The 144,179-nt window shown below is 41.8% G+C and overlaps 2 protein-coding genes across 2 annotated transcripts; both read left to right on the top strand.

The window, feature by feature from the left end:
- Positions 1-25,898: 25,898 nt before the first annotated feature.
- On the top strand, positions 25,899-27,593 carry Pelo (pelota mRNA surveillance and ribosome rescue factor). The gene is made up of 2 exons (XM_051183082.1): positions 25,899-26,695; positions 26,999-27,593. The coding sequence occupies exons 1-2, from the start codon at positions 25,970-25,972 to the stop codon at positions 27,428-27,430; spliced, it is 1,158 nt and encodes a 385-aa protein (XP_051039039.1). The 5' UTR covers positions 25,899-25,969; the 3' UTR covers positions 27,431-27,593.
- Positions 27,594-58,381: 30,788 nt separating this feature from the next.
- On the top strand, positions 58,382-143,125 carry Itga1 (integrin subunit alpha 1). The gene is made up of 29 exons (XM_051183058.1): positions 58,382-58,435; positions 61,733-61,893; positions 75,361-75,473; positions 78,349-78,437; positions 78,556-78,667; positions 79,315-79,442; positions 91,014-91,162; positions 95,378-95,528; positions 101,351-101,516; positions 105,852-105,925; positions 106,707-106,851; positions 112,439-112,581; positions 113,386-113,529; positions 114,628-114,885; positions 116,877-117,007; positions 119,493-119,659; positions 120,708-120,844; positions 121,811-121,921; positions 122,910-123,119; positions 123,817-123,897; positions 126,778-126,854; positions 127,663-127,752; positions 129,070-129,172; positions 133,365-133,478; positions 135,163-135,267; positions 135,409-135,513; positions 136,968-137,060; positions 137,919-138,035; positions 142,972-143,125. Exons 1-29 carry the CDS (start codon positions 58,382-58,384, stop codon positions 143,014-143,016), a joined length of 3,573 nt encoding a protein of 1,190 aa, XP_051039015.1. The 3' UTR covers positions 143,017-143,125.
- Positions 143,126-144,179: the final 1,054 nt, after the last annotated feature.

Below are 144,179 nucleotides of genomic sequence, written 5' to 3'. Positions count from 1 at the left end.
CCCTTTTTTCCTTTCCTTTTGCCCACCAGTTTTTTTTTTTAACCAGTATGAGAAACATATACAGAATGACCTCTCCCATCATAACTGTTCTTTGATTTCACAAATAACCTTATATCATTGCAGAGTGTGAAAAGACAAAGTTGCTTCGAAGTCTATGAAGAGGAGACAGAGGGAAAGACAGAAAGGACTGAAATACTGCTTACTGTCACATAAAGGAATAAGTGGGAACTCTCAAATGACCGCATCGTGTTCCTCCATGAAACACTGTTTTACTGTGGGTTGTGTGCTGAGGAGGTGTGTGTGGGTGTGTGTATGTGTGATGTGTGTGTGTGTATGTGTATGTGTGCGTATGTGTGTGATGTGTGTGTGATATGGGTATGTGTGATGTGTGTGTGATGTGGGTGTGTGTGATGTAGGTTGTGTGTGGTGTGTGTGTGTGTGATGTGTGTGTGCGCGTATGTGTGTGTGTTTGTGATATGGGTGTGATGTGGGTTGTGTGTGTGAGTGCGTGTGTGTGATGCAGGTGTGTGGTGTGTGTGTGAGTGTTTGTGTGTGTGTGATGTGGATTGTGTGTGATGTGGGTGTGTGTGTGTGCGCGCGTGTGTGTGTGATGTGGATTGTGTGTGATGCGGGTGTGTGTGATGTGTGTGTGTGTGCGCGCGTATGTGCGTGTGTGTGTGATGTGGGTGTGATGTGGGTTGTGTGTGTGAGTGCGTGCGTGTGATGCGGGTGTGTGTGATGTGTGTGTGATGCGGATGTGTGTGATGTGTGTGTGATGCGGGTGTGTGTGATGTGTGTGTGATGCGGGTGTGTGTGATGTGTGTGTGATGCGGGTGTGTGTGTGTGTGTGTGATGTGGATTGTGTGTGATGCGGGTGTGTGTGATGTGTGTGTGATGCGGGTGTGTGTGTGAGTGTGTGTGTGTGATGTGGATTGTGTGTGATGCGGGTGTGTGTGATGTGTGTGTGATGCGGATGTGTGTGATGTGTGTGTGATGCGGGTGTGTGTGTGAGTGTGTGTGTGTGAGTGCGTGCGTGTGATGCGGGTGTGTGTGATGTGCGTGTGATGCAGATGTGTGTGATGTGTGTGTGATGCGGGTGTGTGTGTGAGTGTGTGTGTGTGATGTGGATTGTGTGTGATGCGGGTGTGTGTGATGTGTGTGTGTGAGTGTTTGCGTGTGTATATGCGTATGTGTGATGCGGGTGTGTGTGATGCGGGTGTGTGGTGTGTGCCTAGGCATATGTGTGAATGTGGGCATGGCAGGTGTAGGTCAGCTACCAACATCCAGTGCCGTCATCACTTGCACTCCACCTGGTTTGTTTTGTTGTTTACTGAGATGGGTTTTCCGCTGACCCCATAGCTCGCTCACTGATCTGCCTGGACAAGGACTTTCCCACCCCCGAGCTTGGCTTTACAAGGGAGCCTGGGATCCAAACTCAGATCCTTATTCCTGAGCAGCAGGCACTTCACCAGCTGAGCCGTCCGCCAAGCCTTTCTATATCTCCTATCTGTGTACGTGTGTGTGTGTGTGTGTGTGTGTGTGTGTGTGTGTGTGTGTGTGTGTGTGTGTGTGTTCTGGGGGTGGGGGGCTTTCCATAGTGCTCTTTGGCCTTTCTCACGATGAAGCATGTGTTAGAATATTATTTCTTTTCACGGTTCCTGGTTCCAAGGTGCCTCCGGATGTACCCCTGTCCCGGTGGTGCTGCAAGCAAGAGAGCTCTCCAAGCCCCTTCCTCTGACCTAGTTCCCACAGGTCACATCCAGCCCTGTCCCTACCCCCATGGGCGTGGCCTATGCCACAGGTGCATTACCCACTCATCTGCTGATGAACACTGGGGTTGTTTGCAGTGTCCCGTGCCTGTGAACAAAGCTGGTATTTGTATACGTCAGTTTGTAGGGTAAAGTATCTTCAGTTCTTCCAAGTGTATTCTAGGAGAGGGATTAGTCGGTCCTCTGAAAGTGCAAAGAGAACTTTACGTAGAATGTTGAGAAACTGGGACTTTTCAAAACTGGTTGTACTGTTTAGAGTCTGTAGGGCAAAACCAATGGCTCAGTGGTGAAGAATACTCACTGTTCTTCAAAATGTCCTGAGTTCAATTCTCAGCACCAACGTGGCAGCTCGGAACTGTCTGATGCTGTCTTCTGGTGTGCAGCTGTACACACAGACAAGACACCCATAGACATAAAACACACAAATAAATAAACCTAAAAAATAAGAATCCATGTGCTTGCTAATCTTTCTACATCCTTGCCATTTCTTTCCACAAGCAAGTCCAAAGGGTATGGAGTGGTAGTTGTTCACCATAAATGATGTTGGCATACTTTCATACTCTTGCTGATAATCGTTGTTGGCTTCTCTTTGTAAAAAATTCATACTTACAGCTTTGATAACATTTAAGTTAGGTTATTTGTTTTTGTAATTACCGAGCTATGAATTATACACTAGTACTAGACACCTATAGATTAGTGGCTTGCAAACATTTTCTACACTAGCGTAGAATGCATTTGCTTCCTTGTTTTTCTTACATTTTGACTATGGGTTTTGAAGTATATTTTTCAAATTGTATCAAAGTGCATTTTATATTGTTCTTTTATCAGTTCTGCTTTTGGCATTGTATCAAAGAAACTATTAAGTAATCCAAAGCTATAAAGATTTACTACTATGTTTCTAGTAAGTATCTTAAAATGTTGTTCTTATATTTAGTTTTATGATTCATTTGGGTTAATATATGTGGCTGGTTTAAGAAAAGTTCCTCTGTTCCTACATTATTTCCTCATGTTCTGTTAAGTAGATAGTTTATAATATACTACAGTATTTCCTTTGTTGATTCTTTTATACACTTTTAAATCTATTCCCTTCATATTCATCCTGAAAATACTGCTTAGCATTTTAATTTTAAATGATGTAGTTGAGCTAATTTTAGTAATATATAACATCTTTGTTCAAACAAAAATTCATTTCCATTTCCTTATACTGTTTCCCATTCCCTCTTTAATACCATTACTGTCATATAAATTGTATTAATGTATGCACATTGACAGCTTTATCATTATTTTCCTGTATAACTGCTATTTATCTTTTTGTTCTCTGTTCTGTTGGTGTCGAGGCATGCATGGCCTTAGTAAATAGCTCAGGATTTACTAAGTAGAGCATACTGGTCTCCAACGTGAAATTCTTTTCTCAGTTTCACAAGTTCTAGGATTACAAATATGTCTGTGGCATATTTGAATAAAAATGGCTTCCATAGGCCCATAGGGAGAGAAACCATTAGGAGGGTGGGCTTTGAGATTTCAGATGCTCAAACTAGGCACAGTCTCTCTCTCTCTGTCTCTGTCTCTCTCTCTCTCTCTCTCTCTCTCTCTCTCTCTCTCTCTCTCTCCCTGATGCCGCAGATCTGGGTGTAGAACTTTCAGCCACTTGTCCAGCTTTATGTCTGTATGCTTCCAACCATACCTCCATGGAATAAACCCCTACACTGCAAGCCAGCTCCAATTAAATATTTTCTTGTAAGAGTTGCACATACAAATAGATTTTGTCATCTTTTACAGTAATGCACGTAGACATGTTAGGTGACGTTCTTCAATCCTTCGTGTGAGTTGGAGTTATTGCCCAATGACTTTTCAGAATGGACGGTTTCTTTGGCATTCTTCATAGAACAGAGCTACTAGCGATAAGTTCCCTCAGAGCTTTCATACCTAAGAGCATCTGATTGTTTCACCCCCCCACCCAGCCCTGGATAGTTTTGTTGCATCTGGTTAAAGGTTATTTTCTTTAGCAGTTTGAATGTTCCGTTCTATTCTAACCATCATGATGTCTCATGAGAAATCATCTGTCAACCTTAGAAACTCTGTCCATAGAAGGAATATGCTTGCTGCTTTATTATGCCCCCTTTTCTGTGGCTTCTAACAGTTGACACTGAGTCAAGATATGGGTCTGTTCAGTTTTCACGAAGCTGGAGTTGACTGACATTTTAAAATAGGAATTTTAATACTTTTTATCCTATTTAGAAAGTTTCAGATAGCATTTCAAGTATACTTCCCTTGTTCTGATTCCCCCTCTTCTGTGATCCTCATCATAAATATGCTGTCTCTTTCTCTTCCTTCCTTTATCACTCCTTCTTTTCTTCCATTCTTTAATTCAGTTATTCATTTTCTTCTCTCTTTTTTCTCCCACACACTGGCTAATCTCAGTTGGTCTGTTTGTATCTATTTGCAACAGACTAATTCTTTCTTCTGCCAATTCAAATCTATTGTTCACTTCCTCTTGTATTATATCTTTTAGCCTCTATTTTTAAAAAGTATTTGTCTTCATTAGTTTTAGTCATGTGTAGGTCCAGGTGTCTACACACACACACACACACACACACACACACACACACACACACACACACACAGTTCTCCTATGAGCCAAAGGAGGTGTCAGATCCCACAGAGCTGGAGTTGCAGAAGGCTAAGAGCTATCTGACAAGGGGGCTGAGAATAGAATTCTTAACCACTGGGCCACCTCTCTACCCCCAACTTTCACCTTTTTAATTCCTATTATTAAATCTCTTCTTTATATTCAATATTTAGTGAGACATCATTCACCTATGTCTATTTTGTTCATTGCACTTTTGTTAGTATTTTAAGACTTTAAAAAGTTTTTCTTTGTTGTGTGTGGCATATACCTTTAATCCTAGCACCAGGGAGGAAAAGGCAAGTGAAATGCTATGAGTTAGAGGCCAGCTCAGTCTAAATAGAGAGTCCCAGGCCAGCCAGTGTCACATTGTGAGACTTGCCTCTAAAAATAAATAAATAAACAATAAAGATTTCTTTGTAAATGGTTTCAATTTTGTTTGTGAAATCTACTTTAACGGTTTTTTTGTTTGTTTTCTTTTGACTTGTTTTGAAATAAGCCCAATATGTCTACCAAGGTTACTAGGTAACGAGGTTTCTTGGTTGTTTGGTCAAGAGAATGGACTCTGAGTTGTATCTCAGGCCTAGGGTGGAGGCATAACTTTCTAAATGGCCAGGAAGATTGTAAGATTACTATCTAGCAGGAGCTTTTCAGATAAAGAAAAAGACTTACCATTGTTCACTCCCTTAAGAGTTAATCCAAAAGGGCCTGTCACTCACCTGGGCAGGAAGGCAGCCTTCAGGAAGCTATCTATCTGTTGCAGAGATTTTCACAGAAAACAGAGCAAGGTCTGGTGGTATGCAAGGGCAGTCCCAGCCCTCGGGAGACAAAATCCAAGGCCTACACAAAAGTGTGGTGGCGGGTAAGTCTGTCTAAAGAGATAGACCAGCATGTTGGAGTGTTCCATGTTACCTTGCAAGAAACCTTACCCGTCTATCTTCGACATTACACTCCATAGTTTTCCCCTGAATTACTCAAGGGATGATCACGAGGCCCAGGGGGGCCTGCAAGCTGAGGCCGAGAGGGAGGCCTCGTGTAGACTGAGGGAAACAATGACGAGTTAGAAGAGTCTGTGAAAGATTAATGAAAGATTACCTCACGCGCCCAGTTATTGGACAAGGGCTTGTACACTGCAGCTAGCCCCACTGTATTTCCTTCCACTTCCCCTCCCTCTCTGCGCAAACTCTTTTCTGTAATTAACTTGAATTCTAGACGCCAGGGCCCCAGGAGCCTGTTGGCATAGCCAAGCACACGCTGGCCTCCAGGCTTCTTCAGTGGCTGTGGCTCTTCTCACCACACCCCAACTCACCACACCCCAACTCTAGATCTCCACAGCTCCTGGGCTTCCCTCCCGGGCGGGCGGGCATCTCTTTTCCATCTGGGCCATGTGCTTTCTTTACTCTCTCTCCCTTTTGTCTCCCTCTTTTGGTTCCCCCATCCCCCTCACGGCCCAATCCAGACTGCTGGCCACATTCAGTTTACTACTTTCCCTGCTCTGGGCTCTTCCGGACTCCTCCGGCTGTACTGGCCCTCATGTGTTTTTAAAAAGCCATCCCTCAACCATACCTTAGACCGATCACATCCTCACTTTATAATCTAGGAATGGTAGGTTTCATTGATAAACACACTTAGGACAAGAGACTAGCCAAAAGAGCCCCACCCAAAGCAGATCAGTTTAGTTCCCAGGAGGGTTTTTTGATAGTCCTGACTAGAATCAAAGGCGACTTATGGGGAAGGGAATATAGTTCAGTGGTAAAAGCCTAACAACATGAATTTAGTCCCTCAGAACCCACAGGTAGTAAGAAGAGAAGCAACTCCCACAATAACACACACACACACACACACACACACACACACACACACACACGTAACTTTCATCTGGCAAAATTCGACTAATGTGCTGTGAAAGAAAAGATATCATTAAAAATACAGAGACGCATAGGCAAACATTAGGCAGAGCTTAGGGAACCCCTCAGAAGGCAAGAAGGAAGGATTGTAGGAGACAGAGGTTTCTGGATACCAGGAGAACATGGCCCACACAATCAACGAAGCAGGGCTCATGGTGGCTTACAGAGACTGAAGCAGCTGTCACGGAACCTATATGGGTCTAAGCTAGGTCCTCTGCGTATATGTTATGGTTGTATAGTTTGGTTGTTCCCCAGCAGGGGAACTAAAGGGGCCCTAAAGCAGAGAGGAACTCTCTTTTCTGTCAAGATCGAGATCTCTGGGCTTTCACTCTGGGATCCCAGTAGCATTATAATGCAGCCAAGTGCCAAACACACAAGGCTTCCAACTGTTCAGGCTTTGTTTTTCAGCACTTAAATGTCCTATTTTGCAATATGCCAAATAATCATTTCTAGGCTAGTTAACACAGTTTGGCTTTAGGTAAATATATGATGACTACTTTTGCAGCCCAAGGTGGAGACCTCAGTAAGCTTAGTCACATGAAAACATTTGTGGGTGGGAGAAAAGAATTATTTCCCTGTGAATTCCACCAACACTCATGCACGTACTCAGGTCTTTAGGTTGTTGCACGCAGCCTTCATTACTAAACCTTGGGCTATCGTCGTTGGTTATCCTGTGCATTACTGAAGGTCACAGCTGGACCAGCATAAAAGCTGGCTGTGCTGAATCCTGATACAAATGATGCTTTCCGTTTGTTCGCATAGCAAAGGTTAGACCCATGAAGAGCAAGTTGAAGAGGATTCTTTGATACTGCCATTGCTCTGGCAGTCTTGTTTATGCAGCCATTTCTAGGAGAGACTTACAACAGACTTCCTGGTATTCTGGCTCTTACACCCTTTGTCTCCCCTCATTCTGAGATGTTTCCTGAACCACAGAAGGAGGAACTATGATGTAGATGTAGCCTGTGTGGCTGATCCCATCCCGATGATCTGTTGATCTCTGGGTTGCATCAGTTGTAGTTTTCTGTGATGAGCGGCTTTTTTGATCACAGTGGGGAGCCGCACACGTATGTGGGTATAAGAATAAAATTTAGAATGTAGCAAGAAATTAAGATGTGGGAAACAGACGAGTGAGGAGGGGGTTTTAGTTGGGGAAGAGGAGGAACAGAACTCAATACTAAAGTTGGGGGTGAGATCCAAGGTTGCTTATTTTTTTCTTTTCTTGATTGAAAAGTAACAACTTTATGTATCTCTTATTAGAGAAGGTACTGTTTTAGTCACATTCTCTTTCTTTATTCTATTATGGCTTCCTTTCACATCTCAGTAGAACTAGCATAGAAGACAAAGTCAATACAGGAACCAGGAGAGGACAAGAGCAAACTACATTTTAAGACTGGAGTCTCTGATGGCCTGTATTAATTGGCAACTTGTCAGCATCTTCTCCCTAAAGCCAAGCATATGTGTCTGGACAGACTTCATGAAGTAGATGGATTGTGAGTGGTGCTGGTCCATGGACAAGAGAAAGTGAGCTGAGCACTGACCTTCATAGGTCTCTGCTCTTTCATTATGGATACAGTGTGACCAATGGTCCACCAAATCCTGCCAGCAGGTTGCCCCTACCATGATAGACCACACCCCCTCCAACTACAATCAAGCCTTTACTCCTTCAAGTTGTTTCTTGGCAGGAATCTTGTCCATAATAATGAAAAAAGTAAATACAGGAAATGGGTCCTCTGAAATGGGGTCATTAATGTGATAAGGTAGTATGGTTCTTAAGCCTTTGGGACTGGCTTGGGTGAAGATTGTGGAAGAGTTTGAAACTTTTGCAGCAGGAATTCTAATTGGTTCTAATAACAAAAAACCCAGAGTCAGATATAGAGTTAATGCTAGAAGATCAGAAAAGCAGAGTAGCCAGTCACTGGTTCTTAAGTCTACTAAATCCTCAGACCAAAAGGAGCAATCCTGTCCATACAAATCCTCAGACTGAATGGCATGAGCCCCCATCTCTCCCACCTTATGTTTCTCTCTCTGCCCAGCCATATCACTCCTGTCTCCACCTCCCAAGTGCTGGGATCAAAGGTGTGAGCCACCACCACCACCACCACCACCGCTTGGCTCCGTTTCTCTTTTAGAATGGATCAATCTTGGGTAGTCCAGAGTGGCCTTGAACTCACAGAGATCTGTCTGCCTGCCTCTGTCTCTCTAGTGCTGGGTTCAAAGGTGTTTGCCACCACTGTCCGGTATGTATGGCTAACTTGTGTGGCTAGCTCCACACTCTGATCTTCCGGCAAACTTTATTTGTTAGATCACAAACAAAATATCACCACATCACCAAGAATGCTGTAAGGAGAGCTTACAGAGTCATGCTGATATGAGTTTGGATGACAAGAATGTTGGGAAAAATGTGGACACTCGAAACTTGGTCCATAAGGGCGGTGGAACTCCTCCAAGAACTAGGCTAGGGTCTATTTTAATTCATCCAGCTGAAAACTTGAGTGAGAATGGATTTTAAAATTACAGATAGATTAATTTGGCAGAGGAAATTTCAAGACAGGATGTCATTCAGGTTGTATCACAGTGACTGCCCGTTACTGCTATTACCCCCGGTCTTATGTGTGAGAGAGCAAAGAGATCAGAAGGTTTAGAAAATGAGAATCGTGGCAAGGAAAATCATGTATTTGGAAGTTTGGGACGATGAAAGTTTAGATGGCAAAGAATCTGAAACTGTATACTAGTGTCATTACAGAAAAATGAGTCACTCTGCACTGAGACAATAAGGGGAAGTTGTCTTGAGGGCAAGACCCCACCAACTGAAGTCTCCATCCAGTGAAAAAAAAAATCCAAAGTCGCTTGAAAGGGAAAAACTCAAATTGAGAATGCTACTGAAGGGATTCTCTGGTCAATATCAGCTGCCCAAGAAAGAATTTCTCCAGGCTCAGGCCTGGAAAGCACACAGAGATCAACGCAACTGTGTCCCAAGGGTGCCAGGCTACACCTTGAGCGAGCAGCAGACTTCAGCAGCATCATTCTTGAGGTGCTAGTTTGGCTGGAGTGAAAGATGAAAGAGTGAGGGTATGTGGGATCCTTCTCTAGAATGCCTGATGCCCTTTCTGTCCTTCTGTAAAATTCCCCACTCACTCTGCCCAATTCTAACCTTTTTTTTTTTTAATCTGCATTTATTATCTTTAAAGGATCACATCTCATTTTTCCTGTTGATTTTTACTTAACGCCTATTCTCGGGTCTGATACAATTAGAAAGCCTATTCCAACATATATTTCTAGATAGCTTCTGAGTTTACATGATAGGGCCTAACACTTCAACATCTCTGAATCCTTCAGGGATCCATTCAGAAGAGGCTTCCTGGTGTAGCAAAGTAACTTGATGAATGCAGGAATGAAATGCATGTCAAATGCTGGAGGATGAAGGATGAAGGTCAGTGGTTGACTGTCTTGATGTAGATTTTAGAATAGCACAGCAGATCAGGACTTGTAAAGCAAGCTATTTAACTGTTATTTCAGGACCAAACAATAAGCTGCTCTCCCCTTGATATACTTTTTTTAAAGTTATTTATGTAACTTTTTAGAAGTCAGTAAAGGGGAATCTGACTAGTATTTCAAATTGAGGGACCCTTCAGTGCAGCTGAATTGTTTCTGGCCATCACCAGTTTTACTTCTGAGTCAGAGAGTGCCACAAATGGAATATTCCTGCCAGGGTACCACCCTGGCACAACCTCTCTGCTCCAGAGTGGTGTGTCACTCTGGTTTAGGTCTGCCAATAAGCCAGGAAAGTTTCATACAGTGTTAAGAGCTCAGCCAACCTCATCAAGACTTTTTTTTTTTTTTTTTTTTTTTTTTTTTTGTACCAGTTGCTCAAATGACTTTGGGTAAGGTTTCTGGCGCAGACGTGTTCAGGAAACAGGGCGGGAGGAACACCTATTTAAGTGAAAAAACACTCCTACTAGAATGCTAGGCAATAGCACAAAGCAAATGGTTGGCTAGTGTGACGTTCCAGTTCCACACCGCTTGGATTTGGTTTGGTCACAGAGGGAACAATCGGGAATTTTCAAGCCTTAATGAATCTAGACTGCATGGCTCGATAGGCTTACAACAAAGTCAATGGCAGGATCAAGGGCCTGCCACTGATTTTCTGTTTCCAGTTACAAGTGCGAGAAGTTAACAGGCAGCAGATTTGCAGCAGAATAACAACCATGCGGCTCTTTTTCACCCAAGAAGAAAACAGCACTGGAGACCAGTCCTTAGCAGAACTTAAAAACTGACTTGGTTACGCCCTTTGTCTCTGTGGGATCTCTCTATCAGCGAGCATTACTGCACTTGCCCTGGGGAATACTTCCCTGGTTGCTTATGGACTGAAATGATAAAATCTAAAACTTTAGGGAATCATTGTAAAAGCAGAGCTATACAGTTCTATCACAAAGTCCTTGCAGTGAGCAATGAATGAGATGAAGGTACATTTTGATGACACCTTAAAAATCTGGCAGTTAAGGGTATGGGGCATGTGGTATAGTTTGTGTTTAGTGGTATAACCATTGATAAGTTGCATTTTTTTTCAGGAAATACCCCCCAACACACACACACACACACACACCAGGTTATTGCAGCTACCGTAATTAACTCAGTGTGTCACACATACAAAACCATAGGTAATTGGGAGGGGGGCAGTAGGGGGTCTCGGTGGTTAAATGGTTCCAAGAGTGGGAAGGAATGAGTGAATGGTAGGGGTGAGCGTTGATGACCAGATTCAGGATCGACACAGACAAGGTTTCCAGAGAATTACTTGGAAGAAAAAAATTAGCACAGAGCATTAAATAAGTATTCGATAGCTCAGCATGACCTTTCCTTTAGAAAAAAAAATCCACCTTTTTTAATTTTTTCTTAGAGTGTTTTTTTTTAATATGGAACAAAAACTTTATTTATTTCTAAGCAACACTTCCATTTGACAGCAGGCTAGTTTGAAAAGCAAATTTATGCCAATATTACAATGATTTGGTTTCTTAATATACACTCATTTTGTAGACATGCCTTCTGGATAATTTTGAAATTTCTAGTAAATATGCCAAAATTTAATTTCAGAAGTGATAGGAGTTGATGGAGATTTGTTTTTTCAGGTAAGTACTGGAGTTCCCCTCCTGATGGCCCTTTCTTCTGTGCCCATCTCACGCAGGGACTGCTCAACTTCCCAAAGCTGCCCTCTTCTACTATGAGGAAGAAGAATGTTTACTAGGTCATGGGCACATAATGCCATCCCAGCTCTGCATGGAATGCTTGTAGGTTGCCTCCTGTAATCCCACATCAGCCTTCGGGGCTGGGGTGGGGAGTTAATCTCATCTTTAGAAAACCAAGGCTAGTTTTCAATGTCATACAGCCACAGCACTGTGGTTCCAGAGCTTGAGTCCCTGAAACCTAACTCTAGAATTTTGCTAAATTTATATTAAATGTATTACACTAAACATCAATTTAATATAAATTTATTCAGCATATATATTTAACATACTAAATATATACCAAATAAGTTTATTTTCTATAAATATTTGTTTATACCAAGTAATGCTAGTGTATTTGACTAAGTCCAATATAAACTTTAGGGTGAAATATATGTGTTTGTGTTTTAAGACTGTGCACTAGTCTCTATTGTTGAAATAAGACACCATGACCAAAGCAACTTACAGAAGGAAGAGCTTTTTGGGGGTCGCAGTCTCAGGGGGTTAGAGCCTCCAACAGTCATTATGGGGTGTTTGGCAGCAGACAGGCAGATATAATGCTAGAGAAGTACCTGAGAACTTTCAACTGATCCTCAATCACAATGCAAGGAGAGCTAACCAGGAAGGGCGTGGGAAGAGGGGCTTTGGAAACCTCAAGGCCCTCTGCCAGTGACACACCTCATCCAACAAGGTGACGCCTTCAGTTCCTTCCCAAACTGTTCCACCAACTGCGGACCAAGTATTCAAAACTATGAGCCTACGGTAGCCATTCTTGTTCAAAACACAAAGCCAACTATCCAGCCTCACCGCATGGAGTCAACTTTACAAATCCTTAATCACTTAGGCCCTCAACTTCTTAATCATTTATAAACACCAAAAGGGATCTGGTCAGATCAGGTCTCCTTTAAAACAGCAGAGTATAGAGCTTAACATTTCCTACTCAGGCTTATCAAAGAATTATTTCCCTTTAAGACCAGGCATTTATGTTTGTTAAACTTCAGTTTCTTTGATGGCCTGTCTTCTCACTAGTCAGAATAAACAAAGAAAAGTAGTGTGTGTGTGTGTGTGTGTGTGTGTGTGTGTGTGTGTGTGTTTGACAGCAACTTGTATTAGTTTATGCTAGTTCAGAAGTTTATGGTAATAGTTCAGAAAATGAGAATGGATTCTAATGCAATTCTCCAGCAATAGCCACTTTTCTATCTCTACACTGACATGGATTTGACAAATAGATCAATTTTTTAAAAAACTGTCATACCATACAATACCACACACATAACAACACTATTGATAGTGAGTGGTCTTATCACCACTAAGTTTTTAACTCCCTGGGGAAGTACAAATATATAAATTGAAAGTACAAGTTAGCACCCTGCAAGGTAAGGAAAGGTTTTCACATTATAAGAATGCCTTAACGTTATGTTATAATAAGGTATCCTCAATCTTTGTTGTGTCTAGTAGAACACATTGTTTATACACATGTGTCTGTATTTACATGCATATGTGCACATATAAACATTTATAAGCTTATTTACATACATAAATTATATTTTGAAAACTAAGTATTGGGGTGAAATGCCATTGGGAAATTATTTATTATGAGTTTTGAGTGCCCAAGCATTAATCAATACTTATTATTTTGCGAAGTCCAGTGTATCACACAGAGACGCCAAAGACAAAACAGACTAAACAGAGGACATGGAATGTACACTAGAAAGGCATTCTTAGGAAAGATTGCTAAATGCAGGAATCCAAGTAAGGTCTGGAGGGAATGAGTTCTGATCCTACAGAATACTATTTTTCTAGATATTTGGATAATTTTGACATTGGAACTGAGAGGAGTCATGAAAACCAAAAGCAGTATGGATGAAGTGTTTAATGTTTGCTACATAATCACTTAAACTATACGTTAGCCAGGGAAACCCTTGCCGGTGGCCTAATGGGTCCTGGTAATGATGTTAGAAAGCCTTCAGAGTTTGTGCTCTGCTCACTGACTTTGAGAGAGGGTCCCACTCTGGGGTCCAGGCTGCCTCTTTATTCCCCCTGCCTCAGGCTCTTGAGTGGCGTGTGACTAGCTCTCCCTGTGCTTAATCATCAAACTTCCTTACCATTTGTCCTTTCGCTTTGGAGCTGTCCTATTTCTGGGCATTTACCCAGCGCTGCTGGTGTGCTTCTCCAGGCCCCTCCAGCCCAGCGCTACCCCCAGCCACTGCGCTAGCTGCCTTGTCTTCCAGACAGAGGCAGGCACTCCTTACTTAGGGTGGCGCTTCTGTTTGGTCCCTCTTCATGTTCAGGTATTTGCTGACTTGGGCCGATTTCTGCAAAGGGCTCTAACCACAAACTCACCCATCCATTCCTTCCTCTGGAGTTCTCAAAAGTGCTAAGGGTCTTGAAAACGGCGAGTATTTGTTGTGTTTGTTGACACTAATATAAATTTTGAGGGACCAGGCAAGGGAAGGGGACAAACTCTGGCCACCTCTCCTAGACGTGACATGAACTGACTTAATATGCACTCATACAAGAAGGAGGAAGCTAAAACGGTACCTTGAGTTCTCTATTAGCGTCAGTCCCCCACCCCGTGTTCAAACACCCTAATTTAGCTTAGACAAAATAGCCCACATTCCATTTCTAAGGATCCTCGCCACCACCGCTGCTTCCCTAATTTCCCCAATTCTTCCTTTTCCTTGCCCACCCACAGTCTCGTTTCTCTCTTCTCCTTGTGCCATAGTCTTACTCTACCCCCCCGCCACCCCCACTCCCCCATCCCCCACCCCCGCACACACGTACAAAAAAAAATAATAATCTACAACTTCCTTTACTCGGGAATCCTCTTAAAAGTGTCAGACTCTTCCCAAAGGAAGGCAAAGCCCTCAGCAGAGCTTTTTTCTGTGCTGAGGACGTCCTGGAGATGGGAAGGACCCCAGGCCAAGTCCAGGCGTCCCCGGCAAGAAAGGGGTTTATCCGACCGGCTGGCTTCCCTGAGGGTCTGATCCTTTCTGAGCAGCTGGACGCCCGGGCACTTTGAAAGTGCCCTTCCTACGCTGCCGATCAGAGAGAAGTCTGCGGGGTAGGAAGGAAGGCGGTGCCACTGGGCTGGCGACACCCTGCTGGAAGTCCAGCGCCTCCCGCCCTCACACCACCTTAGGGATTTGGTGCGTGAAGCAAGACCGTCCTCTCGGCGAAAGGCAGATGTCCCATTAAGGTTTGCCGCGCTGCTGCCCGTGGACTTTAGCCCAAACACGGTCCCGCGAAGTTGGCTTTATTTGTCCATGTCTCGGATAGAGCCTGGGAGGCTGCCAGTGAGATTTCAGAGACCCAGCGCGCGAAGGGGCGGGGAGATGTGGCAATCCTTCTGGGATGTGAAAAGCGTGGAGCGCGCTTAGAGGCACTTCTACCAAAACACAGGAAATCACTCCTCCACTGCTCTTGGTCGCTGCAGCCGCCCGGGGCCACCGCTGGACACCCGCGGAGACCGCCTGGGTGACCCAGAGCCGAGCGCCAGGCACCAGCGCCCAGGTCCTGCCAGCTGCTGCCAGCTCCTGCCCAGGAACCCGCACCTCCAGGGAGCCGCAGCCGCTCCAGCCATGGTCTCCAGGCGCCCCGCCAGCCTCGGGGTCACTGTAGCCTGCTGCTGGCTCCTCACTGGTGAGCGACCCTGCTTTCCTGATCGTCTCTGGTGGGGCTTGGGGATGGGGGGGGGGGACACACACAGCAGAGGGTCGGGGCAGGGCGGAGGGACGGGAGGGAGAGGCCCTCAGGTAGACCCGCCAGGTCAGAGGACCGAAGGGAGCGCTCGCAGTCAGCCCGAGTGAGGGAGGCAGTGCCTAGAACTTTCCAAGTACAAGAGGCTTTTCAAATTAAAGTTGTTTTTTATGTCGTGAGCTGTTTTAGGTATTAGAAGTTTTGGAAAGGATAAAAACGGGGTGGGGAGGGTGAGTGGAGTGGGGCGTCTGATTAGTGTGCTAAGTTCCTGCCCTAGGGTTGGCTGCTCACAAATGGACTTTACAGCATTTTCTTCCTGTTGGATATTTAGGATTTCTCAGCTACAGAACAAGGAAAGTCAGGCCTTACACAGTCCCAATGTGACGTTTCTACATAGCTCCCACGAGGCGGAACATTTTGAAATAGGAACGTTTAGTATCCAAATATCACAATGCGGTCTTTCAAATACTAAACGTAACGTATTTTAAGAAGTCAGTGTGCCCTAGAAATGCAGTGTTATATCCAAATGAGGGGAACTGGGAGCATTTCGGGTTTTTCCGGAATGGTAGCAGTGACTGGGGTCACAGCTTTTGAAGTGGTTTCCCTTTGGAAAGGTGAAACCAAGAGATGGTAGATGCATTGAGCAACAGATTATCACCTCGTTAGCCCTTTAATTAGTGGCTGCCTTTGACATTCCATGATAGTCTGGCATTTTCACTGTTGGTTTGTTTGCTTAACTAGTTAATTTCACCGTTAACAATTAACAACAGGGGCAGTTAACCCAACAGTGGGTGGCCTTAAGTTCACTTTTCTCACAGTGGAGTTGTTTGCGGAGTTAATAGTGAGCCTGTGCATCTACACATTTGCCATTCCTTGGGAAATGTCCAGTAATCCAAACAGTGTTAGCGTCTTAACAGCACGTTAGTCCAGGGCATGGTTTAACCTACTTGCTATTGTCCTGACCCTTGATGTAAACTTGGCCTATGGTTCCTTTCCAGCCCAAATTTGCAGAGATTAGATCTTGTTGTTTTGCAAAATTTGAATTGTTTACTAATTACTCCAGCTGCATCTTTCTTTCTTTTCTTTTTATCTTTTTTTACGACTTACCAAACTTTCGGTCCATGTAGAAATGAGGTTTGTGTATTCACTAAAGAACGACAGTTTTCCAGGAGGGGCAGAGATGATGTAGTCACAATTTAATGTATACCTTGGTGTAGTGTGCATTGCTGGATCCAAGGTGAGAATTAAAGGAAATGAATGGGTAGATATTTATAAGTTATGTTCGGTGATCTGGTATATGATATTCAGAGCGTTATTGACTCAGGGAGGACAGGTTCCTTATGTGTAGTGTATTTATGTCCACTTCACAAGATGGCTTCAAGGATCCCAGGTCTGACTTTTCCCTTATCAATTGCTCATACTTGGAAACCTCTTACCAGTTCATGGAACCCTCAGGTAATCTGGAGCCACTTGTGAATGATACTGGAGACCTGAAGTTGTTTCCCGACCTTCAATCCACTGCGTCTGTTTTCAATAGACCATTTGTGGCAGTACATGGTTGCCTCTCAGATAAAATCCAAAATTCTCAACTTATTGCCCAAATCCAGAGCAACAAGCTGTCAGCGGAGAGGAGATATTTACTGTTTTACAGTTCTGTAGGTTTTAAGTCAAACTGTGATAAAATCAAGGTCCTCCCAGGGCATTTCCTTTGGAGGCCTTAGAGGAAAATGGCCTTCCTTGCTACTTTCCACTTCACGTGGCCTCCTGCAAGTCTCCAGAGCCAGGTGTGAAATGTTCAGTCTTCTTCTCTGACTCTGCCTCATGGTCACATGTTTCTCCACGTCCGCCTGCCCAACATCTCTCCAGATCCCTGTTCATTGACAACTGTTTTCTCGGCTCTGGTAATTTACTTGGTGCTCATGGAATAGGGCTAAGGCGTCTTTCTTTGGTGGGCCACTATTATTCTATCTGTCAGAACGCTCACACAGAGCACCCACCAAATCCAGTCTCGTTTCCTTACACTGCTCAAGATCTCCTTGCTCTCCTTGCCTCTGTGGATATGATCTTGTTGTTTCATGCGTCTAGAAAAGAACCCCACCCTTCCTTCCCGGCTACCCCCTGGCCTTCTAAACAAACTCTCTCCAACTTGTAAAGCTATGCACATGTGGTGGCAAACCACCACCATTCCGATAAACTCCCCAAGGATTTACAACTTCTTGGGGTGGTTTCTTCCAACATCTATTAAACAATTTGCCAAGGGGGAAAAAACGTTCTCATTTATATCCAAATAAAGTCCTTTTCATTGTGTTATACCTGTCAGAGTCCCAGTGTAATATATGGCAATCACAGAGGGTTTAGTTGAAGGGGGTTTCAGAAGCAGACAGCCTGGGGGGACACCTCAAGGAAACCAATAAAGGGAGAGCACCTGGGATAAGGAAGGGTAGATAGAAACCACGTCAGACAGCGGACGGGAAAGACGCAGTGAGGATCGTGAATACTGGAGGGAGGCATCCGTATCAGTGCAGTGGAGATGGGTAGACTGCCACACTGAAGCTCAGCCAAGAAGGAGTAGGGCAATATATACCTTCTCCCTGTAACACTTTGCCTATTGCTATCCTTGGACATGGTCAAGTGTTAGACTCAGCCTTCCAGATAGCTGATTACAGCGACTAGCACAGATCACTACTGGAACTTACTGCATGGAAGGCTCTGGGCCAGGAACTTGGAAATGTCTTACCCTAATCTGAAAAAGTAAAAGTTCACATACACACCTTTCATAATTTGAAGACGAGAAGCAACAAAAAGTGCTAAGATTAACTGCACTTGCCCTGAGTCTCACAGCAAATGAGCAGGGACAGATTACTTCAGTTCACACCTCTGAGCTCAAGTTTCCTGCTGTGAACACAGCCTAAACACAAGCTCTTGTTTCTCTTGCTCTCAATCCTGTGAACGAAATGCAAACTCATTGGCTGAAAGACTTGGGTAAGGGTATATCTAGTTAATGAAACAAGTATTGTTTCCATGACCTTTAGGTGTAGAGTTAAATTAGATGATAGCACATTCTACCTTAAGTAGAATCTAAAAAAAAAAAAAAAACACGTTTACCTCAGTTTATTAATACAGGTTCTGGAAGCGCCCCTGGTTGAGCTGTATATGACTCCCGCCTAGAATCAGGCCTAGAAGCATGGGTTGCCTTTTGAGTCTTCTTTTTCACAGTCAGTATTTCCTGTTGAAATCCAGTGAGGAGATGGCTGAACACAGGGAGGCAGTCGTGGGTGCAAATTAAATGAATGAACGCCTGTGGCAGCCATGAACTAGTATGAGTTACTAAACTGGGTAAAATCTGTCTTACTCATTATGATGTCTACAAAGGCAGTAACAAATCCATTGTGGGTTGTTTGTTTAGTTAATATACATACATATATACATATATATATATGTATGTATGTATGTATGTATGCGCCAAATGGTCTTGATGCTAATATTGATGGTTAATATTAAGATGAGCAAAACCTACTGTTTTAATTAAAAAAACAGCTCAGGAGAGAAGGAGGCTGCCATGTAACAGGGCTCACATGGAGGGGTATTTTATTATGGGAAAGGGAACGGTAAAAGGAAGGGGGGGGGAGACCAGCCTCTGGGAACAGGAGCAGCAGAAAAGAGAGGCAGAGAGAGAGAAGGGTGGGGAGGGGGAGAGACAAGCAGAGAAAGGGGAGAGGAAGGGAGGGAGGGGGAGGGAGAGGGAGAGAAGGAGAGGGAGGGAGGGGGAGAGAGGGGGAGGGAGAGAGGAGAAAGGGAGAGGGAGAGAGGGAATGGGATAGGGAGAAAGGAGAGAGACAGGGGGAGAGATGGAGAGAGAGGGGAGAGAGAGGGAAGGAGGGGGAAGGAGAGAGAAAGAGGAGGTGGACAGAGCCTTTTAAAAGGGAACACAGTGAGTGTGCACAGGTTGTGCTCTTAATGGCTGCAGCTGAGGGCGTGTCCTCTCAGAACCCCAAGGGCAGGCCAGTACAGATGCCTGAATGCTAACCCCACCTCTCTGTTGTCCTTGAGGGCTACATTCTCCAGAGATGATTATGTCATGGAGGGTCTAACTCGGTGGTTTCATCTGGGGATGGATGTAGATTTGAACGCATTGTTGAGATGTGGCCAGGTGTGCTGTGTGGTCACAGGAAGGACGTCCACCATGATGTGAACTGTGGCTCTACTGAGACCTGCTGGACTGATACCTTCGTAACTCTGAGACTAAAAAAATCATTCACTCAGTTGTCTCTGTCAGACATTTAGTCCCGGTGGCAGAAAAGCATCTAAGGCAGCAAATCTAGCTGTGGAAACGCTGAGCTCTGGAGCCAAGTCTAAAGGCTGCTGATGTCTCACCTATGTAGATGCACGCTCCTCCCTCCCTTCCTCTTCCCCCACCCCTTCCCATTGAGGTTAGCAACAGTATGGATTTTCATGTGCCCCTTAAAATATTGTAATAGAAAAAAAAAAAACTAGTTGTTTGATGCGTTTTCTGAGAGTCAGTACCCAAACACTATTCTAAATAACTTCTGGTACAGGAAACACAAAATAATGTGTTTCAGTTCATGTTAAGCATGAAAGATATGTTGGAATCATTGCCACAGTGCTAAAGTCAGAATAGACTGACTATTCAGGGCTGTCTGTGACTTCTCAAAACAAGTGCCCCAAAGCATCAGGAGATGCAAGTGAGCCGGATACATTCCTTTCCTCAAGGTTTCTGAACTCCTTCCAGACTTCTCTCTTGTGTCATCCCTTCTGAAGTTGCCTCTGGGATTGTACGGAAGCAGCTACTCCTTCTGCTATAGATCCTTAACTCGCACACAAACGTAATTCCCAAGCAACTCAGTGAGTTGGACTATGTCTCCTGCCGACACCAGTGTGTCTAGAACCTTATTTTCTATAAAACTCCACACCATTCGACACGATAATGGAATATGTAGCTATCTGTCTTCCAGCTTGTTGTATGCTCTGTGAATTTTCTATTACCCTTAGTACCTAAGAATAATAGATAATTTTTACTCAGTAAATTATAAAACAATGGACTATAGACAAACTTATAAACTACTTAAAAGATGAGCCTGTTCCTTTAAGTATATCCTTGCCCATATTTAATCGTAGTTATATCTGAGTGAGTGAATAATACTACTGTTAGGTCTCAAACTTGGGACAAATGGCTAACTGAGGTGCCTATTTAATGTATCAAGGCAGACCTGGACTCCAGGTCCTCCCAGAATCCCTCAACTCCTTACCTGTTACAGGCTATGGCTGCCAGACTCATCTTCTACCCCAAACTTCTCCAGCCCAGGGGCTGGGCTGCCTTCCCCTAGCTGCGCTTCCCTGTATGATCCAGCCCTTTTGTTTACTCTTTACCCTCATGGCCTCCCATCTCTCCACTCCTCCCCTCCTCTCCTCACATGCCTCACTTTCTCCTCCACTAAAGTAGCCATGTCCTCCTTTTTCTCACTTCATTTTTCTTTCACCCACCAACTGAAAAAGGCAGCGTTTTATGTGGCGAGAGGCACTATGATCACTGAAGGCAATGAGTCTGGAATGTGCTAGGCTGTTAGCACCAAGTGAAAAGCACAAGGCACATCCAAAGATTGCAGGCAACACACAGTCATTGCCAGGGCAATTTCTACCACATTTCTTTGTCCATCTGCAAGCTGCATCTTCTCTGGACATGGTAGTTCATGCCCTTGATCCCATCACTCAGGAGGCAAAAGCAGATCGGTCTCTAGGAACTCGAGACCAGGCTAGTGTATATGGTGTGCTCCAAGGTAGCTGGGGCTTGCACAGTGAGACCCTCTCTCAAAACAAAACAACCCCCCCAACGACAACAACAACAACCAGCAAAGAAAAATTAAACATGAAAACTGCATCTTAAGATTTCAAAGAGGCTAATACAACACCCGGATATGGACACGACCTCTCTTCTCGCTTGTTCTCAGCCCAGCCTGTGTCTGAAGGCCTGATTGCCCCTCGGGCGTCGCCAGCCTCACCATTTCCTCCAGAGCTTCCTGGGAACAGCTTCCGTAGGGAGGAAAGGGGGAGTACTAGAGACCAAGGGTTCCAGGGATGGCAGGCTGTGGACTTTGTGGCCAGCTCGTGAGTGGTGGCGCTGGGCATGTATGAAGGGCCTATTTGTAGTGTGGTCTTTTCCGTGACTTAACAGGAAACTTCAAAAAGTCAGTTATCTTTTACTTACTTTCTTTCTGTCAGTTAAGTTTCAAGGAAAATAGCAATGCATACGCTCTTATGTCAAAAGCCCGCTCTCTCCAAACACATGGGTTCTATCAACAGCTAAGATACCTGGATAAATAGAAAATGGTAATTTAAATATCAGGAATAAAACCACATATTCCTGCGTGAATTACTGGAGCTCTACGGAAATAAATGGCAACTCTTGATTTTTTTTTTGATAAAGCTTTTCATATTTTATTATAGATTACATTTGTATGTACAAGGTCTCATGTAGACCAGATGAGTCTCAAACTCACTATGTGGGTGAGGAAGACTGAACTCCACACCCTCTTACCTCCACATCCCAGGCATTCACATCAACTTAATACACACTTGATGAACTTGGGGAGTGAATTCACTCACTAGACTGTAGGCCCTAAAATATTCATTAAACATTTTATGATACTGTTTTTTTTTTTTTTTTACAAGAATGTTCCCTTATTACACAGACGCATAGAAACATACAGGCACTAGCTCACATGTGTACGGCATGTGCATACCCCACACACAGAAGTGTCAATGGGGGATGGGGAGGTGGGTGAGCATTAGACTGTTGACTTTACCACATCAGCCATTGTAGTTAATACGAAGTTTAAGTAGTGAGTGTAAGAAGTTTCTTTTAAAAGTCTTTCCTCCTTCCCCTTCTCCCCTTTCCCCTATAATCGGCTGAACAGCCCTCCCTCCCTATCGCCCATTTAACTTTGCTTGTAGAGGTCACCCAAGAGCCTTTGTACAGCTTAAAATTGGCCCATTTTCTTTATTTAAAAAGTAGCATTTGTCCCCAGCTATTAATAATCAGAGCTCTTACTGCTTATGTTGCTGTAAAGATCACAGTTCAAACCATGTATAATAGATTCAACTATCGCTTATTTTTTTAAAAAATATTATAATATTTGTCATAGGAAGGTGTGTTTAAAAATCACTGTTTTCCTCTGTAAGTACTGATATCTTTAAAACTGCAATAGGCTTATAGATGTTGACCTTAAGTACAATCTTATGTTGGCTTTTACTAACGGCATAAAATGCAAAGCAATTTCTTATGTTTAGGATTTGAGTGACAGTCGAGTTAAAAGCCCCGAATTAGGGAATAGCTGCTCACTCTTCCGTGTGTGTCATGTTAGTGTTCATCGCTTGTGTTGGGGAATAAAGAAGGTGTTCTGTGGCCTGGTGGACACAACAGACAGAGAGTAGTGATGTTGGGGTGTATATACTCACAGGGGCACTTCAGCAAAGTAAATCTTGCCAGAAAGGGACACAAAACCAAAAACAATGTCCCGCCCCCACCAAATCTAAATGAATAACAAGGGCAAGATGTAATGCCAGGCACCAAATATTCACGCATGACACTCATCTTTCAAGCGCCCAGCATCCTCATTGCCATCACACAAACCATTCCGGGCATATCATTTTAATAGGAACCAGCCCAGCCATACACAGTGAGGTACGTGGACAATTCCATTCACTAGCACAGCTGTGAAATGTGTTACCTAAGTAACTGCACACCGTCTGATTTCCTTCGGTGAACTCTCCCAAGACAGCTATTTCCAGCGGGAGCCTGTTCAGATCAACTCCGACACTTGGCTGTGTGGGATTCTGATTTCTAGCTTCCAGCTAGGCATTTGTAGAGATTTACCAGAGTGCCTTGTTTACAGAACTCTGTAAATCTACCAGCTAGCAAATTCCTGTTAGGACATTAAGACTGTCAATAGAAGAGGAACCGTCTACTTTTAATACAGAGTGAACACACACACACACACACACACACACACACACACACACACACAAAAGCAAAACAGAAACGTGTAGAGACCAGCATAGATGGACTCCAGCTAATAAGGCCACTCAAGCCTACCAATGCCTGTTTACTTTTTTAACCCCCCCCCTTTTATTTACATCTATTTATTTTGTGTGGACCTGTGCAGGAGCTCAAGTGTGCCACAGAATGTGTGTGGAGGCTAGAGGGCAAATCTCCAGCCATCGCTCTCCCTCTGTCTGGGCATCCAACTCAGGTTTGGCAGCAGGCACCTTCAGCCCACTTTGATATTCTGTGGGCCCAGTTCGTACCACTTCCTGAAGCACAGACAAACAAACATTCAATCTCAAAGCACTAAAATGGGTTTCGGAAGGAGTCAGATTTAAATGGGTGTAGAAGACTGAAAACAAATCTCATAGGTGTTGCTTTCCTTGAGTTGACACAGCATAATTTTTTACAACTGCGACTTCAGCGACTGGCTTCGGTTCCCTCAGTTGTCAAGCAGGAGAAACTGAGCTCCAAACAGACCGCGTGGGCCAAAAGTTACAGAGAGAACGAACAAATAATCAAACGGTGGGAGCTACGGTTCCCTTGACTTCCAATTCTCCCCTCCCAGTGTCCAAGAAACAGCAGACCCGCCCGAATTGTTTGAAGGTGACAGCTGTGACTGACTTTTTTTCTTCTTCAGGAAAGATTTCTATGAACGTGATAGGAAAACGAGACAAAATTAGAAATACCCGTGTGAAGGTTTCTATTTTCAAAAGCCAGTAAGCAAGCACAAATGACAATTTCAAGTAGCAAAACTAAAGCTTAGTCTTACTTTTCTTTTTCTTTTTTTTTAATGATATTTTGATGATTTGGAGGGGAGATAAAAATAAAATGGTCTATAACAATAGAGCTTTAAACGGTCACTTTTAAATGAAATGAACTACTTTTGATAATGATATCTGAGTGTTAAGAAGTGTCTGGAAAGTTAATACGGATGTCACACTTTACCCCTGCCTGACTAGCTTACCATACCACTACATATGACACTGCAAGCAAAAAACTTTTCTGGACGAGTTCAAAAAGGGGCGTGGTTTCAGTAGGAGACATTTCAGCTGTCCCTTCCAGATAGACAAAAGAGACAGAGTGAAGTACTGATCATAGGATGACCAGCTACAGTGTACAAATTCCTAGGATTTCTGGGCGGGATGGTGGTGCACACCGTTAGTCCCAGCACTCGGGAGGCAGAGGCAGGTGGGTCTCTGTGAGTTCGAGGCCAGCCTGGTCTGCAGAGCAAGTTCCAGGACAGCCTCCAAAGCTACACAGAGAAACCCCGTCTCAGAAAAACAAAAACAAACAAACGAAATATGATTCCTGAGATCTACAAGTAAAGGTTCTAACTTATACTGTTGTACTGTTGCCTTGGAAGGGCCTTTCCCCCCTCCCTGTCCCTGGCAATCTCTAAGAAATACAGGTTCCATCAGTCAACATGATTCTCTTTAAGCCAGGTCTCTTCAATTAAGGCTGAAGAACTTTAATCTAAGATCCTTAAAATGCAGACAGAGTATGAGTTCACGACTTTGTCTGCCTCCCAATGTCTTCAATCTCAAGAAAGAGGCATTCCCAAATTCCCATGGCCACCGTGAAAAAGCGGGGTTTGGGGGTGGGGTGGGAATGTAAGGGTTTTCTTTTCCTTTACAACCGATTCTATGGCTCTTTTTTCTTTGGAGGGCGGTCACAATTAGTGGATCAGTTTATCTTCCCACAGCCTCCGCTTTTGGCCAGTCCTTGGAAGGGAAGATCAGTGCTAATCTATTGCAGCCCAGCTCCCACACTGAGCTTCTCAGAAGCTACTGCGCCTTCGGAGAGCTGACTGCCAATTCTGGATTCTGGGATTCCCAGGACATCAGGTCAAGCCACACAGAGGTCCACCAGGGGTACATTCCACGCATAGTTTCTGCCCTCTCTGGGCTCTGTCCTTCAACATCTGGGTTAACTGGGTCGCGCAAACAGGGTAACCAGGCGCAGAAAACAGCTGGGCATGTTGCTGAGCCCGGGTCGAACGTGACTAGTTCTTAGAAACTGCTTCTGGAAACCCCAGCGCCGGCAAGCGCGCGTCACGTCTGAGTGCGGGGAAGGAATGAATGCACAAGGACAGGCAGAGTTTGGACTTCTGGGGGGGGGGGGGGGCTAAGCCTGCACTTGATCTGGGCTCTTTTACGCGCGTTTTGAGGCTGGCTGCACCGCAAGGAAGGAGGTGCAAAGTGGCAAACTCAGTTTATAAACATATGTCGGCACTCTCATACTCCCGCAGCTCTCGGGGATGCGTGGGAAAACTCAGCTTGATCCGAGCTCGGCTTTAATAAGGCAAGAGCGCCTGGCTCCTCCCTGGACTTTGAGCCAGGGTGCGCCTTTCCTGTTATACTGCGCCTGCGTGCGCGCGCCAGCGCCAGGCCCCGCCCCTCCGGTCGGGACGACAGACGTGCGCCGGGAAGCGGGCTGCGCATGTGCGATCGCCGCGTCAGCCACTTGCGCGACCGATCGCGGGTGGCCCAGAGTGCCGGGGGTCTGCAGGGCGCGCAGCGTGGGGGTCTGCAGCGCGGCGGCCCGGGAGAGCGTGGGGGCAAAGCTGCGCGCCGCGCTGCAGGGGCCAGAGGTGGTGCTACTCTCCTGTCGCCTCCCCAGCCTAGGAGCGCCCCGCCCCGCCCCTGTGTGTCCTGGGGACCCCCTCGGCGTGGGAGCCCCCCGGCGAGGCCATGAAGCTTGTGCGGAAGAACATCGAGAAGGACAACGCGGGCCAGGTGACCCTGGTCCCCGAGGAGCCCGAGGACATGTGGCACACCTACAACCTAGTGCAGGTGGGCGACAGCCTGCGCGCCTCCACCATCCGCAAGGTGCAGACCGAGTCCTCCACGGGCAGCGTGGGGAGCAACCGCGTCCGCACCACCCTCACCCTGTGCGTGGAGGCCATCGACTTCGACTCGCAGGCCTGCCAGCTGCGAGTCAAGGGCACCAACATCCAAGAGAACGAGTACGTCAAGATGGGGGCTTACCACACCATCGAACTGGAGCCCAACCGCCAGTTCACCCTGGCCAAGAAGCAGTGGGACAGTGTGGTTCTGGAACGCATCGAGCAGGCCTGCGACCCAGCGTGGAGTGCAGATGTGGCAGCTGTGGTCATGCAGGAGGGCCTCGCCCACGTCTGCTTGGTGACGCCCAGTATGACCCTCACCCGCGCCAAGGTGGAGGTGAGCATCCCCAGGAAGCGGAAAGGCAACTGCTCCCAGCACGACCGGGCCCTGGAGAGGTTCTACGAGCAGGTGGCCCAGGCCATCCAGCGCCACATCAACTTTGACGTGGTGAAGTGCGTCCTGGTGGCCAGCCCCGGGTTCGTGCGGGAGCAGTTCTGCGACTACATGTTTCAGCAGGCGGTGAAGACTGACAACAAAATGCTCCTGGAGAACCGGTCCAAGTTCCTGCAGGTAAAAACGCTGCTTACCCCGGAGGTGGTCAGCAGTGGGCAGAGGGGTTGGTGTGAGCGGCTCCTAGCGTTTTAGCACTGGGTGGTGGTGGTGGTGGGGAGGAGCAGAAGGCTTAATTAACCCCCCTCCCTATTGGCTGGGGTTGTGAGCGAATCGGTAAAGAGAACGGTGTAGTTGTCTAGGGTAGCCTTTGCAAAAGTCCTTAAATGGGTAAAGCGCCTTTTGCACGCTTTTGTCTCACGCCGTCGCGGGCTGGTTAATGGATGCTTTCAGAGATTCTTCCTCTTCTGTGACTGATTGTAGGTGCACGCCTCCTCTGGACACAAGTACTCCCTGAAAGAGGCCCTGTGCGACCCTACTGTAGCCAGCCGCCTCTCAGACACCAAGGCCGCGGGGGAAGTGAAAGCTTTGGATGACTTCTATAAAATGTTGCAGCACGAACCTGACCGAGCCTTCTACGGACTCAAGCAGGTGGAGAGGGCCAACGAAGCCCTGGCCATCGACACGTTGCTCATCAGTGATGAGCTCTTCCGGCACCAGGACGTGGCCACCAGGAGCCGGTATGTCAGGCTGGTGGACAGCGTGAAAGACAACGCAGGCACGGTTCGGATATTCTCTAGTCTCCATGTGTCTGGCGAACAGCTTGGGCAGTTGACGGGAGTAGCTGCCATTCTCCGATTCCCGGTGCCGGAACTTTCTGACCAGGAGGATGACTCCAGTTCTGAAGAGGATTAAGACTGACACTTTATTGTTGCCTCTTCTCTGCTTTCCCTGACTGGGCCAAGAGCCTGGCTGTGTTGGTCGTGCTGGGATTTCTTGTGTGTGTGTGTCGGTCACACTGGTGTTTTCTGGTTGGCAGGACATGTATTCAAATTAAATAAACCAAAAGAAAAGAGTGTCCAAGCATTATGGTTTCTGATTGGAGTAATTTTTCCCCCCTAAATACCTGAAAATGAGGATTTGTATGTCTAAGGAGGGAAAGTATAAGGCTGTTGTTTGGGTTTGATCATTAAAGCCCGTGGCTTTCCTTGTAAATAGCTTTAATCTCTCATGGAGTTAACTTTTATTCTACATGGTGTTTTAGCATCTCATTTAACGATCCATTTTCTCAGCCCTTTCTACTTTCTTTTCTCAGGATTCGGCTATAATTACGAAAGTGGTAGCGGAACTGTCACTAAAGCCAAGCCTAAAATGTTTTCTTTCGGGGACTGGTTAACGCGGTCGATGTTAGCGACACTCTTGTCCACTCCTGTCCTCTCTGCTCTAGCCATGCTTTCTGTAGACGCACAGTTATCTTCAGGCGGTAGAGGTCTGATCTGCTAGGGGTCCTCATGGTCTCAGGGCCTTAAAGATGAGATGAGAGCGTGTGGTTTCCTGACTGCGTAGCTGGGGAGTGGTAAACCTGGGCATTTCTCCACTCTGAACTAAAGTTCTTTGGTATGCCGTGTTCTACTCACGGTGACTCGGCCAGTGTTACACTTTGACACCGAGCCTGTGCTGCTACATTCTTACTGGTCTATGTTATTATGTGTGAAGAAATCATATTCAGGGAGTTGGGTGACTCACATGACTACAGGGAAACTGTAGTCTAGTAGTCCTAATTGTAGATAAGGTATTTGTACAAATTATCATTTAGCCTATTTTGTTGTTGTTGTTGGTTTGGTTTTTTTTTTGTTTGTTTGTTTGTTTTTTGTTTTTCAAGACAGGGTTTCTCTGTAGCTTTGGAACCTGCCCTGGCTGGTCTCGAACTCACAGAGATCTGCCTGCCTCTGCCTCCCGAGTGCTGGGATTAAAGGCGTGCGACACCCACCACCGGCTATTTAGCCTATTTTTATTTTACTGTACATTTTGGGTGTGGCTTTCTTAGATCTGGAACTTTGGAGATGTGGAATTGCAACTTTTATTTTTTTTAAAAACTCAGTTTAGCACATGATTAGGAATTCTGTCTGCAGCCTGGATCAGTGATGTAAACTTAAGTATTTGTTAATCTATGGGCTTCTTTGTGATGGAATACGTTTGGAGTTATGGAACGTTTGACAAACTTGTTAACTTTAGATTTTTCCTATGATGCCTAGAACCTGATACATTCATGATACATCTTTACTTTCTAAAAATAACTCTCGGATTGTCATTTCATCTTAGTATTTAGCTTTAATAGTAAAACTTTTATTAAATAACATAATAGGAATACAGAAAGGAAGTCATTACAGCTCTTAAATTTAGGGCCTGGTTTGTAATGGATTCTAATCTCAGGGCATAAGTTGCTGCTGTTATATCTCTAGCACTAAAATGAAATCTAATAAACCAGTGAATATATGTTAGAGCAAAGGTTCACATCAAACGCTCGTGGCTTTTCGTTGAGAACTCTCAGTGACTAAGCTGAAGTCCAGGGTAATTAAACAGCCTTTCACCTTGGAAGTTTTTTTTTTTTTTTTTACCAATTACTGAGCAAAAACGGGCAAGGTAGCCCATGCTTTTAATCTGGGCACTGGGGTGGCAGAGGCAGGTGGAATTTGGAGTTCTACAAGAGCTGGGACTGCGTAATGAGTCCCACCTTAAAGAAAAACTACGGGGACAGTTGCAGAATTCTGTAGGATGGAGAAGTTGATTCACCACTTGCTAAGTGCAGGTGAGCTGATGAGGCCAGCATCACCTGTGCAGACGTGTTAAAACCTCGGCTCCAGCTCTCAGCTCTGAGTCGGCCTCAGCTTGCCCCAGCATCTTAGGTGATCGCCGTGTGGATTAAAATCTGATACAAATGTTGGTGATAGTCTTTCCAAGCAGAGTCAGGGAGTCAGGCTGGGTTTGCAGATTTAATATCAACAGCCTATTCTGATGTGGCTATAACGCTTCTAAGTAAATGCCAGTATTTTACATATATAAGATCCATAGGAAATCTTCTAACGCTTATTTTGTTTAGTTAATTTATTTACTTTTGGTTTTTCAAAATAGGGCTTCTCTGTGTAGCCCTAGCTGTCCTGGAACTCACTCTGTAGACCATACTGGCCTTGAACTCGAGAGATCCTCCTGCCTCTGCCTTCCGAGTGCTAGGATCAAAGGCTAGCCCTGGCTCGCCCTCAGACTCCTTTCTTTTAAACTCATATTTTATATTGCTGTCCAAAGTACAGTAGACCAAAAAGGGTCAAGTACAAAACGGATGACACAAGAAAAATGAAATTTAAAACGATTCATTATTGCTGGCTTTTCTAAAAAAAAATGAGAGTGAACCTAAGTCTCTGGAAATCCTAAGTCTGTCTGCAGCATCTGAACCTTAGAGGAGAAGAGGCTTGAGATGTGGGACGGCAGGAGGGCAGGTGTGCTCAGCGCCAGTGTTTCCTAGGAAGGAGTCCGCTTCGGCACAGCGGGAACCGAGCGGATGGATGGGGGTGAACTGTTTCATAAATAATCACTGTTCAGCTGCATCTGCGGTGACAGGAAGAGGCAGGGTGTAAACAGGAAGGCTGCTTAGAAGGCTGTATAGTGAAGAGAAGGAAAGGACTAAAGGCAGTGCCCATAGTCGGAAGGGAAGGATGCCCTTAGCAAATACGGGGGGGGGGGGGGCTGGAAAGAAGGGGCGGGGCTTGGGTTGCAGACTGTTCAGTAACAAGAGTGGGATCTAAAGACACATTTCAGATTTGCTGAGTGTTAGAAAGAAGCAACAGCCCAAACGGGAGATCAGAGACACTGATTTGGAAGTAGAAATAGTTCAGGGCACTTTGAAGTGTCCGGGACACCCGGATCGCTCCCTTCTGTTTAAGGTCGGGGCCTCTCAGGTCTTCTCACAGCCTTGTAAAGCCGTTACTTAAAAAAAGAAAAAAAAAAAGTATTGGGGTATCCTGATTTAATTTACTAAAAGATGTTTTCATTATTCTTAGTGCAAGCAAGCATTAACAAGCTTCAAGCCAGGGGTTCTGATCTCGTAGGTCGTGACCCCTTTGGAAGGTAAACGACCCTTTCACAGGGGTTACCTAAGAATCAGAAAACACAGATAGCTGCATTAGGATTCATAACAGTAGCAACACTACACTTATGAAAGCAAAGAACGCAATTGTATGGCTAGGGGTCAGCAGGTCATGAGGAACTGAATTAAAGGGTCACAGCGCCAGGAAGGTCTAGAACCACCACCGCAGGCTGTAATGCAGACTGACAGGTGAGGCCCAGCGTCTCGATGCCCAGCTGCCCAATGTGATAGGTGTCCTGATTTCGCTCAGTCCTTTCTCCTTTCTTTTGCAACTGTCTTAGACCTGTGGGAAAATTTTTGCCAAGTTTTACTTTTATCATGAAAATAGAAAGTGTATGTTTTGACATTTTACTTGAATTGGTCTACATCTTTATTAACATATTTGCTACTAACTGAGTTCTTCAGCAGTGAAATACATCTAAAATGAAGGGGGGGGGGCGTGAGTAAAAAGAACCAGGAGTCCAGGGTGGCACATTCCTTCCTGTAACCTAGCATTCGGGAGGCTGAGGCAAAAGGCTAGGCTAGCCTCAGCAACATAGCAAGATCTTGTCTCAAAACGCAGCTGCATTTTGGATAAAATCCTCAGCAAAATAGCTTTCTTGATATTGATTCAGCATGTTAATTCCTGTCCAGTAAATTAGAGCCGATACTTTAATTCTGTGTGTTCTGAAACAGAGTCCCAGACATATAGAAATTAGGATGTAAGTCAAACATTTATGAAAAATTTTATTTGTAAACAATTTTGGTGTACATATAAAGATGAAAGCAAGTGTACTGATGAATGAAGTAGATGTGTTTAATTTTTTACCTAAAGGATTATATCTTTCTTATTTTATATTTTTCCTTATTTTAGATATTGATCCCGGTTCTCTCTCTCCCATGTCCCCCAACCACCCACATCCCCATTCCCCATCCACTTCCCAGCGGGGGGGGGGGGGTGATGCCTTCTAGGAAGAATCATCAAAATCTGTCAAGTATCCCTCCATGGGGAATGTGCTCCCAAAGTCCTTTCATGAACCAGGGATACATCCTGGTTCCACTGTCTGAGGTCCCTTAGACTGCCCAGGCCTTCTAACTGAGACCCACGTTCAGGGGGTCTGGGTCTGTCCCACACTGGATTCCCAGCTCTCAGTCTGGGGTCCATGAGCTCCCCCTTGTTGTCAGTGCGGAGGGTCCCTCCTCAACATTTTTGGAGTTGATCCATACATTGCTCATAGACTTGGAGCTGAGACTGAGTTGCCATGAATGAGTAGTAGGAAACGACAGAGGTGTGTTTAGGAACATTTCATACGTTCTTGGAAATGCTGGCCCTTTCCATCCTGGTTTGAGTGAACTCTCCCTGAGACACCTGAATTACTGGCAGGTTAGGAACTGCCGTTTCTCTGCTCTCAGAGAAATGGTGATTTAGTTAGGAGGCACAATCACAAGCGTGTAACCATCAAATCAGTATACCTTTGGATTGTGTTAGAATGTTTAATTTGGAAATGTGTTGAGTTGTCTACTTGCCCTTTCATTATCCATTAAGACTGACCACCCACATTAAAACTCTATTTTTAGGATGCTAACTTAGTGAAAGTGTCTGTCTTCTATAATGTCAGTGAATTAGATGACTTGGGGCCTATTTTGATATAGGTTACATACTTGGTTTCAAACAGCCAATACTGAGGCAGGTGTAACTTAAATCAGGTGGCAAACACAACAGAGATGTGTGCCAGAGTGCCCATGCCTTGGTCCACAAACTGATACCACTACCCCATCCGAGGAGTGGAGTCACTCTTTAAATGTCAGGTCCTGTGATGAGGGCTTTGCAATGCCTTACTTCTCCAGGAACCTTTGAAAAAAGATTTCACCATCATTTTCATATGAGAAAGATTACAGAGGATAATTAACCTAAATCATCGCAGCTAGTGAACGTAAAATATGTGCCCTATGTATCTAGTCCATTAAAGTGCATAAGAATGCCGATTCTATTTCTGAGTTGTCTTTTTTTGGTATTGGTCATGTCTGTGTCTAGCACAAAACTAACTTGATAACTATATGGTAAATGATGAGCTTAAGTTTATTTAAGCATTTTATGCTTTCATTTTCCACTATGTAATCTATTGAAAAAAATCAGCAGCTTAGTCCTATTCTTTTTCTGCCTAAAACATAACTGAGCATTAGAAAGTGTAAAAGAAATGTGTAGGTGAGCAAGCCCCTGCAGTCAGACAGATAGCAAGCTTGCTTCCGTTTTTAAACGTACCGTCTCTGTATGCCTGTGTGTGCATTGTGTGTACAGGTGCACGGGTGGGCACCTGTGCGTGTGAGGACTGGACAGCCTCTGCTGGAGTTTTTTAGTCCCTGGCACTTTTTTTTTTTTTTTTTAAGAAATGTTCTCTTGACTTGGAACTTGCCAAAAGGGCAAGGCTTGGCTGGCCAAGGAATTCCAGAAATCTCTGACTCTACCTGTCTCATGCTCAGACACAAGGTGTCACCACACTGGGCTTTTATGGCTTGAAATCTGGGTGTTAAACTCAGGTCCTGGAGCTTGCCAAGCGGCCACTGCACCTAGACGTATCATCACAAAATACGATTACTTCAACACATTCATCTACCAAGTGTCTTTGTAGGTGCATTTGTGGTGTGTGGATGTGCAAATTAGATACTGGATAACAGTAACCACAGATGGCCAGGCTTACAGGGAAGTCATAAGAGCTGCTCTTAGGAGTGACTACTACAGCCCAGCTGAATCCTCACACCATCAAAAGAAATGCATAGGATTAATTAGCCTTTTCCTAGGGTTTGCAGACTCTACTATGGAGTAGCAGATAGTGTTCTCAGTGGGGGAAAAAAAAGACTGACCTACATTAGCATATTCTGTTAAAGAAGTGAAGGAAGTATAATGTCTTTCAAAATGATTTGTCTACAAAATAATAATAATAATGATTGCATTGCCAGGGAGCAAACCCCGGGAGCCACACAACCCCCCATTCCTCCATCTAAACACTATTAAAGGATGTCAGTACAGAAATCCTTAACTACCAGTCCTGGATAGGATGACAGTCTCAAACAGCTAGGATTTTTCCCAATACCAAAATAGCCTCAATAGGAAAACTCAATTGCATATTGGAAGCTGGATTTTCCTTAAGGAAAACAATTGCCGTAGAATTTTAGTTGTGAAATGTGTTCAGAGGTGAGAGGGCCTTCTGAGTTCAAGTCCCCATTGCAGAAGTTTTATGTCTGGAATTTTTCATCAGGCCCTCGTGTAAACACCGACCAGGACTTTCTGCTTGACACCATTGTGAAAGATTGCTCTTCGGATAGAAAACATTTTAATCTTGTGTTTCAGCTCATTTGATCCTGCCACTGTAATTTATAACTTATTTTTCCTCTGCAAGTATGTGTAAGAGTGTTTTTAATGAGGTCAAGGAGAGAAATACTAAAATATATCCCAGTAGAGTGCGCCTGGCCTTTTAGCATCGTAACAGGTTGAATCTGAAAGGACCGTTTTGCAGCAGGTAGGTCACACAATCCCAGGCAAGCAAACAGATGGCTTTCAGAATGTCTGCATTCCCACTATATTTATCCCATTCCAATTTCAAATGTGTTTTTTCTTGCCACCAGCACATATTGGGGGTTTACTGGATGAGGTGAGGCAACAGAACAGAATTCAATATTCTGTCATGCCTTAAACACTCCTATTCGACAATTATTCTTCATCTTATGTAAGGATAATTTCTCCCTGACCATCATCACTGACACTCCATTTCCACATCTTGCTTGCCTTTTTTTTTTCTAAGCCACTTACCAAGAGCCTACTGTGTGTCAGTCAGTACACTGTTAGCCCCCAAAGGTCCAAAGTGAAGAGAGACCAGAGCCCTTTCCTTCCAGAGCAAACTGAAGACTCATCAGTCAAGAATATGTGGGCCCAGGCGGGCTCCTAACCCAGCCTAACTTCCCGAGATCTGTTGCCCGTCCTGAAACTACAAAGCTATGGCAGCCCACAACCATCTAGCATTGCTCTCTAGAGACGAGGCAAAGAGGACTGAGAGCATTCCCCTTTCCAATTCCCTCGGCATTTCTTTACTAATTTGTTTAAGTTGTAGTCCATTAGCCTGTAATTTCTCTGGATATTACATTTTACAGTCTAATTAGCAAACTTTGACGAAAAGACATGGGAAAAGGGAGAGGTAGTACATCGATTCTATTCCCAGAGATAAGGGGAAATTGTTAAAAATGGGATGAAAAGTACTAAGAGGAATTTGGGCAATGCTGGAACTTTTTGTGATGTTGTTATCCTCTCCATTACTCTTTTGTGAGTCACAGAGAAAAGGCTAAATTAGAACAGTGAGTTTGGCTTGTTTCTCTGCAGGCTAACAAAGAAGGCATGGTGACTGCCAAGTCTAAGATACTGTTCTTGACAGCCACTCTGGAAAGGACAGGAAAGGAGAAGAGAGGAGAGGAGAGGAGAGGGGAGGAGAGGGGAGCAGAGAGGAGGGGAGGGGAGGGGGGAGTGAAGGGAGGGGAGGGGTGAAGAGGGGAGGGGAGGGGAGGGAGAGACATACCAAGGAGAGCAAGAGCTGCCACCTTGGGCGTCTCTGGAAACAAACTGAGGGTGGATACAGGGGAAGCAAGAAAAGACAGATGGCCTTTGTGGACCTGGAGAAGGATTTTAGAGTGGACAAAGGGAAGAGCACTAGGGCCTTGCTTATCTCCTCATGCATCACTTGGTTGGTAGTTGTAAAACTTCAGTAAAACATCTTTAAAAATCTACTGTCTGTCTGTTTCACGTATTTCATTGAATGGTCGATGTGGGATGAGTGTTGTAGAAGAAAAGGATATTTTCTCCAGAAGGTAGACCATCCCAGAAGGGATGGGCTGTAGCAATCATGCAATCGTTCTCTTGCTACCTGTTTCTCAAAGGCATCCATTCCCTGTCTGAAGTGAAAGGGAGGAGATTCCTGTGAAGAATTGTGGAAGGAAGATGGATCAAGATAAAAAAATAACTGCTGGGCCCTTGTTGGTTCATACCTTTAATCCTAGTGCTTGGGAGGTGGAGGCTAGGGCATGTCTGAGTTTGAAGCCAGCCCTGTCTACACATTGAGAGTCAGGGACGCCAGGCCTACGAGATCCCATTTCAAACAAGACGGGGAGAAGGAGAAGGAAACTAGCTGTGTCGTGTAATGTGAGGTTTTTTTTTTTTTGGTCCGGGCCAGGCCCTGTGGGCACTTCTTTTTTTGTTTGTTTGAGTTTGGTTTTTTGTTTTGTTTTTGTTGTTGTTTTGTTTTTTTGGTTCCTGTCTGGCCAAACAGCCAAACCAATCCAGGTTTTACTTATAAGAGAAACATATATACAGAAGACTATTCCCCATCAGTCTCATCAAAAGTAAACATATAGTTTCACAGAAGGAATAAAATATGCATAGTTCCCAGCACCAGGGAGGCAGACGCAGGCGGATCTCTATGAGTTTGAGACCAGCCTGGTCTACAAGAACAAGTTCCAGGACAGGCTCCAAAGCCACAGAGAAACCCTGTCTCTAAAAAACATAAACAAAAACACACAACAAAAAAATGCATAGTTCCCTCCCAGCCTGACTTCTTTCCTACAACTTAATAGGACTTAGTAGATGTAATATTTTTCCTGTATTTCTGACAATTTTCACCCTATGTCGTAGAAAATATAGTGGGAAATGGGGTGAGCAGGCAAAGAACTTCTTACATGCTTCTAGTTTAAGGCACTTGCATTTGCATTTCGCAGTCAAGTTCATGTGTTTTTACAGGTGAATTAGAAACTACAGCACAATGAAACTCAGTTTTATGTTCTCTGGAAAGGGTGCTGCTCACCAAAAGTTACAAAACAATACTATTTGCTACAGTTGCACAAGAGGGGTATTAGCATTTGCAACAATGTTGCATGTGTCATGAGCCCGGCTAATACAAAACTAGATCCCTGCGGTTCTCAGAGGATGTTAGAGAACTAATCTGTGAGTGGAAGGCCAGAATAGGCCCAGCTCCAGCTCTTAGGTTCTGATTTCAGGAAATCATTTCTTTGTTTGTGACTGATCTTGCTCCCTTCAGCTACAAAGTGACTAAGGCAGCGGAGGTTGGAGAGATGGCTCAGGGGATAAAAGGCTTTAATGCTCTCTGAAGGCTGATGGTATGTTCCCAGCACCCACTTCAGGCAGCTCACAACCACCTATAATTCTAGCTTCAGGGGACTTGACTCTGTCTTCTGCTATCTGAGAAACTTGCATGCAAATGTACACACACACACACACACACACACACACACACACAGAGGTAAATCTTTAAAAAATAAATGGAGAACAGCAAGATGACAGTATGACAGCTTTGCTGACCTCCCACGAGCCGGCCAGCAGCTCAGAGCTGGGCATGATTTCAAGGCACAAGGTTCACAGAACAGGGAGAAGGTCACACACTCCAGGTTTATGATTAAACAAAAAAACAAAAAGACCATAGGAAGAATTGGGTTGTAGTTCATCAGAAAGAGGTACACGAGAGCTTTGCCATGGGTTCAATAGAAAAATCGCCTTTAAGAGAGGTGGACCATTGGATCATAGCCTGTGATAGAGGGGGTTGTATATAACCTGGGCTACCCCCAAGGTTGTATACAATCTTAGACAACAAAACAAACCAAACCTGAGAACGTTTGGTTACTGTGATCTCAATTCAAGCAGCTCCATTACTAGTATGGGCTGCTCCCTGGTCCTCTGACACCTGATCATCTAGACCTTAGGTGTGCTGCTGTGGGGTCCCTGCTCTGTAACTGGTGTTCATTATGAGTAGGGGATGCTACCACCAAGACAGGGTATGGATGGGATGAATACAGAAGAGGTTCCATTCTTGTAGGCCTTACTGACTCTGCTTGGAGCAGTAACAATAACTATTGGTTATTTTTACAAGCTCTGTAAAATAAAATTTTACTGACTTGGGCTTAAAAAACAATCTGTTTTGTACCATATTTCAAAAGCTGCCAAGCTTTGGGTTTGGCTAGCTGCTAAAGAGCAGCCTGTTAAGAACAAATTCCAGGGCTGGGGGTGGGGGTGGGGGGGCGTGGGGTCACTGGTTTGGAATGTTTTGCCAAACACTCCCAAATTTTCAAACTTGTTGGGGGGCACCTGACTTTGAATATTATGGGGGAAAGTTGCTTAAACCAGTTGTCAGTAGACACACTAAAAGTTTGAGGTTCGCAGCTATTTTTGCAATAGTTTGCCACGTTCCGATGACTTGCCAAGACGCAGGGCTCCGCCACTGTTCTCCTTGTTATTTTCCTCCCTGCTGTCTCTGCCTTCTTCTCCCAAAGAAATAAGCAACGGGGAAACACATGTCTTTATCCTGAGTGCAATGTTCTTTGCAGTTGGACCATACAAAAGTGAACAGTACCAGTTACTATAAAGCTTTCCTACCATACTGATGCCTGAAGCTTACTCTCAAATGGAGCAGACTATTTGGGTAAAGGAGCCTAGGCATCTACACATTTTGAAAGCCCTGCCCCTGTATCTTATCTGTGTCCATAGCAAACCTGTGAAGTGTCATCACCTAGAAGGTCATTTGGCTTTAATGTGTTCTCTGTGGCCACGGTGTAAATTAGCTTTCTGGATAGGGAAGGAAAAGGAACATAGACACTGCAAGAAAAGCATCTTTGAACAGTTGGAGAGAGGAAAGTACTTCAATGGCCTTTATAAGATTTGGTTACTTCTATGTATTATTGAATTTGCTGTAGTATCTTCATCAGACTAATACTGATAAGTTTGTAAATAATGACGATTTCTTGCTGCATGCATGAGTTACAATAGGGGGATTGCAATAGATAAAATAGAGAAACACGCTCCTATTCCTCAAAAGAGAAAACTTGTAATATTTTTAGGATGCAACAATTCTGTCACTTAGAACAAGAATACAATACTCGTTCATGGTATAGAATGGTTACCAATATTGCTGGGAATGGGGAGATATCAAAAGTGGTTAGAATCCTATGAAATGTGATTATTGGCGCCGGTCCTGCTTTTGAGTGTTTCTGTACTAATCTGGTGAGGTGAGAACACTGGCCTCGGGCTCTATAAATGTTAGACGAGCCATGCTGCCATTACAATCCCCAAGTTTAATGCCATGAGCTTTTGTTTATGAAGAGAGAAATGATAAAGGTTTCCTCGGATTTGCAAGGAATTTGTAAACATATTCACAAGAAATACCTGGATACTCATATAAGAGCTCGTTTAACTTAGCTTTGCCCCTTCTGTTGCATTTTTATAAAAGGTCACGTACATAATCTAGACATCACAGTAACCTTAAATTTTGACTCATCACAAATGCTCGTGTTGGAAGGAATATCTGGTCCCCGAACAACAGCTCTTCCTATTGGTCAGTTTTAAGTGGTGGCTCATTAGATACTCAGAGTCTTTTGCTCCCTTTGGTTTTCTCTATGCCTATGCGGACATCTGGGCGAGGAATTTGACTTCAGTCTGAAGCACCAGGAAGGAAGTGCAAGACACTCAGGAAATGCCTTGCTCCAGGCTCCTCAACTCTTTCTGAGGTCAGCCCAGGCCACAGGCATCTCTGTCTCTGCTTCTGTCCAGCTGACTTCCGGACCTGAAGCAAATGGAAGCTGGAAGCTGGGGAAGGGAGAGGTTGTTCTTAGCCTCTGACTTCCAACACACACACACACAACACACACCCCACACATACACATCACACATCACACACACACAAAAACCACACATACACATCACACACACACACACACACCACACATACACATCACACATCACACACACACACCACACATACACATCACACACACACACCACACGTACACATCACACACACACACCACACGTACACATCACACACACACCACACATACACATCACACACACACCACACATACACATCACACACACACTCATACACACACACACACACACACACACACACACACACACAGTGTTCTGAACCTGAATATTTCCTTCCAACCTAGCCATCTAAATTTGAGCACAATTTGAAGAAGATTCAGCCAGCTAACTAACGTGTCCACATTCACATTTTCTGTTGGATATCAAAATGTTAATCAGGATAGTGCACAAATATTTATCATAATATTTAGCCTCTGACTCCCAACACACACACACACACACACACACACACACACACACACACACACACACCACATACACATCACACACAAGTCTACTGAATTTTTTACTCTCCTAAAATAAAATATAAAATTAGGTGGCCAGCAGTATGGGTCTGGGAGTAACATAAAGAAAGGTGTTTGGCACCAAGCCTGACCACCTGAGCTTGGTTCTTGAAACACACGTGCTTGCTTGATTGATTGATTCCCAAAAGCTGACCTCTGACCCCCACATTTTAGCTGTGATGAGTATTCATGTGCGTGCACACGCACACACACACACACACACACACTATATATATATATATATATACATATATATATATATATATAAATCCTAAATCATTATAGAAGAACCCAACTTAATAATACAAAGCCTGAGCAAATATTTCTCTTCCACTTTCCTATATATTTAGGTTTGATATATAGATTTAGGACCAGCATTAGAGAAAGAGGAAATAAGACACATAATTCTAAAAACACCACTTGTTTATCTGAAATTAAAATCTACCTGGGTAGATTTTTTTACCCAGGTAGTACCCCTACATGCTCTTATCCATCTCCTAACTCAGTTGGCCACTATTGGCTTGGGCAGGAAAGCCTTTTGCCGAAGAGGACATTATGAGAAACACTTGTGAGTGCATTTCTGAATTACATGTGTGCCTTTAGTTTCAGAGCCTTTGTTGAAACAAAGGAGAAAGGATGATCTTCCCCCATGGTTGGAAAACAGAGCTAAGCCTTTAATAATCACTTTGAATGTAAATGACTGCCTAGTTAGCAAACACTGATTCTTAAAATAATGTTACTCAAAGGACATCCCAGCTCTTAGGAGGCAGAGTTAAGCAGATCTCTGTGAGTTTGAGCCCAGCCTGGTCTACAGAGTTAGGTCCAGGGCAGTCAGAGATATATTGTGTTATATAATGAGACCTTTGTCTTAATTAAAAGAAAAAAGCTACTCCACAGAGGTGGCTAACTAACTGTAACACCTCTCTGCTAGCATTAGCTATGTTTATGCTACTACTGAACAATGCGAAGCTTTCTTACCTAATAAAATTAGTAACTCAAGTGGCTTTCAGGTTTTCTCAGAGAGTTTCTGAAATCAGTGTGTTCATTTCCTCCAAGTTATTTCACTTCTGTTCAGAATCAAGTAAGGGGGATTAAAAAAAAAAAAAAGACGTGTACGAGTTTGTGTTATAGCCGCTTACAGCAGGTGGAGGTTTTCTTTGCAGTGACGTTTTCAAGTGGTGTCACCCAACAGTTGGGGCCCCTCACTTTGACAGAGTTGGCACCCTAACCCTAATAGAAAGAGAGATAGAAGCACTCGGGGGGTGATAAACTTGCATCAATTTGGGCTCTGTGTGAAGCTATTTAAAACCTCTCATGTTGATAGATTCTAAAACTTCAATGCCATGCGCCGAGAAGTCATATCTGAGGAATTTTATTCTGCTAAACATTTAGTCTAGTTTAAACCTATGAAGATGTTAATCTTTCCAGAGCTCTTTGTCCAAGTTTGGGTTTCCTTGCTTTCCATAAATTCCACTGGGAGTTTAGTATAACAAAACCACTGAATATAAGGAAAGAGTAGGCAAGAAACTACCCTGGGCTTGGTTTCAGGAAAGCCAGATCCAAACCTGAATTTTGCTACTACTTTGGCCTTCTCTAAACCACTGTCAGCCTCTTCTAATGAGTAATGTCACCTGCCAGGAAATGTGGGGGAAATTTAATTTTAAAACTTCCTTATGGGAGCATCTGCTATACATGATATAAGCTCAACGAAGGCTAAATCTCTTGCCATAGAAAGAGTCACAGTCTTGCAGGGAACCCTTGTTTAAGGAGAGATAAAATGCATATTACTGCTGGGCAGTGGTGACCCACACCTTTAATCCATGCATTCATGAAGCAGAGGCAGCTGGATCTCTGAGTTTGAGACTAGCCTGGTCTATGGAGTGAGTCGCAGGACAGCCAGAGCAACAAGGAGAAACCCTGTCTTGGAAAAAAAAAAAAAAAAAAAAAAAAAAGAGTATTATTCTAAAAGTCAGCTTCCTGGCTATAGGGATATAATTATCCTTCTCCCAGAGAAGCTGAAATGGTTTTGGAAGGGCAAAGAATTCTATAAATCTGCAGATTCATATATATGTGTTTAGCCAGCACTACAGATGAGCAGTAAGTTATGATAAGGAAAGGAGCGTTTATATGGTGGCATACTGAGTTAAAAATAAAAGGTATGGGTCTCTGCACCTCTCCGGGACTTTTTCTAGTGTAGATCCACGCTTATCTGCACCAATGGGCTTTAATTCCTTTGTGTATCTCGTGCGGCTCTCTCACACATGCGTGCCTGCATCATGCCCACCATAAAGCGATTTTGAGATTTGACTCGGATTCATTTCGAGAAGATCAAGAGCAGGACTTCCTCTTGCTGCCTAAGACTGTTTGACAGATTTCCTGAGAAGCATAGCTAAAAGCTCCTGGACACTCTCCTGCAAGGACCAAACCTGTTTAGTCTTATGCAATGCTCTCTGAGAACATTTTCTGTAGGGAGAGATAGAGAGCAGGGGAATGCCCAGATCCCCAGAGAAGGGTAAGCACAAGAGGCTGGTGCACACCCTCCCTGTTTGGGTCTTAATAGCCTTATAAACCAATTCAGTCTTTACCACCTTTAAGAAGCATCTGGCACTAACACACGCCTTAGAGGGGTTTCCAATCTCTTAAGTGTTTAATATTTTGATGCTGTAAAGTTTTATATTATCCTATTCTGTGAGTGTCTAAAAGCCAGACATCTAACCCAAGATTAACAACAGACTCAAGCTAATTAGTTACCTAATGTTAGTCACCCCAGAACGTGGCTTAACATGGCAGTGGTTATTTCACAGTTTTTTCTCATTCTGTTATGGGTTGAATGACTTCACTCTCTTGCTGAGCTGCTGTAAACACAGAAACCCAAGGCGAGGGAAGAGGAAGGTGAAAACACTTGTAAGTGCTTTAGTCCAAGCTGGAGATTATGCAGTCTAAACTCAATTCATCATCCACGGAGGTAGAGCAGCCTGCTTAGCTCCACCTAACTGCAAGGAAGCCTGTGTAATATGACGGAACATGCAGTGTTAAGAAATAGTTGCTGAACACTGAAAGAAAGAAAAATATTGAAATCATTTACCTATTATATTAACGACGGAACTAATTCTTAATCAAATTAAGAGTAAAATAATATAATAGCATCATAATCCTAGTGTTCACCTAGACTTGGTTTTGTTGAGACCATACAATGGTAGAATGTCTGATGCCTTCTTCTTTTCCAACTTAAATGTCATCTGTTTTGTTTAAAACTCTCTACTCCTCAGTGTCAAGATAAAACTGGTCTAACTATATAATCCTGAGCATTTATATCGGTAAATTGACATGCCAAACATTCCTTTGCATTGATATGCCACTGTGTGTACATAGTGTGTATTTTTCCATTTTCACTAAATGGAAATAATTATGTATCCTGTCAACAGCAAGCCCTGCTTTATACATTTAGCACATGTTAGCTGATAATGACAAGTTCATATACAATAGCAAATATCCAGGCTAAGGGTCATACTCGATAGCATGAAGAGAAAATGCAGGCTGCATTTCTAGACTGCCTACGGATTTTCGTCTGGATCAGTGTTTTTCATCATGTGTCCAAAGGACTGAACCTGGAACTCTTTTCTGTTTCCATAAACTTGAATTCATCAAAATGTTATGATTTCAGACAGGTCCCCCATGCATCATTCTACATAAAAATGGTCCTACTGAAATAGAATCTCCTCCCTTCTAATTCATATATCTGTAGGTGAATTGGGCCACTAACAATTGGTAAGTAGAAAATGGCGTCACTGTAATACATATGTTACTAGTGCTGCAGAAACGATTGGCCGGCAACAAGCATAGACGAACATGTTGTGCACAATGCCTGTTTTCCTTGTGTTATGCTTGGCTTACTTTCCCGTGCATACGCATTTATTGGAAGAGCTCATTACATTGCTGTCTCCATGCTTAGTTCACTTTGCTATTTCCTCATAATTCTGTAGCCTCGCTATGTGCTTATCTCTCCCCTATGCTTGGTATAGTTTATCTGATCAAGGCTTAGCATGCCTTTGAAATAAGAACTAGCCTTTTTATTTGGACTGTTATTTGGCTCTATTTGTACCTTGGCTATAAAGTTGTATAGTTGAGTTGGATATCTTGAATCTGCTCTTGTCATAAACTCTGTTATTATTTTTACATGTGACTTTCTAGAAAAGGTAAGGTCGCTGTCAAGGACAAGTCTGTCACACTGTAGCAGCAATACCTGTTTTCTTCATAACTGAAACTGTTTGACCTCTGTGGCCTAGAAGAATGTCAGCGATAGCAACGACACTGGGCCCGCGTGAGCAGTTGCCATGTGGGTACAGCTCTCTTTTCGTCCTCTATGTGTTAGACAAAGCATCCTTGTTTGTCAGGACCCTCAAATACCATACACACGTAGCATCTCAGTGAAGGCTCCCGCCAATGGTACAGGAATTGTTATTAGTGTTTCCACTTAAGAGGTTTGGAAATAAAGGCTCAGTGGATAAACATCTCCTAAGGTATATCGGTGGCAAATTTCTGGCTATAACTAGTTTATTCTCTGTTCAAATGAACACTTAGCGCAGCTCCATATTGAAGCTACTGGAAGACAGAGATAACTAAAATGAAACTGAGATCTCTTCCAGCCAGCTCCCTTTTCTCTCCCTCACACTGATGTAGGTAGGGCCCCCTTTCGGCCTGGAGACAAGCATAGCTAGATCATCTCAAACACAGAGCCTCAGCCTTGGTAACTTCCTAGGACAGGACAGAATGTCCTGATAACTCCTTACTGGACCATGGACTTTTAAGATGGCCCCTGGCTAAGTAACCTAGACTGATGTTGACTGAAGTCTGTCGTTCGCCTTGGCTTCCTCTCTACACTTCATTTTGGTCTCCGTCTCTAAGGTGGCCTTGCCCAGCAGAAACATGGCTGAACAGTAGAGGGCCTAGCATGGCCAATCCTGGTGTCTTGCATGAACTGCATTTACATTCCAGGATGCATTGTGAAGAGGGTTCATTGCTCTTCCCCAAGCTTCTTCGTGTAGGAGAATGGACAAAAATAAGGGAAAGGAAACACTATTCTGTCCTTGGGTGATCAACGAACTAGCCATGCACATTACACCCATTAGCACAATGGCTCAGAACTTTGTGTTTCCCACCATTAAATGGTGCTGACTAATTAGGTAGTTTAATAAGGACTTCTTTGAGCTCTTTCATGGACACACTTGAGTTAGTTTAATGGCGCTTATAGAAAAATTCCAAAGAGCCGGGTTCAGCAAGTTCAGTGGTAAGTGAGGCCACTCAGTGAGGGCTGGGAATTCTGAAATCCTTCCAAAGCTTAGCCAAACTTGGGAGGTAGGTAAAGAATTCCAAGATGGGACACCAAGCCTGGATGGATTATTTAGACATTCTACTAGAGGGTGCTTAAAAATGAAACCCACTGCCGAAACCACAGAGATACTTAAAATGCAGAGCCAGGCACAAAGAAAATAATTTGTTTGGCACTAAGTCAAAAGTGTCATTCATATTTGAGAAGACAAGTATCTTCAAATGTCCCGTGAAAGTCTGTGTAATACTCATCTTACAATTGTGCCATGCTTTGACTCCAGTATAGACACTTAAGTCACAATCATTTAAGGGTACAGTGTATAGCATGTATTCTGACCTACCAGCCTTTGGCAGCCTTAGAAAATGGAGGCAGCTGACCCTTGAGACCTCTGGTAGTTTTGATTTTTGATCTCATGATCTCAGTGAAGGCAAAACCCACAAACAATAAAATGTTTCTTTCCTTGGCCAGTGTTTAGCCTGTGGTTGGGATTTCAGTTATCCCAGTGGAGACAGAGAGAACAGTGGGGGGGGGGGAGCTATTGAAAGGGGTCATTGGAAACTAAGAAATGGACATGAACCTTTAAATTGCCTTTTAATTTTTCCTACATGCTCACAAAATAGACAAGGTTGTCTCTAAGTTTGAGGCAGGGCAAAAGAGGGAAGGACACATATTATCACACAAAAAGTTCTGTCCAGAGATGGTTGGTATATCAGCCGTATCTAGAACTGTAGCATGGGTAAAATTCACACTGACTTAAGGGTGCTATGTGTCTGATGTTCTCATACTTAATGGTCTGTGAACTAATTGCTTTGAGCCCTGATTGTGCTTAGTTTCATGGGTTAAAAAGAAACACTGAGTAAATGTGTTTTTGATAATCATTAAGCCATGTGATTATTCAACATATAACAAATGAATTCAGTATGGAAAATGCAGTTGAATATGTACACAGATAATTCAGTTTTAATTTCCATCCTTCTATGTTTTCTTCCTTTGCCTCTTATTAATGATAAAATAACTAGAAAGGTCAGTCAGTACCTCTTAGTAGACTAATGAGCAACTATGTACAACATACTGTATTTTTTTTCCCAATATGAGTGGCAGGAAGTCTAAGTTAAAGAATACACAATTACATAGTCTTGTATTAGCCATCAAGGAGAAAGAATTCTATACTCATACTATGTTAGGGGTAAGAAGTATAGACGATTATTAAAAAAAAAAATACAGTGTAAATAAAGATCCAGGTACTATTTGTCATAACTGTATGTGGATTTACATTACCTCAAATCAAAGTAAATTTAATTCTCAATAAAACATAATTTACATATTTTGGGAGGCTGAGCATATCTTTTCTATGGCATAATCGACATAAAATGTATCATTTAAACAGTGACAACTCAGTAACATTGTTTAATGTTGCACTCTGACATGGAACATCTCATTACCCTTAACAGAACCCTCATGCCCCTTAAACAATCACCCCCATTTCCCCTTCTCTTTATCGCCCAGTACCCATGGATCTGCTTCATGTTCCCACGAACATACCAACTCTGCAAATCTTGCGAAAATAGAGCTGCATGTATTGTGTTGACTTTTGCTCCTAGCTTCTGACTCTAATGTCAGGACCATCCGTTTTGTAGTGTCTATGTCAAGATTTCATTCTGCTACACTTCAGTAACACTCTGATACCTCTCTTTCAGAGAGAGAGAGAGAGAGAGAGAGAGAGAGAGAGAGAGAGAGAGAGAGAGAGAGCACCTTATTTTCCACTCATCAGTGAAAAGGCATTAGTATTTCTCCACTTCTTGGCCATTGTGAAAAGTGATTGTTACAAACAATCACGAACCAGTTTTCCTGTGAGCATATTTTTAATTCTTTGGAATAATATACCTTAGAAGTAGAACCGTTTCCATGGCACGGGAGCCATTTTGATATTCCTACTATAAACGAAGTTTCCAATTACTTCCCATATCATCAAAGCTTCGTTTCTGATACATTTCTTCTTACTTTTTTTTTTGTGTTCATCTGGCTGGGGATGAAGTGGCATCCCACTGTGGTTCTGAGGTACCTTACGCTGATGACTGGAAATGGCAGGCATCCTTTCCCCTTGCTTTTGGCTACTTGAGTTAATTTGCCTGAAGAAATACTTCTTAAAATTCCCTGTCTATTTTCAAATTAAGTTGTTTGCCTCTTGGTTGCTCAATCACTACTCTAAAAGGAAATGAATCCAGGAGGCTTCCAAGTGTTCTTCTGGTAGGTCACAGGCAAGGATGTGTTCATTGTGTGATGTTTGTCCTTATGAATATTCCCCAAGTGTGCTCATTGCCTAGGGTTCCTATATCAAATCACCCAAAACACAATGGTTTTAAGAAGCAGAAATGCATTTTGTCTTGACACTGGGAATCAGAAGTCCAAAATTAAGCCACGGAGGGAGTTCCTAGCTTGGAAACTCTAAAGGATGTGCCGCCCCCTTTTGTATTTTGTGCTGGCTTCTGGAATTCCTAGATGCTCGAAGGCTTGCAGATACATCACACTAATCTTGACCTTCAGCTTCCACAGCTTTCTCCACTGTGTTCCTGGGTCTAGATGCCTCCTGTCTTCCTCTTCTTTCTCCTATGAATTTTGGATTTAAGATAATCTTCCACGAGAGACCGAGACCTACCTTAGTTACACATGCAAAGCGCCTATTTCCATATAAAGCCAAATTTTCAAATACTAGGGTGTGAAGAGTTGCAAATATTTGAGCGATCACAGAAACGTGCCTGTACTACACTGAGTATGAGTTGTGTTTTCTTGGAAATAAAAGATTTTTAAGAAAGATAATGGAAAATTGTTTTAGAAAAAAGTGACATATCTCCAAGCCAAAGTTTCAGACATCCATATAAAGCAGAAATCAAATTGGTTTTTGAAAAAAATTTTCATAGTTATTATTCTGAAAAAATGTAAATAAGATTATCAATGAGTATTTCTGTGCTAACTTTTACTTTTTGAAAGAAATGGATGAGAATCGTTTCATACTCACATCTGCTGCTAAATAGAGGTGGCTCTATCCAAACATCTCAAGGGTACATGTATATTTGAAATTTCTGTTTAGACTTTATTCTCCATGCCCTGAATTTGTCCTTACGTCATCATAACATTGGGAATTTATTGCGGTTAAATAAGGATCAGGATGAACAAATAGGCCGAATAGATGTTTATTCGGGGAGAAATAACTTACAACCTAGACAGATGAACACCAGCAAGTTCCACAGGATGCTCTCCTGTCCCAGTCCCGCTAGCAAGAGAGAGTTCCCCGGCTCCTCCTCAGACCTCCTTCCACAGGTCACTTCCGCCCATGGCTCCACCCCAAATGGGCGTGGTTAGTGCCACAGAAGGAGACTAAGTGAATATCTCACTACAGGAATTGAGCATTTTGACCATTGTAAGCCATAGTTGTGTCTTGTTTTCAACCGACTGGGGATTCATGTCATAAACAGAGTACTGTGGTTAACACTTTCCCCTGTGTGTTCATATTTTAATACGACCCTCAGCTTAAATTCAACCTTGTTACGGTCTCATTTCATATAATTAAGTACATATGTAAGTGAAACCAATCTTTTCTTTCTAAGGATTAGTATGCGATGTATTAAGTATTGAGTTATTAAGATGTCAAATCCCTGACGAGATGTGGAAACTATGAAAATCATTTCAACATGCAAACACAGGACTGCAAGAACATGTCCAGTGGCTTCCTCGGAAGACTGAGATCATGGAGCCCGAGTACTGGACCCTAGAGCTGTTGTGAAATTTTTCTTTCTTCTTTTTTTTTTTTTTTTGGAAAGTGCCATTAAAACATACAAGACAGGGTTTGCCTCACCACACTCTCAAACTATGACTCCATAGTAAAGGATCAAAGACAAACTTCAGAATCTTTCACAAATGATGTCTGTGTATGAGATTTTGAGAAAGTCTGAATTCTATTACCAGGGACAATGACTCTTTCTCACAAGAAGAAAAAAAAAAGTGCCTTTGCTTTACTTGACAGGTGGTTTTTAAAGCTAGCATATTTTTCTCTAAGTTAATCGGAATCCATCCAGAAGGTCGTTACTTTTTGGTAGATGGTGAAAAGTTAAGAGAGTTCAACTTAGTTTTCACAAAGCCCTTTTCATACCATTAAAGTAGCAGACACTCAAGTAGTTACAAAGTGTCCATCGAAGTTGTGTTGCAGATCTTTGATCATACTAGGGAATAGTAGTGACACTACACCACAGGGTTCGTCTGTGAAATAACCAAAATAAATCTGAATCACTCGCCTGGGCACCTTTCTTTCTAAACACCAAGCAGGGCTGTTAGTTTGTGTGCATGGATTAACGGGTGCCTCATTTAGCTGAGTCTTAGTAAGAAAACTTGTACCAAGCCAAAGTTATCCTTTGATAACATCACCTGTTGCTCGTTTACATCAATTTAAATAAATTAATCACGTGTGCACAATGGAAGGCTTCAGTGTGATCTAACCTAGCAATGAAAGCCAGCACAGTTTTCTCAGTTTTGTTCTGCTTTGATTTGACTCCCTGGTGGGGTGTATAACAAAGACATAATATTCTCAATTTGCAGACTGAAATGTAAAGCCCTCTGGGAAATTTTTTCCCAAGACTTTTTTTGTTTTGTTTTTCCATAGCACAGAGAATAACCCCAAGTAAGTCTCCAGATTGTATCTATTCCCGATTCTACATTAGGTAACTAACACAGAATTTTTTTAATGATTAAAAACGAAAGAAAAAGTCAGAAGTGGCTAGAGGCAAACTACATTGGCAGTGTCAGTTTTAGCAATCCCACGTGGCCTCTGCATTGTATTCTTTGGTTTTCAGCTTTGCTTTACACCTTGCAGTGGCTGGGAGTTTTCTGCTGGAAGGGCTGGTGTTTGTATCAAGCTTTTGTCCTTTGTATCTCTTTCCATGATGAAAGTTTTCAGTGCTTGTGAATGAATGTAACATTTTTTTATGATAGCCACAGATGCATGTTTATTTGCAAGTTTGTTATTTATTTAGTGGATCCAGTATCTCTTTCCACTTTTAATTGTTTAAGTAGTTCTTGGGGAGAAAGGAGGTTTTTGTTCTTGTTTGTTTGTTTGTTTAGATTCTATTGAGACAAATTGTAGCTCTCTATTTTCCTTAGCCTATTTATCCTGTTCCTCTTCCCCATCCTCCCCTCAGCCATGGTAGAAGGATAATGCTATCCTGATACCTAGCCTTGGGCTAAGCCATCCCTCAGTCCCCATCTGCATTAGATTAAAGGATGAACACTATTGACATACCTCCAAAACTGACAAACACTCTAGCCTGAGAAGAGCCTTTATTCTGACAGAAACAGCTCAGTCCATGTATATCTGTTTCTGATATTATCTCTTAAGAATTTAGTTTAGTCCTATTTTTTTCTTATTTTGGCAATTGCATTGTTCCCTTATTTGGGTAAGCTATGATTACATGTGTCCGATATCAAAAGACAACCGAGGTTATCTTTGAAAGGGTAGTAGATGGCCTTAAGAGCTACTATGTAGGACCCTCAGGATCCTGACTATTGCTTTGTAGAAACCTATATCCACATCTAATGTCACTCGGTTATCTACACATTTTTCAAGACACAGTCTCTACATCTCCATCGTTTAGGAAAGGGCTTGTCGTGATATCATGTGGTGTGTTCCAGAAAGCATGGGGAGGTTTTGTTTTGTTTTGTTTTTTTCTGGATAACGTTCTTAGCAAATGTCCTCATCCTATATGTTTTAGCTGTCTCCTAGATGATCCCATCTGATTTTGATACCTGATTTTCCTAAAGAGTTTCTTGAAAGATTTTTTTTTGGGGGGTGGGGCTTGATCAGAGAAGCAAAGCAGCCAGCCACTAGCTTTTACCTCTACCCCAGATTTAAAGGGCTGATCCTGTCTCCATGAGCTCTCCTCTAAGCTTCAGACTGCTGCCTCTCCTCAACTTGGATGAAGACTAAATCTCAGGATGCAACCTGAGACACTGGGTTCCTGACTTTTATATACCTCTCCACACTGGGATAAAGGTGTGAGCGCTGTTACTATTTTAGACTGATTTACTCTCATGTAGTCTTGGGTGGCCTTGAACTCAGAGATCCATCCTGAGTACTGGGATTAAAGGTGTGTGCCACCATTGCCCAGCTTCTATAACTAACTACTGAGGCTTGCTTTGCACTCTGATTCTTCAGGGAATCTTTTTTTTTTAATGAATTAATTTTGATTTAAAATAATAACAATCTATTTTACATACCAATCCCAGTTCCCTCTCCCTCCAGTCCTCCTATTGTTCCAACCAACCCCCCATCATACCCCCTACCCACTCCTCATGGAGGGTGAGGCCTCCCATGGAGGATCATCAAAGTCTGTCACATCATTTAGGGCAGGACCTAGGCCCTTCCCCATGTATCTAGTCTGAGAGAGTATCTCTACATAAGGAATCAGCCCCCAAAGCACATTCATCCACTGAAGTTAAATACTGGTTCCACTGCCAGAGGCCCCATAGACTGCCCAGGCTGCCCAGCTGACATCCACCTTCTGAGGGCCTGGCTTGGTCCTATCCTGGTTCCCCAGCTGTTAGACTGGAGTCTAACATGAGCTCCCCTTGCTCAGGTCAGCTGTCTCTGTGGGTTTCCCCAGCCTGTTCATGACCCCTTTGCTCATCACTCCTCCCTCTCTGCAACTGGATTCCTGGAGTTCTGCTCAGTGCTTGGCTGAGAATCTCTGCTTCTGCTTCCATCAGCTGCTGGATGAAGGCTCTAGGATGACATTAAAGGTAGTCATCAATCTCATTATTGGGGAAGGCATTTAAGGTAGCCTCTCCACTATTGCTTAGATTCTTAGTTGGGGTCATCCTTGTGGATCTCTGGACATTTCCTGGTGCCAGATTTCTCCTTAAATCCATAATGGCTCCTTCTATCAAGGTGTCTCTTTCTTTTTTCTCTCTGTTTTTTCCCCCAACTTGACCTTCCTGGTCCCTCATATTTTCCTCCCCCTCCCTTTCTCTCCTGCTCTTTCTCCTACATCCCTCACCCCTCCCCCATGATCCCAATTTACTCAGGAGATCTTGTCCCTCTCCCCTTCTGAGGCAGGGGAAGGGGGTCCATGTACATCTCTCTTAGGTTGTTCCTTGTTTCCTCGTGTTTCTGTGGCCCTTTGTCTTGCTCTCAGTGTAGCTAGACGTTTTGAGGCAACAGACACTAGGTTATATATAAAATAACAGAAACCAGCCATTCCATTTATTTAATTTTTGTGTCCCCATACAAAGGGCAGTGAGTCTATGGCCTGGATTTGCAAAGCATGAACATTTCCTTCATAATTTCTTTTAATAAAACTTCATTCGGATTTTTGAGAAGACCAATAATGAGAACGCCCCCTCCTCATGTATGATCAAAACCAACTGGAGAACGGGTTCAAATGGGCCTTAACTAATGAGTGAAAATTCTACCAAACGGAAGAGCAAGCTGTCCTGACCTTGTAGTAGCAGTTGAGGTGCTGACTCAGTAGAGCACAGGAACCATGTTCGTTCTGCAGCCAGGCTCAGAGAGAGAGAGAGAGAGAGAGAGAGAGAGAGAGAGAGAGAGAGAGAGAGAGAGAGAGAGAGGAGAGAGAGAGAGAAAGAGAGAGAGAGAGAGAATGGGAAGACTAGACTAAATATGCAATTTCTCCTTTCAGAATTCCTGATCAAGTACAGAAGGAGAGTGGGTATAGACATAAACCAATGCACAGCTAGTGAAACCCTCTCCAAGTGGAAGACACATCAGAGATAGAAATAAACACATTCCTCTAAAGTGTGTGTGTGTGTGTGTGTGTGTGTGGTACTGAAGATGGAATCCAGGACCTCACACATACTAGGCAAAGACTATAACCACTGAGCCATGTCCCCAGCCCGGAAACACAAATCTAAACCCACATTCTTATCTTCTTTTCAATAATCTTCCCATCCTGTCCCCGCAGTTCAGAGGTAAGCCCTACCTTGAATTAAGCTTCTTGTAAATAGCAAGTACTTAGTAAGGGCTATGAACAGTCCAGCATCAGAGCGCTTCCACTTAAGGGAAATTTCGGCTGCTGTTCTTGAGGATATTGGCTATAGCATCTGCATTCACTTGCATTTCAAGATCCTCAAGGGGGCTAAGGGAAAGAATGTAAAAGACGACGTGACCAGATAGGAATAGAGTTTGGACCCAACGACTTTCCTGTTCAACTAATGTTTTAAATTCTAAGAGGTCTTGGTAGTCTTAGCAACAATTAAAGCTAAGAAAACAACAGTTAGAGAAATCTCAAAACAACAACAAAAAAAAGCAGGAATCAAAAAGTTATCTCTTTTCTCTGAAAAGAAAACAAGTATTCTGCTGACCCCTGACTCCTGACCCCTGCCCGCTGAAATATTTCAGAATTCCAGCCCACCAAGACTCGTCTTCGTTTCCCATAAATCCCTACATCCTTGAACAGGTCCTGGTTTATCTTCTAAATGGTCTCAGGTGAGTAACAGAGTGCACTCAGGGGGCTTACATTACATTGGTAATCTAGATTTGTTTGAGGTTGAGCAGAGACATCAAGAAGCTTTAGAAGCAACAGAATGGTAATGCATGATATCATGGAAATGTGCTGTAACCCAGTAGCTAAGGAGGAAAGGAGAAGGGTGCAGTCGGGTTAGTTTAAATGTCACTGGCTGATTAAGAGCAATCATAGCCATCCAGGAAGAAAAAGAAGAAGCCTGTTACATGACACAAGAAGATCCAGAACGGCAGCTACTACATGGAGAGCGTGAAGTTGTTGGTGGCCACTCCCAGTGAATCCTAGGATGAACACCATCCCCCGGCTGGTGTTGGTTTTGGTGTGAGTGAGCTTTCAGAGTTTGCACGGTATTTCAGTCTTTAGCTTTGCGGAAGTACTTGTCAAGGTTAATGAGTGGCCTGCTCGTCAGAGCAGAAAGAGGGTGAAAGCTGTTCCATCACAAACAACATTGTGATTCTGTAGTCTTGGCCTCCTGCTTCTAATATGGCAAATTGACAAAGCCCTGCGAGGAAAGCCAGGTCAGCGTGCCAATGGTGCACGGAATGTAGCATCCCTTGGGATGCAGGCAGGCCTCGCTTTGTGTATCGATTGCTTCCTTAAATTTTCCTTTTCAGTTTTTCTTTCCTTATATTAATTTTTTTTTCATTTTACATATCGATCCCAGTTCCCTCCCTCCCTCTTTTCCTCTCTCCCACCCTCTCATGCTCCCCAACCACTCTCCCCTCACACCCCCACCCCCTACTCCACAGGGAGGGTGATGACCTCCAGGTAGGGTCATCTAAATCTGTCAAGTCATTTGGAGTAGGGACTAGGCCCTCCCTCCTGCCTCTAGGTTAAGGGAGTATCCCTCCATGGGGAATGTGCCCCCAAAGTCCTTTCGTGCACCAGGGATACATCCTGGTTCCACTGTCTGAGGTCCCTTAGACTGCCCAGGTCTTCTAACTGAGACTCATGTTCAGGGGGCCTGAGTCAGTCCCATGCTGGATTTCCAGCTATCAGTCTGGGGGCCCTTAGCTCCTCCTTGTTCAGGTCAGCTGTCTCTGTGGGTTTCTGTAACCTGGTCTTGTCCTCCCTCTCTGCATCTGGATTCCAGTTCGGCTCAGTGTTTAGCTGTGAGTGGCTGTTTCCATCAGGTACTAGATGAGGGCTCCATGATGGTGGATAAGCTAGTCATCAACCTCATTATCAGGGAAGGGCATTTACGGTAGCCTTCCCACTGTTGCTCAAATTGTTAGTTGGGGTCAGTCTTGTAGGTCTCTGGACATTTCTCTAAGTCAGTTTTCTCTTCAGACCTATAATGGCTCTCTCTCTCTCTCTCTCTCTCTCTCTCTCTCTCTCTCTCTCTCTCTCTCTCATCTATTCCTCCCCTGACTCAATCTTCCTAGTCCCACGTGCTTTCCTCTCCTCCCTTCTCTTTCTCCTAGCTCCCTCTCCACTCACTGCCTCCCACCCCACCATGTCCTCAGGAGATCTTGTCCCTTCCCCCTTCTGTGAGGGACCTTGTATGAATCTCTTAGAATCCTCCTCGTATCCTAGTTTCTCTGGCGGTGTGACTTATAGGATCTCTTAATGTCTGGCATTTTCAATTGTCAAGTAATGCTGCAGGGTAAGTTAGAGACGTTGTTTACGGCACATACAGCCTGTGTGCTTTTCTGAATCTCAGAAGTCGTCATCATGTACACCAACAACAATCAGCTTAAGGGCTGGGGAGATGGCTGAGTGAGGATCCCCACACCCAGGAAAAAAGCTCAGTTACATCTGCAAGGGCTTGTAACCTCGGCACAGAAGGGACAAGTGGTGGCAGAGACAGGTTCACACAATGTGTGGGCTACCAGCCTGGCCAAAAACATCTCAGCTCTAGGTTCAAGGAGAAAACTGTGTCAAAGAAATCAGGCAGAGAATGGAAAGTAGGACATTCAGTACGCTGCGATGTACACACAAGCATGCAGTGGAAAACATTTTTATACACACAGGTAGGGGAGCAGGGTGGGGTGGGGCAGAGGGGAGGCTCTGGTGTTTTTAATAAAAATCCATTGAAAAGATTCTACCAACAAAGATGGAGCTGTTTTCCAGAGTTTTCTATATCCAAAAACTGTAATCCTATTATATTTCTGCATTAATACTTAGCTGCACCGATTTGTTTTGAAGTGTAATGTGCATTTCCATATGTAGTTCTCAGCTGAACCATCACAGACATAATGAGTTCAGCTCTCAGAATACCCGGGCAGCTGGGGAACAGCCCTACGTTCATGTTGCTTGCACAAACACGAGTTGTGTTCCCACAGTGGGATCCAGGACTCCTGAGGTCCTGCAGCGTCCAGTAAAGTACAGGATGCTGATAGGGAGAGGGGGTTGGGTTCTGAGAGTAAGAATTTCCGAGACCACAGTAGACACAGCCTGAAAGGAGCCGGTGAGGCAAGGCGTTACTTATGGGGGGAGGGTATGGGCAATGAGCAGATGTCTGCAGATACTACAGAAGAAAATAAACACCACCAAAGAGCAGATTACGCAGGAAAGCTTTAAAGGGGGATTTTTACCACTGATGTTTGGGAAACACCCTGGTGGGACTGAGCACTCTGAGTAGCGTTCCTGAAAGAAGGGGAACACATTCGTGTAGTCGGGGTGGTGTCTCTGCCCAAAGTCCTTTTTATTTTCCTATTTATTTTGTCATTTTAAAAAATGTGTAGAAAACACCTACTATGCATTAAGAAGTATGCTTCCTTGCATCCTCCCAACAGAGATACACACACACACACACACACACACACACACACACACACACACACACACAGTACTTTGGAGATCAAATGCCATTTGTTAACAACTAGAAGCCGTGGACTTTAGAAGCAAAGACAGAACAATTCACTTACTGTAGCAAACTGAATTCACAAAGCAGCCTCCCAGGGTGAAGCTGGTAAACATGTGCCTACCAGGGTGTTTGAGTTGGCTTTTCTGGCCTTGATGATGGGGACAGATAGATACCTTGCTGACATAGTCCATCATTTCTGATGAAAGGGGCTTTGCGTGGTGTTGTGTGTTTTCTTTATATCATTATATGGCAACATATTTCTTGTTTCAAATAACATGAACTAGACGTACTCCTTTTTTACGGCAAGTGTGGATTTCCTGCGTTTGACGTCACGATGTCATCCCTAGAAACTTTTATTATTCCCATACTCTCTGGTCAGGCTTCTACTATATCTTTGCTACTGGAGGTTTTTGCATTATTTTCATAACCAAAAAGCTACACAAATAATCTTTTCACCTTTTAGATCTATTAGAAAGACCAGATCTTGTTATAATTTCAGTCAAATTTGTATTCTTTTTGTACCTCAAAATTGAGATCCAATTATTTAATCCATGAGGAGTAATTTAAGGAAAATTTCAGAGACAAAGCATTAATATCAAGTTTGTGTACTCTGTTATTATCTTGCACTTTATGAGCCAGCATTTCAATCTTTAGCTTGAAAGTAATGTTAGTTATGAGTTCCCCTAAGCATACATGAGAAGTTATTAAAGGAAAGTTCTAAAAGAAAATAAAACTTTTCTTTTTTTTGCCACCATTTATTTGATGCTCACTTGCCTTGGGCTCAGAATTTGCAAGGTAGAAAATTTCATTAGCTATTACGTATTCCCATCTGGCTTTGACTAGGGCAGAGTTGCTGGGCCAGATGGTCAGGCCCAGAGCTTCTTATTTAAGAAGCAAGCATGTAGACCACAGTGCCTCTTCTTGGGATGGGGGATCTGAGGAAGAAGGAACATGGCCTCTGACAGAGTCCACAGTCTCAGAAGAAGCCCAGATTTTCCTACCTTCATTCGCCTTTTTTTTTTTTTTTTTCAAACATTCCAAAACTACACAGGGTTAAAAATGTGCATGGACAAGTTGACTGTTGTTCTTAGGTGGGCGATATTTTCATCTTTATTAATCTAATCATTCTGGAAATAAAGACAGTCTAGGGTTTGTTACAGAAAGACTATGATTTGACCAGAGGAGACCCATGTTGGTATCCTCTGTCTGCTGAACCTCTCTGAGATTCAGGTTCCAAATATACGAAAAGAAAGTAATAGCTACTGCCCTATCTAGCCAATAACTTAGTATGTTATTTCTATGAAAAACACTATTTTAGAGCAATTAAACACAGACCTGGAAGCTATATATCTTTCTTTTATTTGTTGCCTTTCATCCTGGAGGGGAAAATAAAAAATTATTTAATTTGCAAAAGATAGCCTTCAACACCAACCACCTCGTCTGTTTCTCTAGTCTGCTTCTCACTATTACACACATAGCATATGGCCATACTTGGAAAGGAGCAGACATCTCCATTTCTTTTATCTATAAACATATGTTTCCATGAAACACTTCAAGAAGCTTGGTCTGAGCCCTGTTGCCATGACTACTTTCCCATACCAGACTCCCCAACATCTTCCAGAACCAGTTGCCACCAAGGAGCAGCCTCCTCCTCAAACTGCCCTCTGAGGACACAGAACCACACACACTAACACACACACTAATTCTTGTTCACGAGAAGACACTTTCTTCTAAAGCTGCCCCAAGCTACTCGTCACTGAGTTGGGTTTTTTTTTTTTTTTTTTTTTTTTTTTTTTTGGGAGAAAAACCACCGAATCAATGTTAATGGTGACTGATGCTTTATACAGTGAGATCCTACGGAAACATGGGCAATATTCTCAGCTACGAAGCTCTCACTCACATTGCTGAGAATGATGTTGTCAGTACTGTTGACAAGTTTAGTAGAAACACACAGGGCACATGGTACAGTTATTGTTAGAGAAAGACTTCTCAGGGTTCATGTGAGACTAGCGTTCCCGTAGACATCTGACTCTAGACTGTACTCATTTCCAGTTACTTTCAATATCTTCTTTATCTGGACTCTCAAGCCTTTCAGGCTGTTTTACTTTATGATTTTTGTCTGTCTTTTTTTTTCCTTTCATTGAGATAAGTGCTATTTTGTCTTACTTCTAGAACATAGAGTTCTAAGAAAATCTACTCTAATAAAATGAACATTGAACTAAAAGTTATGAGACACTGCTTTTATGGATTCCTTACTTCTTTAAATCAAAAGGACAAGTTGTAAACTACTTTAAAAAATGTCATGTCCTATGCTACAGGCTCCTTGGTCCTCAGGAAACATGAAAGGCACAGGTTTACAATCACTTTGAGAAAGTTGCCTGTAGAATTCTAAGGACAGGAACTAAAAAAAAAAAAAAAAAAAAAAAAATTAGCACCCACCCTCAGAAATTTCATGCCACATATAGAATAAACAGGCCCAAGAATTCCAAACACCAAATGCTCAGGTAGCCTTTATAACAACAACAACAAAATGTGTTTCCCATTTTGTCTGGAGGAGAGTTCTTTGGATGCAGATCAATTCTGGTAACTGTGTAGACATGGTGAAAAAGGAGCAACATGTCACACAGATATACTTCCTAAACGTCAAGAGGACTACAATGCTTTGGAGACTTGATTCTTGATATATGGGTGGAACCTGAGATTCACAAGCCCCTGGGTAATACTCACTTGACTGGGGTTATTCATCCACTGATCTCTGAGTCACGGCTGGTATATGGTCATTGATGATCATTTCCTGGTCCTTATATCTCTTAAACAGTTGTTTTGACTCCATAAGATTTTGGCGGTATCTAGAGATAATGATGAATGTCATAACCTACAAAATGTCATCATGTGCATTGGGGCCATAGATATTGCTAAGCACCTTTCAGGACAGTTCCTTATGACAAAATTACCTGTAGTGCAAAATTACCTGTAGTGCCATGGTAGAAAACCACACTATGTTTGTTTGTTTATTTTTGCTTTGTTTTTTGTTTTTGTTTTTGTTTTTGAGACAGGGTTTCTCTGTGTAGCTTTGGAGTCTGTCCTGGCACCCACTTTGTAGACCAGAATGGCCTCGGAACTCACTGAGATCTTCCTGCCTCTGCCTCCCAAGTACTGGGATTAAAGGCACGTACCAACACTGCCTGGCTTTTGTTTGTTTGTTTGTTTTTGTTTGTTTGGGAGGAACCACACCATGGAGGCAATATTTTGTGTATGTCTCATGTGAAATAAATAATCTGTTGAAACTGTTCAAAACATCAAAATCTTAGAAGAAAGGTTAAGCTCATGTACTAGAAACTTGGAGCAGAGGGTGAGCACTGTTTAAAATGACCTCCCAGCATCTCAAAGAGGATGTAAGGGATGGTGGCCAGCTGTGTTCCATCTCCCTTGAGGAATGAAGAGGAAATGTACATAAAAGGACCTGTCCTGGCTGACTACTCTTTGTGTACTTCCTTCATGCCAGCCAGGAAGACTGCTTCTTGAGTGCACAACCATATTTGTCCAGTGCATCTTGCTATGCTCAGAGACCCTCCCAAGTCCTGGGTAGAAATTTTCTTCTCGCTGCCAAGTCCCATTTCCCCATTACCTTCCAATGTTAAAAAGTCTTCCTTTGCTAGGATGGAACGTCTGCCAGTTTCTCTCCAGCCACAGCTGGCACCCTTCCCTCTTAAACATGTTATCTTTCAGACTATAAACACGTTACTGCCCATCTGTGTAAGAGGGATTGTGCCAGATTTCCATAAAGGATAAAAAGATGAATAAGACTGTCCTCGATTTTAAGACTTTCCTCGTCTAGCAGGGAAAGGTAGGGTAGATAATAATAGAAATAGTATCTAGTAGTTATCTTGGTAAGAACTTTCTTTCAAAATCAAAGAGGTTTTAGGAATTAGAAGAACAAGAAAGCCTGTGTAGATAGATCTGCAAGTGGAAAGGAATGGTTGTTTCCCTTTGGAAGTAATGTCTCCAAATTAAGTTAGAATCCCGTGCATCAAATAATTATTAATGTATTATTATTAATATTGTACATTAGTAATGAACATTTATTATTAATGTAATTTAGAGGTTATGATTTAGAGTAACCTGTGTTTATAGGATATTTATGGACAAAGTTTAGAGTGAATAAGAACCAAGAGATTCAATATTAACATTTCAACATTAAAAGTCCTCCTCAATCTATAGGAATAAAATAGAGAAGTTTCCAGAACCTGTGTGATGATTGAATCTAGTTTTGATATTTGAGTTTAATCACCTCTGAGCATGCTTTAGAATGTGCTATTATTATAAAAGGTGGTGATCTTTGAGAATGGTTGCTGGTTACATTCTGGATGGGATATTGAAACTTGTAAGTTTACTTTTCCAAACTATGACCAGATGAAGAATTTGGTACTTTACATCAGAGCTTGTGATTTCAGAACTCAGTAGATGGTCACCCTTCATGTAAAACTTTTCTTTTACTTGGATCACAGAGAAATCAAAGAGATAAGTTTTCGTGGATATATATATATATATATATATCCATGAAATATATATATTGTGTACCAGGCACGAACTAATGAGAATATTATCTAATTTATTCCAAAAAGTTTGTGAGTTTATCACAGTCAACAGTTATAAGGAGGCTTTTTTGTGTGCGTTAGTAGGAACTTCTGTCAACTGGCTGTTTCTGAAGGAGAAGCAGACTTATCTGAGATTTGCCCAGGAAGCCATCCCTGAGTGGAAGCAACCCTGTAAAGGCCATTCAAACGAAAGGAATCCTTTGGATGCAAAGGAATGGCAAATTCCTTTCGGAAACAGAATGGAGAAAGCTCCTGCCAGGGAGGCTTCAATGCAACTGCCAGCATCTTCAGAACTTGTAGTAGGGAAAGCGTTACTGCTTAAAATCACCATGGTCACATTTTACTATAGGGATCGCTTCTGGGAAAGAATCTGCAAACTCATAAGTCATAAAAATGACTCCCACTCCATCCTAAAATGTTACTTCTGAGAATGGTACAGATGTTAATTTCCAAACATTTTTTTAAAAGCTATCCTGTAGGTGCTCAATGAGCAACCAGAACCTTCTTAAGTTCTCATTGTCTTGAGTTTTGATTGTTCTTTTTCATAAGAGCACGGCCTTCATTGGCCACCCTAAGAATGACTTCCACAATCCCAAACACAACGTGTTTGCTGTCAGTCAACCTTGTGTAACTGGGTTTGCTTTCCCTCTCTCAAAGTTATTCTAGGCGTCTGCATATCCTTCAATGTCGATGTGAAAAACTCGCTGAATTTCAGTGGCCCTGTGGAGGACATGTTTGGATACACCGTTCAACAATACGAAAATGAAGAAGGAAAATGGTAAGCAAACAGGCTCTGGTGTTGTCTTGTTCTTTTATGCAAAAAAAAAAAAAATGGAAAATATTTCCCGCTGGTTTTATAAATGGAACATTAACTGAATGGCTCATTTGTGCTAGAAAAACGTATTCTATTGGGTTGGCGAAGGAAGCTGACGTGAAGTTAAATAAAGAAGGGGCATTCCTTGGAATTTTAGAAGAAATGGTTACAGATTTCTGCTGGTTCATTACTGGGTTGACCTCAACGAAGCTTCTTATTCCAGTATTCAGTCACTGTGTTTCTTTGACAAGTGTTCCTGGGTTGTTCCTATTCTAGAGTTACTTGAATACTTGACTGAAATTCATGAATAAGGATGTGGTAGGAGATGAGATACCCAGAGAGGGTTACTATTACTTTGGTTGCTGGGGGCTTTGGTTTTTTTTGTTTTTTTTGTTTTTTTTTTTTTTTTGGTGCTCATGTGATAAACTAAGTGTTGTCTCAGGATGACACTGAACCACACTGAATTGCTGACACACTTTAATACAGTGAACCTCTGGTTAACTTCATTTTAGATCAACATTTTGGAGTATTTTTTAAACAAATTCACAAAATTAATAGTGGAGACTTTTTACTTTTCATTCTACCTAACTAAAGTCAAAACAGATTTCTAAAACTGTACATTATAGGCCTAAGTATGAGTTGGTGAAGATTTCTCTCTGTTCCCTAATCTTAGCCCATGTTTCTCCTAGCAGAAGAGACTTGAATCATCTAGGTTAACAATGATGTGCTAGTCCACAATGATTATGTCACAGAAGCAAATGTACATTTTGATTTATCTTTTAGACTTTTTAAATTTGGTAGTAATCCCTTAGAGACTATCAAAACTAATAATTTGAGTCCTCAAATCTTTTAAGTGTGACTATTGTATTGTAAGTGTACGTTGCCATTTATGAGAAATTTAGCAAGATTGCTATGAAGTTTCACATCCTCTGCCCACCTTTCATGTACTTGCCATACCCCCATGCTTATGTTTAAGGTTACACTAAGTCATTATCTTAGATAGCAGACACCATTTATGGTCTTTCCGAAACTGCAGTTGAAGGAGTCCAACCCATTCGGAGAAGCCAACTATTCAGGCCTCTTTTGACTATGCAGAAAACACATCTAAAAGTCAATTTTTACTTATCACCAGTAGGTACATGAATGTAAAAACAAGTGTAATGAACAGCAAGCTTTGAAGAGTTAAAACACAAATGACAATCGGATGCTGAGAAAATATTTTATACAATTTCTTTTTAATTTTATTATATTGTTTTTGTAATCCTTCATATGAAAGGAAACTGTAAGTTTCTACCCCCTACATAGAACTGACTTCCTGATTTTAGAGAAAATTGGCATCAGAAGTCCTTCGTTTGTATTTTTCCTTACCTTAGTGGAACCATTTGACCTTTTCAGGCTCTGTCTCACATTTTTTTTTTATTAAAAATTTTCATTTATTTTACATCCCAACAACAGTTTCACCCCTCTGTGCCTCCACCTACCCACTGCCCCACCCCACACACTCCTCTGTTATTGCTCAGAAAGGGACAGGCCTGCCATGGGTGTCAGCAAAACATGGCATATCAAATTGAGATCAGCTCTGAGAGCTCATCCTACTGTAAGGATGAATTCTCCAGTCCTCTTTACTCATGGGATCATGGGACCAGAAGGCCAGTCATTAAGAAACTGAGGACTGAGTGAGACCTTGATGCATCTCATTCCCTGTCACCCTGTCTCAGCAGAGATGAAGATCTGCACAGGAAAAGAGACAGAACAAATGAATGTAGAGATTGACCAGAAACCCAGGCTTGCAAAGCTAATGTTGCTCATTGTGTGTCTGAATGAAATCATGTGAGCTGGTCGTTAAGCGGACCATTAATTCTAGAGATATTTGGGAGACAGTATCAAAAGCTCAACCTGCTTTTATTCTTGAGATTATGCCCCTGAAGATCTTGCTTCACACATTAAATGCAGCTTAGTTCTCTTTACAAGTGGTTTTGAAAAGGTTAAGACCTTTTTCTTTAGCAATAGCATACATTTGGATATGCCAAGCAGCAAATATGTCCTACATATACAGCAGTGTTCTAATTCTGTGTGAAAAAATAGTATTAAAGAAATAATAGAGGTTCACAGTCTAGAGAGTATTCTGAAAGAACTAAGGACCAACAATAGTGCCAAGCAGTTTGGGACATACTGTGAGCTCCCTGAGAGTTTGGGAAGAAGAACTTGTAATCTGAGCCATGAAAGGTGACTTGGTTGACAGAAAAGGTCATCCCAAGTTGGAGAGCCACATGAGTAAAGGTAAACCTTCAAAGACAAATAACAGATCTTAGAACCAAAAACAGGGCATGGGAAAAAACCACTGGAGGTTGTTTCATTAAGTATAATTTTAAAAAAAAATTAATGTTAAATAAAAAATATATAAAAAAATTTAATGTAGCTCTGACGAGATTGCCTACAAATTAGGAGACCTATCTGCAAGCCAGAAGCCAATTCCGTCCTTAAGAGATGAGACTCTGTAGGGTCTGGCTGGAGTCCTAGCACTTGAGACATGGAGATGGGAAGATGATGAGTTCAGGGTCATTCTCCTTTACACAGGGAGTTCAAGGCCCACCTGGACTACTTTGAAACATAGTTTCAAAAGTGATAAAAATAAATAAAACAAGCCAAAAAGAGAGATGAGGCCCTAGGCTAACCTAGGGATGACTCGAATAAAATAAACGCATATCCAAGATCAACTTAGATGACTCATTAAGTTTTGCTGGGGCTTTAGAACTGGAAAGTGAACAAAGGCATGAAACATATCTCTGTATTGGAATTTTGGGAAATGGGGAGCCATTGACAGAGACACGTGTAGGTACAGACACGTTCGGTCAATCTTACGAAGTTGATGAATTTAGTTTTAAACAGCTTGAATATGAGGTGGTGTCTAGGTAGTCAGAAACTACAAAAATGGAATGCCGATAAGTGGAGAAACTAACAGCAGAAAAGACTCCTCGTGAGCGATGATCAGCTTTAGTGGTCTCCCTTTACCCTGCACCCTGCCCTGTACTGACAGGTGGCCATAAACAAAATATGCACTCAGTGATTATATACTGACTAAACAGCTAAATCGTGTGTAACACAGTTTAAAAAGTCAATGTTGAGCCTCCCTGTTTGGAAAATCACCAGACTTTACATATCAGTATGTGTGTCAGAGCTTGTGAGCATTTTGGATGTATATGCATATCAGCTACCTGTTTCTAGTTTAACACTCCATATTTCCAGAGATTGTTAAGGGACAGTGAAGAGCTCAGAACAACCAAAAGGGTATGAATAACTGAATTTACAAATACGATAACTTCCATCCCCGAATTCCCAAGCTGTAACGGTGGCACGTTAGCCAGTGTGGCTCTAAAGAGATCCAGGCACTGGTGACGTAGAAATGTGTTTGGATATTCTGTAAGTGTTTATCAAATCAGATAGAACACAGGCTTGCTCTGGGAAATGCACTGTGGGATAACTGATATACTTTGGGGAACATGGATCCTGTTGTTTTAGTTTTCTTCAGGGGTGAACGTCTTAATAAGTATTTACTGCCCGTATTTTAGAAACCTGTCCAACTTAGGTTAAAAAGAAAAACCCCCTCTGACTCATCTTACATCTTGACTACACCATGCCTAAAGAAGGAAGGAGCTCTTGTTGGGTCGCTGTACATGTGTCCCTGTGTTTGAAAAACATTGCTTAAATTCTTTGGAAAGAGTCAAAACAGCACTAAAGTAGCTTTATGTCCCCTTTACTTCTCAGGAGTTTACTGCCAAGTGTAAATTTACTTTATGACTTTTGCCCAGAAACCACGTTTTCTCAGTAACAGGATGAATGCATCATACCTCTGATTAAGATCGGTGTTGCCCACCACGGCTAGCAAGAGTTGCAGCATCCAAGGGATTGCAATGCAGTTCAGAAGAACCCAGATGAGCACAGCTGATCTAACAGCTGTAACTGGAGTAAAAGAAATTAAACAACACAGGGCCCAACACAAGCTTTCGGAGAAACACAAGATGTGGCTTGGGACTTCCCGCTGCTCTCTCTTGGTCCTTTATTTCTTCTGTGTTGGACTCTTTAATGACTGCCAGACTTGCTTAGAGGCTTCTATGACTTCAGTGGACATGTTCTCCCCTACTAGGCATCAGTTTGTAGATAGACGCCCCCCAACCCAATCCTCAGCTTAATGTGTGTCAAAACTCTGGAGTCCTTTGATAACACTATCTCCCTTCCCAAAGGACTGTAGATGGTGCCAGAGAAGGGAACCATGGTTTGCGTAACTGGTGTTCTGTGTCCAGCATATGTATCTTTTATATAAAACTTGTCCGATCTCAGAGGAAAAAGACTTCCTAAATTCTCCTATAGAGTTTAACATAGTATTTACGTTGCATTGTCTATGATGCCTTTCAAAACTGACATGACCTTTCTTGCAAAATTTCTTTTTTTTTTTTTTTTTGGCTCATTTCATTTTCAGCCTTCTGATGATTTTTTTTTTCCTAGTCAGAATCAGTATAATTAACAGGGTCACAGTACAAGTCTCATTTTTGAGATCACTAAACAGTTACTCCATTCATAAAAGGAAAAACAAAACTGGCTGACAGGAGTTGTGACAGTCTGAGAGTAACTTTGGTTGGCTCGATTAAACATCGAAAAAGAGGTAGGTTAAAAGGGTAAATATGGAAAAAATCTTTTTCCATGGTTTTTTTTTCCTATAGAATGGCATCAGTCATCACCCACTCTTTAAGGAAATATAGCCATGGTCACAGTAACGCAAATGACAAGTATGAATAGCACATTTTATCCCAGCTCACTAAGCTTTTTAGTATGACTGGAACTTTTACATGGAGAAAAGATGTGTTTTCTAGCTTTAGAGTGATCCTTAAACCCACTGGATATTTCTCTAGGGGTTAGTGATGATATCCAAAACGTTCTCTCTCTCTCTCTCTCTCTCTCTCTCTCTCTCTCTCTTTCTCTCTCTCTCTCTCTCTCTCTCTCTCTCTCCCTTCACCTACAGACAAGATCTTTCAAGATGTTGTATATAAAACCAAAATTTAAGCTGAACATGGTGGTTCACTCCTTTAATCCCAGCACCTAAGAGACAAGAAGGTTGCTGATCCGTGCAAATTTGAGGCCAGCCTGGTCTACATAGCGATTTCCAGACTAGCCAGGGCTTCAGAATGAATGTGTCTCAGATCAAAGACAAAAACAATAAACGAGTTAATAGACATAAAAGTGTGATGAGTCAAGTTGACTCAAAGTTTCAATAGCACAGTTCGCAAGACACCGAGACTTGTGCTCACACTGACCTTGTGAGCTTGGCCAGATGTTGCTGTCATCATTATCTCATCGACAGGAAACTGGGGCACAGAACGGATGGCCACAGGGTGTACATAGCAAGCTTGTGACAAGGCAAGGATGTGAAGCAGCATCCTAGAATGGTCAACCAGCCCTCTCCTTCTAAGAAGTTCTCTCTAGAAACACAAACTGATAAAATGCCTTCTGTGACCCAAAGTCCCGTAGGAACATTCTAGAAGCAAAATACCCTCTAAAATGAAAACAGGACAAAAACAATTTTATAATCCAAGAACCTCAGTTGTTCATAAAATATAAAATCAGGTCTCACTTGCTTTAATTTATTATCTCACTTAAATTCCCCTTTTATTTTTATTTTTGTATTTATTTTTTCTTATATTACATATCGATCCCAGTTCCCTCTCCCTCCTTCTACCCTCCCTCCCTCTTTCCCTCCTTCCCATCCCCCCCCCACTGCACACGTAGGGTGATGTCTTCCAGGAGGGATCATCAAAATCTGTCCAGTCATTTGGAGTAGGGACTAGGCCCTCCCTCCTGCCTCTAGGTTAAGGGAGTATCCCTCCATGGGGAATGTGCTCCCAATGTCCTTTTGTGCACCAGGGACACATCCTGGTTCCACTGTCAGAGGTCCCTTAGACTGCCCAGGCCTTCTAACTGAGACCCATGTCCAGGGGGTCTGAGTCAGTCCCATGCTGGATTCCCAGCTATCAGTCTGGGGGCTCGTTAGCTCCTCCTTGTTCAGGTCAGCTGTCTCTGTGGATTAACTTCCTTAAGCACAGTCAGTTTCCTCTCCCTCCCTCCCTCCTTCCCTCCCTCCCTCCCTGCTTCCCTCCCTCCCTCCTCTCCTCCCAGTCCCTTTCCCATCCTCCTCTCTCCTTTCCTCCACAATAACTCCTCCTTTCTCTTTAGAAAAGTGCAATCCTTCCACGGCACATAGAGTTAGTTACACTAGGTACCTCCTCTCCTATTAACACAGAACAAGGCAACCTAGTAAGAGAAAAGGATCCCAGGAGCAGGTAAGAGTCAGAGATAGTCCTTGCTCTCTGTTAGGGGTCCCATAGGAAGACCAGGCCACATAACTGTAACAAACATGCAGGGGCCTAGGTCCGCCCCAAGCATCTTCTCTGGTCTGTGGTTGGGTCTCTGTGAGCCACTGTGAGCCCAGGTTAGTTGATTGTGTGGGTTTTCTTGTGGTGTCCTTGGCCTCTCGGGCTCCTATACCCCCCCACCCCCACACATACCCCTCTTCCACAGGATTCTCTGAGGTCTGCCTAATGTTTGGCTATGGGTCTCTACATCTGTTTCCATCAGTTGCTGGGTAGGGCCTCTCTGAGGACAATTGGTCTAGGCAATGATCTATGAGTATAGCAGTAAAATTCCATTTTCTTTATAATTCTAAATTTGTCACCTGCACTAAGGAATTATATGTGGATACTGGGGAGCAGAGGATCTACCAGAAAGGGAGGCATGCAAAACAAATTACACATTGTAAAAAGAGAAAGAGGTGTGTTATACTGTATGACATAATGTGGTCGGTACTTTGCGACAAAAAAAAAAAAAAAAAAAAAAAAAAAAAAAAAAAAAAGAAAAGAAGGGATTGAGGCATGCGATCACTGGAAGTCCTCAAAGCCTCTACTGATACTTTTCTTAGACCTTGTTATTCTTACGTAGTCTGGGGAAAATGAGGCTTACTTAGCCTTAGAGCGGTAAGATGTGTGTGATTCGAGACGAACATGCCAGCTGCCAGAGCAAACAGCCCCCAGGAAGTAAATAACCATTTTCCGCGGTATATCTCTACCACTGGTCACAACCGCAAGCTTCCTGTCTCGATCTTCCTCTGCTGGGTCCCTCCACTTCCCGGACGCACACAGCTTGGTCCTCATCTTTCCCAGGATTCATAGCATACCCTGGCTACAGCTGTTGCATCCGCACAGATCCCACTTCTTTCTGTTGCTATGGACTCTTTATTGCGCTAAAGGACAAACATGGTCTTAGTCCACCTGCTCCAGTGCGCGCAGGAAGCTTTACCCTGCTGGGTCCTAGCCATTCACACCTCCCATCGTGTGTCCTTCCTGTCTGCATTCTCCTGGCCCTGTCCGCAGTCTCCTTTCACTCGGAGTTGTCATTCACAGCTTCTCGAGATTCCATTTCATGATGCCAGGATTCCCAAGCTAATGACATATTTTCCAACTAGCCAGTTCGCCTATACACAGTATATCCGTTCCATTGAAATGACGGCATTTTGCAGTAGGAAGGGGACTTTGGAACTGTATTGCCCATCTACTGCAGAAACGTTTATATGCCTGGTCAGCTGTACCCCGGAGGGTACTGTCACTTAAGTCACTCTACAAGTCCACCACTCTGCTACCTCCCCCTTAATTATTGTCAAGTGAATATAGCTATTTTGCAAAAGATGGGGGGGGGAGAGAGGATATGAGGCCCAATCTTATGTTTTCTTCCTGTTTTTTTAAATATATATATATATATATATTTTATTTATAATTTAATAATATATATATTTTTAATTTTTGAGATTATAGTATAATTACATTATTTCTCCCCCCCCCTTTATTCCTCCCTCTACCCTTCCCATGTATCAACTGCACATTACTTTCTTTCAAATTCATGGCCTGTTTTTTGTCTTTTTTGTTTTTGTTGTTGTTATTTGAGACAGGCTAACCCTAGATAGCTCTGGCTGTCCTGGAACTCATTATGTAGACCAGGCTGCTTCTAAGTCACAGTGACCTTCCTTCCTCTGCTTCCTGAGTGCTGGGGAAGTCATGAACCACTGTACCTGGCTCCTTTCTTCCTTTGGTCATATGTAAATATATAAACACAACCTGTTTAGTCCGTATAATGTTATGCATTACTATATAATAAACAACACACACACACACACACACACGCACACACGCACACATGCACACACACACACGCACACATGCACACACACACGCACACACACGCACACACACACACATGCACACACACACACACACACACACACACACACACACACACATTCCTTCCAGGGCTGACTGTTTGGTATTAGATAACCACTTGGAGTACTCTTCCCTGGGGAAGACTATTGTCCTTGTTCAGGTCATGTTTAGGCAGCCATGTTGGTGAGAGAGAGACTTCATAGATGTAGCTTCTCTGAATTTCTAGAGACACAATCTCACAGCAAATTTCCTGTTCCTCTGGAATCTTACCCACAGACATAGTTCTCTGGTTGTATTCAGGAAACTTCTCTTTACAACACAGACAATTACAGAAAACCACAACTACTCAAAATACCAAGATTGGAAGCCCGGTCCCAACAACACAACTCCTGAACCCAAGGCCTAGGGAGTCCTCTGCAGGAGGGCAAGAAAGATTGTAACAGCCAGAGGCACAGGAAATTGCTTCTCTGTTTTCATGTATTGTTGCTGCATAACCAGTCACCCCAACACTTACTGACTTAATGAATCACTGATTTTATATGACCTCCAGATTTTAAGGGCTATGGTATTCTTCTCTTCCTAGGGTTCTTCCATTTGATTTTTGGCACCCCAACCAAATCCAGATGGTCCAAGATAGTGTGACTCCCATCATATGATGTGGACAGTGTCTGTAAAACCAGTGGTGGCACAGACATCAGAGAAGCGAAAGGGTCCTGAATATCGGTAGGGAACAGAAGAAGCTGTGAGTTGGCAGCCACTTTACTTCAAGTAGCTTGGCAAAAAATCAAGGAGATGAGGCTATGCTAGTAAATTTGGACTCATCTTTTCAACAAATCATCAAGTACTTAAAGCAAAAGAAATGTACTATGGAGCCAATCTCTTTATGCTTAATGATTGTCAGAAAGAATCCAGAAAAGTAGATATTACAGGAGAGGCAGTAAATCCCTGACCACGTAAGAACTGCAGAAAGGAACAGGCTTGTCTTAAAAATTAGGAAGGCTACAGTTTGGAGTGCTAGGTAGCGCAAGAAAGAGAAACTTGTAGACAGTTGGAGCTGTGCATTTCTTTATGATAGGGCTTTGATCTTCATTGCTTCAAGGAAATCATCTATTTGCAGCTACTGAATTGGCGTTCATGCTATAAAATGAACATAAGAGACATGACCTCACCTACTTCCTGGACTCAACTCCTGTCCATCTGCACTGCCCTGAACTGCATGCACTCAGTGACAGAGTACGCTTCTCTCCTATGACTTTGCTGAACTCCCACCAAGTTCAGATTCCTTCACTGCTGTAATGCATACACTTGGCCTCGAGCTTCAGTTTTAAGACACTTGAAATATTGTGTTTTATCCCTTTTTATATATCACCATCTCATGGCCTAGCTTAAATGTGAGGCACCATTTTGTTTTTTTCCAGTTGTGTCCCATATCGCTCAAGAAGGCTTCAAACTCACTTTGTAGCTGAAATGGCCTTGAACTTATGATCTCCCATTCTTCTTCCTGATACCTCCCAAGCCAGCATCAGGACATGCACCCCCATGCCTATCTAGAGTCTGCTCTCCTTTTACTGATGTGCATGAGTGTATGCCAGTGCATGCCAGTGCGTGCACACAGTGCACACAGTTTATGCCACGTGTGTGCTGGTTTCTGCAGAGGACAGAATAGTGCGATCTTGGAGAGTTTGAGTGTCTAGCAGTAGAGAACCACCAGATGTGTGTTTTGGGTATATTACCCTTCTGGAAGGACAGCAAGTCAGTCTTAACCACTGAGCCATCTCTCCAGCCCCATTTTCCATAAGCAGTAACTTATCTAGCCTGATGGTAAATAGTTTCAATAAGCATATACTAGTTTCTCTAAACTGTCTTTAACCGTAAATTTATGCATCCATATTATACAAAGCAAAATACTGTAAAAGAAACCAGTCTTAATCTCCTAGGTATAATGTGTTGTGTTTTTACACCCTCTTTTAAGTCAGTGTGTTACATAGATATTAATTGTTATTAATCTGAAGTAAAGACACATCAACAGAAAGAGCTGACATTTAGGGAACCTATAATAGGAACTCGGTGCTGTTCTGAGCCTTTTCTACGTCTTAACTGTGTTAACCTTCGTGATGATAATTGTGAGATAAGGATCTGCCTTCATTTTGGCCACAAAGAAATTAAGGTAACTGACTTACCTTAAACCAGGCATCTAGTAAACACTGAAGTCATGGTTTGTACTCACAGAGCCTGTCACTAAAGCTCATGCTATCTTCTACAGAGAAAAATTTAATTATTCAGTATATGGAAGGCACTTAGGGCGGTCTGGCACATGGCATAAAGTCAATAAATGCTGGGTGTTATCAGGGCTACTGTAATGAGTTTAATAATTTGCTTTCTTCTCCTTTAAATTAGACCAGTTTTTCACTTAAATTGGATGGTCTTTCTCTTTGTATTAGGCCTCAGATAAATGGTCACCCTATTGTACACACTCATTAAGTTCTGGTTTGTAGGCAACACAAGGTTTTACAGAAATCACCTGTCATCCTTATTTCTTAACTTTTCCTTTTGCATTTTTAGACCATTTTAAATGATGGATTCCTAGAAGTAAGAATTGTAGCCTACAAGACTGAAATATTCTTACAGTTCTTTGTGTACATCAGAAATGGTTCAGCCAGTACATCATACTGTGTGTTTAAGGGATTCTGCCTAATAGTTCGATATTTATAATTTTATACATTTATTTATACTAATAAATGCTCTTACAAAGAATTTATAGAAAACAAACCCCATTCTTCATCAGCATGCCAGTCTTACAAGTATGCAAAATTGTTGAAGTGATTGCTTGAGCTATTTGTACCCCTCTATAACATTTTAGTCCTTCTCTGGGCATTTTCCTCCTAGCTAAATGTCCCAATTTTTCTAGACCATCTCTTCCTTGACAAAACTGCCTGGCTCTCAGCCGTCTGAGTCATAGTCTCCTAAATGTGTTCCATTGTGCCCATGTTCCAATTACCGTGAGGAGTCCAGACATGACCAGGGCAGGGCACAGAGGGCATGTCACTTTCTTTGACCAGCACATGTATTTCCAACAGTCCAGCCTAAGGTCACATTAGCATATTTGGCACTCAGATACACTGTTGGCTCATGCTTTTGTGCTGCCAACCAAGTCCTCCATGACTTTTCACAAGAACTCCCATTAAATCAGACTTTCCCACAACATCCTGTACGAATATAGACAGTAGTGTGCAGTTTGGAAAAGTTATTCAACTGCATTCCTATTAAACCTTAGTTAATCTATGTTCATTATTCTGGCATATTGAGGCATATTTCTATCCCCAACTATTTATAGACATGGTTTAAAATACTTGAATGTCTTTTGTGTCTTCTCTGAACTCATAAGAATATAAGTCTCAGACAATCTTGAAGTTCAGAGTTTTATAGTATATGATAGACAGAGTCCTGGAGAGTGAACGCAGCTGTTTAGCTGTGAACACAACATCAGTTGGGGACCCACCCAAGGACCTTAATTACATGCATACTGAAATGTCTTCTCCTGAAGATCTTCTGGGGGGGGGGTGGAGGAACTATGTAAATGAATGGTACAAATCTGAATGTTGCCTGAAGTGGAGAGGAATTGAAACATAGCTCCATTTTCATCAGTGATGGAGTATTTCAGAATGTGGTCTAAAAAGACACAAGACTTTATCCTGGATTTCAGCACTGTCCTGGTTTCTCAGGTGCTTATAATATAAGACCTTCTCATTTTAAATCGCAGGATGAACTCATATTTATGTTTGCCGTTTTCTCTGAAACTGGCAGTTTCTTAAGAAAAAAAAATCACCTCATTTATAGCAACACAATAGCAGGCTTAGCTGTGATAAATATGGCAGTGATAGACAAAACAACAGAGCAAACTCTATTACATCGCGTATGCATCTCTTAATTATGTAGATTAGGTTTTGTTAGTATGGAAACTCACGGTTAGTGGTGCCGACATTACACACATGGTTTCCCCGTCTCCCTTTCCCCTTCTCCTATTGCAGAGTCCACTGCTTGCAAACAAGCCCCTGAACCTTTCATGTCATGTGAACATCCTTAAACTCTAGACTCTGCATAGCAGAGAGAACATGATGTCTGTCTTTCTCCACATTATCCTCCCACTTAAAAAAAGAAAAATTCCTCTCTCCCTACGTGCTTCCCCCTCTACCTTCATGCCGTATATCTACAGCTATGTGAAGACATCTTAATCTAGTTTCTACTCACAAGAGAAAATATGCAATGCTTACCTTTCCAAATCTGATTTATTTTGATTCACACTATGATATCTAGTTCCATTTTTCCAGCAAATGTTATAATTTCATTCTCTACAGTTGAAGAAAACTCCATTATATATGCACCTGTGTGTGTGTGTGTGTGTGTGTGTGAGAGAGAGAGAGAGAGAGAGAGAGAGAGCATGCATGCTCATCTGTACTACATATGTTTAATCTGTTCATTTGATGAGCATCAAGGCCAGTGTCATATCCTGACTATTGTAAGTGGTGTAACAATAAACATGGATGTGTAAGTATCTCTGTACATGCTGGCTTAGAAAACCCTTCAACTGTATATGGTGTTACAGCTGGATCAGATGCTAATGCGCCTTTTAGTTACTTTTTAATGTGTACTTCTTTTTTTAAAGTTTAAAATATGTATTTGTTGTTGTTTTACGTGTATGAGTGTTTAACATGTGTGTTTGTCTGTACACCGTGTGCATGCAGTGCTCAAGAGACCAGAAGACAGCACCGGATCCTCAGAACTGAAGTTACAGATACTTGGGAGCTGCTAGAGCAGCAAGTCCTACTACTAACCACTAAGCCAGCTCTCTAGTCCCACCTTAAGTTTTTAAGGGACCTTCACTGATGTGCAATGCTGTACTCAATGTAGTCTATGTGGATTTCATTTTCTCTACATCCTTCCTTGCTAGCATTTGTTGTTTGGTTTCTTAATGATAACCAGACTGATTGCTAAGATTTATAGCAACATTAGAAATCTGAAATGTGTCGGTGATACTCTGAGTATTTTAGATGACATTAAATTACCAACAGGGTCACATGAAGCTTAGGGGAACAACTGTCTTAGAATTTACCATAAAATAAAAACAAATGTCTCATTACTTTTAAAAGTTTTAATTGCTTTATTCAACTTCCAGGGTTCTTATTGGTTCTCCTTTAGTTGGTCAACCCAAAGCAAGAACTGGAGATGTCTATAAGTGCCCAGTTGGGAGAGAGCAATCAATGCCTTGCATGAAGTTGGATTTACCAGGTATGTAAAACCAAATAGTCCATCCCAGCTCATACCCATATTCTCACTAAAAAAAAGCTTTCAAGTGACTCAAAATATTACTCTTTATTATAATATAAAATATAGTATATTAAAAGAAATAAATGACCATTTGCAATTGCTGTCTATAATTCATTTAGAATAACATCATGGATCCCTCGGCCCTTACTTTGTTTCCATAACTTATCAGGAAGACAGTCATAGATTCCAAATAGCTTACTCCTTTTGCAATTTTGCCTCTTATCATTGTTCAGGATACTTTGAAAACAAATTGTCAAATTCTGTCATATTCCTTGAACAAAATGTAACTTAGTACCAGAGTCTTTAAGAGAAAATGAATGAGAGAAATTGCATTAATTAAATTTATTAACAGATTTTAAAAAAAAGAAAACATGAGATATAGTTATACCAAAATGTTTTGATAGAAATATCACTTTGGTTGTAGTATGACTAGAAAATGTCTCCTAAAATTAGAGAGGATATAGACTTCCTTCAGTATCTGTACATTATTAAAAACAATTAAATTATCTATATCCCTACAAGTTCACTGTAGATAATGCATTTTTTTCAGTTCTCTGGTTTTCAGTTTCTAATGTCTCTGTTTATTATGACTATTCCCCCTTTATATTCATGAACACAGCTACCATAGATGTAAGGATACCCTTGCCTGACCATTGAAACATTAAGGACTCTTTCAATACTACATTCTGATTTGCTATCTTCTCTGGACATTGGCCTCTCCTTAGTTATTCATTTTTTTTTGGAACACAAACTGAACTACATTTTTAATTATAAGTATAGAAATCCTAGTTGTTTATGCTCCTTTGAGTGGTATTATTATTATTATTATTATTTCTTATCAACAAGGAATATATTTTGCAGAACACAATTCCCAGATTCTGAATTTTTTTCCAGCAATAAGTTCTTAGAGTTCTATTTGGTTCTTTTTATTTCCACTGGGCTGTGTGGCACTACTGTTCACATTGCCTATTCTGGCAATCCAGATGTATAGGCAGAATACATATACATATGTGATAATTTTCCTTTTATGATTCCTTTCCCAAGATACTCCCTGTTTCTTTTTGCCCATGCTGACATTGACCCTAAATTTCTATCCTCCTTTTCTCCAAGCCTGGAACTCCCATTTGTGTTTTATTACCTAGTAGAGTCTTTCTGTAAGGGGAACAGAAGAATGAAAACCGGAATGAAACACAGAACCAAGCAGCGCAGGGTCAGCCCGTTGTTCCCACGTACAGAGTCCTCTGTAGAACCCGATGCTTGACGTCACTTCCACGTGACGCATCTTTCCCGCGTTTCTAGGATTTATCCTCCGTCCCTGAGAACCAGAATAGTTTTTAAACTAGCCTAGAAAGAACTTTAACAATAAGAAACATTGCAATGGTTCTAATTGTCCCAGCAATGCTGGTCCTACACCACCCTCATTTAAAGTCTCAACTACAGGTCATTCGATAGCAATGTACAGAGCAGCCCGATTCAAGATGCTTTTGTCTGGAGGTCCTTTGACTGACAATGTTTTTTCAGGTCTTTTTATGTATTTATTTACCTAAACATTGCAGGTCCATTGTGTAAATATTACTATTTTGCCGGCTTTGTGATTTTTATGGGGTTCCCATGTGTGTCTCGGTGTCTCTGTGTCTCTTTCCCCTATGTTTGTTTGCCCTATTTCATTTTGGTCTTCTTTCATCCTACCTTATCTAACTTTATTATCATTCTTCAGATTCCTGTTTGTTTTCCAGTGAGAGAATGGAAAGGTGTGGATGGGAGGGAGGCGTGGAGGCCCCGGGGGGATCTGGGCGAGGCAAAACTGCAATCAGAGGACAGTGTATGAAAGGAGAATCTATTTTCAATAGGAGAAAATTGGAAGGAAAAAAAAAAGGGATGTTTTCAAAGCAAGACAGACAGAATCCTTGACCAGAACCTGGTCTGAGAGTAGGAAGTGAGACGGGCCATCCAGGAACCTGTAAGGCTCCTGTAAGGCGGAGCTGAGAGTATGTGCAGCCATGAACAGTGCTACAAGTCTTTTCTTAGTCTTGAATCATGCCCCGTTCAAATATCTGTGTACTCCACTCCAAGCAGAACTTAAAAAGCCTTCACTTTCTTGTCCAGTCTTTTCATTTTTTAACGTGGATGTGTAAGGAGCACTTCTTGCCAGTTTTGTCAGGTTGGAACGCTGTGGAACCCAACATTCCTATTTGGAACATCTAATGTAGCCCCTTTACCATGTTCTCTCTATCCAGACTTCCCGGATGCTTCTCTCATCTTGGTCCAGCTTTCTCAACGAAAGTCACGATAAAAATGTTTTGTTTGACTTTTCTGTTCTATGCATATTCTATTTTCCTCCCTGAAGTGCAGTTCTGTCATTTATAACAGAGAACATACATACATTGTCTCTATACTCTCATAAAGCTAAATGTTGCATTTGTTTATAACAGAGAACTTACATTGTCTCTATACTCTCATGAAGCTAAATGTTGCATTTGTTTATAACAGAGAACATACATTGTCTCTATACTCTTATGAAGCTAAATGTTGCATTTGTTTCAATTAGCAAAGACGTGTGAAAACCAATCCCACATTCTCATCTGCTAGTTCTGCATTCCTTCGCAGTCCAGCCAAGCTATTTGAAACAGTGATACAGAGATTCTGGGACACCTGCCAGTTCTTGAGCCTGAACTTGTTCATTATATTCCCCAGTACCGGGAAGTCTGTTTAGCTGAACCAAAACAAGAATGTGCTGCGAGAGATGAGCAAAGCAAATAGAATGTTTTAATGAACTTAACCTCATATTATGAAACATATTCTTTTTACACTCATGAAATTTTGCTCTGTCTTGTAGTGAACACATCGATCCCCAATGTCACAGAAATAAAAGAAAACATGACATTTGGATCAACTCTAGTCACCAACCCAAATGGAGGATTTCTGGTGAGAGAGAAAAAGAGTAATATATTTCATAAAAAAAAAAAATGAGTGTAGCTATTTATGTCTTTGAGACCTGTTATGCGATGTTCAGTCTTAAAGATTTTCTTACATTTTTTTAAAGGCATGTGGGCCTCTGTACGCCTATAGATGTGGACATTTGCATTATACAACTGGAATCTGTTCTGACGTCAGCCCTACATTTCAAGTTGTGAACTCATTCGCCCCTGTACAAGGTATGCATTTTATGCAATGTTCCTTGCATGTTTGAAAGCCATCTCTATTAATATTACCAACCTGGGCAAATGTTTGCTTTGCCAGTATATAAACAAACTTTGCTCCTTTCTTTGGAATTGATATTAGTGTAAATAACCGTGACAATCATGTTTAAAGTTTGCGGCTAATGTGACCAGGCTGCCTGTATTTGAAGGGTGAATCTGTTTGAAGAGAATAACTTCCTTTGAGATGTACAGAATAAAAACAGCATCAAACTCGTGATGAGAAAATTTGCAAATGTTACATGTATATCTTTAATAAAAATAAATTAAAAGGCCAGGCATGGTGGGGCATACCTTTAATCCCAGCATTTGGGAGGCGAAGACAGGTAGATCTCTGAGTTTTAGGCCAGCCTGGTCTACAGAGTGAGTTTCAGGACAACACAGAGAAACCTGTCTCAGAAAGAGGGTGGAGGAATTCTGTGGCACAAACTGATTATAACCAAATACAGTATTTCTGACCACTTATTTTTATTCTAAAATATTATAAGAACAATAGCTGCGCTTTCAAGACCATCATATCTTTTAAGACGAGTCTTTAGACCAATTCTTGATTTTCTCCTAAGAAGATAGGTTTCAAACTCACACACCGTTTCCTTCTGTTGCAGAATGCAGCACCCAGCTGGACATAGTCATTGTCCTGGATGGCTCCAACAGCATCTACCCCTGGGAGAGTGTCATAGCTTTTTTAAACGACTTGCTGCAGAGGATGGATATTGGCCCTAAACAGACACAGGTGTGTGACTGCAATGTAATTTATGTTTTCTAAAGACTCAGGTGCATAGTTTTGGACTGGGCAAGTATTTGGGTAGCTCCTCCCTTAGGCTATATGTGTGCTGTTTTTATTTGTGAGTTAAATTGAATTAAAGCGATTTTCACTGGCATATGCCTTTAATCACACCACTTGGGAGGTAGAGGCTGGTTTATCTTTGTGAGTTCAAGGCCAGTCTGGCTCTCATTGCCAGTCCCAGGCCAGCCAGAAGACTTAATCTAAGAAAATAAAAATCTTACTTTTACTTTTTAAAAAGACACAAAATGTTCAGATTTTTAATAAAACATGATATTCTGAAAATAAACTAATTAAAACCCTCTTTCTTTTCCTTCCCCCTTTTCTCCCTGTCCTTCCTCACTTTGTGGAATTTTACACTGTGAAAGAATGAAACCAGTGGGAATCTTTAAAGTCACAGAGTCCCATATGTCAGTGTATGAGAAGCTTAGTGATGGTTCCAAGTCACCCAGCAGATTACCACAGATCGGAACAGGCAGTCCCAAGATTGTGCTGTCTGAGACCTTCGGGTCTAGGAAGGTCCCAGAAGAGATCCCCCCCACTCGACTGTCTTAGCTAATCTTTTCTTTCAAAGCCTCATACTATTCCTCCAAGATTTTATTTTTTTAAATTTCATATATTGCCTAGGCATCAGAATGTTTTCATTTTATCTTTAAGTCCAGTGGTCTGTTTTACTATGAACAAAGCCTTTGCGGGTGTTATAGAATAATCATCATTGCCTCCGTGAAAAGATTTGGGTTTGGAAAGAGCAATCACATGCTTTCACATTCCATGTGATGTGCTACATTTTAAAATGTTTTTCGCTGTTAGAGCTACAATTAATTTGTCTTGGCAATTCCCAGAGGAGCTGCTCCGCTTGCACATCAGAGGAAACTCAGCTTGCCATGGTGGGCTTTATGGAGCTCCGAGTCTTTCTTGGATGGAACAATGACACTATTTAGGATAATGGAATGGAGACCAGGCCCTCGAGGGCCAAATGCTACAAGTTAGCGGAGGGAAACGAACTCCCTGTGAAGCAAAGGGTGCAGTCAAACTCACTTAGTTCCCATTCCACAGATATTTCTATCTACAACATTATCCCCAGTCATTTGTAGCATCGTCTAGTCCTACCCAAGATAACCTGTTTCCTCAAGGGAACCTCAGCAGGGTATGGTAGTATGCGCCGGTAAGGCCCAATACTCAGGAGGCCGTGACTGAAGAATTGTTGAGACAATCCAATCTAGGCTACACAGCAAGTTCCAGACTAATCTGTGCTACACAGAGAGACAATGTCTTTAAAAAGTAATTTAATTTGCAAAAACAAAGCTTGCAAACCGACTTTATTTCTGAATTTCCACATCACATTTTGCATGCACCATGTGCCATTAAGCTTAACCACACACACTCATTTATTTTTTTCATAATGACTTGTAAAGGTGTGCTGTGTGGCAGCTCAGGGTGAGTGCTTTGGTTATTGTGGGGAGACAGAGGCGTGACTGTTGCTTTAGTGGCCTTCTATCTGAAGAATGTTCCTTCACACACACACACACCTTTGGAACACATGCTCTGAAATTCAGAAGCAGAATTTGTGAAGATGTTGTAGGAACACTGAACCTGAACCCTATATGATTCCTAAATATATTAAAGTTTGGAAACCCTGGCTTGACGTTCTATGCTCATATTGGCATGCATGTGTCCATATTTGTCGCTTACACTGGATTATCATCATTTTAAGAGCAAAGGGAGGTTCATCTTAACCACATTAGTTCACCTTCATTGAACTTCATTGAACAGTTAGCAAATAAGTATGTGCAGCATAATTTTTGCCGTATTTTTCTCTTACGACGAATTTTTGATGACATTTATTTTTGCAGGTGGCATTTATAATTTTCTCCCTTAGCATATTAAGTTAGCCTGGGTTGTTTATACTGTCTTCACATTCTAATTTAAGATATATCAACGACTAGTTTCATAGACACCTTTCTAAAGTAAAAGGGTTTAGAAGGACTCATTAAGCCAATTTACATTTGCTAAGACATTAAGTGTGGCATGTTAAACTCTTGAAACTTTGATCTCCCTTCAGTGGATTCAGAAAATAGTCCATTCCTGTAAAACTTGGAAAAAAATATTTCCTCTACAAAGACAGGAACTGAAAAGTATGCTAATATCTCATGTGGTCTCAAGCAAACCTTTCCAAACACGGAAAATTTGTTTTGACAACCATCTGTTTTCTGACTGATGATGAATGTAATTTAAAGAAATTTGATTCAGGGGTTGCTTTGCTTTCGCTGTGATTACTGACTTGCAGAATTAACTTCTAGATTTTTCTCTCCCTTTTCTTATCCTTTCTTCATCTATTTGTGAGAGAAACTCCTAGGCTTCTGATATCTCCCAAAGGTATAACTGTATTAAGGATGGAATTCAGGGACTGAGGTGACGGCCCAGTAGGTAAAGTACATGCTATTCAGGCATGTTACCCAAATTCAGATCCACATTACCCATGTAAACACTGTATCCTGGCACATGTCTGTAATCTCAGCATGGATTACAGGGGTTGGAGACAAGTACATCCCCTAGAGCTTACTTGCCTGCCAGCCAAACAAATTTATGAGTTCCAAGTTGAATGAGAGACCCTGTGGCCAAAGACAACATAGAGAGAAATCTAGGCAGGGACTTCACCTAACACCTGCCTTCCATATGTGTGTGGAAATGCACGTGCACATAAGCACCCTCCGTCACATGTGCTCACAACTGCATAAGTATGAACATATACGAAAAGAATGGAATTTGTGGGCCCATGAAGATTTCTCTGTACAGATCCCGCTAAGCCCCACAGTGAAGCGGATGCATGTTCCACTAAGCTCGACAGTAGTTGTGAATTGTTTATAGAATCGCAACACACAATGAACTAATTAATCCCCAAGATACCAGTGGCACCAAGAACTGTGTTTAGCTACTGTCAGTCGAGTCAAAGTAAAGATCTGTACTGAGATCTGTGGTCCATTCCATGAATTTGTTAGAGTGAAGGATGTGTGTGTTTCCCCTGGATCAAAGTGGGTCGCTCACCAAGAGCCAGTTTGAGGTCAGGCTAGGTACTCTGTTGAAAGCCTCTGGAAGTGAGTAAATGCATTTGCTGAGAAGGTATCTATTGTCACTATGACCCGAGGACGTGAAATACAGGTGACTCAGATGAAAATGTAGTGAGACATCTTAATAAAGCGAATTTTCCAAGAGACCCCAAAAATCCATAGACAGCTATGAGACGCCAGCTCATCCTAGGACAGTACCATTCAAGGAGGAATTTATCTTCCCAACTCTGTGTCTGGAAAGGTTGGAAATGGTGGTTAACAACCTATGTGAAACAAGCAGAAAAGCCAATAAAGGAAAAGCATGCCACACCCCTTCCTCAATGATAGGCCACTGACCTATTAGTAGAGGCAGGAGAAAGGTTGAACTACCAGTGAACTTTGCTGTTTTGTCTTGACATTGTTTTAATCAAGATAGAGCCAAGTAGAATGGTTGCTCCTTGATTTGTTTCCCCTTGGAACTTGCAGATACAGTGATTTAATGGGAAATCTAAATTAAAATACAGTACCTTAAAAAGTCAGACATCTTAAAACTGAGAATCAGAACAGCCTTCAGTCATCTCTTTCTTCATCCGTGGGCAACAGAAGCCCTTCAGCCCAAATACATCTTAAAGGGAAAGGAAGGTTGCAGGCTGTGAGGCTTTGCTTTCTGCAGTGTCCATGATTGGATGAAGGGATTGGTGATGCCTCATTTCTGCAGGCACAGAGTCATCACTTACTAGTTTCAAACAACGAAGAAGTCTCAAGCTATGGAAAGTTCCTCAAAAACCACCACACTTATTTCAAAAGGGAGATAGGGGAAAGAAGAGGAGATACAGAGAAAAACGCTTTTGTGCGTTGTCATATAACAATTTGTACACACTAGGTAAGTGCATCAGAATGATAGAGACACCACTTTAATGAGGTACTCACAATTCCCTCTGTATTTTTGCGTGGCCCCATTAGGACTCTGCAAACATAGTCAAGGGATTTTTTGCCAACCAACCTTTTACCTAAAGCAGAGTAAAGGCCTTTTCAAAAGCCACCCATAAAAACAAACCTGAAATACTTGTAGCTTGCCATAAAAGATATGACAGATTAAACATTATGGAGGTCTTATTGGTCCTCAATACCTAAGCGTAACATTGTTTTGAATAATAAATGGGACGGATGTAAATATGTCGAATACAAGTGCATCGCCCTAAATAAAACCAGTAAATTGTGATGCTCGATACAAAAGTGAAATATACTAATGGAACGATGTCTAGATCCTTCCCATCAGGACTGCAGAATGGCACTGAAGTAGGCAAAATAAAGAGAGAGATTAATTAAACTTTAGGAATATTATTTATCTTTCTTTTTACTGCACATTTTATAGTCGTTTTCCTAGAAGCCTTAAATGTGGCACCTGATTCACTGGTTTTATGCCCAAAAGGAATCCTGAGTGAGCCCTGCACCCATTGCCTTGTCAATCAGGAGAATGTCTGAATGTGGTAAACAGCCAGAGATGGACCTTCTCGTTTCCTGGTCTCCATTCTTCCCCATTCTTTCCCCAGAAAATTTCCTTATTTAAATACCTCCTTTATTTGTCCTTCAAATAATGTACAAGCCCTTCGGGGGCACTTAAAGGCAACTGACAACTTGGCCATGTCCATTCTCCGTGTATCTTACCTCTCCTAGTGATGCTCACCTCACTCACTCTTCATAATCTCCTTGGCCCTTCCATGCATATAGTGTGCAAGACTCTTCATACTCCCTCTGTCTGGAATGCCCTCCACCATCCAGCCCTGTGTGCCAGCTGGACTTCTTAGATTCCTTCCAATGTCACTTTCGTACAATTTCCTTGGATTATCACACCCTTCCCCATGTGTGTGGTCCATATATTGCTCTCATCTATGGCTCTCATCCCTTCATAGCATTTCTATTTGTCTTATGGGTCTGCCTCTCCTGGATGTCTGAGATTCTTTGATGGCAAGATTGTGTGTCTTTGTTCTTTTATTTCTGGGATGATACAGGGTAGCTTTTTATATATAAACAGGCTACTCATGTTTTTGTTTGTTAGTTTGAATCCTGGCAGCTTCTCCCATAGTAAAACAAGCAAACAGAAACCATTATTGCAGTGACTTCTTTCTTTTACTCTGCTTCATGAGGTCATACTGAACCCCGGGCTAGGAGAGACTTGTACGAGAAACTCCAGTGGGCTTACAATGTTTCATTCTTGTTTAGAAAGTATCTACTCATCTTATCCCATTTGTCCCAGCGGTATTTTGTCCTATAGACTTTGCCCCTTGACCACAAATGCAATAATACTTGCTGTCATCACTGTGGTCTGCAAGTTTTCTGCCTGGACTGACTTCATTGCATCCTCTTTCATCAAGCAACAGGCTAGTCAAAGATGCCCCTTTGCTAGGACCTCTCCATCAGTCAAGTAAATGAGAGCATCTGTCTTTGAACCAGTCATATTTATGTCCCAGTTCATAGTGACAGAAGCTTAAACCTAACTTAAACCATCAATTCCAGGCAGGTTTGTGCTGACAGATAGCTCCAACCACAGCACATATAATCATCACATTTGTAGCATGACTCAATCATGCAAAATCCTGTTTCAGGGCATTGGTGGTAGCACATATGGGTCAGGTAACAAACACCGATCTTTCGTAATATTAAGCAGTTACGCATCTCACTGAAGCATGGATGTTTCCCTATCATCCCTCCCCTAAAGAAACAGCTGGTATGATATAAATTACTGAACGACAGCCTGTAAACATAGGCCAACCTAAGTATTAAAATGTAGGCAAGAGACCCAACAACAGAAGGCAATAGTAGACTTCTCTGACTTTGGGCTAGAGAGGTGATTCAGTGGTTAAGAGCATGCATTGCTCTTCTAGGGGGGCACAGGTTTGATTCCCAGCATCCACAGTGGTTCACAGCCACCTCTGAGTCCAGTTCCAGGGGATCTGATGACTCTGCCCTCCACAGACACTATACTCACAAGCACATACACATTTTTTTTTTTTTTTAAAGAAAACCCTGTTAAAGTGTGGACTTGGCATACTTAATAACCACGTTTAACTGTTCTTCTTTCCTCAATTCCATTCTTATTTTTGAAACACAGTAGAACCTTATATGAGAGTGTGTTTCACGAAAGTCATCAGAATCGCCCTCCTGTCTATTACTTTAAAAATGCGTGCTTTGCCGTCCCTTGACTCTTTCCCTCTGGCTGTGAAAGAAATGAAACCATTTGGGCGATTCATCGATTCTAATTCAGCAGGTATTTTTAAAGCGTCTAGCTGATCAAATATTACATTAGGTGCCATGAGCGGGAAGGAAAAAGCTCCAGAATTATTTTTCTGCTCTGAAGCAAGCAAAAACAACCATCAGCTTAGCAACGATGAAAAACATAGCTGCATGTTGAAGACTGCTTCACCAATAGAACATGGGTGAGAACATTGATCTTTAAAGTGTTATACAGCAGTGTTTTCCAAACTATGTTTTAGAGTGTATTGGGTATGTACTTCAAGTAATTATTCCATTAAGTAAAATTAAAATGCATCGTGTCTTTCTTCACTCTGTGATTGGAACATTTCCACACCAAACACAAAGAGAACAGACTCAAAACACTCTGCTTGAGAATTTGAGGACCACAACTGAGGCAAGAATTAGGAGAAAACTTCCCCCTCTATTAATCAAGAGGGTCAAACATGTCTCCCTGAGGTCAACCACGACCCTCCCAACTGTCTCTGAGTAAGACTGTCCCTGTGACTTTTATCATCCCTCTATAGAACCAGGGGCCACTGTTTCTATATTCATCTGCTCTCCCTGAATACAGCGTTCCCTTGCCTTTCTCCATTAAAGAATGTCCACATTGAACTCACTTGCTTCTTTCAGCCATCGTCCTTGCTTTACTCCCCATGACTTAAACTCTTTACCGGCGCGTGCCATCACCCAAGGTTTTCATTGCGAAGTGGTGAATATGAACCCTTCTTTATCCACTTGACCTCCAGGACCTGTCTTCATTGCTTGGCTCATTTTATCTTCAATTTTCATATCAACTTGCATCATGTGCATATCCATATACATTATGCGCATCTGGATTTGTTTCATCTGTCGTAAATTAGAGGCTAATCTTGGTCTATACTGAATAGGTCCTTACCAGCACTCAGCATAATATTACGTGTATGTATTTGACTCTTAGGATGAAACTAATGAATGCCCCCTTTCCGCATGGAGACCCACAGCAGGCTTTATTCTGTCTGGTTTCTAAGGGAATATGCATGTAACCTTGGCCATCACCCGACCCTGAAGGTTACCTCCCCTTCCTTCTCATTCCCTACACTGTATGTGCCACTTTTTGACTGGCTATCAGTATTTCTTTGTGTCTCAGCTTTCCACTTGTTTCTCGGCACGGTTACCGTCATCTACTAGGAATGTTTGAGTGTCAACCGTGAGCAAAAACACAGTGGCAGGGAGGGATAAAGGGACATGAGAAGCTGTGACATAGTGACATCTTTACCCTGCCAGCCCCCGGGAACTTCAATGCCCTTTGCACACGGCACGATTGAGAAGAACGCGGGGCAGACATGCTGACCCCTGAGCTCTCAGAAGGGGAAGGGCGAAGCCAGTGTGATAGGCTGGGCTGACAGCTAAGGAAGGTAGAGTTGAATCTTCGAGAATGAGTGGGGGGACAGTTCTGGGAGAATAGAGGTGTATACGTGGTGCCCTCTCTGATTTTAATTTTTATTTATTTATTGAATGGTTTTCCGGACAGTGTTTCTCTGTTTAACCGTAGCTGTCCTGTAGCTCACTCTGTAGATCAGGTTGTCCTTGAACCCATAGAGATCCGCCTGCCTCTGCCACCTGAGTGCTGGGATAAAGGCGTGTGCCACCACTGACTGACTTTAACTCCCCCCCCCCGGAACCTGGCATTCCAATGAATAATATTACATTTTTTTTCTTCTCCTTTTAAAGTGAGAGTAAAATTTTTTCAGAGTCAGTGATGTCAGCAGATACAATTGCAGGTTTTGAGTGGGGAATTAATACATGTGATGGCTGCACTGTCTCAGTAAACATCCCAGTGTTACATAGCAGAACTTGAGACTGGCCATGGTGACAGCAACCCCTGCTGGGGTTGAGGTTCAAAGCTGTGGTGTCTGGTCTGGCCTTAAGGAGGAAGAGAGGGTGCCTGAGGCCCAGTTCCCGGGAGCAGATGGTGGGGGGGAGGATTCACATGGTACGGGTTATTAAGGAAGCACTTCCTGTAAACAAATAAGAAAGGATCCAGGGAAGCAAAACAGTCGTGATGGTGGATAAGTACAGGTGTGGATTCAGGTGGAGTCCAGACCTCAGCCCCACCTGAAAGGGACAAAGGACACACAGCTTGAGTCCAGGTACCAGGCTGCTGTTCTCTGAATTCTGGCCCTACCTAAGAGAGGATGATGGATTTAGAGAAAGAAAAGTTCCTGGAAGTTCCTGATCTTTAAAAGTTCAAAGAAAAACAGATTAGGCTCCCAAAGGCATTCAGTTGAAAATGGCTTCTCGGAGGGCAGTTAGAAGTTAGGCGCACAGGAAAGGTAAAGACCACTGTAAACTCACTTGTATTTTAAAAATTACAAAGAATAAGCTTGCCGAAGTGAGACATGTATTAAGAGATAGATGATAGATTCTGATGCTAGATAGGCAGATGATGATTGTAGACAGATGGATAGATAGATGATAGATGGAAAGACTAATGGATGATAGATGATAGATAGATAGTAGACAGGTAGGTAGGTAGATAGATAAATAGATGGATGGATGGATTGATAGATGGATTGATTGATAGGTAGACAAATGGTAGACAGATTAGATAGATGACAAATGATCTATATACATATATATGATAGATACATAGATGATAGTTGGATAGCAGATAAATGATAGACAGATTATTGATAGACAGATGATAGGTAGATACATAGATAATAGATAGAGAGATTACAGTTGGATAGAATATAGATTGATTGATGATGGATAGATAGATGATAGACAGACAGAGAGACAGACAGACAGACAGATGATACAATGGGAAGCACTTGTCTCTGACTTACCAAGTGTATTACTTTTCCATTGTTGTGGTAAAACACCACAACCAAGGCATCTTGCAGAAGGAAGTGTTTACTTGGCCTAAGACTCCAGGGAGTAAGCCCAAGCATGAGAGCAAGAAGCAGGCATGGTAAATGGAGAGGAAGCTGAACCACAGGTTTGAAGCTTAGAGAATGAACTAGAAATGGTGTGACTTTTCAACTCACCAAGTCAACCCAGTGCCATATCCCCCAGCAAGACAATTCCCAATCTTCCCAAACGGTGTCTCCAATTGGGGACTAAATATTCAAACATCTTAGCCTATAGGAGACATTTTCATTCAAATCACCACACCAAGATTTTGAGGTTTTAGGGTGAAGTTAACTCGTTTAGACAAGGCAGCATTTGGAGCAGAATGTTTGAGGCACGTAAGGTGTGGTGTGAAAATAAAACACTAACATTCACCCGGCATCCGGCAGCCTTGGATGGTTGGTGTGACTTCTGTCCCTTTCATGTGAGTTTCTTCTAAGAACACTAGAGATAAATACTTTCTCCTGTGAGCCTTAACAGCTCTTAACAGAAAATCTGATTGAAATCAACAAGTGGGAACAAAGTACACACATCCGTAAGTAGTAAGCTCTATGACTGCTGGATGATGCTCAAATTCGAGGCCCCATTTGAGTTTCATAGATACGACTTTATCGGGGAGACCAACACCCAGAGTGACTTTTGTCAGCATTCAGCATGGCAGAGTCACACGGAGTTAGCTGGAAGTTAGCTGGAAGGTGACTTGGTAAAGGGGAAAGGGTTGAATGAGCTAGATGTTTACAACTAAATGGTTACTGTAATCATGCCATGGAATCTAGTCTTGAATTTTAGGTCCTGATTGTCGATAGCTTAGACAGAATACAAAAATGAGCTGACACTCACAGCTAGGGAAGTTTAGAATTGAGACTGTTGCTCTTGTAGATGATAGAATGAAAGAGAGGAAGCCCTTGAGGAGAGATGTCATGAGCCAGAGGGAAGATTCTCAAAGCTCAGGAGGTCAAAGGCATGAGAGAAGAGGATGTTCAGTACTGTTAAAATAATGACAGGGAGGAGAGAGAAAATTTCATTTTATTTTTTAGATTCCTGTTTAATTAACTAAAAATATTAAAATAAAAAAATCTCAGTGAGATGTCTTAAATTCATGAACAATTGACTTCCATAGAAGCCTTTTTGAAGCTTGGTAGTTAGGATTAGGTATAATGAATATCTTAGTAACGAAAGCATTTCATTTAAATTTATAGTGCATGTTTATGGTGGCAAAAATCAAAATATTTATGGGTTTCTCCTTCCGAGGTCACTATCTCTCAGGATTGATAATCTAAATCTGTATTTTCACTAGAAACTATAATTTTAAATCTAAAAAGGGTAGTAAGATCATTTAAATATAATTCAAGGAAATAACCTGAATTGGAGTCATGGGTTGTCTTCATTCATTTTCGATAGCTTGTGTAACTAGTTGGCTACATCCTACCCTTAATTGCCATAGGAAATAAAATCCCAATTGAATAACCCGAAGTTTTGGGGTGTATAGTAAAGAAATTGAGTGAGAAGTGCATTTGTGGAGGAACAAGTTTATCCTAGACATAAAATAGGAAGAGTTCATGTGCATTGAGCTTATAATGCCTCATCTAGCAATTACATACATTCTCCAGTTCCTTTACTTAACCTGTGACAGACTCAACAGCTGTAAGGGAGAATTAATGTCCTCTATTTCTTTTTCAAATATTATCGGTTAACTTGTTTGCCTATTTACTCTAGTGTAACTCGGTGTCTCCTACTGATTACTAGAAATTAGCGATAAACTAAAGACGGGGAAGGCTAGGATGGGCAAAGTTTTGACTTTTTTTCTACCTCCTCACAGTAGAGCATGAGTCTGATTTTTGTTTGTTTTCCTTTCTCTGCTGATGATTGAACCCAGGGCTTCACGCATGGGAAACAAGTCCTTTTACCACTGACTTGTATCCCCATCCAGGAAATTAGTTTGTAAGACTCTGTTTTCTCATTTATTAAATGGGACAATTTGTTGCTATAATATGAATCAGTCATAAAAAAAAATAAAACAAAAAATGTTGAAATATAACCAAGTATGCTCTGGGATCCTACTGGAGTCATTCCGAAAAAAAATTTGATTAGACAGAAAGTAATGGCAGTTTTATTGTTTTTTTTTTCCCTTTGGACCATTCATATTTGCAATATTATAGGGCCATAATTATTGCTAGCATGGTAGATGGCTTCATGTAGTGACCAATTCTGACACTCATTCAAAAGAATCTAAAATGTATCCTACTAGCCCTATATGTTTAAACTCAAGAAAAATGGGCAGGGAATTTTGCTAAATGCATGACTCAGTTGTGGCTTGGTATTTCAGGTTGGAATTGTACAGTATGGAGAAAATGTAACCCATGAGTTCAACCTCAATAAGTATTCATCAACAGAAGAGGTACTTGTTGCAGCCAAGAAAATCGGCCGGAGAGGTGGTCTACAGACGATGACAGCCCTTGGAATAGACACAGCCAGGTATGGATTAAAAATCATGTTGGTGAGACTTTATGGGGTAGCTTCTGAGATTCCTGGGAGAGAAAATCCCACAGGAAAGTTCCTGATCCTTTGGCTTGTCTTTCTTTCCCCTTTTCTGCAACATTCCCTGAGCCTTAGGTACAGCGTTGTCTTGTAGATGTATCCATTGGTCAGCCCTGAAACATGCATGCAAGTAACATCATACATACTGAGCAGCTTATATTTAGGAATACATATATACCACATAGATGCATGACAATGTGTTATGTGCATGTATCAGTTAATGAAAACAGAGGTCATGAATTTGAAAGGGAGCAAAGAGGGTTATATGGGAGAATTTGGAGGGAGGAAAAGGAATAAATGATGACATTGTGATCTCAAAAATAAAAGAAAAAGTAAAACTAAGAAAAGGCAAAAGACCATGCAGTACAACAGCTAGCTATTTTTGCCTTTGGAATTTGACTCATTGTTTACCTTGACAATATTCAATGCCACGTTTTTTTTTTTTCAAATTACATTAAAAAGATTTGCTATGAGATGGTAATATATTCTCTCAGCCCTGCTTATCTTTCTCTTCCATTTCAAGAGTCTAACTGATGGTGAATCAATTAAAAACACAACAATAGTGAATCGAATTATGTTGTTGGGAACTGATGCTTAATACTAATTTTTGTGTGAGGGTTCCCCTTTATCCTTGTGGTCAGGTGGCCATCAATCTACAAGGACAAAGGGCCAGAAGCAATGACAGACATCCATGAATGGCATGCAAACATGACAGAGACGGCCCTTTGGGAGAGACTTTGGTGAATCTGCTCAGCTTTATTCCACAGTATAGGGAATATATAGGATTGAGGAGCCTGGGACAAACCATAATTTGCATTAAATGACACATTCCTATCGTATGTTGGAGCAGGGTCCTATAGCAAAGTTCCTAGTACAAGTCTTATTTACCATATATGCAGCAGAGGAGGCTTCTAGAAGGAATCTCTGCCAAGGGTCACTCTAGAGATAAATCAGGCATCTGGCTTAGAGACAGCTTTCAGATATCAGTTCTCCAGGCCCAGGGACATTCTCCAGATAAGGGCAGGTAGAGAGCAGGAAGTTTCACTGGTGGAGACAGAGTCCCATGTCATCGAACTGTGGAAAAGGCTGCCAGGACATGATAGACTATGACCTCTGACCAGCCAGCAAGGCCTGACAACATTCTTTGTATCCATTTGATTTTTATTTTTAACTTCTAGGGCATATCGATGAATGTATTAAACTTTAGTCTGTCTACTCAGCATATATTCTACCATATTCTTGTATCTCTAGCTTTTGATATAGGATTTCTGTATAAGCTGTGTATGGGCATGTATATGTGTACTCATGTTGGAAGTAAGGTAGTCACAAATTCAAGAGGCTAATGAAAATGAAGCAGTCTTTATTGCAATATTCTGCAGGAAGTAATTCTGGCACACACGCAGGACAAACACGGCCAGCATGCTGGTCTGGAACAAGTTATTCATTCTTAAAACCTTCTACAACCCCCATCCAAATTCCTCTTCTCTTTCCCCGTAGACGGGAACTGCTCCCCTCCTAAAATCCACATCTATACAAGGCTAGTACACGAAGCTTTTCATAATAAACCATTTGGGGTTTAAGGCTACCCCACCCCACTCTTCTGATCCTGAGGTCAGTCATGTATCAGATGACCCGTAATTTAACCTCTAACACTCAGGGTTGTGAGACGAGAAGATGCCAATGGGAGAGAGACAGGCCTGCAACTCTTAGGACCACGCCTCAATAACAATGTGACAGTACCTCATTTTGAAAATAGACCATAACGTCTATTTGTTACACAGGTGCATGTCTGCACGTGTGTGTGTTTTTAGACCTGTTCTCGGGGTCAGAGATCAATCTCGGGCGTCACACTTAACAGGCTATTGAACACTTTCTACGCGGTCTCTTCTCTGGTGACTGTCCAGGGAGCCGCTGGAGCCTGTCCTCTACTCTTTAGCATTGGGATTACAAGTGCATGCCGCTACACAGCCTCGCTTTCTAACAGGTCGAAGACTGAACTTGGTCATCGTGCTTATAAGGTCAGACCTTTAGTGACTGGGCTATTTCCCCAGTCCTCACGGAAGAATTTTTAGGAAACCACAATTAAATGTTGCCTTATCAAAAGTAACCTCATCACAATAATTTTTTTTAAAAAATGAAATGTCTGTTTCTCTGTGGAGCCTCATGCTGTTTCTTCTTTTACTAAACCTTCTCTGCCTCCATCTCATCGCTCTCTGCTTAAATTTTGTTTTAGAAGAAGCTTACAAATGCAGAAAGCTGTATTCCCTGTGTCTTCTCCAGTCTCATCCAGTTCTTGTTCTTCCCTCTGTCATTATCATCAAACCTGGCAAACTCCTAAGCCAAACGTAATTCACAGGAAGTTTGTAAGAGTTTAGGTTCATATTAAGAATACTTGTGTCAAGTAGTCTCAGCCTGTGGACTCTTAGCTGATTTTGCAAAGGTAATTTACTACGGTCACACTCTCCTTCCTGTGACACTGGATGCCCTAAACTGCTTCGAAAGCACACGTTTTACAGGAACACACGCGCACACACACACACACACACACACACACACACACACACACACACACAGCAGCTGTGGTAATTGTGCATTTATCCGCTTATAGGATTGCATGCTTGCATATACAAGGGGTACATACGTGTAGGCATTCTGAAAGTGCCATCAACAGCTGACTGAATGTGACATTCAAAGGAAGTCAGAGCTTGCTCTCAAAGCTCTGAGCCTGTAAAGAGCTGTGCATTTTTTCCGAAGGCAGAAGTTTAAGAATGAATATTTGTAACTAATGGAAAAATCGTTGTAGCTGCTTTCACTCCTGTACAAATGCTACTTGAAATACCATGGCCTTATATGGGCTTTGCCCACTCCTCTATGATAGTCTATCTGTAGACAGAATCTGGCAAGTTTGGGTTACACAGAGTCCAAACTGATACTGGCACTGTTTTTCTCATACATCAATTTTCCACATGTAAAGCACAGTTTTGATTGTGTTTTATTCCTTTTAATATATATATTGGATGTTTTGGAATCTTTTATCTTCATTTTCAGTTAGTTCATTCACTTCTGTTCATAATAGTTTTGGATGTCCCCTTATTTTTCATTCCTGTAACTAGGCATAAATTATCACTCATAAATCCTGAATTCTCCTAACCCAAAATAAGTGTCTTTCCTGGCATATTTAAAATGATAAACGCCAATGGAGAGGATGCCGCTGCTCATTCTAAGGGAAGGCATTAGATGTCAGTGTTTCAGACGTGCCGACTCCTCAAGGGATGCACTTGAGAAGGGTAAGGGTCGACAGCTCTGTGGCTGGCTGCTCTTCTGTTACGTAAAGTTGGCTCTGTTTCAGAGCAACCAGAATGTCTCTAAGAAGGGACTGCTAATCATCCCCTTCTGCTGATATTCATTAAGTTCAGCCACGACCTTGATCTCTCAGAAAATTAGAAGCTCTGGGTGATCCGCTAAGGAATCAGAATTGCAAAATGGACTAAATCTCATAACTTATTCATGTCTAAGCTTCTTTCAAAACTTCGTGTTTGGCATACGTCTTCACCTTTGTTTAAGTGTTTAAAGAAAACACAAAATCTGTGTTCCGGGTTCACACTAAAGAGAAGTGATTCACACAGTTCTTCAAGGTGGGAACCATTGCGATGGGTAGTTGCAGTTTACTGGCATTGGCTCAGCTTTCAACACAAGGACAAGTAGAGATTTAATATGGGGCAGAGTGGCGGCGTCATTTCATGGAAACGTTATGAGAAATCGTGTAAGTTGGGGGATTATATTATTGTGGTTCTTACTGGAGGTAAGTGAATAACAGGAGAATTCCTCTTTCTGTGGTCTCCATAGTCCAGGCTTCACTTCTGACAGCAGACATGAATATTCCTTTCCACTGTTCATCGGTCACAACATTCCTTCAAAGCTTCCAAAGGAGGAAATGCACCTGTGTTTCCAATGGGCAGTCATGTTCAATACCTATGGAGCTATTGCAGATCAAATCATGGTGCCTCTTGCCTCTGACAGTGGAGTCCTTAGTCAAATTGGAGGAAAGCAACAGGCTATGAAGAAGAGTCACTGTATTTTTGAAGGACTTTACGTTTTGTACACCTCTGGCCTGAGTTTGATCAGCCTCCCTTTGGTCTGTGTCTCCTTCAGGAAGGAAGCATTCACTGAAGCCCGGGGTGCCAGGAGGGGAGTTAAAAAAGTCATGGTCATAGTGACTGATGGAGAATCACATGACAACTATCGACTGAAACAGGTCATCCAAGACTGCGAGGACGAAAACATTCAGCGGTTTTCCATAGCTGTAAGTACCATGCTAGCAAAGGGTTTGCAAACTGTCAGTGGCTATCATGAGACAGACAACACTTACCAGCCAATAAAGGTTGGCTTCTTAGTTAATGATTCTTCCTGAAATTTGAGAAGCCAGAATCAGAAGATGCATTTGATTATCATCCTGATATTCCTGTAGCCCGGTTTGTCTGCTTTATGCTGCCCAGGTTGCTGCATTTCCCAGGTGTTAAGAATAGAACGGAATGGAAGTCTGGGTGTGGGGGGGGGGATGGAGGACACTGTGTTTCAGGGGCTGAAATACCTTTGTACAGACTTTCTTGCTGCATTGTCTCTGGGACAAGTGGATAAGTTCTTACTACTCTGAGCTTCAGTGTCTTCCTCTGTCCAAGGATTATGTCTGTCAGTCTATCTGTCTCTCTCACCACATGAAGAACTGGTAATAACAGTAGCCAGTGAGACACACAAGAAGCATCCTCTTCCTGTCTGATCCTTTCAAGGAATTCACAACCATTTCCTCCTTGCTCAGAAGCCTTCAGAAAATCCCCCAGGGACTACATCTGGCCCTTCCTTTCAGATTCCACAGCTTAGCCCAGAGTGTGCCTTCAGTCTGGGGGGGGGGCTTCTCTCTCATCTGTGATCAATTGTTCTTTCGGTCACTAAAATTGATTTAATTAACTGATTTTTTTTTTAAGCCAGGAGGAAAGATTCCAAACTCTTAAGAACTCAGCCTGGACCCTTTACAAACAACAATTAAATATTAGCTGCATTCATTTTCAATATCCAATCAATGAATTTATCTTCTTTTCAAAAGCATCAGTAGTGTAAGAAGTGTATGCGGGGTGGCCTTTATACGCAGAAAGGAGCTCCAGGACCACGATTCCCAGCTTCACAGGGTCAATGCACTCATTTTAGAAACAAGATGATTTGGTTACAAAGTGATTTTATCTGAATGAAACATTTCCCCATTTTATTTGGGGTATAAGATATAAAAAAAAAAATTCACCAGACATCTAGCCTCTCATTCTCCCTAGTGCTACGTTTATAAATATTTGTTTGCCAATTATTATCAAATTCTTTATTGCTGTGAAAACGTAGCTGTTTTGAATTCATAGTTAGGACAGTTTCATGCGATCCTGCCTTCACTCAAAACATGTGTGAATAACAAGTGGCATTAAGTCTATGCCCGGTCTCTTCTGTGTGTAAAGGCAAAGCTTACTCACTGGTTTCAAACACCTAAGTAGCAGGATGATCTCTTTTTTTCTGCCCTCCCCCCCCCCCCGAGGACTAGTTGGCAACCTAAGTGGATGCAAACCACAGAGAGTGTTAGGCATCATCAGAATTAACAGTGTTGGTGCTGAGGATGTAGTTCAGACGCCCACCTGCTTTGTGGGAGCATTTCATACTCAGCACTCACACACCACACAAAACCAGCACAAGGGAAGCCTCCTTGTAAAGACAAAGGCAGAGCACAACTTTGTGAGTGAGTCCTGTGTTTTGTATCGTGTCTGATGTCATCGTCAGTTTTTCCTTGCCCTAAGCTGCTTTGCCTATTTGGAATCTTTCCATCATCACGCACACATTGTCTCTCATCTAGTCAAAAGGACATTTCAGATTCCCACTGGCCTTCATGGAGAACCATATAGGCACGTGCTTTCCACTTTAATCAGTATGCTATTGTCATTTTAACCAATGCTTCCCATTTTAATCGGTATGTTATTACCAAACTGCTATTGAAATCTACATAAATAAGAAATAGGAAAATGTCACTGAACAATCATTGTAACTTTTCCTACTTGGTGTCTCTTGACCCTACTATACCACAAGTTATTATTTGAGAGCAAGCTGGAAAGCAAGACACTTGTGTTACTGTTTCTTCTCATTTGTGCAGTAACACGGGAAGACTTCAGGACTTTCACAGGGTCTATTCATGCTGCACATACTCACACAAATGTAGGCTCTCACTTACTACCTGGAATGTTCTTCTATCCCAGTTTCTGTCTGCACTATCCCTCCTACCCCATCTTGTCCCCACTGTCTGATCCTGAACAACACAGAAATGTGCTTTGACAGGAAACAGCTCCGCAAGAGGATTAAATATTGACACTGTAAGCCCCCTGTTTAAAATTTCAAGCATTTGCCGTTAAAATGTAATGTTTTCAGAGGGCATGAATTGGCTTTTGGTCCTCTATCCCTGTCAATGGGGAATGTTAGACTGGCCCATCAGCCCATATTAGATATTCGATTCTCCTCTTAGGTTGTAATGGCTGAGAGGTGTGCATTAGTTATTGCACTCACATGTAAATGAGAGAGACATCAGTAAGGCCTGTGGCATTTCATTTATATTTTCAAATAAAAGACATGATACTTCACATAAATGAATTAAATGCTTTACTTTGACATGTCTGCCTCAAGGAGGTTTTAGCTCTGACTGCATCTTCCAGGCAAATATTAGCATCATTCAAATGCGTAGGTCCAACAGATTTGAGATGTATTTTTAAAATTATGTGTATTATTTAAACTTTTGTTTCTTTTCAAAGAAAACATTTTTAACAAGCTACCAAACCCTTGAATGAAAGATCCCAATAGGTTCCTGTTATTGTTTTCATCTGCGATATAAGATGGTTCGAGCCTATATAGGACTCACAGAAACTCCTGCATCTCTGAGTACATTCTTCAACATTGAACTTATTCACTCTATTCTTACTCTGTAACTGTGTCACGTGGGTACTTTTCCTACTTAGTTAAATCTATTTATCTCCTTATATCACTTTTGTCACTAAACGCCTGACAATATTCACTTCACAATCAACAACTTCAACCACACGTACCCTGAAACCCAGCTATTAAATTTGTTTTATGTATATTTTTAAATTCATCAAGAAATGGCAGTTAATATGTTGATCCAATAGTTAATCTAGAACAGGCTTGGTGAGAACCAGAGGAGCAATGATATTTATCATTTCAGGATGTCACAAGATCTAAAGAATAAGTTAAGTAGCTCAGTGGGGAACTCAGAGGGATCCACATAAATTCAGAATTTGAATGGATCTAAAAGAAACTTGTAGGTTACCAAACTGACAAAAAGGGGGAAAGGGGGGATGTCACCATGTCCGGCAGCAAACACATGGGTATGGCTCCTTGAGGATTTGTAGACTGTCTCCTACAACCAGATTCAATGGGACATCCAACTATAAGAAAGGCATGTTGACAGCTCTTTCTTAAAGGACATGGGGATTTGTCCAACACTGTGAGAGCTCGGCCTTTCAATTTTGCTTGCTTATCTAAAATCCCTCTGCTACCTTCACCACTAACTCTTTCCCTCCATCACACCGACCGCCAATGTGCAAGACAGCACCAGTAGCCTATGTTCAGGCTAATGACTTACAGTGCTTGGCCCTCCCTGGCTTCATGACAGTAGCCAGGAATTTGGGTTTGCTTCCAGGAATAATTTGTGAAGCTCCTATTTAGACCATTCTGCCTAAGTCTAGGTAACACAGGAGGGAGAGTGAGTTCAAAGACCAAAACCAAACAGAACCTACGCGGCGTGTGGGCCACCTTGTCACCTGCTCCAAGTTTCCATAGACACATGCCTCCCGATAGTCTTTGTAAGCACATTTAGTGAGTGAATGAGCCAGGATGGACCAGATTGCTGGCGTCTTAGGAGTGAAGAGCAGGCTTGCTGTCCTGCAGTGTGGAAATGTGTGATTTCCTCTGCGCTGGACACTGGAGTTCCCCAGGGAAAGGGACAAGCACATCCCACAGAGCCTCCATGAGGCTGCTGAGTGGAGCAGACGTGACTCATGTTCTCACATTAACAGTCAGTGTGCACCAGGACGATTCAATTCAGTCATTGCTCTCTACCACTATCCATCATGTGACCAGTAAGCCCACCTCAGGTCATAAGAAGAACCGTGGGAATACTAACACGCTCTTTTAGTTTTCGTAAGTGTATTCATATATCTTGATAAAAATATCATTTTGTAGCCTACCATCGTAAACCTCGTTTTAAAAACCACATGTTTATATTGGATAACTGTGGGCCCAAATCCCTACTCATAATCTCTTGATCTTAGTCTTTTGGCAATAATGTAAATTTATCTGAAAAGTTAAACTTAATAATGGTTTACTGGTTTTTTTTTTTTTTTTTTTAAACTCCATGTAGTATAAAGGCTTCCACGTTGTATACAGTAGTTAGAACTTTTAAAACATGCGTGTTTATGTTGTGTGTTCATGTAGTTCAGTCCTTTTTAAAGCTGGGCTAACACTTTCTTTCAGTTCAATCATGCCAATATAAAGAGTGATTACCAAGTGTTCATAGCAAACACGCATACTCCTGTCACCTCCAGAAAGTTCTCTGCGTTTTCGTTTCTTCTAATTCTTCCTCTTGCAACCATTCCCATAACTCCTTTAGGTTACTGATTCTGGATCCCCTCTAAATGGCCGCACATTGTGGATTCTATTGTTTTGTTCTTTGTGCAAGATTACCAATCTTATTTTGTATATCAGTGCTCCTCATATTTATTATGTTATCCATTTTGTGAGTATACCATAATTTATACATCATTACGTACAGGCATTTAAGTTGTCCTCAATTTGGCATAGTATAACAAGGAGACATGAATATTTAAAAGTAAGAACTAGTAACCTTCAAGTGTCACTTGTAATGATATAAAAATTAAACATGTTTTATTGCAAGAATTTTTATATTCTAAAAGAAAAAAGGTCTTTAAATATATGTGGGTAAGCCAAAGATAGACATATACAATCTTATAACAAAAATAAAAAATATATTATTTGAATCTTTTTCCTATTACCTGCATAGCTATGCAATTTTAAAATAAAAAAATTAGGTCATATCTTTGTATTGGGTATTTTTAGTTTAGAGTTTACATATTACCACACACATTGATATTTCCACGCTAGATCTAAACAGGCGGCATTGTACATACCCTAAAGAAGAAATGGGATGAATGTGACTTCATAAAAATTTAAAACTTCTCGTGGAAAAATGAAACAAACATGAAGGACTCCATGCAAGAACAAGAGAACTTTCACAAGTCTCTAAGGAAAAAATACATGTGTGCACCCTGTACATGCACACACGTATAATATATAGAGAGATGCACAAATGCAGAAGACGTTCCCATAGTTTCCCCGCTGGTTGCTCTGCAGGAAGACGGCCTTGGGCAATCATATCCAGGTCATAGAGAGAGGGTGGCATTTCTTCTAAACAGTTAGATGTTAAAACTTTCGCTGTTACACCAAGACGTGAAATGCAGAAGAAGAAAGACTTTTGCTTTCCTACCTCAACTGTGGTTTTAAGAATCTTTATGTAGAGCTGTGGAGATGCTCACTGTTTCATTTCTTGTATTGTGGAGGACCCAAATCTGCTTCTCGGCAGTCACATTAGACAGCTCACAACTGCCAGTAACCCCAGCTCAAGGAAGATGTCATCCCTCTGGTCTCCAAGGGAACCTACACTCAGGTGCATGGCGCAGGCACGCACAAACGCACACACACACACACACACACACACACACACACACACGCTCACGCACACGCACGCTCACGCACGCACACGCTCACGCATGCACGCATGATGCACACATGCACACAGACACATGCTCACGCACGCACACACGCGCGTATTGAAAAATATATTAGGAAAACTATGTGCTCAGAAAGAATTTCCCTTCCATAAAAACCCCCATAAGCACATACCATTATCCCATGATCAGACATCCTGATTGCTTTTGTTTACTGATTGTATGCTTGTGATACTTATTTAGCATGCAGATGTTAAAATATGTCCTTGCCATTTTTGTCATGCCCTAGATCCTCGGCCACTATAACCGAGGGAACTTAAGCAGTGAGAAGTTTGTGGAGGAAATAAAATCGATCGCAAGCAAGCCCACCGAGAAGCACTTTTTTAATGTCTCAGATGAGCTGGCCTTGGTCACTATTGTTAAAGCTCTGGGAGAACGGATATTCGCCTTGGAAGGTATGACTAGCTCTCCTAACAATTCAAACTTAATGTAATGGGCTTGGGATATTATTTTCAGCACACTAATAACTCTCTCTCACTGTGTGCAGAAGCCACCAGTGAGCAAGTCTCTGGCATGGAGCTGAACTACAGAGAACCTGTATCTGCTAGGAGCAGTCTCTGTTAGGTTGCAATGATGCCCAGGATGGCTGGTAACCACAGGGGTCAGCATAGGCACATGCCAGAACCCAAATGCCCTGGCATGCTTGATTCTTTTTCTGTGATGCAACTTTGGAATGTAGAACTCCTGGCTCAACTTTTGTTTTCTGACTGTGTCTTTGTCTCCTTTGGGCCGCTAGCAGAGTTTTCGATGCAATTGTTTCTATGTTCATTCCCTCTGTAGTTTTCTCTATGCACATTTTTAAAAATATCTTCATAGGGTTTTGCCTCAAGTCCTTTGCTTGGGAAACTCCATTTACTGTAGTTGCTAATCATGCCACCGCTTTGAAGGTTTTGCTTTGACCTTTTCCGTGGGAATTGTCTGTTGAGGCCACTGGGCAGTGCTAGTCCCTTGGGTGGGAGGTGTTCAGTAACAAACTACTTTGAAACTAATATCCTTTGACTGGTAAGGTCTTCTTTGAATTTCTGAAGGTCTGGAAACTCAGACTCAGAACTCAGGCCCCACAGAAACCCACAGCGAATTCTTTTGCCCTTCTGAGACATCATAGTCCCATTGACTGTCATCAAGGGGGCCACTGTGGAAGTGTCACTCATGTAGTTGTTAAAAGCTCTGTCTTGCCATCCCTGAGAGAACCTGCTAGTTACACATAAAGAGAATATGAGGGTGAGTCATGACTTTGAAAGGGGTAGGCAACTGTGAGCAAGTATCCAGTAAACAAGTGTGTGTGTGTGTGTGTGTGTGTGAGTGTGTGTGTGTGAGTGAGTGTGTGAGTGTGTGTGTGAGTGTGTGAGAGTGCATGTGTGTGTGAGTGTGTGGTGTGTGTGTGAGTGTGGTGTGTGTGTGTGTGTGTGTGTGTGTGTGTGTGTGTGTGTGTGTGTGTGCTGGTGTCTGAACTCAGGGACTTACATACACCAGACAACTGCTCTACAGCTTCACTATACCTCTAATTCAAGGAAACCATGTAAAGCAATGGTTTCCAGTATTTCTTGAGTAGCCCTGGGTAGCAAACATTTCGCTTTGCAACCCAGTACACACATACTCATACTCATGCATGTGAAGACAAAGCCCATCTCAGGGGGACTCACGACAGTGTTCTGTACAGTGTCCTGTGACACTCCTACATCTTCCTGATCACGGGGTGTCCTCGTTCAATGACTACGAAGTGGCTTTACTGTTGCTTCCCGTCTGACTCCCAGTCAGCGCTCAGGAGCCTACCTTACTCTGAACATGACGAGCACTGACATTCCAGGCATCTCTGGGTCCCTTTTTTTCTCCTGAGACAGAACACCTGAACCCTTATCCATCTTAAGCCATAGCCGTTTCTGAATGACCTACACTGTCCTGTGTTCTGAGTCCAAGTCACTATTTTTATGTGGCTTTGGTCTTTCAATAGCCATTGAGATGTTCTCTAGCAATAGGCCATGCCTGTCTAGATTTAATATGGATGGTCTTCTAAATTATTGTGCACTTTTAATAACATAGGCCAAGAAAGAATCTGTAAAGAGTTGGGGATTTTTGTTGTTTGTTTGTTTTGTTTTGTTTTGTTCTGAGGCTATAACTAGAACATTCCTCCCTTTCCTCCTACTCTCCTTCAGATCCATGGCCTCCCTTTTCTTTAATGTCACATTGCATGCATACATGTATGTGTACACATACAGATTTCTAAATATAACCTGTTTGGTCTGTATAATGCTACTTGTATGAGTTGGCCTTTTAAATTACTATTACACTAGCCAGTTACACATAGTAAGTGGTGTTTCTAAATATTCTCTTACTCAGCAAGCAAATATAGCCTAGAACTGACAGAATGTGACCCGCAGTGTAAGGGATGTGGTTCATTTTGCCTGAAATGGCATTTTAAGATTCTTCGAAACCTAACCAAATCACAGTTAACGTTACTCACTAAAATGTCCAAATGCTTCCAGGAACCTCTATGCTTAAGCGTGAAATCATCTGCTAAAACTCTCCAAAGAGTAAAACACCTCTCCACATCTGCTGCTCCATCAAGGCAAAAGTCACCACGTGGGTTGCCCGTTTTATTTCCTGTTCTCTTGTCTGCTTTTGTCTTTGTTCTCAAGGCCTTGGCTCTTGTACTGGCATCCCACAGCGGCGCGTTCAGTATATTAGCCTTTGCTGTTTCCATAATGAACCCACAAAGTCTTTCCCCTCCACCGTTTGGGAAATCGCCACTTCCTGTCAATGTTTACTTTAGACGGTGAATAGCCACAATTATGAAAGTCTGGTTTGCCAAGGACAATGCCACCTAGTGAGTCCAGCATGCTCAAGGGTAGACTGAATAGGTCAGGAAAGGGTATGAATCTCCCTTTCCTATAATCTTTGGGGTGGGGGAAATGCTCATGTTCCTAACCGGAAATGGCACATAGGTCGGAGTGGTGTCAGGGACAGGCTGAAAGTGAGAACTTTGGCACATGACCAGGCTGTTATCACTCTGCTGGTGCAGCATGCAGAAGGTCATGCAGCTCCTTTCTCCCTCCCCCTCCCCCCTCCCTCCCCCCATCTGCTCCTCCTGTCTCCATTCAGAAAGGGGCAGACCTCCCGTGGGCTTGAACAAAGCCTGGCACATGAAGTTGAGGTAGGACTGAGCCCCCCCACACACACACACACTTTGCATAAAGGCTAGGTGGGGTAATCCAGCATGAGGAACAGGCTCCCCAAAGACAGCTAAACACCAGGGACAGGTCCTGCCCTTGCTGCTAGGAGCCTCGAGAACAGCCTAGGTTGGTCCCATGCAGGCTCCCTGACTGTCCAGAGTCCATGTGCTTAGGTCAGCTGTCTCCGTGGGTCTCCCCACTCCTGACATGATCTTGACCCCCATGGCTCCTACAACCCCTCCTCCCTTTCTGCAGGAAGACTCTCCGCATCTGCTTCCATCAGTTACTGGATAAAGGCTCTCTGTTGACAATCAGGGTAGTCGCCAATCTGACTGCAATAGATGGCCAGTTCAGGCACCCTCTCCATTATTGCTAGGAGTCTTAGCTGGGGTCATGCTTGTGGATGCCTGTGAGTTTCACTGGCACCGGGTTTCTCCCTAACCCCGAGACATCTTGAGGTAAAATTCATCCTGGTCATTTAAAGGGCAATTTGTATAAGGGATTAAAATGATAGGCTCGGATTCTTAATTGCTTTCCATATTTAATGTAGCCCTATAAAAATCCAATTACAGATGCATTTTTATGGTCTTATGCCAGTAAATAAATAGCAAACATGTTTATTTTCACAAATTAAATGATTCTCATGAATCAGTTGACAGACAGACTGACTGACTTGGCCAAAATTACATGTTATTTTTAACTTATTTTTAAGACCAAGTAAACCAGTAACTCCCTGGAAACAAGCAGATCAACATCCCCTTGGTTCCCCACCAGGAGGCTGTGGCTTTGGGTCTGCACATATTTTGAGAGGAGTGAAATGCCATACAATGTTCTCACTTGTCTGGACTCCAGCAGTGAGCGTTAAAATTGGTGTCTTAAAAATATAATGTGCGTTTAAAAATATAGACTTAGATGGGACACAAATGTGAGCTGTGTGGGGAAAGTCACCTCCTGAGCTGAAGGATCCCCACATCCAGCTTCAGAACCAACATTTTCTGGGATCCGTAAACTCCATCCAACAGTGGCTCCTAGAGAGGATGTATGGCGGGTAGACGGGCCTGGTGAGTTGGGAATCTCTTTAAAAACACCAGTGAAGGTTTTCCCAGCCCTGTAGGGCATCAAAGTCAGCTCTGATAGAGTTCCCAGTTCAAATAGACAAGACAGTTGACTCTTACTATAGTAAATTCAGCTTTCCAACGCACCAAGGAATTACAGCCAGCTATGACAGAAAGGACAGTCTGGGTGACTGCTAAAATTATATGTTATTTTTAACTTACTTTTTAAGGCCAGATAAACTTCCTGCAAGCGAGCAAATCAGTATTCCCTCAGCAAGGATGAGAAGCCAACGTGTGAGAACAGGAGAACAGTCCCTTCACTTACCGCTGTCTTACACTGAGCCCTGCCTAGGGGTTTTGAAGCACATGGCTGATAGCGCTCTAATGTGTTCCTTAGCTCTGCTTGGCAGGTCCCCAGATTCCAACAGTTCCGCTTCCAGCAAATGAACAGCAGCCGAAAAGACATGGCTAGCCACTTAACTCTGCTATCTTTCCCACATTATAGCTACAGCCGACCAGTCAGCAGCTTCATTTGAGATGGAAATGTCTCAGACCGGCTTCAGTGCTCATTATTCACAGGTATGATGACCATGTCCAGGAAGGAAAGATCTTCCCTGCAAAACTGTCTCCACCCAGGCGGTGCCCAAGCATCTGTATGAGATCGCTTTGACGTGTGTGGCGAGGGCAGCTCTGCAGCCTGTGATTGTGGTATCTAATCCAAATGGGGGAAATGGAAGCTACAAGTTTCTAATTAGGGGAATACTTCACATAGGCCCTATGTTTTACCAGCTAATAGCTGTGAGCCTCACGGTCTCTGCCCGGCTGAATGTAATTGCATCTAGGGAAATGAAGTACTTAAGATGTTAGTTTAAAATGTGGAGTCTTTTTGTTGGTGCTAAGGTATTCAGTGGTCACATTGCTTCCCTTAGAAGACTAAGATGTGTTTGTGCGTGCATGCCTGTGTGTATGCACAGAATAATAGGAGAAGACATTATTACGCATGGATATCAACATTTCAATGCGGAAGTTACATAATGTGCCTCGGTGTCCTTTTTAATTAAAACAGGAATTTTGTTTGTTTGCTTGCTTGCTTTTGGGTTTTTGGAGATAGGGTTCTCTGTGTAGACCTGGATGCCCTGGTTCTTTCCCTCTCTGTAGACCAGGATGGCCTAGTATTCAGGGATCCATCTGTCTCTGGGGTGGTGGGGTAAAAGATGTGGACCAATACTGCTTGGCTCAAAAAGGGGATTGTAATATTGAGTTCTTGTAACGAAAGTGATTTTGAGAACTGTATGAATTAATTTAAATGAAGAATTCCTATGATGTCATTGATGCTATGTTTTCCGTGCTCGCGTGTTAGGACTGGGTCATGCTTGGAGCAGTGGGAGCCTATGACTGGAACGGAACTGTAGTCATGCAGAAGGCTAACCAGATTGTCATCCCTCAAAACACCACCTTCCAAACTGAGCCCACCAAAATGAATGAACCTCTTGCTTCTTATTTAGGTAAGACTTGGATGCAACCTCAAGAAGCTTCTTCAAAAGAAATGTTCACATTAGTTTTTCTCTTTAACATTGTTTTCTCCTGTGTTTGGAATTTTAAACCATATAAGACTGCCTTAAAGATTAAGGCTTCAGACTTCTGAGAAGCCTCAATGAGTCAGTGCCTACTGAGGTAACGAGGTTTAATAAGGATCAGGATAAACAAATAGGCCGAATAGATGTTTATTCAGGGAGAAATAACTTACAACCTAGACAGATGAACACCAGGAAATTCAACCCGATCCTCTCCTGTCCGAGTCACGCCAGCAAGAGAGCTTTTCCTGGCTCTCCCTCCGACCTCCTTCCTCAGGTCACTCCGCCCCTGGCTCCACCCCCAATGGGCGTGGTCAGTGCCACAGAAGGACTATCTCACTACACTGAGGTGTGTCCAGTGCAAGGAACAATGTTAGCTGATGTATATTGTCTAAGAATACTGACTATGTCCAATATTTCCTTTAAAACCAGAAGACCTTTGGACCTGGTAGGCAGAAAATGAGGTTAGAAAAACCTTGACATGCCCTACATAATATTTATCCATAATTTCTTTCTGCAAGTTGTGAAAGAAAAATTTCAATTGCTTTATCATATAGCTCGTCGATTCTATTATATTCTCTATCCATAGCATCTTCAGTAAAATGCTGTAGGTAAGTAAGCTCAGCAGTGTGTTGTGGTCTAAACACTTGCCGGGAATAAGAAGATGGGATGTATGTGTGGCATCAGCTCATTCAGGGTCTATACCAGACTCAGGACCAACCAGGTGGCAGTGAGGGCTCTCTCATCGTTTCGAGGGCACAGGAAACATGGGGGAAAGAAAAAAGGACCCTCCTGATGCTGTTTCCCTGTCTTCACTTAAAACCCTTGTCCGCAGATTTCCCCTTGTCCTGTCAATATTCTCAGTGTTGGGGAACAGTGATAAAGCAAACACCTTGATCTTGAAGTATCCCCACCTTACCGTCAAAGTGTTCTTCCAAGTAGTTTTCTATCGTGGAGGCAAACCTTTTCTTTCTAAATCCTGGTTTCCTTCTATTTTATGAGGAAGGCATCAAGCCTTAGACTGCCTCCACATCTCTTCTTACTCAGAGTGCATTCCAGCTGCAGATGAATCAGGACTTGAGAGAGTTTGGAGTCTGTGTTGACTAAACAAACACACAGCAGTGAGCAGCAGAGGCTGCGGAAGCCAAAGACACAGCAAGTTCCGTTAAGGAAGGTCCTCTCTCCTCCCTCACAAAGGTCATGGTATTCTCCTCCTACCAGAAAACAAGTAGAACTGAACAACCGAAAACCCAAATGGCAGAGGCGATTTAGAGTAGAAGGTGATTTAGAGAAGAGAGGTGTGGAAATGACCCCTTGACCTAAGCTCACCTCTCCCAGATCTGGAAGAAATTGGAAGCAGGAACAGGAAGTATACTATCTTTGAAACAGTTGAGCTTGCGTGGTCCAAGCTGCCGGGGCTTAGCTCATGCTTCTTACTACACTTAGTAGCGAGAGGCACTCTTAATCAGATCTCTAAATTAATAACCAGAGTGATTGTGCCCTCATTACCTGTAGCAGATCTGACCTGCCAGTCAGGTCACCTGATTCTTATGCTGGTATTTATTCCCCTGTATCAATATACCTGACTCTGGGCTAATTGGAAAAGCACCCACAAATGGAGTGGTTATATTGTGCCAAACATATTAAACAAGTTAAAAATGGCAAAGGAGATGCTGCAAAACAATGCAGGCCACAAGCAACCTCTCTCCTTGTGTTATGTACCGGCAGAGGCCGGGTGGGGGCTTAGCTCAAATAGCTTCCAAGGTCTTCATAACCTAATAATCCGCGAGACTGTTACATGGGAAAACACTTGGCATCAAAAGCCATTTTACCCCAACCCTTCTTTTGATCCTAGACGGAACAATTATAGACCATTTATCATCCTATTTAATAGATGGATTCGGACATGGAAATTGTTATAAATCCTCCGAAAGGCAGTTGATCCTGTGTTTGAAGAGCCAGAAATTCACTTTAAGACCCTAGCCAAGCCAGGTGGTGGTGGTGCGTGCCTTTTTATCCCAGCATTCAGGAGGCAGAGGCAGGTGGATCTCTGTGAGTTTAAGGCATAAGAATCAGGTGTGTTTAGAGGGTAATAGAATTGTAAGAAATGATCAGAGAGATCTCCGTTGCTGGCAATGAAGAAGGATGAGGTAGGAGAACAAAGAAGTATTTTCTCCACAAGCTCCAGGACGGTACACAGACCTACCTTCTTCTCACTATGGTCCAGGGAAAGCTCCTTAGGACTTCTGGCTGACAGAATCACAAGTTAAGACATCTGGAATGGATATTGTAAGCCATTAAGTTTATAGTAATTTGTTACAGCATCAGTAGGAAACTAAATACTACAGTTTCTAGCATTGAATCTATTACCACTAAGTATTTAGATAATTAAAGACTGAGTGAAAAACACAAATGTCTTTGACATGTTCACAGCCCATCCCATATTCACTTATTCTAGTTATTAGTTTAACAGTGCAGTATTTTTGATAGAGCCTGGGTTAGGATTCTATGATCAAATTCTCTAAACAAAAAAAAAAAAAAAAAAAAAAAAAAAAAAATGCCAAATCTGTTATTCCCTTAAAGTTTGAGTTAATGGTTGATTAAAGCATGCTCAAGTGACTTAAAGTTTCTTATGCATTGCGCATAAGAAAACATTAAAATAACCCTACTCTTCTGAATGGCTCCTCTAATCGCTTGCAATTCGGTAAAACTGGAAAAATTACTAGTTGACAAAGCATATCTGTAAATATATGTAAATATATGTAAATAGATGAGCACATTCATTGATCCTCTGTGCTTAGGAAATAACAAAATTTGCATGTGCTGTCTATAGTATACTAATGCATTTTCTGTTCATTTCATTACCTTCGTCAAAAGTTAAGATATAAGACGATTACCAACAGGTGCCTAATAGCGTAAGATGTCTTTCATGTACTTCCCTAACCCATTTCTTTTTCAAATCTGAAATTACAAAGGGACTGAGTTCACTACTCTGAATTCTGGGTGAAAGGTAACTAGTGTGGCCATGTGAAATCTTACAAAGAGGACGAAGTGAAAGGCCAGCCCTCTAAGGAAATATGTGTGCTCATCAATCAAAATAAGGCAGCGTGGACAGAGGCGTATATATGGCTCTGGACAGAATCGCCCACCCTTCTGATCACCACAGTGCCTGCCTCAGTATGTGCTCCGCCACACTGAGTTTGGGTTTTGTCGTGAGAATGTGGGTGAGCCTGCTGTCCCGGTCAGCCTCATCCATACTTTGTCCTAATACACCCACACTGTGTTCTAACCATGCTTGACAAACTCTAAAGGAACGAGAGGTAAAAGCACAAAGCAAATGAAGGTAAGTCCTGTATTTCCCAGTCCATCAACAAAGCTCTTGTTTCTTCCAAGAAGGTATGAAACTAGACTCACCCTTCGTAAAGGAAGATGAAGATATGAAAACAAATGAAAAAAAAAATCACAAAGGATAATATGCCTGACAAATTTTGTTTCCTTAACATTCATGTAAACATGTTATTTGTACAAAAATTATTGCCTTTTAGTAAAACACTTGCTAATTAAAAAGATGACCTCTTTCCCAGTTAGAAGTGGTTCTCTCTGGTGTTCTGAACCATGCTTGGGTTCCACCCCAGTAACAAGCCGCTCCCAGCTGTTAGAGCATAGCCTCCTTCTGCAGAGATCAAGCCTATATGTAGTGCCAGTTTCACATTGATTTAGCTCCATTCTCTACAGATACAAAATGCAAAACTATTTTCCTTCAAAACATCATGTATATTAAGATGCTCAGAACATCGTGTTTATTTTAATAATAACATCTGAGGATATATAAAAAGCCACCACGTATCTGAATAGTGACTTTACCGTCGTGCTGTGAGACCTTCCATCTCTGCAGCAAGGGACTTACAGGTGTGCCCAAAGGCTTGAAAAGAGGGTGAATGCCCCCCCAAAAAGGGGGTGTATGGAAATTTGGCTGTACATGTATACAAATATATAAGGTAATGTCAAACTGGAGAGTTGTCCATGCATTTCCTGGTCACTAACTAAATCAACAGAGAGGCGAATGTGATGATGTCTTGGTCATGAACAGAATGCACGAAAGCACAGAGCCCATGATCAGATTGATGCACGCATGAGCTCCCTCTCTCATAACAAGGTGGCTCTGACTGAAATGGAGCATGGTGCTCTTAAACCTTAAGTGGGGGTGGCATGGAGGAAAAATGAGAAACATTGTACACAGCTCATGAGATAAATCGACATAAATAGAGTAGGAGCAGGTGCAAAGAAAACAAAATTTTATAGAGCATGAAAAATGGGATGAGTAGATGGTTGAAAAACTCAGTTTTAATTTTTAAAAAGAGAGTTAAAGATAACAGCACAGAACTGCCGTTAGATAGTTTAACACCCATCAAAACATCCACAAGTATAAACCTGGTACTCATGGGCAATGTCGGGAAAGCTTTAATGAAACCAAACGGCTCTCATACAGCAGTTCATAGAAAACATGCTCTGTGCATGCTCTGGAAGTGACTCACTTATCAATGTAAGAATAAGGAAAATTGATCCAGTAATCTATTATTTGATGTTTTTGTCAAAAATATTCAAAAAAAGAAAAGAAAAAATAAGTCCTCAGACTTGCTTTTGTTATCTCAAGTACAAAATTGCTTTAAAAAAAAAAGAAAGAAAAAGAAAAGAAAAGAAAAAAGCAAAAACAACAATCCCACAAGGCCAAACAACAGCAAAAAAACTAAATTCCATCAACAAATGGCCAGGAAGTAAGGAAGTAAAGTAAAGGCAATACCTTTATGATACAACTTAGACAATCTTCAGTCATATAAAATTTCAGTGCAAAACCTTGGTTTGCAATGCAGGAAGGGATTGTGTTTCCTATCATCCCAAGTATATAAAACTATTAGTGTTGATAGTACAGACACTCGCATCCAAATCAGTGATTCTCAACCTTCCTGATGCTGTGACTCTTTGATACAGTTCCTCATGTCACGGTGATCCCCCCCACAACCATAAATTTATTTTTGCTACTACTTCATAACTATGACTTTGCAACAATTATGGATCATAATGTAAATATTTGTGTTTTCTGGTGACCTTAGACAACCCTGTGAAAGAGTCGTTTGACGCCCCCAAAGGGATCATGATCCACAGGTTGAGAACCACTGATCCAAATAAAATATAATTAGTTTGCTCCAACGTGGACTGTAGGGTCTTAAGGTGGGCGTGCGTGTGCATGAGGGTTCACAAGTGCATATAGTGCCTGCTTCCCCTTTATGTCATCACCGTTACTCCATTTGCATCTGTAAATGCAACTGGTTTGGGAGAAAGTATCATTTCAGAGAAATCCAGACATGGTAGGAACAGGGGAGGGAGCACATTGGCTTCCCACCAATACTAAGCACAAGAAAATATAAACATGATTAGCCTAACCATCTAACGTAATTGGTGATGTATTCCGTGGGACTTTATGGGTGCAGGTACACACCTGGGATCTCTCTTTGGTTAGGCTACACAGTGAACTCTGCCACTGTCCCTGGAGATGTGCTCTATGTTGCTGGGCAACCTCGGTACAATCATACGGGCCAGGTCGTCGTCTACAAGATGGAGGATGGGAACATCAAAATTCTCCAGACACTCAGGGGAGAACAGGTAAAGATGAATCGTTCTGTGCTGCCTGTATGTGTGTACTCTGTGACTTTCGACCTGACGTTTTAAAAATTATTCAAAATCCGTTATGAAGATATGTTATATATATATATGATAGAGAAGCAGAATTATGAGAACAAAGACTGACTAAAATAAGCCTACATGAGAGTGTCTGTAAGAGGAACATTAAGAATGTAAAGTATTAAATACAAGTCAATATGTTTTAAGCATCTAGATAGAGTAAAACCAGTTCCCAACTGAAACAACTCCATCTCTTTAAAATGTTCAAAGCCTCTGCAAGCTTGTCCTATTTTTCTATCCCTTGGAGCTGCTGGACCTCATGTAGCCACTATTGAGTAAGCACTCATCAGACACAAGGCAACAAACTCTTCACTACGGCAGGAGAACTCAGTTACTTCCATGCATCTGTTGCACCTTCCCATGGCGCCATATTTACACATCGATGACACTAGAAAACACACCCTCAATCTCATGTCTTTTCTTTTTCCTTAAGAAGCCCACTGTGGATCACTGGCCTGGAGTGTGGACAAGTAAGGACACTCACAGTAGAAGTAAAGGTAGTTTACTTCTAGAGAGAAATCTGTCACCATTGGCCATCCTCAAAGATGGGACCTTGTCATGCTTCAGTCTACACAGATTTGGCTAGCAAATGTTTCTGTATTTTGGTGCCTTTGACTGCACTTTGCACTCCGTCTTCTAGGCCAGGACGATGAATAGAGGAGTAGACTTCCCCTTCCAGGAGCGCCTCTGAGATTTCATTCCTGCTTGTTCTGTCTTGTGTCCTAGATCGGTTCCTACTTTGGTAGCGTCTTGACAGCAATCGACACCGACAAAGATTCTTATACTGACCTGCTTCTCGTCGGGGCCCCCATGTACATGGGGACAGAGAAAGAGGAACAGGGCAAAGTGTATGTGTATGCTGTGAACCAGGTAACTGCGTCCGAATTTGGTGACTCCAGCCTTTGCTTCCTTCGGTTCCCATTAATGCAGCGAGAATATTTTTCACTTGCTTGTGGGGGAAAAAAAAATGTTCTAAGAAGTTTGCAAGGTCCATTCAATTTCACCGTTTCAAAAGGAACTGCTTTCAGAACTTAATTATGTGTTTGCTTGTTTTATTGTTACTATCAGGTTTTGTTTTATTCATTTAAAAAAAAACACTGGAATATGCAGGGTAAATAAGGCAAAGGCTAATGTTGCTCACCTGGTAAATAACCTATTTAAGAGCTGTAGCCTGGACAGGTTGGGGGCATCTACAGTTACCATGGTGATAGAGAGATACAACTTAATAGCAGTGGTTCCAGGCCCTCTGGGAGACGGTGTAGGTTTTAGAATGCTTTGCCATAGGAGAGGATGTTCTGATTTCGATCCCAATCTTAGACACCGTTTGTTGGGATAAGTAATTTCTGTTTTCTTTATTAAAAGGATATTTGCTATTTACAGAAGGTTGGTGACTCGTTTTGTTTTTATTGTTTTTTTAATTCTTGTGTTTCTCATACCAATTACGTTAAATCACACATTCCTATCTTTCTGGCTTTCTCCTGTGTGTTTTGGGGAAAGAACTGCGCGTGTTCTCTCTGTGTGTCTCTTTTCCTCCCTCCCGCTTTTTCCAAGAAAGTATGTTCTAGCATTGCCTATGTTTCCCTTCCACTCCAGGCAGCTTCCAAAGGTTTGCGTTTCAAACAGAGTAAATTTTGTCCTTGACTTTTGGTGGAGAATAGACAGAACAGAAGTGTACTGTTGGGAAAACAGGGCTGGGGCCACAATGGAGGATTTCATTTCCAGTTCTTTCACGAGTAGAGAATGTGCTGCTAACTACACATTCTTAGCTTCATTAAGAAGAGAGTTCTCAGCATGCTGGCTCCCGGAGGCTCCTTTGGCATTCCTACCTTTTCATATGTTTTACAGGTTTGCCGTTTGGTACGCTGATGGTTATTTCATAAGGTTGGTTTAGCATGCTCTTAAAAACAAGCCTGCTCCTCAGCAGCAGTGTTGGGAGCTCTTAAGCATCCTGTTTTGTCTTCCCTGCAGACAAGGTTTGAATATCAAATGAGCCTGGAACCAATTAAGCAGACATGCTGTTCGTCTTTGAAGGATAATTCATGCACAAAAGAAAACAAGAACGAGCCCTGTGGGGCCCGATTTGGAACAGCAATCGCTGCTGTGAAAGACCTCAACGTGGATGGGTTTAATGACGTTGTGATCGGAGCTCCTCTGGAGGACGACCATGCAGGAGCTGTGTACATTTATCACGGCAGTGACAAGACCATAAAAAAGGGATATGCACAAGTAAGACACTCGGTCCCCTCATACCCTCAACCTTCTATGCCCAGAGGTCTCACCTGCCTTACTCCGCAGCTCGGAACTTACTTTGTTTCTTTATTCTGACTTTGGGGGAAACTAGATATGGTGTTCTCCTGTGCTCTTTCTGCAATTATTTGTCTGTCTTCTTGAACCTGATCATTTGAACTGGCAAAACAGTAGAAAACAAAGACACCTGGTAACAATGTGACTCGACATCTCCAGTGTGTTTAACCCCGAAGACTCTAAGAGGACAATAGTGTGATTTAGTCAAAAACGGAGATGAGATTGTGTTTTTTTTTTTATATTCAATGCCCATATTGCTATTAAACAAGTTATATTAAACTTATACTTGTGAACTAATTTTATATATTTTCTTCAAATTAATGTGGATTTCTGAGATTTATATTTTGTTTTCTCAAGTAATCCCTCTTGGAAAAAAAAATGTGAACAATTAATCTTGGCCTGCAGGGGATTTCTGTTGCTCTTGTTTTAAATTTATTGAGAGTTAAGCAGTTCTACATTTATTGACCTAATCTATAAATTTAGTTTCTTATAACATGAGAAAAGTATTCATTCACGTAAATGTCTAATACATCATAGACACAAGAGAGTTTAGAGAAGTTGTAATGTAGCAAGCATTTTCTAAATAATTGTAGTCAGTTAAGCAATGGGCTATTATGAATAAATATCTTCTAATTCAACACTGACATCAACATTCCCTAGCATCTAAGCCATGAAGAGAATCCAGGCATTAGCCATTTCTATTTACATTTCAGTGGTCTCTTTTTATTTCTGCAGTCAACAGAATTCTCAAAACCTATTCATATAATATTTTGTTAACTTTTTATAAAGTTGAAAATGGCATTAATAGAGAACAAAATAAAAGGCTTATGTAAGTAACAACACTCCTGCCCACTTGAAAATGATTTGTTTCTGTTAAAAATCTTTGTGGGATTATATACTTAACCTGTGTCAGCCATTGGGGTATGAACCGTGGGGGCATCGGGGAACCAGGAAATACACACAAAGAGGTTACTTTTATTTTGGTCCTTTGTTCTTTCAGTATGAGCCCTGTATAACAAATGGCATTTGGAGGAAAGATTCTTAATTGATTAATGGAATAAATTGTCATAAGAAATGCGTTTTTTAAAGTAGCGGTGAATCAAGATGCAGCTTTAAACAAAATTAACTTAACAGTATTAGAGTTCATTTGTTTCCTTGGTGGAAAGTGCATTCCCAGAGGACAGATGAGGGTGTACTTACCCATCTCCAGAGAGGCAGCATGGCCCAGAATCAGGCGGTGCCAACTCCTTTCAATTGCAGAAGGGACACACAGTATTCCTACACCAGCTCCTCCTATTTGACTTCTTCCAATTCTGTCACTTTAAAGGACTTGAGAAAGAAGAGACTACCCAAAGTTTAGGAAGGGTCTCTCAGTCCTGTCTCAGTGCCAACAGCTTCTATTAAAATAATACCTGCTTGGGCAAACACCAAGTTCCCCAACACAGAAAGATCACTTTCCATGAAAGGTGAGGTGTGCAGGTGCATGGATGAACCTTCACGAGCTCCATATCCACAGTGCCGTCCTCACACTGGGGGTGGGTGTGAGCGGATGGGGATGAGTGTTTTAGGACAAGTTCTGGAATTGTGTTCCTCCGTCTTGCATATGAAGTTTCCAGCACCTTTGAGTATATCTGTTTGTTAGAACTGAAAAAGAAGTAGGAAATTAGACAAAACGACATTATGTATCAATTTCCTGTCTCTCTGAGCCACTGACGCTGACGTGACATCCTGTACTGTAGGGAGACTGATTTCCCTTGGGAGCATCCCTGCATTCCCCGTTGCTTCCATTCAGGGCCCTCTCGGTCTCCCAAAGATCTTCACTTTCAACTTTACTCACTAAATTCTCAGATTTATTCAAAAACTATTTTTAATGGACTCTTGAGACACCAACCTGTCTGTTGGGCTTTTCACAGCGCATTCCATCAAGCGGGGATGGCAAGACACTGAAATTTTTTGGCCAGTCCATCCATGGAGAAATGGATTTAAATGGTGACGGTCTGACTGATGTGACCATTGGAGGCCTTGGTGGAGCTGCCCTCTTCTGGTATGTATGTTATAAGATCTGGTTATACATTTGGAAGTATGTTTCCATGTGACTTCAGACCACATAGTATGATTAGAACTCTTACCAGTGTCAAATGCCTATTTCATCTTGTGCTGTTCTGGCAAGATGCAAGTTATTTAAAGGAATTGATGCATCAGTGAGTCTTAACAAAGAAGCCAAATAGGAGTGGGTAGAATGAACTTTTAATTTGGTTCCCAATTACTCATTTATGTGCTTGACACTAAAACCAATGTTCTCTTTTGGGAGACGTTGCATGGGTGGTGTCTTTAGAAGGTGAGTGCGTGCGTGCGTGCGTGCGTGCGTGCGTGCGTGCGTGCGTGTGTGTGTGTGTGTGTGTGTGTGTGTGTGTGTGTGTGCTCAAGCTTTAAGAGATAACTGACTCTGTTAGTTTCCCTGAATCACAGAAATGGATGCAGACCCTTTCACGACCAGGCTTCATTGACAGCAGACTGACACTGAGTCGTAAGATCGAGGTTTTGCAAGGCAGTACTGCAACATGATGCAGAAGGCAGGTAGCTGAGCAGAGGCACTCAGCGCATAGATAGCAAGAGCCCAGTCAAGCGGCCCAGACACCCACACCTCCATAAAGATACAGTTGGGAAAGACGGATGAGCGGGGTAGACACTAGTCAAGCTACTCTCCTGCCTGGAGAACCCATATTACCCCAAAGGAAACTAGACGTGGCCGTTTATTGCTGGCGAGGAGTAAACTAGCTAAAGGTCACTGTGTCTGTCAATAAGCATTTCAAAATCCTAAGATAGCCTTGCTTATTGCAGGAATTTGTTTCCTAAATCAATTTAAAGGCATACTTTAGAAATCAATATTCCTTAAAGTGTGTGTCTTTAGAACCAGCAGAGCAATGTGTATGATAACCATTTCCTAATATAAGAAGATGGGCTATGAAGATAGCTTACCACACACAAGAACACGAGGCTGAGTTTAGATTCCTACCACTGTCATTGAAAAAAAAAAAAAAAAAAAAAACAGTTCTCACCTTAAAGGAACTAACAGCATGATGTATTCTTAAGCAAATATGAATGGCCGTGTCATGTCTTGGGAACATGTGTTCAAGTCAATTAAGTGTCCCCTAACATAACGTTCCATTGTTCCGTGGTGTTTTACAGTAACAGAACAGAGAGATTAATAAATTGAAGTAATTTTTAAATGCGTTGATGGATACATCAGAGTGGTAGTGACAGCAAACTGGGGAAATGTTGTCTATAGGGTTCAGATGTTGTCTGATGACATCCCAGCCTTTGTGTTGGTTTGAAGCTAATGGTCTGCTAAGCTAATAGATCTCAGTTACAGGATGTGAATTCTGACAAAGAGTTGGGTGACGAATCCGGGGACTTAAACAAGGGCAAGATGAGGTAATTCAGCTGCGGACCTGTAGTATGGTGGCCTTCCCACACCACTGCAATTCTAACGGACAGTTGATCTCTGCAGACACAGCTTCTTTCCAGAGTTCTCATTCATACCACCCTCATAAAAAAGGCATGACGACATATGGAACCCTGGTGGACGGGACACAAGAAAGCCCGGTCTGCTGGCTGGGTAGCCTACCTGCGTCAGCGAGCTCTGCATTCAGAGGAAGACTGCAACCCAAGAAAGGTCGAGGCTGATAAAAGACGATAAAAGGAGAAACTTGACATTAGCCTCTGTTCCCCACATCACAAGCAGGCACAGAGAGGGAAAATCAGAAAAAAAAGTTAACAATCTATTGGAAGACAGATAAATATGCATTTGCTGGTATAGTAGACTCTCATTGTAATAGAAATGTGGGTACTCCGGCTAGTGGATGGTTCACAAACAGGCAGACAATGAGGAAATTACAGATTTTATCATGCTACTTGGAACGGTGCATAACTTGAGACATGATTGTTTTCCTCATGGAGTTTTCTACTTAATATTTTTGCACCCAAGCTACCTACCCATGAATAACTGAAATGGTGGGAAGCAAAGCCATGGGTTTAGCCCAGGGCCCACACCCCTTTCTGAGGATTACAGATACTCAGGAGTTACACAAAGCAACATATACTGGTGGTGTCTCAAACACAAGCAAGGCCACATCCCCAGGAACAGAGAAGTGTGTTGATGAAAGCCAGCAGGCCCCAGCTCGTTTTCTAGGCGCCTTTGAACCATTTATTTCCAAATGGAAACAAACTCAGAGATCCCGTTTTTGATTCTGAGCTTGCACCTGGCCAGTTGGGTCCATTTTGAAGCCTTCTGTCTTTGAACCAAAGGTCTGAGATGGTTCTAAACAAGGAGGGTCTCCTAGGACATGAGATACAATCTTTTATGTATCAACTCATCGTTAAAGAACAATAGCCCTGGAAGCACATACAGTACACAAAGAAGAGTGTCCTTTGCTGCCCTCACTGCCCCTGTTAAATATTAGCAACAATGTGTGAGTAATCCCAAATGCAACAATGTGTGAGTAATCCCGTTGTTTATGTGTTTGCAGGGCCAGAGATGTGGCGGTAGTTAAAGTAACCATGAATTTTGAACCCAATAAAGTGAATATTCAAAAGAAAAACTGCCTCGTGGAGGGAAAAGAAACAGTATGCATAAATGCTACAGTGTGTTTTTATGTGAAGCTAAAGTCTAAAGAGGACTTGGTTTACAAAGCTGGTAAGCATAAGGATTGTAGCAAGGACTTTTATGCAGAAGAAAAATGTATTAGCTCCAGGATGATGACCTCTCCCAAGCATAATGAGCTGCTCAGAACGTTTGTCCTGTTGACCCTTGCCATCATTCCCTCTCTAAGAGGAACAATTATGGAGCCTAGTAAATTCTGCAGCAGAAATTACATCTTTGAACACGATGACCTCAAAATTCTGTACTTTCCCTGTGCCTCCCTATATATTTATATTATATACACTCTCACAGGTAGCATTTAAAAATGTCTGTAAAAGATTATTCCTCCCCCCCCCCCGAAAAAGAATCCTCTCTTTGCCTGCCCCCTCCTGGTAAAGACTGGTATTGCAAATGACCCAACTTTCACCCCCCCCACACACACACACCCAGCCCAAGGTTCTTCACTCAATGAGGCAGGGGTTCCTGTTCTCAGCCCGCTCTGTGTGTGGTCCTCGCAAGTGTGTAGTGTCAGTCTGTACGCCCCCTCAGCACTATTCTCTGAACTTTCTAAGGCAGTCCTCAATGATGTTGAACTATGTTAGGGGCCAAACTATGAGGGCTTATTTTGTGGAATCTCATGTTTTGGACATAGCCTAAGTTGACATGTTTCTACAAAAAGGTAAAAATGGTCTTTATTTTTGTCTCTATTGAAATTAATCATTATCCTAGGCTGTTTGCCAATATTTCTAAACTATAAAAAAAATTTTTGAACAAAAATTTAGTAAATTCAGATTTGGTTGATAAATCATAGTTCACATGTATGTCTATGTGAGTGTGTGTGTGTGTGTGTATAAATACATTACACATAATTATAACTTAAACGATAAAGGCGTAGTGAAGCCTGGAGCCGTTCTATAGACTTTCAATGTTCTGTCCATGGCCGTGTCTATCTCTGTACTGTCGCAATACAGATATTCTCGGTGTAGGATCCTTTACCGTTTCATTTGCTCAGGGGCTATTTCTATAATGCTATCTGGAGTTGGATCATGTGAGAATCATCCCCAAATAAACCGGTCTATCCCGTGTCCCCTCGTGTTTGTAGATATGCAGTACCGTATCACCCTCGATTCTCTGAGGCAGATATCGCGGAGTTTTTTCTCTGGGACTCAGGAAAGAAGGATTCAAAGAAACATCACAGTTCAAGAATCAGAATGCACTAGGCACTCCTTCTACATGTTGGCAAGTAAATCATGTGTTACAGCTGCCTTCTTCCAGACTGATAAGAGGGTGGTGTGCACGTGTGTGTAGTTGGCCCTCCTCTTTAGTTATTCCTAACCGAGAACTGATGAGTTAGAACTCATATAAAATTTGATCAGCATCAGACAGATCTGGCCCCAGCCTGCTCACAATGACTGCAGTCCTACCTACAAGGTCAGTCCAGGGACCCACACTAAAAGGAATGAACTTGTTTCAAACATTACAACATCCCTTCGGATTATGTTAGCTTTTTTAGTATTTGCTCTGGAGCTGAATGGGTTACAGTTTATATGCCACCCTCCCCATGTTCTGAATGACTGTGGGTAAATCATCTGGTCTCAGGGGCTCTGTATACAATAAGAAATGTCATAGCTACACACCTCAGAGGCAATAAGACCGTTCCCAGCAACGGGAATGAAGATCGTTGTTCTTGACACCAAAAGTAATGGTTCTTGCAGAATGGAAAACACCAAATATGTTCACATCATTTTCATGTCAGTATGCATTACAAAATCCCATAGGTTTAGATGTATATGAGCAGAATACAGAAGGAAGAGTCTGCCTTCTTAAAGTGAGAGGATCACTTTCCCAGAAGTGATTACTAGCATGGGTATTGTTTCAAGAGAAACAATATTTTTTAATCATGTAGCTCAGGGTGGTATATCCAGGCAGGAGAGTTACTGGAGGGACCCCAGCAAGTCCCTCTGTGGAACTCTAGGGAAGTGACCTGCCATTCTGGGGTGGCCACTTTCAAGCCATAACCCTTGTCAAGACAGAAAAGCTGTGCCACTGCAGAGAAGCCAAGGCTTCCTGAGCCTTGATGATGTGATATCAGAGTAGGTGAGCAAGGATGTTCCAGTAAACCACAGGGGCAGAAAGATGCCACAATAGAGTCGTAGCATCCAGCAAGCATGACATCAGTGACAAGTGCTTTGTTTCAACTTGTAGGATAAGCATGACTTTCAGGACTCCGTGAGAGTGACTTTGGATTTTAATCTCACTGATCCAGAGAACGGGCCAGTGCTTGATGACGCTCTGCCGAACTCAGTCCACGAACACGTAAGGTTAACTTACAATGTCTATTTGTGAATGTGTTAGAGAAACTCAAAACACAGAAAGATGTAATTTACATCTTTTGTGTGTGTGTGTGTGTGTGTGTGTGTGTGTGTGTGTGTGTGAGAGAGAGAGAGGGGGGGGGATTGGGCAGTTCCTGACTTTTCCCAGTCCCTCTAACTTCGTCTTGCTGGGGTTGAAGGGAACTGTAAATAAACTATTGAAAATGCCATTTGTCCTAATAAGCACTAAGTTGTGAGACACAGTTTATGTATATGAAGCACTCACACTGGACCTCATCCATGGACCACAGCTAGCCACTGGTCCGCAGCATAGCTCCACCCCTGGCCTTCCTGGTGGAGGCTTGTGGTGTAAATGCTTGTGTCTTGGTTACTGTTTTATTGCAACATCATTACCAAGACGACTCATAGAATAAAGCATTTAATGGGTTGATTTAACATGAGGAGGAGATGAAGGGGAGAGGTGGCAGGGGACTTGGAAGTTGTAGAGAAGAGGCTAGGAAGGACATTCATGATGACAGACTGGATAAGGGGAGGGTTAAATGTAAACAGATGCAAGTAAGGTTTCCAGACACACGGCTGGACCGTTTCTCTGCCTCTCGGCTTCCTCAACATCTCATGCTTTTTAGTAGGAAGTCACACACGTGAAGCTGTGTAGATTACAATCTGGGAGTTCTTGGCTCGAGGTTTGGACACTGTCCTTCATTGGGGAACAGATACCAGTGCAAAGTACCTATGAAATCTACCTCCCTTGAAGGACCGGGGCATTAAGACTACACGTCGACGTTTACTCTTTCTCCCATAAAGTCAGCAGCGAACGTAAAACCCCTTACGACCTCAGCGATGCAGCCAAGTCCCTTGTGGAGCTCTTTCTCTCTTGAATGCCATGCCGTTTCTGTTACACGAATTAACAAGTGGATTGCAGAGATGTTTAACTATGCTGTGAAAAAAACACGTTCCTGTGACCCTTTCAGATTCCCTTTGCCAAAGATTGTGGAAACAAGGAAAAGTGCATCTCAGACCTCACCCTGGATGTGTCCACCACAGAGAAGAACTTGCTGGTTGTCAGGTCCCAGAATGACAAGTTCAATCTCAGCCTCACAGTGAAAAACAAAAGAGATAGTGCCTACAACACCAGGACTATAGTGCAGTATTCCCCAAATCTGATTTTTTCAGGAATTGAGGTAAACGTGCTGTTTTTCATTCATTCTCTTAATGATCACTTATTGAACCTATTTTTCATGCTACTGGGATAATTCACTGTATAATATTGATTTGGGAAGAGCAGGAAGCATTTTTGTTTAAATATTAGAATACACTAATGGTCATAGTTGCAAACTTTCGGAGTTTTTAAAAACTTTTGTCGTCTTATTTTATGCGTATCGGTATTTTGCCTACATGTATATCTGTGCACCTTATGTGTATCTGGTCACATACCCAGAGGTCAAAAGAGGACATTGGATGCATGAGCTAGAGTTACAGACCACTGTGGGTGCTTGGAATTGAACTTGAGTCTTCTGGAAGAACAGTCCAGAACAGCCAGTGCTCTTAACCACTGGGCCATTTCTGCATCTGTATGATGCTCTGACAGTGATGGTGTATGGGTTAGACATCCACCACTGAAGTTTCCTGTTCACAGGTGCCGTTATGATACTCTGTTACCCCTGACTATTCAATCTGCCAGACAAAAGGGGATCGGATGGTTTCAGATCTCCATGAACTACAGAACTGTCAGTCCTCTGGGGTTGCGACTCTCCAAGCTAAACCAAGAGACAAACCTTGGCAAGGCAGCTGCTAATGCATAGCTGGGAAAATTCTAAAAGGATTAATTTAAACATTTCACTGTGTCTCCTCTCTAATTCTGTTTCTTTTCCACTTTAGGGGATCCAAAAAGACAGCTGTGAATCCAATCGAAATGTCACATGCAGAGTTGGATACCCTTTCCTGAAGACAGGGGAAATGGTGAGAAGGCATAAAATATATGTGGCCATTGAAGACCAATGTGTAAACCCTTCTTTCTAGTGGGCAATCCGTGATGACATAGGCCACATGCATTGAGTGCAAAATGCCTGCAGCCTGATACCTGCTAGAGAACGATTGTCATGCCTCTGTGAAATCATACACTGAAATTGAATCGCCAGTGTGGCAGCATTAGGAAGTGTTGCCTCTGGGAATCGTGGCTTCACGAGAGGCTAAAGAGACATCTTTGTCCCATCTATCACATGACGTACAGAGCAGGCCTCCATCACACTCCAGTCTTCTGGTGTCTTCCCTTGGAAGTTCCCAGACTCCAGAACTATGAAAAGGAAGCCTGCAGTGTTTATGAATTACATAAATTAACAGTCTAAGTTATTTCGTGATAGAAGCCCAGGAAAGCTAAGCCATACTCAAATCTAAGTATTTCGTAAGTCACATTCAGACACAAAGGCTGAATCTTTAGAAGATTAGCAAATGCACTATTTTATATCCTGCCAGGGTAATGAGAGCTCAAATTTCTCATGTTATCTTCCTATTCTTCTTCTTGCTGCTGTTGTTTTGGTGGACGTGAAACAATGCTTTACTGTGACTTGGATTTGCATTTCCCTAGCAGCAAGTGATGATGTCTTGAGTAACTTTTCATCACACACACACACACACACACACACACACACACGCACATGCACGCACGCACGCACACGTGCGCACACACGCATACACGCATGCATGCATGCACACACACGCACACACACGTGCGCGTACACACGCACACACACTATTTGGAGAAATAGCTGCTACAATAGATTTTTATTGAGACAGCACCTCACTTTGAAGCCCAGGCTAGCCCTAAACTTATGATATAGCCCAGGGTACCAAGAACTCTCATGAGCCTCCCTGCCTCTGCCTCCTAAGTGCTAGGATTCCAGGCATGAACCACCGCGTCCCATTCTGAACCTGGTTTTAAATTAGGCTGTCTTCTGTACTACTGAACTGTAGGGGAGCTTCATAAAAATCTACATTCAAGTCTCTTACCAAATACATGCTTAGAAACTTTTGGGATCTTTTTTTCCCAAGAGTTTTATGACTTTCTTGTTTACTTGGGTCTGTGATCCATGCAAAAGGACTTCTGGGTTATGGACATTGGAAGAGCCCAACTCAGACATTCTGTGTGTGAATATCCAGTCACTCTGCTCCATTTGAGGATGGCATTGAACTTAAATATTTCTTTCTCAGTGCAGCAGTTCCTTATGCTTGTGATAAAAGCTTAGATAAAAAATACTTCTTAGGTTATACAATGGGCAAGGGGAGGGATTTGCAAGCAAGTTCTACTTGGCTTTCACACTTAGAATATTCTTAGGTTAAAGATAGAGACTTTCAATTTAAGTGTTTCAGGGTTATGAAAATATACAGTAAGCATCGTCCTCGGGCTTGCTTCTCTGTCAGCATCTTCCTGCAGACACAGAGGCCGTGGAAATTACCATGACTCAAGTGCCCAGGCTGGTTGTGAAGGTTAAGAAGATACAGGGAAGAGCTGTCCAATAAAGGCCCCTTTACTAGATTGGAGAGCAGTACTCCAGGGCAGGAGAAAAACCATCTTTGTTTAAAGAATTTGTTTTCTTCTTTCTAAATGTAAAATAAGATCATGTATGGGAGAGAAGAAAATTCTTTACGTACTATGATACAGCAGTGCTAACCTCACACCACCACCCCATCTGTAAATGATGCCAATTGTTCACAAGCTGCAAATTACAACCTCTCTGTCTAATATTTATCATAAAGATATAATTTTAGGTGGTTTCCATTAATTAGGTATTTCTGGAATGTTTTTCTGGCTGAAATTTAAATACTTGAATTAGCACCAAGTAAGATTAGTATACGTAAGTGTTTTGACGAGATCATTGGGCAAGCACATGCAGGTGATCTTTGTTTTTAGGAGTAATTTATTTTAGTGTGACTCTTGGTGTGCATAAACAGGCCCTGTGTACAGGCGGAGCTTCTCAAGAGAGGGCTGTCTATGTACGATATTCACACAGCAAAAACACTTTCTGTTTTCTCTTCAGTATTGCAAACTCTTACAAACCAAACAATGTCTTTTCATAGCACTTTATTCTAAGAGCTAAGTCATTTTTTGTATTATCTTCTTTAATTACTCTATAGTGGTTCAAAAACATTTACACTACCAAATTAACAAATCAAGTATGTTTTCCATGTTTCATAATGGCGACTAGCATGTGTATTAAAGAGACTTTCTGTATGAAAGAGACTTCAATTATTATCATGCCACAATCGTGTTATTATGCTACAACTGTGAATATTCAATTCAATGTTACCATGTGTCTTAGAGCATTAAGACTACTATGAAAAATTAGCAGGAACAGAGTAGCACACTAATGTGAAAGCTATTTCACATAGATATGGAAGCTGAAAAAATGCAGGATCAAGACAATGTCAGGCCCATTGTCCAAAGAGGACATTTTGATTCAAAGATGTCTTCTCCCTGCGTCCTTGGGGGGCAAGAAGGAGAGGCTGAACTCCGGCACCTCTTCCATAAAGGCCTTAGTCCCGCTCCTGTGGATGCTCATGACCTATCACCTGCCAAAAGGACCAAGCTCCCAGTATCATAACGTTGGTCATTAAGCTTGAGCATATACATGGAATAAAGCATCTAGGCTACAGCAATATGCAAAGCATAACACAATCCACATTTAGAAATCTGTATGCATGATGAGGCTGTATTCTGTAAGATAATGTTTCTTAAGTAATTTTATATTTTTTTGTTTAGGTGGTGAATTTATATAAACTGTATTTTTTTTTTCAAGCTTGATGTTTCCCTGATCTCTTAATGTATCTATTTTAATTTCATAGGTAACCTTCAAAATAATATTCCAGTTTAATACCTCACAACTTGCAGAAAATGCAATTATTCATTTACTTGCAACAAGGTTGGTTTATGTATGTGTGGATATATATGCATGTGGTGTGTGCATACCATTACTTTCGTGTAATTTCATGATTTTACTTTGTAGTGTCACTGCAAGATTCTTGAAGCTTGTATGAGATCAGCAGAAGTAACAGTCCATGAAGCACTTTGCTTCACACACACACACACACACACACACACACACACACACACACACAAAATACCTTGGAAGTAATTAGCAACAGTGGGGGAGTTCATACTCAAAATAAATAATTTTACCTATTGGATAATCTATTGGTAATATTAACTGCAGACTACCTTGTAATTACACAACACTTATATCTGCTAAATTGCATTTACGATCAACAGGATCTACTAATTTATAAACATTTACTAGCTGTCTGTCAAGGTCAACTGAGTCATCACATAAACGTAATGACACCCTTTCACACTTCAATAAATTTCACACTGATTGCTCAAGGCTTCTCAACATTATCACAGAACACATGCAAGAAAACAAAGTCCTCTAAACCGACAAGAGCAAAGCTCGTGAAGTCACAGAGAGTGAGTGTAAGATATATTATTTCACACAATTTTCATAAACATGGGTCTGAGTCAGTGTGGCTTTCAGCTCTACCACAACAGCAGAATCAACTTGGGAGCATTAACAACACCTATCTGTACTCCTCCTCCTCTCAATGAAAAGGAAGGAAGAATTCAGTGATTTTGTATTTTATTAATTTTCCTACGTAAACTTCTCTTTTGAATGTTTAGAGATGGTCTGTGAATAAGCAAATGTAATGCTTAGTGTGAGTTGCTGTGTTTTCCAGTGACAGCGAAGAACCACCCGAATCTCTGTACGATAATGAAGTAAATATATCCATCCCAGTAAAATATGAAGTCGGACTACACTTTCACAGGTAGGACGAAGACAACTTCATTCACTGACAGCTTTCTGATTACCAATGGTTTTCCTAGCCTAGCGTGATTCCTGGCCAAAAGCATCACCATTCAAGAACGTTAAAGTGGCAAATACTACAGTTCCACCCCATACTTGCCGAGTGTAAACGTCTGGTGTGGTGCCCTGCATACATATTAAATCTCTTCCGTGAGAACCTGTGTGCACTAAATATCAAAATAAACCATGCCAGTGACAGGGCTTGGCTCATAAATGTAAGCCAAAGTCCTTGGCAAAATGCAGTGTTTTCTCACAGGTCGACAGCATGTTTCTAGGTCACTATTCCTGTGGGATAGGATGAACCTTGCCCATTGTGCCACACAAGGTTAAAGCAATTCTTGTTGGTCAACCATTTATTCCTTCCACGATTCAGAAACCATTCTTTCTATTCAGACCTTTCTTTCTTTACATGTGCCAATCACGTTAGTAAACTTCCACTCTACAGAGTCCCTTGCTTATGAATTCCTTTACAGAATAAGAATTCCAAGCTTTTTATAATAACCATGTACAACACACATAAAAATATGAGAGCCAGTGTCAAGGCCAACAGAGTTTAACAGCTCATTGTTGTGTTTGTTTCTTATGGCACTGTCTCTTTGCTAATGACAGGCCATAAAGCAAGGTTTATAGGCTAGGCACACAGACTTGCTTATCTTTCTTAGCCTTTGAAGTCTGTTGCCTTTTGTCTGATTTGTTCTATCAGCTTCTGTCAGCACAAAGATTCTCCCATCAACTTTCCACTTAATTCAAATCGAGTTTTGGCACACATATCTCTTATTTGTCTTCTCTTGGCTGAAGTGCTGGTTTGAAAGATGGTCTTTAGTTCTACGAGGATCATCCAAAGACCATGACCTTCATAGGGAGGTTGAGCTTCTCCATCTCTCGATAACAGGACTTTGAAATTGTATAAATGTAAAGATTCTTTTAAAAACTAGGTTCTCTACCTTCAGCACAACTGAAAATATCAGATTTCAGTCTGATTTTTCTCTAAGTGTACATGCTAGTACATTCATGGAAATTCTTGACTTACTAACAATGGAATTCTATTTTGAAAGTTGCATGAAATTTAACATATTGGAGTCAGGTAAGCAACAATGTCTATTGAATTATGTGATACTTAGCATCTCGGATATTTAATTAAGGGTTGGGGATAAAAGAATCTCTCTGTTTTGAGCTCTGTAAATATTTTTATGGAATCAGATTACATAAGAAAAGAAAAGAATGAAGTCTAATAAACTTTACTGCATTTTATTTTATTTTTCCAATTATTTATTTCAAGTTCTGCGAGTGAACACCACATCTCAATTGCAGCCAATGAGACTATCCCTGAACTTATTAATTCCACTAGTGACATTGGAAATGAAATCAATGTCTTCTACATGGTAAGAAAATTATCTCAAAGTCAATATTGTAAGTAAGTTATTTGTATTAAGAAACAAGAAAGTGTTTCAACATTTAATGTCTACATCTTAGCACATTTTTCTTTGTAATTTAATTATGTTAGAAAATTTTGTCCAAATTGATAATCTAATCACTTCTTGGCCTCAATTTGGCTAAGATTGAGTGCAAACTGGTAATTTTAGCATGAGTCAATTTTAAAAGTCAAAGTCTCTAATTCCCTTACAGTAAGACTTACTAACTTAGAGTAACTTCCTAGAAGGAAAGTCACTCTGGTGTCAAATAGGTACAAATGCAAGGTATATCACTTTATTTTAGTTTTAGTATGGCTAAGAAAATCATGTTTCGTGGAATCATGATAATTTCAGAAATTCATTATTTCAAAATTCTTTGGTGAATATTTTTCTTTATTCATTGTGTCATTGTCTCTTTTCTGTCTGTTGCTCTCTTTCATATGAACTATACTGTAAATTGCCAATATTTACACTATAGTCTCCTTAAGTGATATGTTCTACTACATTAATTTTGTTTTCATTTTAAATTCTTTGTTGCAAACTTTATGTAAGTTCTAAACAGGCTTTAGTCTGGGTAACACTTACAGACTCAGTATTGCTCAAGGAGAAAAAAAGCATTCAATTCAAATGAATGATTTATGTACATATGCCATCAAGTAATACAACACCATTATAAACGAAGCCAGTCTTAAACTTTTGGGGAATTGTTAGCAATGAAGAATGAAGTTCTCATACAAAATTGGAATAAATGCATGCTCTTGAGAGGAATTTGTGTTCTCTGCCAAAATTGCTTTGATAGACTACATTCTGGAAATTGGTTTGAATGCAATCTCCTGCTCAATTCTGGGATATGATTTTGTAATTCAGACTATTAGGCTTCTGTAGCATAACAAAGAAGAGGATGGAAAAGGAAAAACACCTCAACTTTGTAGATCTTTATACATTGTAACTTATTAGGCTCCAGGTTTGAAAAGGCAGCTCTGTGTTATAAGTAAGGTCAACGTAGGCAACAACAGTTTATCACTAGCTATTTTGTTGCATTAAGTTCTAGAATTAAATTAATGGGATAAAAATAAAACATCATATTTAGGTGAGATCTAGTGACTTCCCTAGTGACTTTGGTAATTTCCCTAAGAAATTATTAATGATTAAAAAAATTCAACAGCACTCTTCTAAAAGGCTTACATTATTAACTCTAACACTGTGAAATCACTTCAATAAACTGTCATTCATTCGGTAAAGACAATGTTATGTATTCCGTGGGAAGACAATGCATTCTAATATTTTAGTTACAGTTGCTACTTATCAGTTTTCTATGCCTGTAACTTTTTTATTGTTTCCACATTGTTGCTCATGGACAAAATAAAGATAAGAGGATGCAAGTGTTAGAGCTAAGAGTTAAGGCAGTTCTGTAGACCAGATATTTAGCATAGTGAGTTTCACATGGTAACAACTGAAGTAGGTAACATTGTGCTTGATATTTACCTGTTAGTAACCACATCCTCAAATGACTGTTATTGGGGGGGGAGAAGATAGCACAATAGATTTAATGAAATACAAACTTTTGCTTTTGTGTATGTGAGATATAATACACACAAATAATAAAAACAAGTAATTTTATGCAGCAAAATGCTACTAAGGTGTTTTCTGCTTATTTTCAGTATTTTCTGGTGTTTTTAAGAAGGACTGTTTATTGATAAGAAAAAATGATAATTTCAGAATATGTGACTCCTGACTGAATGTCAGGAGCAGATAGCATTGAACGGAAAGGCCTTGCCAGGCAAGCCCCAGGCATATTACCCTAGGTGGATGCAGACCGTGTTCATATATGAAGCCAGGCATAGCTTCAGGAATCTCTACAGTTCGAAGGTTGATGAATGACTTAACATTCAGCAACCACGTGGAATCATTACAGATACGAGCAGCTCGCAATATAGGCTGTTTTATTAGCTAGGTAGTCCTGGCATCTGCTGGTGAAGATTAAAGAGTTCTTACACACAGATAAATAAATTGTGCAGAGAAGCCATTAAGAATGTGTAAGACGTGGAGATCATACTTGTGTGGTAGCCAGGGGGAGCATTGTACCTGGTAGTCCCAATTCAGTACATTAATGGGGATTCTGAGTTAGTGGATCACAACACACAGAAACTAAGATGGAAGTCAACCCGCCTACCAGACTGGATTATCAATAGCCAGTGAGGTAGTGTCCATAGCTTGTGGTACAATTGTGGAAGGAAGCCAGTGGGTGTCTGGCTTACCTGAGCAGTGATGGCAGGCCCCATCTAGTGAGGTTAGAAATGACTTATGGCTTTAGGGCATCACAATTATCTAGGTTGAAGCAACCAAAAGCATGCTGCGTTTTTCTTGTATGGATCAAGTCAATTATTTCTACATCCCAAAACTTCCCCACTTAAGTGAAGAATCTAGGCATGCCTATTACCCTAGCACTGGGAAGCAGAGACTTACAGATACTGAAAGCTTACTGGCTAGCCTGCCTAGCCTAAATGGTGAACTTCCAGATCAGTGAGAGACCTTGTCTCAAAGATAGAGGATGACACCTAACCTCCCTGGCCTGCACATACCCCCACATAGACAAGTACAACCACACATTTGTGTGCATGCCACACACACACACACACACACACACACACACACACAGAGAGAGAGAGCAACTTAACTAACGTGTAGCTATGATGCAAAATTATGTATACTCAGCATAATGTTTTATGTATATGTGTTATGATAATCATTTGCTGGAAACAGTAAATATGCTGAGAGAGCCTTATAAAATGAATATCCACCATAAATTCTGAGAGAAATGTTCAGACACTGCACGGTAGTGTGTGTTGTGTGTTTGTTATCTAGGTCATCTCGGGTCAGATGGGGACAGTGGCTTATAAAAGTCTGTTAAAGATTTCAGGAAAGTGTCCCTCATTTCTTCCCTATGTGGTGGTGCTGTCTGTGACAGTGCTCAATAAGAGACAGATTTTATATATATATATATATATATATATATATATATATATATATATATAAAAATGGGACAGATATATACAGACATGGAGCTAACAAAAGTATTCAAACAGCACAGGCCCAGACTTGCACAGCAGATAGACAGGAATTATGGAAAACATAGGGAGGGAAAAGCACAGATTTCAAATCTGGATTAATCTCAGCTAAGTGACACAAAGGATAGTTAGTTCTTTGCTATCTTTTTTTAGTTCAACACCAACACATTACTGGTGACTGAGTTTATTACAGATGTGTTCAAACTGATGGAAACTAACCCTAGTATTATCCATATGCATAGCATTATCAATCTACTATTATCCTGGAGTGAAGGGAGAATTAAACAATATAGTAGTAGCAACTGCATATGATGGGCATTCACACTTTCTTGCTGGATTAATTGAGCCAATTCCCACATAACATCATGAGCCATCTTTACATGGATGACTCAGAATTTTATATAACTTAGCATCAGTTAAGAACCAAAGTTACTGGCAGTGGTGGCACATGCCTTTAATCCCAGCACCCAGGAGACAAAGGCAGGTGGATCTCTGAGTTGGAGGCCAGCCTGGTCTAGAGAGTGAGTTCTAGGACAGCCAGGGCAACACAGAGAAACCCTGTCTCAAAACAAAACAAACAACAACAAAAGAAAAACAAGAACCAAAATTACCTTTTATCTCAGAACCCAGCAGCATAAACCCTGGTCTAAAAAGTGGGACAGAGTTCAGATTCCCAGATCCCACATAAGTTCCTGATGGGTGTGACAGCTTGACTGAATTTGTAGCAGATCAGCTGAGACAAACAAAGGATGGCGTCCCCAGAACATGCTAGCTCGGGAAACTAGGTGCACCAGGTAGTCATGGGTTTGATTGAGAGACCCTACCTCAAAGAAAAAGGCCAAAAAATTGTGGAGGAAATTCCCTGATACCAACCTCAGGCCTCTGCATGTACACCCAGACAAACATGCATGTATGTTCATGTATGCATGTGCCCACATGCATGTGAACACACATACACAGATGCACGTATACCACATGCCCATACACATGAGAAGAGTGGGGGGGGGAGGGGAGGGGAACAGAGGACTATGTAACATGGAAAGGATGCTTTGGAAAGAGTCAAAAATGATTACGTGTCTATTTTTTCCCTACAGATCAGAAAAAGGAGCCATTTCCCAATGCCAGAACTTCAGCTGTCAATCTCTTTCCCCAACTTGACGTCAGATGGTTATCCTGTACTGTACCCAACTGGATGGTCGTCTTCTGATGTAAGTCATGTATGCTTTTCAAGTGTGTCACTACTGTTATCTCCTCCAAAAATCACAGTCACTAATTACTGTGTACGGGGAGTGTGTGCACGGGCCACAGTGCACACGGGAGGTCAGAGGACCACAGGCTTCGGCCAGTTCTCTCCATCTACGATGTGGGTCCCACAGTCTGATGAATCAGGGCATCAGGCTTGGCAGCAAGTGCCTTTCTCCAGAGGCTGTGGGGCAGAACTCAAGTCACGAGGCCAGCAGTGAGCACTTTCCACCTGCTCAGACATCTCTCCAACCCTGTTACCTTCCTTGCCTGACATGTAAGCCTCATGCCTTGTATGACCCTTGTGATAGGTAAGGTTGGTTTTTTTTTTTTTTTAAATGGAGATACATTTAAAAATTAGTAACTCCCACCAGGTACTTAGAATGTGTGTAAATTCAATATGTAGGGTTCCAGAAACAAACTGCAGACAATGAGTAATTACACGTGATAGCTAATTATCTAATAATGCTGAGGGCCATGTCCATGTCAAGGTGCTGACAATGGACATGCCCTCTGGACAGTGCCCTCCCTCCCAGGATCTCATGTGTGCTGGTGACGCTCTGCATCCCTTGATGCCGTGTCTCCTGTGAGTCTGTGTTTATTTCTGCCTCAGTGTTTTCCTGTAGGCCCGCCACTGGATTGGGGCTTTCCTGAAATATGAGATGTCCTTACCCGAAGAACCTCAATTTAGTTACATCTGTGGCCACTGAGTTTCCAAATGAGGTCTTGTTTACAGGTTCAGAATGTTAGGACTCGGCCATGCCCTTTTGGAATCATGGTATAATCCGGTAGATCTTATGTCAGCCGTTGTTGATGGATGTATGAAATTTCTGCCGCACTTAAATTTATTTGAGGGAGTCAATTTAATAAAGAAGCCTCAATTTTTTTTTCTAAATATACACAGATGTATACAAAAATAGTAGATTACTTTTCACTTACCCAAAACAACGCCATTGTACTTGTAGTACTGAATAGACGTGTGCTGATTATTATTGTTATTATTACTATGGGGAATTTATTATTATTATTACTACCTTATTATTCTCTGTTTCATGTATAAAACACAGAAAGCCACAGAAATCATTACTGTATGCGTGGATTCTACGTTTAACATTATACCTTCTTTTCAAGCAGCTTTTTTTCTAAAAACTAAAGCATTCTCAGAATTAAAAACACAAAACACAGCAGCTAAAGTATTTGTTTGCAATCATTTAAATATTTTGCTGATGGAAAGGAAAAAAAAAAATCTCTGCAGTTTCCCTCTGGTCCAAGAAATCAGGCATCAGACTGAGCCTGTTAGTAACATGCTAACACTTTCTTTTTCAATAGAACGTATGTGTGTATTTTAATATATAGTGTGGGAATATATATAATGGAAGTTCATCAGCTGTTCTTCGAGAAACAATAACTTAATAACTATCTTGCGTTTGAAATAGCATCATTTCTCCTCTGTTGCAATTACCAGTGTCACAGAAGTAGTGATGGTCCCCTGGAGTGGGGACACATCGCGGGTGCCTCACGGACCCTCTACCCTGCACACTCGGAGTATATCGCTGGCTGTCATTCACGGAATCTTCACGTTATTACCCCATCCAAGCTTTTCCCTTTGACCTCACCACTTTCTAATGGGGAAATTTTTCCCTTCCTTAGAATGTGAACTGCAAACCCCGGAGCCTTGAGGATCCTTTTGGCATCAACTCTGGGAAGAAAATGAGAATATCAAAGTCTGAGGGTCTCAAAAGAGGCACGATCCAGGTAAACTAAATTATAATTTTACTTTATGCCGCCCAAGCGCAGCCCACCCACTGTCAACTTAGAAATAAAAGCTAGCTGACGTGTTTTAATACAGATCCCGTGATGAGATTGCAAGCACCCTAACAGGTATCTTTCACACAGGATTGCAGCACCTGTAAACTGGCCACCATCACATGCCACCTCACCCCTTCCGATGTGAGCCAAGTGAATGTTTCACTCATCTTGTGGAAACCAACTTTCATAAAAGTAAGTGGTTGCATTGCTCCGGGAAGTTACAGAATCAAATCATTAAGTGTTAGGTCAACGTTAGTATGTTTGTGCAAATCACAGCTGTGCAAAGACCATGAGGCCGGGGGGGGGGGTCTCTGCGAACATGGTGTAAGACCAGCCCTCTCCCTCACCAGCTGTGTGGGGCTCATCAGCCCCATCTGTCAGTAACAGAGTAGTCACCAAAGCTCCCTGCCAGAGGCAGTATTCTCCCTCAGTGTTCTCAGTACAATAGAGAACTACTTCTCAGGTACCGAAGTCTATGCTTACGTTAACAGTTTGGGAAGACTTCGTTAAGGTTTAAAATAATAATGGAGTGACGTTCTTTGATATCATTAACAAAGTAGAGAACATGAATACATTACAGAACAGTGATTTCCTTTGGAAATCTCGATGCAACTATGTTCTGTATGACAAAGCCACATCCATCTGAATGTAGGCTGTTTAAGAACATAGATCATTGTATTTCTTATTTTTTTTTTTCTTTAAGGGAAACATTTAGTTGGTCATATGAAACTGAGAGTTTTAGGTTTGGTCTTATTAAGATGATGTTTTGGCAAGCCATGACATTTTAATACTGGTAATGCATAGTCTTCATCATCGGAATGTAGCGATCCTGTGCCTACATGCATGAGAGGCCAGCGAAGGTTGAAGTTTGTTTTCCTAGACAAATATCCAACTAGAAATCATTTTGAAGGTCTTATTTGAGTTCTTTAAGAAGGATCTAAGGGACAGTTTGGGTAGGGGGGTTGTATAAGGGTACTCCAGGCACCACTGTATTAATCTCACAAACAATCACAGTTTTTTATTTCTGTTTTTCTTTTTCAAAAGTATACAATGTATTTTGGTCATACCTATCCCTCACTCCCTTCTCCAACTCCTCCCAGAATCACCCCCAACGCCATGTCTTCCGTCTGTAACTTTTTATTTATTTTTATAACCCACCAAATCTAATTAGTGCAGCCCATATGCATGGGTGTTGGGGCACCCATCCACTGGGACATGAGGAATCCACCAGCGGCCACACTCGTAGCCATAGTAAATAGGCCCAGCAGACTGTGTTTTGTATTTACTCATATGTGACACTAATAATTAAAGAATAGAGATAACAACTTGAAAGGGAGTAGGGGTTTCGTAGGAGAGACTGGAGGGGAGATTCAGAGAGGGGGGTGATGTAACTATATTTTTATTTTAAAATGTTTTTTTAAAAAGGAAAAGTGACTTTTCTTCCCCGCAGCCGTCAACGGTTCCGTACGTAGAGATGGGACCTCAGGAGCTTCTCTCCCAGGCCATGCGGGTGCGTTAGCTGGCCTGATGCTGCCCGATCTTACATGGGTGACGGCAGCAGGTGTAATAATTGTGCTACTCGCACATGACCATCTCTCATCTCGATTAGCACGGTACATTAACAATGAGACCTACCTGCCTTTCAGACACAGTTTTCCAGCCTAAATCTTACTATAAGGGGAGAACTTCAAAGTGGAAACGCAACGCTGACGTTAAGCAGCAGCAACCAAAAACGAGAGGTAAGTGAGACTGCTCATCTGCAAACTTGCCGTGCTTCACACCAAGCTTGCCCGTTAGTGCCAGGGGCTGAAGCTGTGCCCGATTTCATGCTCCTGACAGATACTCACATCACCAGCCATGTTTTACTGTATCGTTTTTCACCATGACAGTAACTGGATGTTTCCATGTTTGCTTTAGTGACAAAGAGGATGCTTGTGAGTTTCCTCCTTAAGAGCTAACATTAGGAAATGCCCTAAGTGGCCCTAAGTGGCCCTAAGTCTATTTCCAGAAAATGCCTGTATATTGAGTATATGTGTATATATAAATGTGTGCATGTATGTATGTGTGTACATATGCATGTATGTGTGTAAGTATATGTATGTAAGGTTTTAAAACTCCTTCACTTAGCCATTTGAGAATGCCCCCAGAAAAGTGAGGCCTTTCAAGCTGAGTCCTTGGTAAAAACACAAACATTTTACTCTTGACTTTTTAAAGGACTTGTTTTAGACAAAGGCATGACTTTCTTGTCTTGTCTTGGGAAAATTTAGATATCCCATCTAGGTGAGCCATACTATGCAGGTTGTAAATTTCTGTTTTGACGGGCTCCATTTCTTGTCGATAATAAATTTGATAATATTGGACGTTTCAAGTAATTGAAAGGCATTTTCAAAAGTAAACACAATTGTTTTTTTGTTTGTTTTTGTTTTGTTTTCTTTGGTTGTTTTTGTTTTGTTTTGTTTTGTTTAGTTTTTTTGTGTGCAGTCATGAGATTAATTATACTGTTTGGTAGAAAAACGTAGCCTGTAAGAACTCCGTGTTCTGGGAGTTCCAGTGGGTGCTTATCAGTGCTAACAACCTGGTTTAATAATCACTTTCAGCTGCCTATTCAAATCTCCAAAGACGGGGTCCCAGGCAGAGTGCCACTGTGGGTCATCCTCCTGAGTGCCTTTGCTGGTCTGCTGCTCCTGATGCTGCTTATATTAGCTCTTTGGAAGGTAAGCCCCATCATCATCATTACTATTTGTTCCAGCCAATGAAAATTTGGCAGAGTAAACTGCGAGTTACCAATGCTTTGGAATAAGGCAGTATATAAACATTTATAAGATAAGCAGGATTTTTTTAAAAAACAGCAATATTTCATACATTGAATATTACACATTTCATTTTTGCAAAGGAAAAAAGTATGCCCCGAGTGGGAATACAAATATCCAAAATTCCTGGGGAATCTCTTTACAGGTGGGGATGATTGAGGAAGATTTAACAATAAACTAAAATTTTACTAAGGATGGTTATTACTTTTAAAAGTAAAAAAAACAAAACAAAACAAAACAAAACAACAAAAAAAAAAAGCCAGGTGGTAATGGCACATGCTTTTAACCCTAACACTTGGGAACCAGATCTCTGTGAGTTCAAGGCCAGCCTGGTCTACAGAGGAGTTCTAGGACAGCCAAGGCTGTTACAGCCTGTCTCAAAAGACTGAAAAAAAATCGAATTCCTATGTTGATGAAGGACATACAAAGAACAGGGTCATGGTTGAGATGAATCTTGCTCTTGCTGTACCAGTCTGCATCTTAAAGACAAACAGAAAAACACATTTTCTGCAATACTGCGTGGCTGTATAAGGATCAAGCAATGTAACAGTTACCTGGTATAATAAAACACATAAAGTTCAAAGACCCCACATCAAATCCCTTTGGAAGACCAGGTGATAATCTGTTTCCTCTCAAGTTAATCTCACTAAATAGTGAGATTGTTTAAGGTAAGAAGTTTAAGAACATATCATTTTCAAGCAAGCTATGATGATAGTTTTTAGGATGAATTTACCAAAAAAACAAAATTCCATAGAAAATTTGAATTCAATCTTTTTCAATTAAATACAATATGGAATTTGAATTGTCTGCCATTAACATACTGCTTTGTTAAATAAAAATTACGAGGGGAAAAAAAATGCCTGGCGTTGGTGATGCACGCACTCGGGAGACAGAAGCAGGGGGATCTCTGTGAGTTCGAGGACAGCCAGGACTTCAGAGTGAGTTCCAGGACAGGCTCCAAAGCAAAAGCCTGTCTGGAAAAACAACAACAAAAAATTATGCAAGAATGGTAATATGACTACATATTCATTTTTCTAATGTATGAACGGCAGAATTATTTAACCAAATAGTTTGCTTATACAGCAAGTTTCTCTCCTGCTGAATGGCAGATGTCACCATCCTTCCTGGCCTCTGTGATGGCAAACTTCCTCTGTGGGGGTTTTCCCTAAGGAGATGGTGCATGAGTAGCATAAATGGAATCTATGGTCCTTTCCCTGCAAAGCCAGGACGCGAGCTCTCTCTGCAATACCTAGCTTTGCCACTCCGTGGCACCCAAGGCCTGGTTTACCGCTTGTGTTGACACCCACGCTGTGGTTTCCTCTGATACCTTCTGTGTCCAGTGATGCCTCCCGCAGTGGCCTTCCAGTGTGAGCTCTGACTAGTTGGAATATGCTCATGGGCACTTAGGAAAGAGAAGAGGAAAGCCAGGGCCCATAGCTGGATGGGTTCTGTCTGACTTCACACCTCTGTTTAAACAAACAAAAGGGAATTTGCATCCACCTGTTTTTACATCCTTGGCCTGAAAAGGCCTACGTGTAAAAATAAAAATGTTTCCCAGTTTCCCGGTAAATGATATATGCTTCTAAAATCATCTTTTACCACCCACGAAAGGTCAGTTAACCAGCTTAGGGTTTAGTTAATTCAAATTCCTGTGAGGAAGGATTTCCCAAACAGAACTGGGATTCCAAGGTAGACAGGAAGGAGCTGCCTCTTCATAGGTGCTCACTGCACCAAGGACTCTGTTAAGCACCCTCACTAATTTGAACGGCGGTCTGTGATGAGGGGATGAATGTACAGACAGGCTCTGCGTGTCTTCCAGGGCTACGCGGCGGTTAGTGTTCTGGGTAACATTTTGAATACTGATCTCTGTCTGTTGTCTGTACAACAACTTTTGTAACCATTTGTTGTAACTGCACTTTACACCCATGCATGTTAAAACAGAGGCAAGGTAGAAAGCTCCCCCCAAATAAATAATCAACTAGTAAACAGCTGGATTCAACTAACAATTTATCACCAAAGCCTTTTTTTTTTTTTGGTAGATTCTGTTGCTGCACAGTATGGGGACAGAATGTCATGAAATCACTAAAATATAAAATTCTTGGTTTTAGAATTGAAGTCCCTGGTTCAGGTTTTTAGAGTAAAAGTCCCTGTTTCTATGGTTCGAGAGTAGAAGTCCCTGGCTCGGTGCTGAGTAGCATGTAAAGCAGAACGCTGCAGTCAGAAGCCTTGGGGAAAATTGAGCATGCGCTTTCTGGTTTTCTGGCTTGATCCGCACTGATGCCAAAGTCCCGGCACTGATGAGTTCCTGGTCCTACAGCTTTGCTTCCCCTTCAGTGTAATTATTGAAGGGAAATGGAAGTGTCCCACAGGCACAGTTTCTCTTTGATAGTTCCAGGACATCTAAATATAATGCAGTATAATAACATGCATTTGCCTATTACTACAACACAATGTTACAATCGTCCTATTTCATTATTCACTATTGACAATATCTTGCTGTGACTAATTCATATCAATGTTATCGTCAAAATTATACATAGGAAAACAACATAGCGTGTCTGAGACTCAGCGTGGCCATGTTTCAAGCATCCAGGCCTGTGGCTAAAGAGGACTGCTGTATCGATGCCTCGCTTTTTAATCTTACCTGTTGGAATTCACTTATTTGTTCAACACGTTGCCCACGTTACACATTGACCACTACTTTTTGCCATCGGGTTTTGAACTATGTTAATTCCAAAGAGGATGATTTATAGAACAGAAGCCAAAACAGAAAAGCAAAACTCCAGGGAAAGTCTAGGGGGCCACAAACTTACTTTGTGTTTTTCCAACATTGGCTAAGATTGTCACAGTTTAGTTTTCAGGAACTGCAAATTATATTCTCTTAATCTCTAGTCTAAATACCCAGCTCCCCTTAATAAAAACCAATGCTTAGAAAAATCTGCTGAGTGGAAAAGTTGACATCATAGAAGTTTGGTCTCTAAGGTGGGCATTTAGAAACATTTTTAAACAAAGGAGGCTGAGAGAGGGGCTGGTCTTTAGAGGAAAAGACGCTCATTGGAAAGCCAGCAAGAGCCAGATTTCTTTTTAAACATAATTTCTTTATCGACTTTTCTCAAATTTCACGTAACACACCCCAGTTCCGTTCACCTCCTAGTTCCCTCTGCAGTGCCCCTTCCAATAACATTAAAAAACAAACAAATAAAAACAAAACAAGCAAACAAAAACAAAAAACAAAACAAGCAAACAAAAACAAAAAACAGACAAAAACAAAACAAGCAAACAAAAACAAAAAGGAGCAACCAAAACCCTCTTCCTCCTCCATCGTTCTCTCCACCTCTTCATTCATGCTGGGAGCTGTAGTGTGTCACCCTCGTCTTAAATGCTCACGTCCTGCCCTGGTGAAAGCTCCCTGAGTTGCCATCCTCAGGGCACAGCTGACTGGTATCCAAGACCAGAGCTTCCAAAGCTGCCGGACAGGAAATGACTGGCATTTGGGAAAACATAACCTCACGGCAGTTTCCAAGTCCATTTGTTCTGTTACCATCCTTTCCTCGTCTTCTAGCAACCAGATTCTGACAGAAAGCAGCCCTGACTAAATCTTCCTAACTTAGAAGTACTGGTTTCTGATCATCTGTCCCTCTAAAGCCCTCCAGTGCCCAGTCAGTATCGATTAAGTGTGTAGGCCCAGAATGCAGAGATAGCCCAGTTAATAATAAATACAAATCTTTTTTTTTTAAATTGTGCATATTGGCAATTATCTATAATGAGATTCTAATCCCAGCACTGGCAGTGGAGACAAAATCCCCAGCCCGTTCTCTGGCTATTCAGGCCAAAGAAAGATGCTGTCTCCAAAAGCAAAAGCAACAGCTCCTAAGGAACTGTGTCCGAGTTTGGCTTCTGGTTGCAACACACACACACACACACACACACACACCATGGTAGTATGCTCCTGAATAGCCATAGCTAGCCATAGATCCATGTGATATGGATACACTACATTTGCAAATAATTAACTCACTCAAATTTTAAAAAAACAGAGCACACAAAATTTAAAACCTATGCCCCTGGTACCCTCTGCTGTGTTTTTTAAAAGCTAAGAGTTAGGTTTAAAGATTATTTAAATGAGATTTAATTTATTCAATAAATTTTAAAATAAGTTTAGGTCACTTCCTTATCGAGTGTCAATTGTTTTTGTTGTCTGTATTATTTGAAGTAAAAATAAAAGGCTGATAACTTGTGCTAATGGTTCAATGACGAAGAATATTGAAATGTGACTTACGTTAACCACTGAGCGATTTCTTTTTCTTACCATCAGTGGCTCTATTTTTATAGGTAAATGACATGGGGGGGTCTTTCAAGAAACTTCTCCTGGAAAGCTTATGTGCAATGTTCTGACCCACTTAGAATCATCCAGATGATTCAGACTCGTCCCTGGCCCCTTCCCCATGGCCGTCTACCACGCTCACCACAAACTCTGTGACCATTGGTTACTGGATGGGAAAGTTTCTGCCACTTTAAAACATGACAATGGCAAAGTTGAACCAGTGTTGATTGACTGAGGTTTGCTTGCCTCACATCTCCCAGAACTCCGCTGGTCCCACACATGCCCGATCTCTGCTGGGATATATACCTCACTACTGTAGTGAAATAGCCGAAGATACAGTGGCAGTTTGACCGCTGTTATCCGATTTACACTCGGTACTAACTGGTCAGCTAAAATACGCATCAGTTATCGGAATTAGTTGTATGCCCAGATTTTCTAACACATGACTAAATGATCATCTATCTATTGCCTAAATTAAAATAATTAATTGTGTTTTAACTTGTACTTTCTCACCAGATTGGATTCTTCAAAAGGCCACTAAAGAAGAAAATGGAGAAATGAACTATTTTACAGGAGAAAAGAAAACAGTGACAGTTATCCAATGATCTGTCCTCAGGTTTGCCACAATCATGTGAGAAGAAATTCAGAAATATAACCAAAGACATGGTCACAAAAGTATAATGTGATCCATCATGCGGCTGGGATTACTCACTCGGAAAGTGACAGATCAAATATGATCCAAAAAGGGTACCCAAAGATATAGTTTAGAAAGTGATGAGAAATATTTTAATAATTGCTCATTTTTGTTGAGTAAGTAAAGAGACAAAACGTTTTAAGGAAGAATCCCCAATATACTTTTATGTTTATGTGTTTTAAAGCAATGTGGAGTGTTTAAGGGATGCACAAAGAGCTTTGTGTTCACTGAAACAGTTACTCTCAGCACAATATAAATGAAGGTTTCCCCTTGGTTACACTTTCAGAGCCAACTCAGCCAACAACGGAATGGCTTGGGAACAACCTCCCAAGTCTAAGGAGAAAAGCCTTGCCAGCAGAGCCCACATACATATGGACTGAAAACTGGGTTAAATCCGGGAGCTCACACTCGTGACTTCTTGGGTTCTGTAATTGGAAATAGTGTGTTCTAATGCGATTGGGGAATAATGCAATTGAACTTAAATTCTGCGTAGAATAGACAGTCAAGAGAGTGACATTTAAAAACAAGTGCACTGGATCTTTTCATTTAAACTTTTACGAAAAGTAAAAGCGCTTAATTTATATTGAGCTCTAAAACGCAAAACTCTTTTATAAAGAAAAACAAAAAGCACTTAAAGCAGTTCGTGTAACATAACAGTGATCAGTCTTGGAAAGCCAGTGTGTGTGATGCCCAGATGATTTAATGAACTATGACAGCATAGATAGGTGACCCAAAAAGACTAAGATCATCACCGCTGAGTAGCTGTTTAATGCTAGGGCTTCCAGATGTTACATTAAAATAGGAGACTTCTCAACTCTGTGGTATAGGGTCCATTTAAAACCCCAAGATATGGGTGTTTATTTTGGAGATTTTTAATTTTCCAAATATGTCTCATGTCACTATTGAAAAAGCAGTCTCCCAAGTTAGTTTTGTATTTTACCAAAAGCACACTGCCTTTGAACATGGCATATCAGAATTTAAATAGAAACCAAGAATTAAAGAATTTGTACTTTCACAACTTAAAACGACA

Source organism: Phodopus roborovskii, unplaced genomic scaffold (genome assembly GCF_943737965.1).
Source record: "Phodopus roborovskii unplaced genomic scaffold, PHOROB, whole genome shotgun sequence".
NCBI lineage: Eukaryota > Metazoa > Chordata > Mammalia > Rodentia > Cricetidae > Phodopus > Phodopus roborovskii.
The sequence above is the reverse complement of the archived record's forward strand: the minus strand, read 5'-3'. Positions and strand labels throughout refer to the sequence as shown.

Excerpts from the sequence above, each read along its gene's own strand:
- Pelo (XM_051183082.1), top strand. The coding sequence starts at position 25,970 with ATGAAGCTTGTGCGGAAGAACATCGAGAAGGACAACGCGGGCCAGGTG. Across the intron at positions 26,696-26,998 it reads ACCGGTCCAAGTTCCTGCAG|GTGCACGCCTCCTCTGGACA; the intron begins GTAAAAACGCTG and ends GACTGATTGTAG.
- Itga1 (XM_051183058.1), top strand. The coding sequence starts at position 58,382 with ATGGGCAATATTCTCAGCTACGAAGCTCTCACTCACATTGCTGAGAAT. Across the intron at positions 112,582-113,385 it reads AGACACTCAGGGGAGAACAG|ATCGGTTCCTACTTTGGTAG; the intron begins GTAAAGATGAAT and ends CTTGTGTCCTAG. Across the intron at positions 114,886-116,876 it reads TAAAAAAGGGATATGCACAA|CGCATTCCATCAAGCGGGGA; the intron begins GTAAGACACTCG and ends GGCTTTTCACAG.